Source organism: Schistocerca gregaria, chromosome 3 (assembly GCF_023897955.1).
Source record: "Schistocerca gregaria isolate iqSchGreg1 chromosome 3, iqSchGreg1.2, whole genome shotgun sequence".
NCBI lineage: Eukaryota > Metazoa > Arthropoda > Insecta > Orthoptera > Acrididae > Schistocerca > Schistocerca gregaria.
The window spans coordinates 840,732,042-840,876,220 of NC_064922.1; the positions used below are offsets into that span (position 1 = coordinate 840,732,042).

General features: G+C 42.7%; 1 protein-coding gene across 1 annotated transcript; it reads right to left on the reverse strand.

Annotated features, from left to right (window-relative positions):
• Window positions 1-4,826: 4,826 nt before the first annotated feature.
• LOC126354256 (beta-1,3-glucan-binding protein-like) lies at window positions 4,827-117,524 on the reverse strand. Its single transcript, XM_050003773.1, has 7 exons — window positions 117,275-117,524; window positions 79,332-79,486; window positions 56,622-56,785; window positions 42,027-42,284; window positions 23,661-23,812; window positions 20,798-20,902; window positions 4,827-5,195 (listed from the first exon to the last, which is right to left on the reverse strand). The coding sequence occupies exons 1-7, from the start codon at window positions 117,491-117,493 to the stop codon at window positions 5,085-5,087; spliced, it is 1,164 nt and encodes a 387-aa protein (XP_049859730.1). The 5' UTR covers window positions 117,494-117,524; the 3' UTR covers window positions 4,827-5,084.
• Between the last annotated feature and the right edge of the window lie 26,655 nt (window positions 117,525-144,179).

Genomic DNA, 144,179 nt, shown 5'->3' on the forward strand with positions numbered 1-144,179 from the left:
TGTTCTGATCGTCTGTTGCTTAAAGACAATGAAATGAAAACTCACTGTGTTGGTAATGTAGACCAGATGTGAGAATATTGCTCTGCAACGCCGCTTGCAGCGGAATTCAGTGACAATTGAGCTAACATATGTTGCCACAGGGGAAAAGTTAACACAGGGCCCATTAAAGTTTGTGAAGTTTTTCAATACCTCATAGAACAGAACACTGGTTATACTAAGAACTACCTAGAAAATACGAGGTTTGTCCAGAAGGTAAGTTCCGATCGGTCGCGAAATGGAAACCACTGGGAAAATCCGGTAAAGCTTTGCACAGATGTGTCGGGTAGTGTCTCTAGCATGCTCGTCGATCGTGTCGCATGGCTCTTTTCAGTTTTGAGCGAACTGTGACCCAGTAAAGATGTGTAGGGAATAAGGTCTACATCTACATCTACATCCCAACATCTACATCTACATCTCTACATCTACATCTACATCTACATGTTTACTCTGCAAGTCACATTTAAGTGCTTGGCAGAGGGTTCATCGAACCACAATCATACTATCTCTCTGCCATTCCACTCCCGAACAGCGCGCGGGAAAAACGAACACCTAAACCTTTCTGTTCGAGCTCTGATTTCTCTTATTTTATTTTGATGATCATTCCTACTTGTATAGGTTGGGCTCAAACAAAATATTCTCGCATTCGGAAGAGAAAGTTGGTGACTGAAGTTTCGTAAATAGATCTCGCCGCGGCGAAAAACGTCTTTGCTTTAATGACTTCCATCCCAACTCGCGTATCAAATCTGCCACCCTCTCTCCCCTATTACGTGATAATACAAAACGAACCGCCCTTTTTTGCACCCTTTCGATGTCCTCCGTCAATCCCACCTGGTAAGGATCCCACACCGCGCAGCAATATGCTAACAGAGGTCGAACGAGTGTATTGTAAGCTGTCTCTTTAGTGGACTTGTTGCATCTTCTAAGTGTCCTGCCAATGAAACGCAACCTTTTCAAAATCGCATTGCAACTGATATTGGTCTTCGGATGACCTTACTGGACGGTAAATTATAGCATCATCTGCGAACAAGCTAAGAGAACTGCACAGATTGCCACCCAGGTCATTTATGTAGATCAGGAATAGCAGAGGTCCCAGGACGCTTCCCTGGGGAACACCTGATATCACTTCTGTTTTACTCGATGATTTGCCGTCTATTACTACGAACTGCGACCTTCCTGACAGGAAATCACGAATCCAGTCGCACAACTGAGACGATATCCCGTAGGCCCGCAGCTTGATTAGAAGTCGCTTGTGAGAAACGGTGTCAAAAGCTTTCCGGAAATCTAGAAATCAACTTGAGATCCCCTGTCAATAGCGGCCATTACTTCGTGCGAATAAAGAGCTAGCTGTGTTGCACCAGAACGATGTTTACTGAAACCATGCTAATTACGTATCAATAGATCGTTCCCTTCGAGGTGATTCATAATGTTTGAATGCAGTATATGCTCCAAAACCCTTCTTCCAAACCGACGTCAATGATATAGGTCTGTAGTTTGATGGATTACTCCTACTACCCTTCTTAAACAGTGGTGCGACCTGCGCAATTTTCCAATCTGTAGGTACAGATCTATCGGTGAGCGAGCGGTTGTATATGATTGCTAAGTAAGGAGCTATTGTATCAGCGTAATCTGAAAGGAACCTAATCGGTATACAATCTGGACCTGGAGACTTGCCCGTATCAAGCGATTTGAGTTGCTTCGCAACCCCTAAGGTATCTACTTCTAAGAACTCATGCTGGCAGCTGTTCGTGTTTCAAATTCTGGAATATTCCATTCGTCTTCACTGGTGAAGGAATTGCGGAAAACTGCGTTCAATAACTCCGCTTTATCGGCATAGTCGTCGGTAACAGTACCATCGGCACTGCGCAGCGAAGGTATTGACTGCGTCTTGCCACTTGTGTACTTTAAACAGGACCAGAATTTCTTCGGATTTTCTACCAAATTTCGAGACAATGTTTCGTTGTGGAACCTATTAAAGGCATCTCGCATTGAAGTCCGTGCCAAATTTCGCGTGTCTGTAAATTTTAGCCAGTCTTCGGGATTTCGCGTTCTTCTGAACTTTGCATGCTTTTTCCGTTGCCTCTGCAACAGCGTTCGGACCTGTTTTGTGTACCATGGGGGATCAGTTCCATCTCTTACCAGATTATGAGGTACGAATCTCTCAATTGCTGTTGCTACTATATTTTTGAATTTGAGCCACATCTCGTCTACATTTGCATAGTCAGTTCGGAAGCAAAGGAGACTGTCTCTTAGGAAGGCTTCTAGTGACACTTTATCTGCTTTTTTAAATAAAATTATTTTGCGCTTGTTTCTGGTGGATTTGGAAGAAACGGTATTGAGCCTAGCTACAACGACCTTGTGATCACTAATCCCTGTATCAGTCATGATGCTCTCTACTAGCTCTGGATTGTTTGTGGCTAAGAGGTCAAGTGTGTATTCGGAACCGTTTACAATACGCGTGGGTTCGTGGACTAACTGTTCGAAATAATTTTCGGAGAGAGCATTTAGGACAATCCCGGAACATTTTTCTGCCTACCACCGGTTTTGAACAAGTATTTTTGCCAACACATCGAGGGAAGGTTGAAGTCCCCACCAACTATCTATTTGTTTCGAGACTCAAATTTTCTCTGAACTGTTCAGCAACTATATGATCGGAGTCTGGGGGTCGGTAGAAGGAGCCAATTATTAACTTAGTTCGGCTGTTAAGTATAACCTCCACCCATAGCAATCCGCACGGACTATCTACTTCGACTTCACTACAAGATAAACCACTACTGACAGACACAAACACTCCACCACTAATTCTGCTTAATCTATCTTTCCTGAACACCGTCTGAGACTTCGTAAAAATTTCTGCAGATTTCAGGCTTTAGCCAGCTTTCTATACCTATAACGATATCAGCTTCTGTGCTTTCTATTGGCGCTTGAAGCTCAGGGACTTTCCCAGCACAATTACAACAATTTACAATTCCAACTGTTCCTTGATCGAAGCACGTTCTGTATTTGCCATGCACCCTTTGAGATTGCAGCCCACACCGTACTTTCCCTAGGTCTTCTAACCTAAAAAACCGCCCGGTCCACGCCACACAGCCTCTGCTAGCTGTGTAGCCGCCAGCTGAGTGTAGTGAACTCCTGATCTATTCAGCGTAACCCGAAACCCCACCACCCTATGGCGCAAGTCAAGGAATCTGCAGCCAACACGGTCGCAAAACCGTCTGAGTCTCTCATTCAGACCCTCCACCCGGCTCTGTACCAAAGGTCCGCAGTCGGTTCTGTCAACGATGCTGCAGATGGTCTCCCGCCAAGTATGAGGGCCTGGTTAGAGATTTCGCAAGTGTCATGCAGCCCACATAACACAACTGTCGAGCAGTTCCTTCTTCATGCCAATTCTCGGCCGCACACTGCAGGGGCAATGAAGACGCTCCTGCAGCGTTTTGGAGCGGCGACTATCTAGAGTAGTAGGTGGAAGGTGTACCTAACTGTTGCAAATAAAATGTTTCTGGTTTTCACTGTGGTTTTCATTTCGCGACCGATCGATACTTTCTGGACAACCATCGTATTAGACAGTTTATCAATGCTCAGGCATTTGCTTCGGTTCACCTTAACTCGGTTGATATTCCTAGCAGTGACCCATATTGTTTTAAAATACATGGACAAGTGTATCCTATGGTAGGGAGTTCCAACCTCCTACAGGAGTTGCACCAACTGGCCTCTTAATTATAGATTTTGATTCTGTATTACAACACCGCGTAGAGAATAAAACTAATATACCTTGTTGCGGGACATAATAGTTCGTTGCAAGCAATGCATGGTACAGATAATCCTTATGCATGGTTGTTTAAATACATAATAGATGCAGTTCACAATATAATGATTTTCATATATAATACCTTCTGTGCTACCACTTGCTGCCACAGACGTAAACTTCTAGTTAAGTGGTAAGGGCTAGCTGTGCACATCATGAACCATGCACGTTGTTTATCAAATCCATATGTATATGGCCAGTAAGGCAACCACTTACGCCACGCTAGTTGCACATGTGCGAAAGTTCCTTAAAACGCGCACAGCTTAAGGTATGCTCGTGACCCTGATACCAAGTTTCACGGAGTCTAGAGGAGCAGTAGTGTGGCAGATTTAAGTGCTGTATCTTTCAGATTGCAGCATCTATGTTACGTTTAACAGCGTTCAAAGAAAAAAAAAACAATAAATCTGCAAGGTGTCGAAAGTTAGAGTGTTCACAGCTCTTGTGTTATACAGCATTCACCACTGTCTTTGTAGCATCTTTTGTAAACCAACAGTGTAAATGATGATTTGCATTTATGTGATGTTCTGTGTAATGGATGAGGACCAATACCTGTAAGCAGACAAACAAAAATACCATTTCTAACATTAACATTTAAAAATATTCAAAGATTCATTTTGTGTGATTTTCCAATTGTGGCCTAACCGCAAGAAAACCCAAGAGAGACAGAAAATCACACATGCAAACATCACCAAACTTATTCGTGTAAACAAATACACTCGAAAATGAGAATAAATCCTCGTAGCGCGCTGTGCTAAGCATCAAAGCATAAGTAACTGGCGCAGTTTTCGTTATTTAAATCATCAGTGACACAGCTGCAGACTTTCCTGAATCATCTAATATGATAAACGAAATTAAATCCATGATTTTACTGCATGTGAGTGGCAGCCTGTCCTCATATTTTGTGAGCTGAATTCTTGAGCTGTAATGAATAACACATTAAATAAAGGAAAATTCAGCATTACAAAACTCGGTTTACTTACACATTTTTAAAGAGTTGAATAAATAATTTTCTTGTCATTAAAAACCTTTATTTGCAACAGTCAGTGTATAGAAGCGATTAGGAAGTATTGTTGCTAATTTAGAAAAAAAGGTACCTGGCTCCTGAAAATTTGAAAAGCAAATTGATAATATTGCTGCATAATGAATCCTTCAGAGTGTTTAGCAAATCCTGAATCAGTAGTGTAACTGATTCAGGATTTGCTAAACACTCCGAAGGAGTGAGTGAGTTTTGCACTCAGTATTTTTAGAGAGCCCAGACTCGGACGTAATCAACCTGGAGGGAAGAAGCACCCCCTTCTTCGAGATTCCACGTGGGCAGCCACCTGTCACGTCCGTTCCAGAAGTCCGTAAGGGCCTGGAAATAAACAAACAAAACGCAGATACAGTGCACAGAATCGAACAGTGTAATTTAGTTAGTTACTAAGTACGAGATAAAATTAAAATCGCGAATAGTGCGACTATAAAGGATATTTATGCATAGTTCTATCAAAAATGAAGTTCAAAAACTATGTACATGCTAAAACGAGAAAAAAAAGTTTTTGTGAAATTAAGTCCAGGTTCTCATTCAAAATAGTCTTGCAGACTAAGCGTAAGTAATGTTTGTCAAAAGCGGCCAAAACATAACTTTTGTGCGTCTATTTGGATTAGCAGTTTTGAATTTTGGAAATCCAACTTGAGATTTGTGTTCAGCGACATCAAAAATATATAATAACATGTTTTTTTTTATGAAATTTGAACTAATAATACATATAAAAGTTTTTCCTAAAATTGAAACAGGTTTTCCTCGAGAAAAGAGTTTTCAAAACTGCTTGCAGAATTAAATAAAAATGTGACTCCCGAAAAGCAAACACTTTTCTTGGGAGCTTATACCTATAATATATGAAATTTGTTAATAGTAACTATTTTCTGCAAAGGCATAAGGAATGAAAGAAATTCTCAAAAATGGAACTCAAAGTCCGAGTTAGCACCATATCGTTAAATTTAAGATCATCTCATTGTAGTTAGTTATAAAGTCGCATAAACTTAATATAGTATCGACTCCCTACAGTCTCTTACTTAAAACTCGCAGGACGTTGATCAAACCATAATTACGGGCGCCATATTGCTTTTTTTGCATTGAAAATCTAAAATGAAGTTCAAAGTGTGATCAATCATAATTCTAAAACAGATCCTTTGAAAGTCTCTTCATTGTCTCAAAAAACAAATTCCAAACTTCGCCTATTTTTTACTCATTTGAATGAGGACCTGGCCTTAAGCTCCTAGCGTGTTTGAAAAAGAAACAAAAAGTGAGGTTGGCCACTTTGCAAACGTACTTCTTTCTCACCAATACCATCCCTTGTAAGTTTTTTTCTCATTTTAAATCTTTTGTCTTCTATTATAATTGTTGTGCGTGTTATACCCAGAACATGTTAGAATAATCATAGGAGTACAGACTGCGAAATTTGGTTAAAATCAATTTCAGTAACTTTTTTATGCCGAAGAAAACTTAACTGCCAATTTTTTCCTTCAATCTAAGTTTATTTCAGTGTTGTGAGATTGACACAGAGATGAGGAAAAGGAATATAAAACAAAACAAAAATTCCGTAACCTTGATGTAGATGATTTATATTAATTGAACCCCAAATGGGGATCATGGCATGTGCCACTCTCTTTATACATTTTCTTTTATTTTTTATGCCAGACAACAAAACAATGAATATGGAGTCCCACATTACATACAGAACACTGTTTCCTCACATTTTTCTTGCAAATTGCATATTTTATTTGTTTCCCCAGTGTTGCGCGTTCAATCACATGTCCGTTTCCAGAAGTCCTGAGTTCGGTTGGAACGATTTTGGATATTATGGATGTTCTGCCCTTTCCGGATCAGAAGCAACAGATGATTGAAGAAGATATTCCCTTGCCATCACCCCCGGAATTGAAGCAGTGGAATATTTTCATTCGAGAGGCAATAGATGACGTACGTAACCAACGCTACATCTAATGCAGTGGTGAAAATGATAAGTACCATATCTTACCTTGAATTCTCGCACGATATTTCTGCACATTTCTGTCCAGTTTGTCCACACCTCCCATGTGACTGTCATATTCCGAAACCATCCTTGGCTGTGGAACTTGCACATCTTTGTTCTCAGCTCTACTCCATCCCTTTACTTGGCTTACTGGATGCACTGTCTCATGGTTTGACAAGAGCTTTACACAGTTTCCACATTCCTGCCATTATCTCCGTATTCCTGTCAAATCTATAGTCATATGCTCCATTTCTTCTTCATGCTGTTCTCAGGTTCTATTGGACAGTTATTCATTCGGTTCATAAAGGCAGTTCCAGTTGCCCTCTCATTTCTGAGAGCTCTTTCATCAAACGGTAGCTTGTGAAAAAGTTATGAAAACGTATTTTGTGAAGTTCAAGAGTCTGCAGAAAAGGAATCATATTCAACGCAACTGATCCGCCAAGTCCTAGATCTGATACGTCACTTGTATCCTTCGATTTTTTTCATAAACTGGCGTAGGTAACAGAAACCGCTTTGAGAACAGCACGTGGTCCACCGTTTGAATCCATACCTCACTGATTTCCCGCAAATGAACTGTTTTAGATAATGGTGTCCGTAATAGCGTACCATTTGCTCATAAATGCTCAGACTGTCGGAAAAAAACTTGAAATGTCATGAAATTATTATTCAGTAAATCCAACAACGGACCAATCTTAAAAAGTTTTTCCCTTTTGTCAGGTGGGAATCTGTTCAGATATGTGTTATCATTGAAATGAAGGTGGCGCTTTATTTCCAGATATCTATTGCGACTCATGCATTGTCGTACACACCTTACATCAAAGTCCTCATCTTCAATCCAGTATAGCTTTTCCTGTGGAAGAGCATGATATCCAGTGAGGAATAGTATACCTATGAACATTTTTATGCATCCATTGGATAACTCATAGCTATGATTATTGTTCTGTGTAGCATATCGGATACTTTCACTGACAGTCAATTTCAATACCTGTTCATCAAAAAATTCGTCAAAACCATTCAACAGCATATTTTCCTTTTAGTGCTGCTACCAAACTGGATTTTCGCTGTTCAGTTTCTGCTGTATCAGGATAAGTTTTAGAGTAAGTCGCATCTCCTGTTGTCCAATTAGAAGTGACGATAGCTTTCACTTTCTTCTTTCGTTGGTCTTCGTGTTCCTCAATTTCCTTTTCTCCATTGAAATGAATTTCCAAGGAAACTGGCACATCAGATGGCACAGAATTTTCAAACATATTTTCGTCGATATCTTCACAGTCAGACATCTCATCTACATGATCTGGAGGGAGCTCGAAGCCATTAAGTTCGGGTCATTTACAATTTCTTCAGTTTCCATCATATAAAGTGCTTCATAGAGACTCATTGTGCCTGAGGAGCAAATAAAGGCACAATAAAGTTTTATGTGGAAACTGCCATGGGGATCGAAGGTCTGACACGTGTCATGCAGAAATGAAATAGGTCTTGAAATAAATGATGGATAAACGTCTTCTCAAAACATTACAGAACATGACTGTACACAGATATTGGAGGTTATTTACATAATAACATAAGTTATATTGTTTTGAAAATGTGCAACTCTCTGTAACGCTGAAAAATTGAGCTTTTTCACAGAAATAAAAGTGTACAACTCACTCTTTTAACAACAACTGACGAAACTTCAATGCAAGGTATAGACAACAATGGGGAATGGTAGCATTCGCTGCCAGCATTATTAGAATTGCAAAATTTCGGTTACAAAGACAAATCCCCAAATGGGGATCATAGCACTTAATAGGTTAATATAAGACCAAATAAATTTACAAGAGACAGTACTGGCAGTATACAAAACAGGTCAGAGCACTGCTTGCGGAAGCAACGACAAAAACATGCCACATTTAAAAGAACGTGAAATCCCCAAGATTAACGGTGTTTTAACAAGCCCGAAATGATGCGTGGACCTCAATGGAAGATACTTTAGTTTCCATAGTGAAAATCTGTCACTAAATCTGTCAGAAAATCCAAAGATTCCGGTCCTATATAACGTACATCAGCGGCAAGGCACAATCGGTAACTTCACTGCGTGACAACGATGATAATTTTGTATATGACAGTGACACTAAAGCACAATTGCTTATCACTGTTTTCCGCAATTCCTTCACCAAAGATGAAGAAACAAATATCCCAAAGTGCGAATCAAGAACAGCTGCCAACATAAGTAACTTAGAAGTAGAAGCGACTTAATTCACTTCATAAAGGCAAGTCTTCTGGTCCATATTGCATACCAGCTAGGTTTCCTTTAGAGCATGCTGATGCAATAGCTCCATACTCATCAATCATATACAACCGCTTGTTCGGCAAAAGGTTCATACCTAAGGACTGGAACGGTGCGCGGGTCAAGCAATTACGCGAGGTAGGAAATAGAAGTAATCTACTGAACTTCAGACTCATATCACTGACGTCGATTCGCAGTGTACTCTTGGAACATATACTGCGTTCTAACATTATGAACTGCCTCAAAGAAAACTATCTACTAGCATACAATCAGCACGGATTCAGAAAGTATCATTCTTCAGAAACACAACTGGCTCTTTGTTCACACGAACTAAAGAGTGCTTGAGAGTATTTGAGAATGAGACCGCTCCGTGATTTGTAATAATCTTTATACGTCATTTCAAACCTTTACAAAACATTTTCACGCTGACTTCCCCTGCAAAATTATGAAAGGAAAAAAGTTACATTTTCGCTGTTCGTACAATGAAACTGCCGCATCAGGCGTGAGACTGTAATTTATTATTTTCTTATTAGTAATTCTAATCGTACCACATTTTTTCAGGTAGTACCCACATATACCACTGAATGTACCGTGCAATTATGTCATCGTACGATACTTTGTTCAAGACATATGACGTCATAAACGTTGAGATGTTCGAGAAACTAGGTTTTGCTTAAAATGGAGCACAAATTACCCAGACTACACTCACCCAGTGTTTCATAATGAGTGCACTTAACAACTTCAAGCAATCTTTAAACGTAATTTCAAACCTTTCCTAAAATATTCCTCGCTTATATTGTTTCGTCAAATACACATGTAATACATTAACTCATTTGTAAAGTAATCAGAGGTCTGACGCTATTTTATACATGGGAGTTCGATTCTTTACAGAATCCGAGGTTTACCAGTGTGTAAATAAAATCTGCATATAATCTACATCTACGTGACTTCTCGGCAATTCACAGTTAAGTGCCTGGCAGTGGATTCATCGAACCACCTTCAAACTATTCTTCTACCATGTCACTCTCGATCAGATCATTGGAGAAACGAACACTTAAATCTTTCTGTGTTGAGTCTGATTCCTCTTACTGTATTACAATAATCATTTCTCCCCATGCCGGAGGGCACCAACAAAATATTTTCGCTTTGGAGGAGCAAGTTGTTGATTGAAATTTTATGGGAAGGTCCCGCCGCAGCGAAAAACACTTTTTTTTTTAAATAACTGCTACCTCAATTCGCGTATCATAACAGTGGCACTCTCTCCGATATTTCTCGATAGTAACTTCTTTCCACTTTACCGATACCCTCCGTCAATCCTGTATCATGCAGATCCCACTCTACGCAGCAATACTCCAGCAGAGGACGGACCAGTAGTGAAGGCAGTCTCTTTAGCAGACCTATTGTGTCTTGTAACTGTTCTGCCATTAAATCATTGTTTTGTTTTCCCACAATATTATCTATGAGACTGTTCCAGTTCAAGTTATTCTTAACTGTAGTCCCTAAGTATTCAGCTGAATTTAGATTTGTCATTTATCGTGTAACCGGAATTTTGCAGACTCCTTTTGTAACACCCATTTTCCACCTATTTTGTATCTGTGTCGATATTTCTATGTCCGTTTGTAGTGTTGCTTATGTAGAATGTTGTATCTGTTATGGAATTTCTTTGACTATCTATACATATTTTAATTATGTGAAGTTTTGAGCGATGTTGTTTAAATTATGCTTATGGATTTAAATAACTAATGGAATGATTGTTATACACTCCTGGAAATTGAAATAAGAACACCGTGATTTCATTGTACCAGGAAGGGGAAACTTTATTGACACATTCCTAGGGTCAGATACATCACATGATCACACTGACAGAACCACAGGCACATAGACACAGGTAACAGAGCATGCACAATGTCGGCACTAGTACAATGTATATCCACCTTTCGCAGCAATGCAGGCTGCTATTCTCCCATGGAGGCGATCGTAGAGATGCTGGATGTAGTCCTGTGGAACGGCTTGCCATGCCATTTCCACCTGGCGCCTCAGTTGGACCAGCGTTCGTGCTGGACGTTCAGACCGCGTGAGACGACGCTTCATCCAGTTCCAAACATGCTCAATGGGGGACAGATCCGGAGATCTTGCTGGCCAGGGTAGTTGACTTACACCTTCTAGAGCACGTTGGGTGGCACGGGATACATGCGGACGTGCATTGTCCTGTTGGAACAGCAAGTTCCCTTACCGGTCTAGGAATGGTAGAACGATGGGTTCGATGACGGTTTGGATGTACCGTACACTATTCAGTGTCCCCTCGACGATCACCAGAGGTGTACAGCCAGTGTAGGAGATCGCTCCCCACACAATGATGCCGGGTGTTGGCCCTGTGTGCCTCGGTCGTATGCAGTCCTGATTGTGGCGCTCACCTGCGCGGCGCCAAACACGCATACGACCATCATTGGCACCAAGGCAGAAGCGACTCTCATCGCTGAAGACGACACGTCTCCATTCGTCCCTCCATTCACGCCTGTCGCGACACCACTGGAGGCGGGCTGCACGATGTTGGGGCGTGAGCGGAAGACGGCCTGACGGTGTGCGGGACCGTAGCCCAGCTTCATGGAGACGGTTGCGAGTGGTCCTTGCCCATACCCCAGGAGCAACAGTGTCCCTAATTTGCTGGGAAGTGGCGGTGCGGTCCCCTACGGCACTGCGTAGGATCCTACGGTCTTGGCGTGCATCCGTGCGTCGCTGCGGTCCGGTCCCAGGTCGACGGGCACGTGCACCTTCCGCCGACCACTGGCGACAACATCGATGTACTGTGGAGACCTCACGCCCCATGTGTTGAGCAATTCGGCGGTACGTCCACCCGACCTCCCGCATGCCCACTATACGCCCTCGCTCAAAGACCGTCAACTGCACATACGGTTCACGTCCACGCTGTCGCGGCATGCTACCAGTGTTAAAGACTGCGATGGAGCTCCGTATGCCACGGCAAACTGGCTGACACTGACGGCGGCGGTGCACAAATGCTGCGCAGCTAGCGCCATTCGACGGCCAACACCGCGGTTCCTGGTGTGTCCGCTGTGCCGTGCGTGTGATCATTGCTTGTACAGCCCTCTCGCAGTGTCCGGAGCAAGTATGGTAGGTCTGACACACCGGTGTCAATGTGTTCTTTTTTACATTTCCAGGAGTGTATAATGTACTGTAAATGACTTGGTCCATAGTTAGGGAACGGAGGGTTGAATGTAGAAGATGCCGGGAAGCCCGCAGAAAGTAGCCTGGCAGAGTGGAAAAGATGTTGTTGTCGCGCAAGTGGAAACTCGTCTTTTGTGAAGGGTAAGGAGTCTGGGCTGAGCAGTGCCGTGGTTCACGTCTCGTTAGCGGTAGCGGACCATTGTGGCTCATATTTTTGGAATTTTGAGGTTAGAAGAGCTTAAGGGCTGTATTCATGAGCCTCGGATTCTGCATTTGGTGATACCATTATCATGGCATCGTTTTGGCCCTATAAAAATGTAATTCTGACGCCAAGATGATCATGACAGGGCAGGGCCAACAGTATTGCCATGACTGCATCGTCATCATGTTATCAGTCACTGCAAATTAGGCCACCAGTGCCACCAGCGTTCCACGAAATCGTTTATATTTAACGCTCTGTAAATGGACCAGGTATTTGTCAAATTTGGTTAATTTTAATAATAATCGTAGTGTTGCTGAAAACTCTATATTACACAAGTGAGTATTCCAAATCACAAACCTGGGCAGGAATCCTATCCTAGTGAATTTAAATCCAAGTGGCCTAATTTATTATGGAAAGACTTATTCGGCATCTGCAAAAATAATTTGGACTGCTTTCTAATGTGTGGAGTTATAGTGTTTAAAGCTCAGTTTTATCATTTCAGAAATACTCCATTTCCAGTGCAAATTTAAATCAACCTGCAGTCATTTCCTTAAATAATTTGCCTTACTTGAAAAGCTGCCTGAAAATAGTAAATTTAATTTGAAATGAAAAAAATTATTAATTGTTGCATTTGTGCACTTTGATCAGAATTACAAAGTTTTATCAGTGTTCATCTCATGAGAAAGTGATTGAACTTGAATTTAATGTTGTGTTGGCTTTTGCACAGCCAATTATTTTTTCAATATCTTAAAAGACTGCTTATTAAACCGCATTTGGTATTTAAAGGGTTATAGTTTGTTATTCGTTACACAATGAATAATGAAGGAAAGCAAAGACTCTTCAGAGCCAGTGTAGTAAGATTTGCATTTTGTTTAATTGCTTCAAACCGAGTTTAAGAAAGAAATATTTACTGTGTTGCAAGTTTCTTAATGCGCATGCATAGAGACCTTCTACTAAGCAATAAAGTTGTAGAGTATGATCATTAACAGACCCTTTGATTTAAATCAGTATTGCTATTAGTTTCATGCGTGTTAGTGCTTGTTTCTATAATCTGCTGCATCTACTTCATTTAAGGTACGTGTTGTTGAGAGGCATATGTTACTGTTTGCTATTTCATTGAACATCTGTTTGTCTGACTTACTAGTTACTAGTTAATAGCACTAGTTAGTAGCAAAGATGGCGACTCATACAGAAGTTTTAGTAAGTGGCTCCGTGGAAAACGCCGATATTATGAACATAAAGTGAATTATATGCAGTGAAAGACTTTTAAATGGTATTAGACTATGTTCAGTGTGCCAAAAATGGATTCATTCGAAGTGTATCTCACGTTTCGACGAAGAAAACACAAAACGCGTCTGTGGTATAATTGACTGCTGATCGCCAATGGGGTATTTACAAAAACATGGTAGTGTCCATGAAGGAAAGGTAGTTTCTACATTAGAACAGGACTCACTGTGTGCAAAACAATATATAAGTAATCTGGAAACAGTGATAAATGAACTCAAAAAAGGATAATCTGGAAACAGCGATAAATGAACTCAAAAAAAAGGAAAATAACCCGTTTTCTAAGCCTAAAAAAAGCTGGCGTGTAAAACAAAACGAAATACGTTCTAACTGAAAACAACGAACAAATATGACCCGCTAAATAAAAATGAAGATACAGTGAACCAGGTAAATAAGAAAAAATGATTTCACGTCTCAAAGAAGTACCTGGAAGAAGCGAGAAAATACTAAACATTCGCGAAATCTTGTGCCAAGTGAGAAAAATAAGGAAGGTGATGTATACATATTTTCAACTAGCCATTGAATAGGCTTAGCAGATATTATGGCCACTATGCAAACTAAACTAAAAGTAACTTGTTTTACCCATCCTGGCGGACCTCTATATGAAATTCTAAAAGACTGTCAAACAACAGTGACAAATGATTCCAAATAAGTTATTATTGGGGGAGGAAACGATGTATATAAGAACGAAAGTGTAAATGCAACCAGGGCTCTAAGAGAATCTTTAGGGAAACTCATACATTCAGATGTATACGTCGTAAGCATTCCACGCAGGCATTACCTGACAGAAGTTTCGTATGTAAACAGAGAAATCGTCAACATAAACAGCAAATTCAGGAAGATATGTAGCTTTTTCTCTAATGTTACATTTATTGAAGCAACAAGCTCAGTGAGAGAACATTTCACAAAGCATGGCCTGCACAGAAACAACTATGGTAAACAAATTCAGTGCAAAGAGATATTAGAAAAAAATAGCAGCACAGAAGAACAGGCACATAGACCTATACCATTGTGAGCGAGGGAAGAAATAGAAGATACAATACAATATACAGTAACAGAGTAAAAACAACCACAAGATGAAAGAACAAGAGAAAACATCACTCTGCCCTGCAAAGTAGGGAGAAGCAGTGCCATCATCACCAGAAAAAGAAGCAGTGTCGACAGCAGCAGAAGGAATAGTGTCGTCATCTGCAGATGAAGAAACTGTGACAGATATCCAGCAAGCAAGGTACGGGAGAGGAGAAAGAACAAAGAAGCAAAAGCATCTCAAGGAGCTGTGTTGTAGTGTGAACCGATTCAAGGAAAGAGTTTAGTGTGTGTCAAGAAATGTTAGGTTAGCCGTAACGCTGGCTTCTGTTTTATTATATTGCTTGACACATAATGCCTAATTAGGCTGGTGACCGATATTAACATGTAATGCTACAACTTGCTGTTGCACTGGGAGAACGTCTGTTCCATGACCCACTTGTTTACTATTAGTTATACTCTGCTGGAGTCTTTCGGAAACAAATCCCAGTCTGATTGTTCTGTTTCCATTAGGATATCTCACGGTCACTACTTCTTACAAATTCCTCGTAGAGATATAACATTAGCATCGATCGTCGTTTAAGGCGACCGGTTTTACCGCTACACTTTTAATACTCACGTAGATGACTTAGCACTTTTAATTATTCAGAGGAAATTGCAGCTTTTCGCACCGTGCAGATATCTTGTCTAAATCATTGCGCAATTTGTTTTGATCATCTGACGACGGTAAATGACACCATCATCTCCAAACAATCTCTAGAGTGCTGCCCTAATTGTCTAAATCGTTTATATCGGTTAGGAACAGCAGAGGACCTATAACACTTCCTTTGAGGAACGCCAGGTATCAGTTAGGTTTTACTCGATGACTTTCCGTAAGTTACTTCGAACCGCGACCTTCCTGACATGAAGTCACTAATCCAGTCGCACAACTGAGACTACGCTCCATATTCTGAAGCTGTGTGGCTACCTTTCGCTAAGTCTTTTTTTCGAGGTAATTCATAATGTTCGAGCACAGTATATGTTCCAAAATCCTGCTGCAAATCGACGTTAGTGATATGGATCTGTAGCTCAACGCATTGCTCCTATTTCCTTCTTTGGGTGTCACCTGTACAACTTTCCAATCTTTGGGTACAGATCTTTCTACAAGCGAGCAGTGTATATATTGCTAAGTACGGAGCTATCGTATCAGCATACACTAACAGGAACCTAACCGGTGTACAATCTGGATGAGACGCCTGGCCTTTATTAATTGATTTGAGCTTTTGCTGTACCAAGTATATCTATGTCTAAGTTATACGTGTTAGAACTTGTTCTTGATTCGATTTCTGGAATATTTACTTCGTTTGCTTTAGTAGTGCCGTTAACATTGCCATCGAGCAGTGAGGTACTGATTGTGTCTTGCCGATAGTGTTTTTAACGTACAAGTAGAACCCATTTGGATTTCCTGCCATATTTCGAGACAGTATCGCTGTGGAAAGTATATAATAGCATCTCGCCTTGAGATACAGGAACGGAGAAATTTTACGAACTCTTTCATAGATTCCAAAACAAATTTCTCTGGAGGAAACGCTGGGAAGGGTGACACAGTGATCAGCACACTGGACCCGCAATCTGGAAGACAACGGTTCAAAATCCCATTCAACCATCCAGATTTAGGTTTTCCGTGACTACCCTCAATCGCTCCAAGCTAATACAGGGATGGTTCCTTTGAGAACGACCGCGGCCGATTTCCTATCCCCATATTTTCGAAGTCCGAGCTTGTGCTCCGTCACTAATGACTTCGATGTCGACGAGATGGTGAACTCTAACCGTTCTTTCTCTTCTAGTGGAAACACAATACTAATTAAAAAATTACGTAGATTTCAGCCATCAGCGAAATGGATAGTTGCTGACGTTTCGCTCGCGGTAATCATGGAGTGTTTGTTACCTCCTGGATGAGGGATAAAGAATTACTGTGTGCTACAAACTCACGTTTGTAAACCTTTACATGGTGGTTGTTACTTTTCGAAGCCAACATTTTCAATTGTTAAAAAATAATGCCAGTGATCTGTAAGTGCATAATGTTTGATGTAATGATAAAATATTTCATCTCTTTTCGTCTCTTACGTTTGCACACCAGGTTTCATTAATGTATGGCTTGCCATCTTCCACTGTTGGGAGAAATTTGCCCACTAAACCCGGGCTGGTGAAACATGTCACTTGACAGCGCGTGTTGTTGGCTACACTGCGATTGCGAGGTTGCAATAGTTGTCAACGCACACGCCCACAGCTCCGAAGTACGTTTTGTTAATGTAAGCTACGATCAATGTTTATACGTAAATGCAACAAAGTACGTTTTTCTGACAATGGGGAGAACGACGACGGAGACTAAGCGTTTGATGATATATTAAAGCGGGAAATGAAAATACCTGAAGTTAATGACAATATCGATGAAATGTCGTTCCAAATTGTTACAGTAATAGCTGCACGTAAAATATCGTATAACAATGCAAATCTAAGCATGCCAAATAACACGCTATTCACACTCATAGAGAGAAATAAAACAACACATACATAGCCTACCCGATTGTAGCGAGAAAAATAATTAATTCTGTATACATTTATACTCACCAATTTACGATGTCAATAGCGCAATTCCATCCAGTTCTCCTTCACTGTCTTCGGAATCGGCGCCAAAATCGTTGTCTTCGTCATCATAAAGAGAAATCATTGACTGAAACTTCCTGGTAGATTAAAACTGTGTGCCGGACCGAGACTCGAACTCGGGAGCTTTGCCTTTCGCGAGCAAGTGCTCTACCAACTGAGCTACCCAAGCACGACTCACGCCCCGTCCTCACAGCTTTAATTCCGCCAGTACCTCGTCTCCTACCTTCCAAACTCCACAGAAGTACTCTCCTGCGAACCTTGCAGAACTAGCACTCCTGGAAGAAAGAATATTGCGGAGACATGGCTTAGCCACAGCCTGGGGGATGTTTTTAGAATGAAATTTTCACTCTACATTTCATTCCAGAAATCATTGACTGTTCGTTTCCATTTATAATGCCATCTATAGTCAGTGTTTCTCTTATCAATTTAGCAGCATGGTCTACTTTTTTCCTCCGTGAGGTAGCGTCTACAGTAGCAAGACCTTCACGTAGCAGTCTTTCCACTTCTATTATAGTAAAGTCTTGTTGTTACTTCTAATGTACGCCTTGACTTCTAACCTATTCAATTTGATTAAAATGACAGTGATAAGCCTAATCACGAAGTGGCCCTGTTCGCTTGCAATTTCATCTACAACGTATTTAGGCTTCACAAAGGTTATTTTGTTTCACGAGCGAGTATAACAGCAGTTTTGTCATCCTCATGTCCGCAGCAATGTCTCTCGCCTGCAACCACTGCACCATACTTTCTTTACGGTCACTAGTGGTGGGAGTTTTATCTAAAATCACGGAATGGTACGGTGCATTGTCCATCACAAAAACTGTCGAAACACTTAATTGGAGCAACAAATTTTTAAACCACTGTAGAAACCGTGGGTGGTCTATATCCTCATGATAGTCGCCGGTTTTTTTTTGATCGAAAAACTAGAAGTCCTTCAGGCACAAAGCCGTTTTAAGATCCTGCATGGGCCACAATTAATAGTGATGGCTGATGACTGCTGCTATTCGGAGTATAATCTGTCCAGCGTTTCTCAATTGATTCTCCAGCGTTGACCCAGGTTTCGTCTACCCATATGACTGAGTGTATGCCCTTTCCTACAATTTTGTGTAAGAAAATGGTACGAGCTACAGCGGCATGAGCTTTTTCTAATAACAGTTTTCGTCTAACTTTTTAAATCGGAAGCCCATACTTTTTAATATCATCTTAAGCGACGTTTTCCCCCCTGAGAAAAGTTCACTTTCTTTAAAGAAATTAGCAGCTTCGCTATTGTGGGGTATTCTTTCCTTTTATAGTATCCGTATATGTGGCGACGAATTGCAATGGATTGGAAAGAATCAATATCTGTAACAGGACGAGACTCCTTTTTCTTGCCCGGAGTACTTAAAAACACACTGCTTCTTCCACAGGGGATTTCTTCCACGTTGCTTACTTCACTGTCTTGTAAGTCGAAGTAGCACCCCTTTCCTTACATCTGTTCTTTCACTGAGTCCTAGAATTTTCGAAGTACGCTCTAAAACTTTATCGGCAGGAATCGACGCATGCCCATGAACAGAAAAAAATTGTTTTTCTTGCTCGTAAAACTCACGAGTCCTCCTTAGTATTTCCAAAGCATGACTATTTAATGGCACTCCACGGCGCAACGGATTGTAGCTTGGTGAACTACATCGTTTTGGTGACATTGTTTAACAAACAAAAACTGTAGTCGAGGAGGTAACACAACACAACAGCAGGAGTTCGCGCAGTAACATACAATGTTTACACGAAAACCGGCAACGTGGTAGCGTCGACGCCGGAATCGGCTTTTGTTCGGTGCTGTTATTGGATCAGTAGACACAGCGCCGCCCGTTCCTCACTTGTTTGTTAGTTATACTACCAACTCTACAGCGCTCGGGCAGTGACCTTGAAGTGACATGTCTCAGCGGCCCGGGTATAGATGCCTATTGTTGTTGTTGTGGTCTTCAGTCCAGAGACTGGTTTGGTGCAGCTCTCCATGCTACTCTATCCTGTGCAAGTTTCTTCATCTCCCAGTACTTACTGCAGGCTACATCCTTCAGAATCTGCTTAGTGTATTCATCTCTTGGTCTCCCTCTACGATTTTTACCCTCCACGCTGCCCTCAAATGCTAAATTTGTGATCCCTTGATGCCTCAGAATGTGTCCTACCAACCGGTCCCTTCTTCTCAAGTTGTGCCACAAACTGCTCTTCTCCCAGTTCTATTCAATACCTCCTCATTAGTTATATAATCTACCCATCTAATCTTAAGCATTGTTCTGTAACACCACATTTCGAAAGCTTCTATTCTCTTCTTGTCCAAACTATTTATCGTCCACGTTTCACTTCCATACACGGCTACCCTCTTTACAAATACTTTCAGAAACGACTTCCTGACACTTAAATCTATTCTCGATGTTAACAAATTTCTCTTCTTCAGAAACGCCTTCCTTGCCGTTGCTAGTCTACTTTTTATATCATCTCTACTTCGACCATCATCAGTTATTTTGCTCCCCAAATTGCAAAACTCCTTTACTACTTTAAGTGTCTCATTTCCTAACCTAATTCCCGCAGCATCACCTGACTTAATTCGACTACATTCCATTATCCTCGTTTTGCTTTTGTTGATGTTCATCTTATATCCTCCTTTCAAGACACTTTCCATTCCGTTCAACTGCTCTTCTAAGTCCTATGCTGTCTCTGACAGAATTACAAAGTCATCGGCGAACCTCAAAGTCTTCATTTCTTCTCCATTGATTTTACACCTACTCCGAATTTTTCTTTTGTTTCCTTTACTGCTTGCTCAATATACAGATTGAATAACATTGGGGAGAGGCTACAACCCTGTCTCACTCCCTCCCCAACCACTGCTTCGCTTTCATGCCCCTCGACTCTTATGACTGCCATCTGGTTTCTGTACAAATTGTAAATAGCCTTTCGCTCCCTGTATTTTACCCCTGCCACCTTTAGAATTTGAAAGAGAGTATTCCAGTCAGCATTGTCAAAAGCTTTCTCTAAGTCTACAAATGCTAGAAACGTAGGTTTGCCTTTCCTTAATCTTTCTTCTAAGATAAGTCGTAAGGTCAGTATTGCCTCACGTGTTCCAGTATTTCTACGGAATCCAAACTGATCTTCCCCGAGGTCGGCTTCTACTAGTTTTGCCATTCGTCTGTAAAGTATTCGTGTTAGTATTTTGCAGCTGTGGCTTATTAAACTGATAGTTCGGTAAATTTCACAACTGTCAACACCTGCTTTCTTTGGGATTGGAATTATTATATTCTTCTTGAAGTCTGAGGGTATTTCGCCTGTCTCATACATCTTGCTTTGCATATTATTAAAAAAATACATCTTACCGTGGGTGACGTATTGATCCATGGTTTGTTTCCCCCAGCATTCAGTGCGTAATCAGGGAAGTACCCATTTGTTCCTCCAATAGCCAGGTTGATGATGATGTAGTACTGAAAATATTTTACACAGGTGAGTATGTGCTATAAAAATGAAGGTCACAACTAAATGACTTAGAAATATAGACCTAAAACAGTTACCGCGCCGCGAAAAATTTATAAAAACCGTATTTTTATATGTGCCAGCTCGTATATTCGCCTATGGAAGTTCTGGACATAATGTATTAGCAATGAATTTTATATTTATTACTGCTTCTATATATTTATGATGTTTTTTAAATGTGCTTAAATATTCTCAGACCCTAATGAAACACTTCTGTTCAAAAGTAATTGCAGTAATAAGATTAGACAGGACAGCACACGTTTGTCTGATAAAAGAAGGAAGCAAGTCTCTTGTATGCACGATGAAAAACGCAAAACCTACAAATGCAACGTATATGTGAAATCATTCCATCTTTTATTTAGTGAAGTATAGTAATATATTTGAATGAGCGTAAGAAATGTTAGAACAAACTTCAAAACTGTGTCACGATCTTGGTCTGAGCAAAGGAATCAGCAGCTATATGTGAACTTCTATATTTTCAGGGATCTTTCAGGCATTTCCTCTTGATATGATGTGAGACAGATTAGTAATGTCTATTGAGTAAATATCTTGTGTACCGCTTTCCTCGCAAGGAAACTATATTTAACTATATTTTCTTTAGAACCTTTTCGCTCCAGTTTCTTTTTCAGCTTTGTTATTGCCTGTTCGTGAAAGTAAATGCTACACATCATGCTCATCATTTGCCGCTATGCTCAGTCACTTATTCACCACATTTCAGATAGTTTATCCTTCTTTGCGTTTTTAGTAGATACCAGGAGTCTACAGTAAAACTTGAGCATCGTAATTTACTATCTTGTACTGAAACGTAAAGCTATTTGAAATATATACTTGATGTAATTTACGTTGCAGTATATCTGTCGACCGCTTAGGAAGCGTGGATCGGAAGTTATAGCTTCTGTTCCTCATATATGAACACAATATTGCATAATCTTTGAGCGACGATATCCTTCACTATTACTACACTCCTGGAAATGGAAAAAAGAACACATTGACACCGGTGTGTCAGACCCACCATACTTGCTCCGGACACTGCTGAGAGGGCTGTACAAGCAATGATCACACGCACGGCACAGCGGACACACCAGGAACCGCGGTGTTGGCCGTCGAATGGCGCTAGCTGCGCAGCATTTGTGCACCGCCACCGTCAGTGTCAGCCAGTTTGCCCTGGCATACGGAGCTCCATCGCAGTCTTTAACTCTGGTAGCATGCCGCGACAGCGTGGACGTGAACCGTATGTGCAGTTGACGGACTTTGAGCGAGGGGGTATAGTGGCCATGCGGGAGGCCGGGTGGACGTACCGCCGAATTGCTCAACATGTGGGGCGTGAGATCTCCACAGTGCATCGATGTTGTCGCCAGTGGTCGGCGGAAGGTGCACGTGCCCGTCGACCTGGGACCGGACCGCAGCGACGCACGGATGCACGCCAAGACCGTAGGATCCTACGCAGTGCCGTAGGGGACCGCACCGCCACTTCCCAGAAAATTAGGGACACTGTTGCTCCTGGGGTATCGGCGAGGACCATTCGCAACCGTCTCCATGAAGCTGGGCTACTGTCCCGCACATCGTTAGGCCATCTTCTGCTCACGCCCCAACATCGTGCAGCCCGCCTCCAGTGGTGTCGCGACAGGCGTGAATGGAGGGACGAATGGAGACGTGTCGTCTTCAGCGATGAGAGTCGCTTCTGCCTTGGTACCAATGATGGTCGTATGCGTGTTTGGCGCCGTGCAGCTGAGCGCCACAATCAGGACTGCATACGACCGAGGCACACAGGGCCAACACCCGGCATCATGGTGTGGGGAGCGATCTCCTACACTGGCTGTACACCTCTGGTGATCGTCGAGGGGACACTGAATAGTGCACGGTACATCCAAACCGTCATCGAACCCATCGTTCTACCATTCCTAGACCGGCAAGGGAACTTGCTGTTCCAACAGGACAATGCACGTCCGCATGTATCCCGTGCCACCCAACGTGCTCTAGAAGGTGTAAGTCAACTATCCTGGCCAGCAAGATCTCCGGATCTGTCCCCCATTGAGCATGTTTGGGACTGGATGAAGCGTCGTCTCACGCGGTCTGCACGTCCAGCACGAACGCTGGTCAAACTGAGGCGCCAGGTGGAAATGGCATGGCAAGCCGTTCCACAGGACTACATCCAGCATCTCTACGATCGTCTCCATGGGAGAATAGCAGCCTGCATTGCTATGAAAGGTGGATATACACTGTATTAGTGCCGACATTGTGCATGCTCTGTTGCCTGTGTCTATGTGCCTGTGGTTCTGTCAGTGTGATCATGTGATGTATCTGACCCCAGGAATGTGTCAATAAAGTTCCCCCTTCCTGGGACAATGAATTCACGGTGTTCTTATTTCAATTTCCAGGAGTGTATTTCCGGATCTGACTGACTCTTTCTATAGTCTAAGAAGTTGCATACTTACAACTTCAGTGATGTTTCCTCTGATACACAGAGACATATTTTCTACATTCCTTCTTCATTGTAATGCCACATACTATCGACCACAAAGAGTGTTCAAATTTCACATCTAAAGATGTAGTCTGATGTATAGTCAAAGACCAGTTTGAGAAGCTACTGAAAGACTTATTGCTAGATTAGTATCATAAGGTTGTAAGAACCTTAAATGTGAAATATATCTGTGAACTGAGTGCATGTCTCACAAAAAGAGGCGAAGTCAGAAATTTATTGTGTTTTACCTCTTGATCGAAAGGAGCCATTTTAGTACCGTATCTCCATGGGTTCTCAGCCGCTGGTAGGTCTGTATTAAATCCTCCATAGCTCCAGAAACCTTCATCAGTAGGAGTAACGGTGCCTAGTTCAGTACCATCAATGCTGAACTTCATGTAGTCTGTAAATTACAGAGAAAAACTTACTAAAAGCTGAAATAATGGTACGAACATGGAGTAATGATATGACAAAACGTAACGACTGGATGAAGGTATTTGACTTCTAAAAAAGTGTGTGAATTGAATACATGTTAAATGTGCACTATAATAAAGTACAATATAATAATATTAGCTTGAGAACGCAACTGTCATTAGAATTTCATCACAAAAAACATAAATGTGGTATTATATAGTTTGAAATATCAAATAGCTGTACTTAAAGAGCAGACTCTATTTCACCTCTGCAGCGATAATGGAGGCTGATGATTTCAATAGGAGTAGGTTATCTCTGCTAAAATAAAATAAAAATTCAGAACTAGTCAAACTTAATGCGAAGAATTTTTTTCTTAGGCTCTCCCACAACTGTAGAAAATCTGAGATAGAGAACTTAACAATATGTAAAACTTTTCTTTCCTTTCCTTGTGTAGAACTTTGCGTCACGATTACAAGTGTACAAAATATTTTGATGATGGGTCAGAATTTCTTCAAGACAACATCGCCTCATGAAAGTAATTGAGATTTAAAGATCTACAGACTAAGGTCCACTGAAAAATACCTCCTCTCTCCCATGTTTACTCATCTGCAGCTGATTAAACGAAAGATAATTAAGTGTGTGGTACCGGTAAAAGGTGAAGATAAGATATCCGGCGGTAGGTGATGATACATTATCAGGAAATACCCGAAATTATAATCGTCTGCGTAATAATATGTAATACATTCAGTAAAGCAACCAATATAATCTAAGACAGCATAGACTTTACGAATTTTTGTTCGTTCATGTTTATTATTGACGTATAGTCGTTGATTTCAGTCCAATAGTCTAGCCTTTCTTACAAATGACAAAAAATTTCTGCATTTTCAGAAATAATAAATTTGTTTAAAACAGCTTTCTTAATATTACATCTACAGTTTCTACATAAGTGAATTACAAGAAACGTGTATCTATTTTTGAAGAAGATAGAGGGAATTACGAGATGATATACTTCTAAAAATGGCAAGTGCGATATGAAATTAATAAAATATCTAACAGGTAGCGAGTAATTGCCACGCATTCAGGCAGCAAAGTGTTAACTGATAGTTTAAGTTGGGAGATGCTCCGTTGAGGAGTTTTGTGATAGTCATGCAATTCATTTTATAAATATCGTCATTTATGTACAACACTGCTGTCGTCAGAGTGGCAGAAGCACCTAACTTCTTTATTATAAAAGAAATGCACGGTCATTGAAATTAGATGAAACAAAATATATGCAATTTTTTACTACCAAAGACTTACCAGATCGTTAGCAATAACTGCATGGGAGAAAATCAACAAAATTTAATAAAAAAAGAATAACCTCAATTTTTAAGTGTTTGTACTGATAGGAACCACAACCGCATTTCGCATGTTGCAGGTCTCCTTAAACTTCTAAGTTCTGCTACTTTTGCACTAAGGATGGTAGCAGAGTAGAGATGAATTATAAAAGAACTCTCACACTATTCCTAAGTTGACTCATTGAGTTCTTCTGGCGACATCAACTCCTCACTTGGGAAAGTGTTTGTTCACAGACGCCTGTTATTCGGTTAATATGTGGTGTCCAGTCTAGAGCATTTTGTGAACAGCAGCTTAAACAATAATTGCTGCCCGTACTGAGAACAGCCTTACCGAACATTAACTTCCTCCTGAAGTTTGTTGTCAACAATCAACGACAGTTGGGAAACAACCATAACAGGTGTTGAATAGGGATGTGGAAATGGATTATAATTTCTTGAATAATTGAAAAAAACTGATTGGAAAGAATAGCTGACAAAAATTTTGAAGGTAATTTATGAACATTTGCACAGTCTTGGGTGAACTTTAACTGATACCAATATCAACAGCCCTTGAGTATCATTTAGATTCAGTGTAAATAAACATAATTCGCATTTCGTATTTCTGCTTGTAGTGGTGTGCGGTACCAAATAATCACCGCAACCATTGAAATTATCAGTAATTATCGATCTGTCTGTAAGTTCTTAAACACACGAAGCTCAATACTTTTAGCATAAGTAAACCAAGTTCAACAGGTGCCTATAAAGTCTGAGTCGTTGCCTTCACATTAATTCTATTGTGTTTAGTCTTGAGGGTGACAGTGACGATACAGGAACGCTCGTCCAGATACAGCGTTAACTATTCTTGCCTGCACCGGACCTCTTCGTGTAGGATCTCGTTGGCGATCGAAATAATGAGCCAATAGGAGTTATAATCGTTCGAATAAATATTCCTTTCGTAACAATTTTTTATAATACTTTTAATGAACGGTTAAAATACACATTTTTAACAATGCTGGTACAACTGATCCAAGCCCACGTCCTTACGCTACCACTCCTCGAAACAAAAGGGTGACGATACATGAATTAATAAACTGAAGAGCGTATTTATTACTTTACTTCATACAGATGTATCACAACATTATCGTTGCCACAAAACAACTCGTTAATTTATTTTTGCCTGTGTCTTTGGTTCATAGCTCATTCAGTTTACATATAGCTTACACAGTGTGGCTCACCAGATATGCAAATGTTTTAACATGTTATTCTACAAGTAAAACTAAAGAAAAAAGTTAATATAAACATTGGTCCGCAAGTGTTTAGTTGCGGAGCTACGGCTAATAAAAGATTTTGCCTGAAATTTAGCAACTTCGCTAATATGATGTCATAGCAAAACTGTGGGAGGTTAATGTAAAGCACGATTTCCATTTATCTTGTTATTGGTCTGATGAATCTAATAAAACACGTCCCAGTCTTATATCTGCAGTAGTTTTCCAGAACATCCAGTGAAGCAAAGATTATTATCGAAGTAAATATGTTTACTTTCCGTTAAGAAAGAAGAAACGTTTATGTCATTGTTGGCAACCGTTAGTGAGTTGTTTCAGTCGTTCCCTAACCTTTAAACGAATTAGTTTTCTGTACTGTTCATTGAAAGAACATAATAACAACAGTATATTTAAGTGAAACCACGTAGTAACTGTTGTAGTTTGTAGGTTATTTATGAAATAAGGATGCCTTTCAAATTAACGACAAAGGAATAAGCCGATATGGTGTTTATTTGTGACGGTAATGCTGCTTCTGCAGTTAAAGAATATTGCGTACATTATCCAACTCGGATTCCGAATGCACGAACCATTAGCGGAGTATTTCGAATGTTACGGGAGACAGGTTCTCTACGTAGCGTTCATAATCAGTACGAGTGCCCGATACATGAAGACGATGATGAGGATATTATGGATGCTGTTCAACATATCCCGATACGTGAAGACGATGATGAGGATATTATGGATGCTGTTCAACATATCTCGGGTACCAGTACCCGACGTATCTCTCAACGATTAGGCATTTCACAATCTAAGGTATGGCGTACACTGAAGTACAATAATTTGTATCCTTACCATAAACAAAAAGTGCATCATTTACATCCGACAGATACTGCCCTTTGCTTGGAGTTGTGCAACTGGTTAAATACTAATCGGCAGTTACACAAATACATTTTATCTGCTGATGAGGAACAGTTTACTTTAGATAGTATAAACAATTTACATAACGAGCACGTATGGTCTGAAGCAAATCCACATGCAACAGTGCAACGCAATGCCCAGCAGCGATTTAGCATGAAAGTGTGGTGTGGTATACTCAACACACACTTTATTGGACCATTCACTTTCCTAGGACGTCTAACTGGCGAGACGTCCTTACAATTCCTTCAATAAGAAATGCCGCGCTTGCTCGAAGATGTTTCACTTGGTACGTGACTCCAAATGTATTTTCAACATGACGGCGCGCCTCCACATTTCATCAATGCCGTTACTATACATCTAAATGAACATTTTCCCCAGAAATGGATTGGCTGTTGTGCTACAAGTCTGTGGCCTCCCAGATCGCCCGATGTAACACCAATGGATTTTTGTGTTAGGGGGGTGGATGAAACTGGAAATTGGCAATTTGTGGTAAGTCCTATGGGACCAAACTGCTGAGGTTATCGGTCCCTAAGCTTACACACTACTTAATATAACTTAAACTAACTTACGGTAAAGACAACACACACACCCTTGCCCGAGGGAGGACGCGAACCTCCGACGGGAGCAGCCGCGCGAACCGTGACAAGGCGCCCCAGACCACACGGCGGATGGATGAAAGACATACTTTATGAGAACAAAGTTAATACACGTGAGGAATTACTTGCTCACATTATGAATGCAGCAGACGAAATTAAGAACAAACCTGTGAAACTGAAACGAGCAACAAACACTGTTCACAGATGATCAGCTAAATGCACTGAACTCGGTGGAGATACTTTTGAATATTTATTGTGAATGTATTGTGAAATTGTATGTACACTATACAACTTCCTTAACACTGAGGTTTGTTTTTTCCGGTTTAATGTGAATTCGCGTGTGCTACGGTAATAATAGAAGCAGATTATCTGACACATTCACACAGTTTCAGTTCATGTTGTTACCAACATTATTCCAAAATTAAGCTCTCTACAACTTTTGTTGAACACTTTGTGCAGTTATCTTGAATTTAATTAGCAAACTGGGCCAAGTAGTCAATAAATTAAAAATTTTACTAAATTACGTCTTTGCTTTTCTGGATGTTCTGGAAGACTACTGCAGATACACGTCTGGGATATGTTTTATTAGATTCACCAGACAATAACAAGATAAGTGGAAATCGTGCTTTACTTAAACCTCGTGCAGTTTTGCGATGGCTTCATATTAGCGAAGTTTCTAAATTTCAGGCAAAATCTCTTTTAATAACAGTAACTCCGTAACTAAACGTTTGCGGTCTTATGTTTGGATGAAATTTTTTCTTTAGTTTTGCTTGTAGAATAACATATTAAAACCTATGCATATCTTCGTGAATCACCCTGTATATCACAAAAGAAAGAAAGATAATATAATCCAATACAGTGTAGACAAAATTCTACTCAGCTTTGATACAGTGCAGAAAGTAGTTAGATACTTGGCGATAAAGATGTTTGACCATTTACCCAGTGACGTGAAAAAGTCTAGTAGAGAGTAAAAATAAATTCAGACAGAAATTGAGAACATATGTGTTAACAATTCCTTATATTGGACAGAATAACTTTTGGACGAAGCAAGATACTATAGAAATTAAGCTACACATGTCTCTTATGCTAAGACCACTGCGCATCAACTGTGGCGCGTTGTCAGAGGAGTCTACTTGTTCCTGGTTTCCTGCTGCCTCACTTCTGCTGCGGTATGGATAACACTCAATGTGCGAGTGAAACGGGATGGTAAACGGAAACGTACTCCAGAATTGACGTAAGTGGGACAGTGCGATTCTTTTGGGCAAAACATTCAAACTGCACACAGATTTGCCGTGAAATTCCGACGGCATAAGGGCCAACAGTAGCGTCGCATCCAACCGTAGTGAAACAGTGCCAGCCAGCTATTTGACCGATGCGTGCACAGACATAGGTTATGCTGATCGAGATGGAGCGTGTAATACACAACTTGCCATTAAAATTGCTGCACCACGATGATGACGTGCTACAGACGCGAAATTTAGCCAACAGGAAGAAGATGCTGTGATATGCAAATGATTAGCTTTCCAGAGCATTCACATAGGGTTGGCGCCGGTGGCGACACCTACAACGTAATGACATGAGGAAAGTTTCCAACCGATTTCTCATACACTGTAAGTAGGCTGTTTAGGTTTTTTTATTGGTAACGCTGCCGCCACGTAGCGCTCTGTATAAAAATCACTGGCTGTGCTGTGCGCAGTCTGTGGCTAGTTTGCATTGTTGTCTGCCATTGTAGTGTCGGGCAGCAGCAGCTGGATGCTAACAGCGCGTAGCGTTGCGCAGTTGGAGGTGAGCCGCCAGCAGTGGTGGACGTGGGGAGAGAGATGGCGGAGTTTTGAAATTTGTAAGAATTGGTGTCATGAACTGATATATATATTATGACTATAAAGGTAAATACATTGTTTGTTCCCTATTAAAATCTTTCATTTGCTAACTGTGCCTATCAGTAGTTAGTGACTTCCGTAGTATGAATCTTTTAGTTAGCTGGCAGTAGTGGCGCTTGCTGTATTGCAGTAGTTCGAGTAAAGAAGATTTTTGTGAGGTAAGTGATTTGTGAAACATATAGGTTAATGTTATTCAGGGCCATTCTCTTGTAGGGATTATTGAAAGTCAGATTGCGTTGCGCTAAAAACTATTGTGTGTCAGTTTAAGCACAGTCCTGTATAAATTTTTCAAAGGGGACGTTTCAACACAAACAGCAGTAGACCGGCGTTGCCTGGTGAAACGTTGTTGTGAGGCCTCGTGTGAGGAGAAATGCGTACCATCACGTTTCCGACTTTGATAAAGGTTGGATTGTAGCCTATCGCGATTGCCGTTTAACGTGTCGCGACATTGCTGCTTGCGTTGGTCGAGGTCCAATGACTGTTAGCAGACTATAGAATCGGTGGGTTCTGGAGGGTAATACGGAACGCCGTGCTGGATCCCAACGGCCTCGTATCACTAGCAGTCGAGATGACAGGCATCTTATACAACAATTGCTGTAACGGATCGTGCAGCCACGTCTCGATCCCTAAGTCAACAGATGGAGACGTTTGCAAGACAACACCCATCTGCACGAACAGTTTGACGACGTTTGCAGCAGCATGGACTATCAGCTCTGAGACCATGGCTGCGGTTACCCTTGACGCTGCATCACATACAGGAGCGCCTGCGATGGTGTACTCAACGATGAACCTGGGTGCACAAATGGCAATAAGGTTCTGTTTACAGCATCGTGATGGTCGCATCCGTGTCTGGCGACATCGCGGTGAAAGCACATTGGAAGCGTGTATTCGTCATCGCCATACTGGCGTATCACCCGGCGTGATAGTATGGGGTGCCATTGGTTACACGTCTCGGCCACTTCTTGTTCGCACTGAAGGCACTTTGAACAGTGGACGTTACATTTCAGATGTGTTACGACCCGTGGCTCTACGCTACATTGGATCCCTGCGAAACCCTACATTTCAGCAGGATAATGCACGACCGCATATTGCAGGTCCTGTACTGGCCTTTCTGGATACAGAAAATATTCGACTGCTGCCCTGGCCAGCACATTCTCCAGATCTCTCACCAATTGAAAACGTGTGGTCAATGGTGGCCGAGCAATTGCTCGTCACAATACGCCAGTCACTACTCCTGATGAACTGTGGTGTTGTGTTTAAGCTGCATGGGCAGCTGTACCTGTACACCCCATCCAAGCTCTGTTTGACTCAATGCCCAGGCGTATCAAGGCCGTTATTGCGGTCAGAGACTTTGATGTAAATAACAATCAATACAAAGTCTCTCAAAGTTGCAGTTCATAGGTAATGTTCTATTGTCAGTTCCGTTCTAAAAATTCTAGGCGGCATTGTTTAAATGTAGGCGAGCTAAAACTCTTTCTGTGATTAAAACCTGCTTAGCTACATTCACACATTTCGGACATGTCCGAAAGAATAGACACCATATCCATATAAGTATATAGTTCTGGTAATACCGGTCATGACCTTCTTATTCTGTGCGGATGCACACATATTCCTCAAAGTAAAAGAATATCAAGCAGGATTCAGACCCAATAGCTCATGTCCGGAGCAAATTTTCAACATCAAAACCATACTCAAAATGCGAGCTCTCAGACAAAAACCTATAGTATTTGCAGATTTCAAAAAAGCATACGATTCAATAGATAGGCCCTCACTATACCAAATTTTAGAAGAGAGGAGATTAGATCCCAAAACACGATAAATCATAAAACAAACACTAATTGGCACGAAATCTAAACTAAAATTTATGGGTCGATCTCAGATCCCTTCGACAGGCAAAGAGGTGTGAGACAAGGTGATGGACTCTGTCCTATTCTGTTTAACGTAGTTCTAGACAAAGTTATAGAAGAATGGTGAAAAGAATTTAAGAAATGTGGGGTTTGGGAGCCAATTCGACTGGGAATTGCCAAAAACAACCTCTATATACCACATCTTGCATTTGCAGACCACCTGACAATACTAACAGAGGATGAGCAGATTGCAGTCAAAAAGCTGGAAATACTCAAATGTTCAGAAAAAGCAGGTTTACAAATTTCGTTTGAGAAAACTGAAATGTTTTGTTCAAAAACAGAAACTGCAAGCTTGAAAACGAAATATGGTAAAATTAACAGGGCTCCATACTTTAAATACGTTGGAGAATTCATCGAACCGACAGGTATTGAAAAAATCTCACAGCAAAATCGCGTCCAAAAAATTAAAAAAGGATTAGGGGTAACGCAAACCTCTACAACAAAAAAATTTATGTCAAGAGGTGCCAAAATTCGACATTACAGTACTGTCATAAAAGCAGAAATACGCAAGTGCAACACTAACAGTTAACAGAAAACAGCGACTTGAAGACATAAAAAAGAAAAGAGAAAGATCATCAGGAAAATTGTAGGTAGAAGACATATTCAAGACGGTTATAGGTTACAATCAATTAAAAGAACAGAAAAGTTTTCAAACATCGAAGCTGAAATTGGGAAAAGACGAATGAAATTCTTTGGTCACCGCAGCCGGTTACCAGAAATCGATTGACGAAGAGAATAATAGATTATGTAACCTCACTTAAGAATTCCACACCCTAGATGGATGACATTCGAAACGACCTAAAAAATGCAAACATAAGACCAGACGACATTATAGAAAGTGACGCGTTCAGACACAAAGTAGACAAATGGGAAGTTACATCAGAGCAACCAAAAGGAAAACAGTAGAAACCAAAGTGGTCGGATGATTGTAAACAAGCCTTTTCGGAAAGAATGACAGCCTATTGGAAGAACATGAAAAAAAACTTGCTCGAGTTATTTGCTTAACATCTTCTGTTTCTGGGGAGAATTCGCCAACAGTAATAGTAATAATAACAGTAATAATAATAATAATAATAATAATAATAATATGGTCATCATTATTAATATTATAAAACTCATTAGATCTCCTTCAGCAATGCCTATTTCTCATCGTAATTAGAACAAAGAAGAGCTACAGCGCCCCTGGGGATATAGAGGTCTTCGGTTCAAAGGTTTCTGGAGGATCGAAAATGGCAACCCTTTAAGCTGCACTTACAACAACAGCTATATGGAAACTATTTCCAAAAGTGGGTATCGCTCAGCGGACGTCTCGTAAATGAAGTAAGCGTACATCCAGACAGGCAGATTTTATGCGGAGATGAATAATATTTTGTCAATGACGCCACTGTGAGTAGACACTATCTACATTACTGGACTCTTGCAAATCCTCACTGGTTGCGACATCACATGTAAGCGCAATGCGGTGTTAACGTATGGAGCGCCCTTCTAGGAGACCAAATCACTGGACAAGTTTATTTGGCTCCCAGACTAATTAGTCAGCTGTATTTGCAATCCCTACACAATGAGCTGAATCTTGGGCATCTACTAGACGACATCCCACTTCAGTTAGCTGCGAGCCACCGGTTTCAGTACGATGACGCACCACCCCATTATTGTAGAGGTGGCTAGGGAATATCTCAAGAATGTGTACCCTGAACGGTGGATAGGTAGTGGTAGTTGCGTTCGGTGGTCAGCGAGGTCGACAGATTTAAAGCACTTGGATACTTTCATATTGGGTTAAATCAAAGCCAGGCTTTATGAAACAGAACCGGAAAATCCAGATATGTCAAAAGAACAAATACGTCATGCTTGCGATTCAGTATCTGCAGAAATATACATCAAAGGATACAACAAGGTGGACATGCATTTGAACATTTGTTTTACGAATAATGCAATTATAAAGATCTGTCAGTCTGTAACATAGGTTTACAGAAACATCATTTATTATATTCATTGTTCTCTATTGCAATCAAAGATATGGCAGCATTTATTTAATAGTGTCGATTGTGAAGAACGAATTGGTGCATTATGTGTTGTTAGCAAATTATCAGTCGTACTCTGATATGCCTTGAAACAGATAATTAATAAGCTTTGGCCCTTGTGCGTATTGTTTTGGTCAAGGACAGTCATTCTTCTGCATAGTGTGACGAAATGGCCGAGTTGTGACGCACTGAAAATATTCTACACTCCTGGAAATTGAAATAAGAACACCGTGAATTCATTGTCCCAGGAAGTGGAAACTTTATTGACACATTCCTAGGGTCAGATACATCACATGATCACACAGACAGAACCACAGGCACATAGACACAGGCAACAGAGCATGCACAATGTCGGCACTAGTACAGTGTATATCCACCTTTCGCAGCAATGCAGGCTGCTATTCTCCCATGGAGACGATCGTAGAGATGCTGGATGTAGTCCTGTGGAACGGCTTGCCATGCCATTTCCACCTGGCGCCTCAGTTGGACCAGCGTTCGTGCTGGACGTGATGACCGCGTGAGACGACACTTCATCCAGTCCCAAACATGCTGAATGGGGGGACAGATCCGGAGAACTTGCTGGCCAGGGTAGTTGACTTACAGCTTCTAGAGCACGTTGGGTGGCACGGGATACATGCGGACGTGCATTGTCCTGCTGGAACAGGAAGTTCCCTTGCCGGTCTAGGAATGGTAGAACGATGGGTTCGATGACGGTTTGGATGTACCGTACACTATTCAGTGTCCCCTCGACGATCACCAGAGGTGTACGGCCAGTATAGGAGATCGCTCCCCACACCATGATGCCGGGTGTTGGCCCTGTGTGCCTCGGTCGTATGCAGTCCTGATTGTGGCGGTCACCTGCACGGCGCCAAACACGCATACGACCATCATTGGCACCAAGGCAGAAGCGACTCTCATCGCTGAAGACGACACGTCTCCATTCGTCCCTCCATTCACTCCTGTCGCGACACCACTGGAGGCGGGCTGCACGATGTTGGGGCGTTAGCGGAAGACGGCCTAACGGAGTGCGGGACCGTAGCCCAGCTTCATGGAGACGGTTGCGAATGGTCGTCGCCGATAGCTCAGGAGCAACAGTGTCCCTAATTTGCTGGGAAGTGGCGGTGCTGTCCCCTACGGCACTGCGTAGGATCCTACGGTCTTGGCGTGCATCCGTGCGTCGCTGCGGTCCGATCCCAGGTCGACGGGCACGTGCAACTTCCGCCGACCACTGGCGACAACATCGATGTACTGTGGAGACCTCACGCGCCACGTGTTGAGCAATTCGGCGGTACGTCCACCCGGCCTCCCGCATGGCCACTATACCCCCTCGCTCAAAGTACGTCAACTGCACACACGGTTCACGTCCACGCTGTCGCGGCATGCTACCAGTGTTAAAGACTGCGATGGAGCTCCGTATGCCACGGCAAACTGGCTGACACTGACGGCGGCGGTGCACAAATGCTGCGCAGCTAGCGCCATTCGACGGCCAACACCGCGGTTCCTGGTGTGTCCGCTGTGCCGTGTGTGTGATCATTGCTTGTACAGCCCTCTCGCAGTGTCTGGAGCAAGTATGGTGGGTCTGACACACCGGTGTCAATGTGTTCTTTTTTCCATTTCCAGGAGTGTAAATTCGGAGTTGGCGTGGCCACACGGGCCGCTCGGCAAGCCGGAGCTCGTCAGCAACTGCGTGGTGCGAAACATCAGCCGGAGAAAGAGGGGTAGCCCCAGCGCGTGTTCCAGGCCGGCCGCGTGGCTGGGAATTCCATGTTGACGCTGTGTCGAGGACTGTGATTTGTGTCGATGAAGGAGATTTGTATGCCGGGAGTGCCAAAGATGGCGGATTTTGTGAAACCATAATGGCAGACACTTCACAGTTTATGTAGAAATTAATAATAGGCAGAGGAATCATGTTACCTTAAAAAGAAACATTTACATTACCATTATCTGCACGACGATTCTGATGGTGTTATCAGATTTTGAATATATATAGTTAAAAGTTTAGTATCTGACAGTAAATTATACAAGTAACACCCAGCAACGAATTTCCAAAGTCTAAACTGTTCATTCGATTTTGTCGATAGACATATCTGTAGAAAGCTGTTAATGTAAACCTAAATTGAAATGAATTACATGCATGTAACTTGAATAGTACATGGGTTATTGAAGGTCAAAGTGGCCGATTACTATCGATCGCGTCAGGCCACAAGTACTCCACAGTTACACGAAAAAACGGTACGAGCATGCTAATAAATATATTTATTTGTCTATGCCTTTGTTTATATCTGATATATACTATTCATGAAGAAATTGGTCACATATTTACTGTGTTTTAGAAAGCACAGAGGCATTAGGCTACTGGCATACTTTTGTTTCTATTCCTTTCATGTATGTTTATTTAATCTGTTTATGTATTTAATAATATGTGTTAGAGTGTGTTTATCGTCCAGCAATAGGAATATTTATTAAATTTCAAATTATTTAAATGTAAATCCAGTATTTCGTAAGTGTTTCAACATTTTTGTGAGTGTATTGTCTTGGAGACATGGCGGAGCGCACTAGCCAATCACATCGCTCGTTACTACGGTAGGCGACTACCAAAGTCAATGGAGAGACTATATGGAAGTGGGGGAGGAGCATTGGTTCGCTGAGGACGAGTGCGTGGCGCATGATCGCAGGAAAGACTTGCAGAGTGTTGAGCAGTTTGCGCGTGGTTGCGGGAGATAGAAAACATTTCGTATGGGCCGACTGGTGCACTTGTGATATTTCCGTGGCTTCTGTAGTGAAAACGTAGTATGTGTTTAAAAGCGAATATCTCGCGAGCTATGTTGTTGCTCATAGCTAATTACGTGAAGTAGGAGTCTATTGTTCCCCTGTTATTCAACTTATATTTCATTCAATTGCTGGACCATCGACACCAATAGGTGTTTTACAGTAATAACTGACTTTTTCAAAGGTACTTCTGCTATAATACTCATCATTTAACGTCGTTAAAATTTTATTTAATTGCAATCTTTCATTTATAAATTTCTATGTTAGATTCAAATTCGCAATTGCCAAGTGATAGAAACCTTCGACCATTCGCTTCATGTGTGTATTCATATTGTATACTGTAGACTCAGCAGTATTTGGCTTATAATGCGGCAACTGCATATCCCAGCCCCTAGACAACGAAACCAGCCAAAACATTTAATATTTCAGCTCTGAGTCTGAGGTTGCGTAGTTGAGGGCCACCATTAATTTTTTTTTGAAAGCCCGAAACAGACACCTATCTCGAGCCTAGGACTCTAACCCGACAACCCTCCTACGGCAAGAAAGTTTTCTAGCGTCGAACTATAGGACAAGTTATAGCTTAAAGTGTTCGTTTAGAAGTGTCTCCTATTTGTTAGTGTGGAGTCCCCTTTACTGTTCTGCTTAAGCAAAGGTGTCGGCGTCTATGGAATTAATTAATGTCAATAGAGTGTGGCATGCGTGGGCTATCTGGTATACAGGTTGACTTTTTGCACTATGTACAAACTCTAGGGATTGATCAATGCCACGCGAGATTAGCCGAGCGGTCTGGGGTGCTGCAGTCATGGACTGTGCGGCTGGTCCTGGAGGAGGTTCGAGTCCTCCCTGGGGCATGTGTGTATGTGTTTGTCCTTACGATAATTTAGGTTAAGTGGTGTGTAAGCTTAGGGACTGATGGCCTTAGCAGTTAAGTCACATAAGATTTCACACACATTTGAACATTTGATTGATCAATGAGAGAATACGGAACAAAAAATGTGTAACGAATTTATGTCTGGAAATGCATGGTTTCCATGATAGAGACCATTTATTCAACCATACATTATTACAGAGACTGCGGTCCAATACACACTGTACCATACAGCCACAGTTACAGCATGCATGGTTCCCTCCCAGAGGATGGTACTGTTCCTCATTCGTCATGCCCTAGTGTCCCCCCCCCCCCCCTCCCCCTGCCATTGCAATTAGTAGTGTTATGTCCAATTCACTTCTCTTGCTAACTCACCTTGTAGTGTATGTGATACAGCATTGTACACAATGATTCCGTATAAGAATCAAGAACTTGCCGACATAGTGTTTACTTACACAAAGGCAAATGACAGTGGGCGGCAGGCAGCAAGGTTATATCAGGAGACCTAGCCCTGCCGACAACAACCAAGTCATTCAATTTTTGCAACAGTGTTTCGCCGTTTGTCTGAGACAGGAAACACAAAATCATGAAGAACGTACCAGAAATGTTCAGACACCAGAACTGGAGGAAAATGTGTTTTAACACTATCGAAGACAACCGCTATATCAGCACCAGCCAGTTTGCCCGTCAGTATAGGGTAAGCCAGATGACCGAGTGCAACATGCAAACTGTTACTACACTTACCACTCACAGAGTGTGCAGCGCTTACTAGAGACAGACAGACTTTCCACATCGGGAGCAGATTTGTCACTGGTTTCTTCATCAGACATCCACAAGTCTGGGATTTGTGCCATCCATTCTATTCACAGATGAGGCCATCTTTAAGCAGAGTGGTATCTTCAACTTTTATAACAGTCATCTGTGGAATAATATGCATAGCCCCTTGGTATGGCGACAGCGAATCATAAGCATCAGTGCAACCAGAATGTGTGGGCTGGGATAACTGGCGACCGTATTCTGAGGTCAGTGTTTCTTCCACGTCACCTTACAGAATGGAACTATTGGCATTTCTTACAGGTGACTTTTGCCTCCCCTGCTGGAAGAAGTGATACTTATGATCTATAGGATACTACATGATGGTGCTGCAGCCCACTTTGGCGTTAACGTCCGGACACATCTCAGTTGTGTCTTCCCTGGTCAATGGATCAGACAAGGGGCCCAGTTGCATGACCCACTCGTTTACCAGATCTCAACCAACGCAATATCTGGTTATGGGCCCATCTCAAAAGTATCATGCATGCAGTGCCCATTCCAGATGTGGAGACACTGGATCAGCGTATTCATGCTGCCTTTGACACTATTAGGATCCAGCCTGGCCACTGTGAACTTAGGAGACAGAATACACTATGGTGCATACACGGATGCGTTGAGGCACATCGTAATCATTTTCAACACATACTGTGGCTGCTTGGTACAGTGTGTATTACACCGCTGTCTCTGTAACAATGTCTACTGAATAAATGGTCTCCAGCTTGAAAACCATACATATTTCGACATAAGTTTATTAGACATTTTCGTTCTTTATCCTCTCAGCAATCCTTAGAGTTTGTACACGGTGGGAAAAACCGCCATGCATACAATGCCTGATAAAAAAGGGAAAGCACACAGAAGACATGATCAGATGTCAATGTAACTACATACACGTATACATCATCAACAGGTACTCTATTTGATAAAATGTATCCAGACACCTGATTTAAAATGAGTTACAAGTTCGTGGCGCCCTCCATCGCTAATGCTGGAATTCAGTATGATGTTGGCCCACCCTTTGCCTTGATGACAGCTTCCACTCTCGAGGAAAACATTCAATCAGGTGCTGGAAAGTTTCTTGGCGAATGGCAGCCCATTCTTCAAGGAGTGCTGCACGGAGGAGAGGTATCGGTGTCGGTCGGTGATGCCTGGCACGAAATCGGCATTCCAAAACATCCCAGAGGTGTTCTGTAGCATTCAGGCCAGGACTCTGTGCAGGCCAGTTACAGGGATGTTACTGTCGTGTAACCACTCCGCCATAGGCCGTGCATTATGAACAGGTGTTCGATCGAGTTGAAAGATGCAGTCACCATTCCCGAATTGCTCTTCAACAATGGGGAGCAGGAAGGTGCTTAAAACATCAATGTAGGCCTGTGCTGTGATAGTGCCACGTGAAAGAACAGGGGGTTCAAGCTCCCTCCATGAAAAACACGCCCACACCATAACACCACCGCCTCAGAATTTTACTGTTGGCAATACTCACACTGGTAGATGACGTTCACTGGGCATTCGCCATACCCATACTCTCCCATAGGATCACCACATTGTGTACCGTGATTTGTCACTCCACACAACGTTTTCCCACTATTCAATTGTGCAATGTTTACGCTCCTTACACCAAGCGAGGCGTCGTTTGGCATTTACTGGCCTGACGTGTGGCTTTTGAGCAGCCGCTCGACCATGAAATCCATGTTTTCTCACCTCCCACCTAACTGTCATAGTACTTGCAGTGGATACGGATGCAGTTTGTAAATCCTGTGTGATGGTCTGGATAGATGTCTACCTATTACACATTACGACCCTCTTCAACTGTCGGCGATCTCTGTTGGTGAACAGACGAGGTCGGCCTGTACTCTTTTGTGCTGTACGTCTCACTTCACGTTTCCATTTCACTATCACATATGAAACAGTGGACCTAGGTATGTCCAGGAGTCAGAAAATCTCGCGTACAGACATATGATACAAGTGACACCCAATCACCTGACCACGTTCAAAGTCTGTGAGTTCGACAGAGCACCCCATTCTGCTCTCTCGCGATGTCTAATGACTACTGAGGTTGCTGATATGGAGTACGTGGTATCAGGTAGCAGCACAATGCACCTAATATGAAAAACGTATTATTTTGGGTGTGTCCGGATACTTTTAATCACATAGTGTATGTAAATGTCTAACATTCTGCGAGGTGTCTGTTTGTTCTGAGTCGTGTCTCCCTACCACCTTCGCGCAACGATGCTCTGAGCGTGTTTTCTAGGGAATTGACTAGTTTGAACCGGGGACCTGTCGCTGGTAAGGAGACGCCAGACCACACATGACATGTGGAATTCAGAAGAGTTCAGTGAGACTAGCGATGATGTAACCAAATACTTAATGATTTCAGCGTCAGCTCCACTGCACTCCCTGCAAAAGAATTTTAATACTAACTAAATTTAGTGGAAACGGTTGAAGGCTTTCCTATTTTTAGTTAGCTGGTAAAATAACGTCGAAAAAGCAGTTAAGTTTACCATTGGAAATTTTATTCTTCTCACAAAACATTGTTTATAAATTGCACTATTGATAAAAGGAAATATTTTAATACAGGATGATAAAAACCAACTGCGTTCAACAAAAATGTGAACGAATATTCCCTGAATGGGTCTCCAAGTTCTACAATGGCTCGAAGGATGACCTATGCCATATCACATCTATCATCTAGATTTAAGTTAAGTTTCATAAAAGAGAGAACTATCAAAATGGTCTACAGTGACCCTCAATTATCTTTAATAACTTATCTAACTTGTCGTAAATTACAGTGGCTGATGTGGCTTCTCAATAACTATAAAATAGAAAAATCATCGTGTTTCAGATCTGTTGTTCAAGTGGCTAATGTGAACACCATGAGTTTTAATTAACGATCGACACTAGTATTACGCAAAAAGGGGGTGTAACAGATGAGACTTCTGCAGTTCTGATTGAAGCCTTATGCGCTCAAAAATGCGGCATCGCGTGCGTTCATTACCTTGTCGGTGTTTAGGCAGCGTCAGGGCGGTGGCGGGCAGCACAGCTCCACACCTCGCCGTCTCAGAAGCAACTCTCTCCTAACTACAATTTACCGAAGTTGGTTTAAAAAAAGCTATCTGGCTATGTTTTCAACTGACCAATCAGGGTCTCAATGTTAACCTTATGCTCCGCCTACAAAATTCTGTCTATCCAATGAGAAACGTTATACTTTTCGTGATGGGGCAGTGTTTTTAACGTTTGCAACGTAACAGAGACGCGAAAAATTCTCACGGTAAAACTTGCAGCTGGTGTGGCCCTTTTGTGTTATCGTAAGATCTATACTGTTCTTCTGGAGGGCTCCATCTTTTATCATGGGCTGGGGGTTGGTTTTGGCGGTCGGCTGGCGACGTGGGTGTCGGCCCCTTATCGTAGGGCCTCCTAGCCTACACGATTCTGCTCTCGGCTTCTGTTCTCGTTTCTCCCCTCGGAACTGCGTCTGTTTCACGGTGGGAAGGTATGACATGCATTTAGGCATTCTTGTGTTAGTCTGTGGTATTCCATTTGCTCACTCGTTGATCGTATTACTTTAGTTAATTTAATGTCAGGATTTATTCAGAGCTATGTGACACATTGGCGGATTTTCTATCATCTTAGGGTTTCCATGGAAGGTGTTGGATTTGCCTAACACCTTACAAATGATTAGAGTCGCAATTGTCTGTGACGGGTAGAATAGCCACTATAGTGCGTGAGTGTTGCCATCTTTAGTGTTAATAGTAATAATCTTTTAAAAATAATTTAGTCACGTCTCTAGTTTTTTCCCCTGAGACAATGTCATTTTACCCTTTAGAGGGACCACTGGTCCAGAGCGACTTGTACCCACCTGGCGTCCACTCTAGCTGGTAGGAGTGGAAGTCCTTGTCGTAGCCCTGGGCGGCGGCGCTGTTCTGCGAAAAGGTGGCCGTCTTGTAGGCGTCCAAGGGGTAGTAGGGTCCGAAGTGCAGCGTCGAGCCGACCTGCTCCGCGCCGATGTTGGTGTCGCCCAGCGTCAGCCCCAAGTTGCCGCGAGACTCCAACAGGTCGACCTCGCCCGAGGCCGGCCACCCGCCGTACTTGTTGTAGCGCGGCAGCAGCCAGATGGCTGCAAAGCGGAAAAGTGAGTGCCCGGGAACACTACTTTGTCTACTCGTCTCATCCTGCAAGAGAGCAGTCTACAGGCAATCTGTTACATCTAACCAGGCTGACTTAATAGGGTGAAGGTACAGTATTTTACAATACACCAGGTTAGTTTACTACGTGATCCTTTACATAAATGTATACTGATGCAGTTAGGAAATCCTGTGTGGTGGTCTGGATAAATGTCTGCCTATTACACATTACGACCCTATTCAACTGTCAGTGGCCTCTGTCAATCACCAGACGAGGTTGACCTGTATACTTTTGTGCTGTGCATGTGTTACCAACATTATCCAGAAGTTACGGATATGGTAATGTTCATACCTGCTGTTAATAACTTTGTCATTCTTAATTTTAATACACTGCAGGAAAAAAATAGTACACCCAGAAACAAGATGAGGATTTTGATCTGATGACCTCATATACCACCTGGGGGATGGTAGATGTACCGATGATGTTTTCAATGTCGTCTCCCAACAGATAGCGTAGCTACCAGAGGGTCATCTGTGTCTGCCCTTTAATACAGAATGCTCACAGCCAAGAGGCTCAGTGTGGTGCGTACGCATGCGGCAGCAGGTGGCCGTGTCACGGAGATGCACCCACGCTTCCTACGCCCAACTGAGCAAGTTTGAAAGGGATCAAATTGTACCCAGAAAACTAGGACGTGCTGCGTCAGTTGTGTAACGATGCTTGTGTCAGTGGTCACGTGAAAAACATTCTCACACCTGTAGACGAGGCTCTGGACGTCTATACAGCTCAAACACGTGCCAGGATCGTCGTACTGTAATGGCAGCAGTGGCAGATAGCTAAGAGGGCTTGTGAGCCCAGACATGTCAACACGAACTGTTGCGAACCGGTTATTACCACTGGGACTACGGGCACGCACACCTCTAACCTGTCCTCCACTCCACCACAGCATCGACGTACACGGCTCGACTAGTGCCATCAGAGGATGACTTGGAATGGCGCGCCGTGGTCTTCAGCGATGAACGCAGATTCTGCCCACACCCAAGTGATGGTCGGTTGTGAATACATTGTAGTCCTGATGAGCACTATCTCGTTGAGTGGATTTGTCCAAGACACGCTGGCCCCATCCCACGCTTTCTAGTCTGGGTTGCAATAAGCTACAACTCTCGTTCACCTTTGTTGTTTCTCGAGGGGACGCTAACCAGCGCTCAGTACCTGCAGAACGGTGTTAGGCCTGTTCTTCCGGCGTTGTCGCAACAGGAAGGCTATGTGCTGTCCCAGGAGGATAATAGTCGCCCACACACTGTTTGTGAACCTCAGCGTGCTCTGCAAGACGTGCAGGAACTTCCCTGACCAGCAACATCTCGAGACCTGTCTCCAATCGCGCAGATGTAGGACATGATGCGACAGGCAGTAACTTGTGACACTCCTCCACCAACAACTCTTACAGAACAACGTGATCCGGTCGAGCAGGCGTGGCATATCGTATCGCAGTACAGTATCCACCATCTGTATGATCGACTGGATGCCAGAGTCATCTCCTGCACTGCTGCCCATGGAGGTTACACCATGTACTGATGGTTTCAGCATGGGTCCATACCTGGTGCCAAAGAACTGCTTCTGCATTTTATCTGTAAATCTAATCATTTCATGCACTCCATATGCACTATTGAAATAATAAATCTTGACTTAATTAGAAAACTCTAAAAGATTGTACTAATTTTGTTTCTGACAATGTGAAACGCTAGTCAACAAATACACTATTCAAAAGAATTAGAGGAACATGTGAATCAATGTCCGGCATGACATATCTATGTTGGTACAGACGCTATCTGTGGTCTTAATTCCTTAATATTTTCGTTTTCAAATAGTTCTGAGTACTATACAACTTAACTTCTGAGGTCATCAGTCGACTAGAACTTAGAACTAATTAAACCTAACTAACCTAAGGACGTTACACACATCCACGCCCGAGGCAGGATTCGAACCTGCGAACGTAGCGGTCTCTCGGTGCCAAACTGTAGCGCCTAGAACCACACGGCCACTCCGGCCGGCTTTTCGTTTTCAATGTATGCAACAATTAAAATCATTCGCCATGTATTGTCTGTTTCGTGTACGACAGTGTAAGGTGTTCTTTCAGAAGGAAGAGCATAAGCAGTGTCCCAGTGTTTTCTAGCGAGGTACAAAGGTGGCAATTTTCATTTGTAGACATTGTCTTCAACCAAACACATGCGATGCAACAGCTTGATGCAACACAAGTTGTAATGGTGGTCTGTTTGAAACAAAAATGATAGACTCTCCGTCGTGTTGCTGCAGATGCCAGTTTGTATCCATCCGTCATCCACAGGTCGTGGTCACGCTACACAGGGCGAGTTGGAGAAGGTCACTGAAGCATTACAACCCCACGTCGAGACCGATACTCAGCCATCTTTGCGTTGTGGTGATGCACAGATACCGCCAGAGCAACGCAGGGCAGTCCTAGGACTGGCCACTTTAGCCACAGTGTCCGATCAGTCAGTAATGAACAGGTTACAAGGAAGGACCATTCCACCTATACATGCTCTTAGAGTACCGCGCCTGATACAACAAAGGCCGGCCGCCGTGGCCGTGCGGTTCTAGGCGCTACTGTCTGGAACCGAGCGACCGCTACGGTCGCAAGTTCGAATCCTGCCTCGGGCATGGATGTGTGTGACGTCCTTAGATTCGTTAGGTTTAATTAGTTCTAAGTTCTAGGCGACTGATGACCTCAGAAGTCAGGTCGCATATTGCTCAGAGCCATTTGGTGTCAGAGCCATTTGAACCATTTGATGCAACAAAATGTTACAGCTTGTCTTCAGCTCTGCCGTTCCCATGTCAACTGGCAACTTCGTCACAGGCGGAATGTGTTATTCACAGAAGAGTCCAGATATCCTCTGATGCAAAGTGTTAGCCGTGTTTGTGTACGGAGACCTGTGGTGAGCGGTATCGCCCAGATGTTGACCAGAAAACCGCCAGATTTCCAAGGTTTTGTGATGGTGTGGGGAAGTATCGGTGATGACAGCCAGACAGATCTTGTTGTTGTCCATGGTCGCCTTCCCGCCAGCCAGTACATCGAACAGATCCTGTTGTACCGTGTGGTGATGACTGCGTACGGTGGTGGCCCAAAGTCCCCGCTAATTCCAGGGCCCATGTGACAGGCGTCATCAGGGGTGTCTTGCGATGCCTGGACACTGGAGTAACGGAATGGCCGACAGTGAATCCCGACATAAATCCCATCGTGCGTATGTGGGACACACTTGACAGACTGGTTTGTCGTCGTCCTGCTCCACTCCACACTCTCCATGCGTTGCATAAGTCTGCCTCAAACACAATGAGGTATCTCGAACAGAATGATGATTTTTTGATAGGGAGGACGCTACACGCTATCTCGGATAGACAGTCATTGCCATATGCAAAAGTAACTTCTGATGTACGGCAAGGAAGCATGTTGTGCTCCTTGATGTTCAAGTTGTATGTTAATGATCATGTGGACAATATTAATAGTAACCCTAGACTTTTTTCAGATGATGCAGGTATCTACAACGAAAAACAGTCTGAGCGAAGCTGTAAAAATATTCAGTCAGCCCCTGATAAGATTTCAAAGTTGTTCAAACATGGGAAAATGCTTTAAATGTTAAAAAATGTAAAATTGCGCGTTTCACAACTATGAGTGCAGTATCAACGAGTCATAGCTGGAATCACTCAGTTCATACAAATACATGGGTATAACACTTTGTAGGGATATGAAATTGGATGACTACACAGGCAGAGTCACAGGAAAGCAAGAGACCTTTATTTTTGTAGAGCAATGGGAAATGCAAACAGCCTACAAAGGACATTACTTGCAAATCACTCGAGAGGCTCATCCTAGAATTTAACTCAATTGTGTGGGACCTTTACCAAATAGGGGTAACAGAGGATACTGAACGTATACAGAAAAAGACCGCACGAATGATCACAGGATGTATAACCCATGGAATATTGTCACAGACTTATTGGATAAACTTTACTGTCAGATAGTCGCAAAATTTCCCAAGAAAGCCAACTTACAGAGTCTGAAGAACCGGCTTTAAATAGTAATCTAAGAACATACAACTGTAACACCTATTTTCAACTTATTTTGTATCTATATCGATATTTCTCTATCAATTTATATTATTGCGTCTGTATAGTATTGTATCTGACATGCAAATTTTTTGACTATCTATACATATTTCATTTATTTGAACTTTTGAACGATGTTGTTTAAATTATACTTGTGAATTTAAATAACTACTGAAATTATCGTTACGTAATGTTCTGTAAATGATTTGGTCCATAATTAAAGCGAACATAGGGTTGAATGTAAAAGATGAAGGGTAGCCCCGCAGCTACGGAAGTAGCCTGGCGGAGTGGAAAAGGTGTGGTTGGCGCGCAAGTGGCAACTCGTCCCTTGTGATGAGTCTGGGCTGAGCAGTACTGTGGTTAACACCTCGCTAGCAGTAACGGATCATTGTGGCTCATATTCATGGAGTTTTGAGGCCAGAAGAGCTTGTTGTTGTTGTTGTGGTCTTCAGTCCAGAGAGTGGTTTGATGCAGCTCTCCATACTTCTCTATCCTGTGCAAGCTTCTTCAGTTCCCAGTACCTACTGCAACCTACATCCTTCTGAATCTGCTTAGTGTATTCATCTCTTGGTCTCCCTCTGCGATTTTTATCCTCCACGCTGTCCTCCAATACTAAATTGGTCATTCCTTGATGCCTCAGAACATGTCCTATCAACCGATTCCTTCTTCTAGTCAAGTTGTGCCACAAGTTTCTCTTCTCCCCAATTCTATCCAATACCTCCTGTTTAGTTATGTGATCTATCCGTGTAATCTTCAGCAGAAGAGCTTAAGGGCAGTATTTATGGGCCTCGGATGCTGCATCTGGTGATACCATTATCATGGCACGGTTTTTGGCCCTATAAAAGTATAATTCTGACGTTAAGAAGATATGTAACAGGGCGAGGCCAACAGTATTGCTATGACTGCACCGCCGCCAGGTTAACGAAAAGTGTGAGGTTATCCACATGAGTTCCAAAAGAAATCCGTTGGAATTCGATTACTTCTTAAATAGTACAATTCTCAAGGCTGTCAATTCAAATAAGTGCCTGGGTGTTAAAATTACGAACAACATCAGTTCAAAAGACCACATAGATAATATTGTGGGGAAGGCGAGCCAAAGGTTGCGTTTCATTGGCAGGACACTTAGAAGATCCAACAAGTCCACTAAAGAGACAGTTAACACTACACTCGTTCGTCCTGCGTTAGAATATTGCTGCGCGGTGTGGGATACTTGCCAGGTGGGATTGACGGAGGACATCGAAAGGATGCAAAAAAGGGCAGCTCGTTTTGTATTATCACGTTATAGGGGAGAGAGTGTGGCAGATATGATACGCGAGTTGGGATGGAAGTCATTAAAACAAAGACGTATTTCGTCGCGGCGAGATCTATTTACGAAACTTCAGTCACCAAATTTCTCTTCCGAATGTGAAAATATTTTGTTGAAACCAAACTACATAGGTAGGAATGAGCATCAAAATAGAATAAGAGAAATCAGAGCTCGAACAGAAAGGTTTAAGTGTTCGTTTTTCCCGCGTACTGTTCGGGAGTGGAATGGTAGAGAGATAGTATGATTGTGGTTCGATGAACCCTCTGCCAAGCACTTAAATGTGAATTGCAGAGTAATCATGTAGCTGTAGATGTAGATGCAAATTGCGCCACTTGTGCCACCAGCCTTCTGCTAAATTGTTTATATTTGGCACCCTGTAAGTGGACCAGGTATTTGTGAAATTTCCTTGATCTTAATAATAATCGTGGTGTTGCAAAAAACTCTATCATACACCTGTGATTAACCCAAATCACAAACCTGGACAGGAATCCTACCCTAGTAAATTTAATTCCGAGCGTCCTAATTTACTATGAGAAAGTGGTTGAACTTGAATCTAATGCGGTGTTGTCATTTGTACAGCCAATTATACTTTTGATTAGGTCAAAAGACTGCTTATGAAAGCACATTTGTTATTTAAAGAGTTATAGTTTGCTGTGCTTTACTTATTAATTAATTATAAGAATGCTTACAATTTCTCATACACACTGGTGTAGTTTTCGTAATGAGCATGGTTTTTCAAACCGTGAAAGTTTAAGGGTCCTCATGTACTAGGCCAGTTAGTTAATGAAGCTCCTCAGAGCCAGAGTTGTTAGATTTACATTCTGTTTAGTTGCTTCAAAACCGTGTTTAAGAAAGAATAATTTACTGTGTTATCTACTATAATGCAAGTTGGTTAGTGCACATGCATAGAGATTCTGTACTAAGCAATAATGAAGTTATAGATTGTGATCGTTAGCAGACCCCCCAGACGCACTGTCATGCGCTTCACAGTGATTTGCAGAGAATAGCGTAGGTGTAGAGGTCGATCTTCAGTCACACAACCTATCACCTTAGAGTGTCTGCTCGTAAGAAATTGTGTAGTCTAAACGACTATCCTTTGTAGCTTTACTTACTACGATGTCGGATGTGCTTCAAAATGCTTTATTCTCGATACTACTATTTGAAATCAAACGAAATTTGAGGTTGTTTTCCCGAAATCATTAAGTTTTTACTTCGTTGTAAAAGATAAAACCCGCATCAAACATTCCCGTCACTGACAGATATAAGTTCTTGTCGAAAAGCAAGATACATTCAAATGGCTCCAAGCACTATGGGACTTAACATCTGAGGTCATCAGTCCCCTAGACTTAGAACTACGTAAACGTAACTAACCTAAGGACATCACACACATCCATGCCCGAGGCAGGATTCGAACCTGGGACCGTAGCAGTCTCGCGGTTCCAGACTGAAGCGCCAAAACCGCTCGGCCACACCGGCCGGTAACACTGCAGTATTGTGCAGTAAATTAACTACTCCTCTCTAGTGATAAGTAAAACTTGCAAAGTCTCGATATTTCCAGACACGTATTAGGCAGCTGCCTGTTTCGCTCGCATAAAAATAAGTCTTCAAGACAAATATTTTAATGTGGGCTCTAGATACCCGTAAGGAGCAGCATGAATCGTATGAAAGAACAAAATATTCTTTACTACACGATCTGGTTGTGACTGATTCCTTTTGTTCCTCACGAACAGCGTGGACGTCGATCGAAGCATCGCACTGACTGAATAGCGAATGGCGTGCTGCCACTTATTTACTTTACGCGCTTCACCCATGATCGAAGAGTTGAAGGAGGCTATTGTAATGCTGTACGTGAACTGATATTCCATTTCACTTAGCTCTTGAACAAGTAATATGTTTGAAACTGAAACTATGACATTAGAAACCAACATATTTCTTTCTAAGTTTTTGCTTTTGTAGTACGCTCTAAGACAAGAAAAAACGACGCACCATGAAGGAACTATCTAAGTGAGGCGGAAATTGGTAAATGTGATGTACAGTACAGACAAACAAATGACTACAGTTTCAGAGGAATGGGTGATTCATTCACGAAAAATAACTTCACAAATCTAACGAGTAAATAACAAGATGGTCAACTTCCGGTCCTTATGCAAGCAGTTATTCGGCTTGGAATTAATTTACAGAGTTCTTGGATGTCCTACTGAGGCACATCATGCCAAAATCTGCCCAACTGGCGAGTTAAATCGTCAAAATCCCGTGATGGTTGCAGGGTCATGCCAATAATGCTCCAAACGTTCTGAGTTGGGCAGAGGTCAGAAGACATTTCTGGTCAAGATAGGGTTTGTCAAGTAGGAAGACAATCAGTTGAAACTCTCGCCGTGTGCGGTTGGGCATTCATCTACTTCTTCATCTACATTTATACTCCGCATGCCACCCAACGGTGTATGGCGGAGCGCACTTTACGTGCCACTGTCATTACCTCCCTTTCCTGTTACAGTCGCGTATGGTTCACGGGAAAAACGACTGTCTGAAAGCCTCCGTGCGCGCTCGAATCTCTCTAATTTTACATTCGTGATCTCCTCGAGAGGTATAAGTAGGGGGAAGCAATATATTCGATACCTCATCCAGAAACGAACCCTCTGGCGAGCAAGCTACACCGCGATGCAGAGCGCCTCTCTTGCAGAGTCTGCCACTTGAGTTTGCTAAACATCTCCGTAACGCTATCATGCTCACCAAATGACCCTGTGACGAAACGCGCCGCTCTTGTTTAGATCTTCTCTATCTCCTCTGTCAACCCGACCTCGCACAGATTCTACGCTGGTGAGCAATACTCAAATATAGGTCGAACGAGTGTTTTGGAAGCCACCTCCTTTGTTGATGGACTACATTTTCTAAGGACTCTCCCCATGAATCGCAACCTGGCACCCGCCTTACCAACAATTAATTCTATATGATCATTCCATTTCAAATAGTACCGCACGCATACTCCCAGATATTTTACAGAAGTAACTGTTACCAGTGTTTGTTCCGCTATCATATAATCATACAATAAAGAATCCTTCCTTCTATGTATTCGCAATACATTACATTTGTCTATGTTAAGGGTCAGTTGCCACTCTATGCACCAAGTGCCTATCCGCTGCAGATCTTCCTGCATTTCGCTACAATTTTCTAATGCTGCAACTTCTCTGTATACTACAGCATCATCCGCGAAAAGCCGCATGGAACTTCCGACACTACTTACTAGATCATTTATATACACTCCTGGAAATGGAAAAAAGAACACATTGACACCGGTGTGTCAGACCCACCATACTTGCTCCGGACACTTCGAGAGGGCTCTACAAGCAATTATCACATGTACGGCACAGCGGACACACCAGGAACCGCAGTGTTGGCCGTCGAATGGCGCTAGCTGCGCAGCATTTGTGCACCGCCGCCGTCAGTGTCAGTCAGTTTGCCGTGGCATACGGAGCTCCATCGCAGTCTTTAACACTGGTAGCATGCCGCCACAGCGTGGACGTGAACCGTATGTGCAGTTGACGGACTTTGAGCGAGGGCGTATAGTGGGCATGCGGGAGGCCGGGTGGACGTACCGCCGAATTGCTCAACACGTGGGGCGTGAGGTCTCCACAGTACATCGATGTTGTCGCCAGTGGTCGTCGGAAGGTGCACGTGCCCGTCGACCTGGGACCGGACCGCAGCGACGCACGGATGCACGCCAAGACCGTAGGATCCTACGCAGTGCCGTAGGGGACCGCACCGCCACTTCCCAGCAAATAAGGAACACTGTTGCTCCTGGGGTATCTGCGAGGACCATTGGCAACCGTCTCCATGAAGCTCGGCTACGGTCCCGCACACCGGTAGGCCGTCTGCCGCTCACGCCCCAACATCGTGCAGCCCACCTCCAGTGGTGTCGCGACAGGCGTGAATGGAGGGACGAATGGAGACGTGTCGTCTTCAGCGATGAGAGTCGCTTCTGCCTTGGTGCCAATGATGGTCGTATGCGTGTTTGGCGCCGTGCAGGTGAGCGCCACAGTCAGGACTGCATACGACCGAGGCACACAGGGCCAACACCCGGCATCATGGTGTGGGGAGCGATCTCCTACACTGGTCGTACACCTCTGGTGATCGTCGAGCGGACACTGAATAGTGCACGGTACATCCAAACCGTCATCGAACCATCGTTCTACCATTCCTAGACCGGCAAGGGAACGTGCTGTTCCAACAGGACAATGCACGTCCGCATGTATCCCGTGCCACCCAACGTGCTCTAGAAGGTGTAAGTCAACTACCCTGGCCAGCAAGATCTCTGGATCTGTCCCCCATTGAGCATGTTTGGGACTGGATGAAGCGTCGTCTCACACGGTCTGCACCTGCAGCACGAACGCTGGCCCAACTGAGGCGCCAGGTGGAAATGGCATGGCAAGCCGTTCCACAGGACTACATCCAGCATCTCTACGATCGTCTCCATGGGAGAATAGTAGCCTACATTGCTGCGAAAGGTGGATATACACTGTACTAGTGCCGACATTGTGCATGCTCTGTTGCCTGTGTCTATGTGCCTGTGGTTCTGTCAGTGTGATCATGTGATGTATCTGACCCCAGGAATGTATCAATAAAGTTTCCCCTTCCTGGGACAATGAATTCACGGTGTTCTTATTTCAATTTCCAGCAGTGTATATATTGTGAAAAGTTATGGTCCGATAACACTCCCCTGTGGCACGCCAGAGGTTGCTTTAACGTCTGTAGACGTCTCTCCATTGATAACAACATGCTGTGTTCTGTTTGCTAAAAATTCGTCAATCCAGCCACACAGGTCTGATATTCCGTAGGCTCTTACTTTGTTAATCAGGCGACAGTGCGGAACTGTATCGAACGCCTTCCGGAAGTCAAGGAAAATAGCATCTACCTGGGAGCCTGTGTCTAATATTTTCTGGGTCTCATGGACAAATAAAGCGAGTTGGGTCTCACACGATCGCTGTTTCCGTAATCCATGTTGATTCCTACAGGGTAGATTCTGGGTTTCCAAAACCGACATGATACTCGAGCAAAAAACATGTTCTAAAATTCTACAACAGATCGACGTCAGAGATATAGGTCTATACTTTTGCGCATCTGCTCGACGACCCTTCTTGAAGACTGGGACTACCTGTGCTCTTTTCCAATCATTTGGAACCTTCCGTTCCTCTGGAGACTTGCGGTACACGGCTGTTAGAAAGGGGGGGGGGGGGGAAGTTATTTCGCGTACTCTGTGTAGAATGGAATTGGTATCCCGTCAGGTCCAGTGGACTTTCCTCTGTTGAGTGATTCCAGTTGCTTTTCTATTCCTTGGACACTTATTTCAATGTCAGCCATTTTTTCGTTTGTGCGAGGAGCCGGTCGCGGTGGTCTCGTGGTTCTAGGCGCGCAGTCCGGGACCGTGCGACTGCTACGGTCGCAGGTTCGAATCCTGTCTCGGGCATGGATGTGTGTGATGTCCTTAGGTTGGTTAGATTTAAGTAGTTCTAAGTTCTAGGGGACTGATGACCACAGCAGTTGAGTCCCATAGTGCTCAGAGCCATTTGAACTATTTTTGTGCGAGGGTTTAGAGACTTACTTACTTACTTACCTTACTAAAATGTAAGTGCCGGATGGCTTGCCATGAAGGGCAACAAAATGGGGCGCAGAATATCGTCGACGTGCGTCTGTGCCGCGGATGACAACCAAAGGGGTCCTGCTATGAAAAGAAATACACCCAGACCATCACTGATGGTTGGCGGGCCGTACGGCGGCTGACAGTCAATTTGGTATCCAGCTGCTGTCCAGGGCGTCTCCAGACATGTCTTCGCTGGTCATCGCACCTCATTTCGAAGTGGGACTAATCACTGAAGACAATTCTACTCGACTGAAGAGGTTTCTGGAGTCGCCCCTGCAGGTTTGGCATACGAAATCTACTGTCACCCACCATAAGGCCCAACAACCAGTTATGGTTTGGGCTCTCATTTCTTTTCATGGCAGGACCACTTTGCCAGTCATCTGCTGGACTACAGCACACTGGTACGTCGACAATATTCTACACCCCATTTAGTTGCCCTTCAAGGCACGCGATCTTGGGCTCACGTTTCAGTGAGATTATGCCCGCTTGCATGCGGCGCAAGTTTCTACTGCCCATCTTCATGCTTGCAAAACCCTACCTTGGCCAGCGAGATCGTCGGATTTGTCCCGAGTTGTGAATGTTTGGATCATTACAGGCAAGGACCTCCAATCAGCTCGAGATTTTGGCGATGTAACGCGCCAGTTGGATATTATTTGGCAAGATGTGCCTCAGGAGGACATCCAACAACTCTGTAAACCAGTGCCAAGCAGACTAACTGCTTGGATAAGGGTCAGATGTGGACCAAAGAGTTATCGGCTTGCTCAATTTTTTAAGCTCTTTCTCTTGAATGAATCGTCGATTTCTTTCTGAAATTGTAATCATTTCTTTCTGTACATGTACATCACGTCTGTCAATTTGTGTCCCATTCCTTAATTCCTTAATGCTGCTTTTTTTTTTTTAAATTGAAGGTACTGTGACATTTATATCTCACATGTAATAGATTTCCTGCATAGTAAAGAAAGTGAAACAGCCAAAATACTTGGTCAGACATCAGTATAGCTTTGTACAGCGATACACCATTGGTGGGTATTAAACGATCAGAGATGCAATTCTCTGTGACAGGTAAAACAGCTACCAAAGTGCACTTGTGTTGTTCGTCGTTAGTGTCGTTACCAGATCTGGTAGGCTACATAAGGGGCATGAACAGCGTCAGACTCAATCACTTTGTTGTTGTTGTGGTCTTCAGTCCTGACACTGGTTTGATGCAGCTCTCCATGCTACTCTATCCTGTGCAAGCTGCTTCACCTCCCAGTACATACTGCAGCCTACATCCTTCCGAATTTGCTATGTGTATTTATCTCTTGATCTCCCTCTACGATTTTTAACCTCCACGCTTCCCTCCAATACTAAATTGGTGATCCCTTGATGCCTCAGAACATGTCCTACCAACCGATCCCTTCTTCTACTCAAGTTGTGCCACAAACTTCTCTTCTTCCCAATTCTGTTCAATACCTCCTCATTAGTTATGTGATCTACCCATCTAATCTTCAGCATTCTTCTGTAGCACCACAATCACTATGAAGGACCTGGAAATGTCATGTACTTGCGTGAGACAGTGGTATCAGCACCTGACATAAATTGAAAGGGGCCTCATTGTGGATATCCATTTGGCCAACTGGCCGAATCGTGCAATATCCAGAGTTGTGGAGCATTTAGATGTGACAGTTGCCCAGTGTCAGACTGCATGCATATGTGTGGTCAAGGTTCAATTCGGCTACTTGTGACTACCATAAGGATGGATTTCCGTTAAGTGCTCGAAGCACATCGTAATCCCTTTTCATTTTCGTCTGCCAGCCACCCAGTCTGAGGCGCCTTGCCATGGTTCATTTGGCTCCCCTGTCAGAGGTTCGAGTCCTCCATTGGGCATGGGTGTGTGTGTTCGCCTTAGTATTAGTTAGATTCAGTTAGATTAAGTAGTGTCTACGCCTAGGGTCCAGTGACCTCAGCAGTTGGTCCCATAGTAACTTACCGCCACCACCATCTGCAACAAGTAATGGCCTTCCTGCAACGTTGCGTGTCATTCCTCACCAACTGTCAAAGACTAACAGCAGCTGGACTAAGTCCCATGTGTACTGTGGTGAACGCCACAACACAACGGCTGCATTTGGAGTGGTGCCTTGAATGGAAAGAAAGGTCTGCCGACGAATTGCTTCCTGTTGTATTCAGTAATGAATTGTGATTCTGAATTACTCCAGAAGACCTTCATCTGTGAATATGGTGCTGACCTGGGGGGGGATCGCATTCTCCATCGTTTTGGAGAGGCATGGTGTGGGGATCCATTGTGTATAACTTCAGGCCACATCTGATAGTATTTGAGTGGACTCTGATGGCACAAGAGTACGTTACATACATTCTGTGTCCTCATGTCTTACTGTCCGCAGCTGGTGGTCTCGCGGTCGCGTTCTCACTTCCTGAGCATGGGGTCCTGGGTTCGATTCCCGGTGGGGCAAGGGATTTTCACCTGCCTCGAGATGACTGGGTGTTTGTGTTGTCCTGATCATTTCATCACCATTAATGAAAGTGGCGTGATTAGACTGAGCAAAGGTTGGGAATTTGTACGGGCGCTGAAAACTGTGCAGTTGAGCGCCCCACAAACCAAACACCATCATCATCATCATGTCTTACTCTCATATGACAGCGTTGTGGGGCCACTTTTTAACGGGGCAATACATGTCCATTACATGGCACATGTCTCTGTGAACTGTCTACATGATGTTCAGGTGCTCCTGTGGCCAGAAAGATCTCCAGAAAATGCATGGGACCAGCTCGGAAGTCAACTCCACCCCACTGTCAGTGCCCAGGCTGTCAGGCATCTGTAAACAACAGTTGCGGGTCAGGAGAAGATACAATGGCTTTATGGCATTATTAACAACCGAATCATTACATACATCCAGGCTAGAGGGACTGCAACATCATACTGACAGGTGAGCTCATAGTGGCAATTTCTTTGTAAAGTTGACTCGATTTTGCTATCGCTGAAATGAAATGATATGATGTGCTCTGTCAGCCCATGAAGTTTCATTTGGTTTCCTCCTTCTGGGTGCTTCATTTCTTTTGTGTGTGTGTGTGTGTGTGTGTGTGTGTGTGTGTGTGTGTATGTGTGTGTGTGTGTGGCTGTTTACATGTATAGCAAGAGCGGACCAAACATCGATCCCTGTGGAACACCTGCAATGGTGCTTCGCCATCCTGCAAACGCTGCTTCCTCATGTACAAATGTACCAGGGAGTGTTAGTGGGCAGGTGGGGACGGTGGCGACAAGCAAGCCTACTCACCGGGCCAGAGCCAGTCGCCGGCGGGCATCTTGGCACGCACCTCGACGCGGCCGTAGCGGAAGCTGAAGGAGTTGACGGTGCGCAAGCGCGCCGACGTCACTGGGTTCAAGATGTTGGTAGCTGTGCCGGTGCGTGAGCAGCCGTTGACCAACGGGTTGGTGCACCTGCAACACCGGCCAGCACTCTACTTCAGACCAGTGTGCTCAGCACCAAATTGGAGACAACTCAACGGCGTCTTGGTCTTTAGTGGAGTTGGCATACTAGAAAGGGGCATTCGCAGTTGTTTTAGTTTCGCTGCTAGTGAGTCCATTTATAGTGATTTTGTCTTTTTTTATTTAGCAGATCTGGTTATTAGTTATGTGGCAAGTAATTTACATGTGAAGGTGGCTATCTACAAAGTAACAGACATTTTGGTCTGTCGCGGTGATGGACAGGGGAACATCCTGGTGTTGTATGTATCCAGCTTTGCTTCCTGTAACGTGTTAAAACGTGCGCTGCAAAAGAAAATACCTCCATTTGTGAGATGAATTCTGTGAGTAGGTTTTTGTTTGCAAAAAAAAAAAAAAATGCAGACCAATTGAAATTTATTCTACCCATGTGATGTGCCCGGAAAAGGAACAATGAGTGAAAGTCGAGTGAGGTGCATTGATTTTAAAAATGGCGATATCAGTGTTCACGATGAGGTCATCAGTCGTAGGCTGAGCCTTGTGACTGACCGACTTGCGATGAAAATCGACGATAAAATTCGTGAAAACCGTCGTTTTACGATTACGGAACTTCCGCAATATTTCCTCAAATTCCACAGAGTTTGGTGCACAAAAATGTGGCCGAGAAGCTTGGTTACAGAAAACTTTGTGGTCGGGGGGGGGGTTCCCAAATCCTAACAGAAGACTACAAAGAACAGAGATTAGCTCTAGCGCTGACCTTCCTTGAAGATTACAAGAAAAATGGTAACAAAGTTATCGAGCGTATCGTAACCAGGGACGAGACATGGCTGATGCGTGTCAATTGTGAAACAAAAATGAAGTCGATGTTTGCAAACGCTGTCAGCAAAAAGATAATGGCTACTGTGTTTTGGATCTCTAAGGCAGTAGTTCTCGTTGATGTCCTTGAACGTGACACAACAGTTAACTCCGAGATGTGTTGTCTAGCCGGCCGCGGTGGACGATCGGTTCTAGGCGCTTCACTCCGGAACCGCGCGACTGCTACGGTCGCTGGTTCGAATCCTGCCTTGGGCATGGATGTGTGTGATGTCCTTATGTTAGTTAGGTTTAAGTAGTTCTAAGTTCTAGGCGACTGATGACCACAGATGTTAAGTCCCATAGTACTCAGAGCCATTTGAACCATTTCTTTCTAGGGAACTGATGAGCTCTGATGTTAAGTCCCATAGTCTTCAGAGCCATTTGAACCATTTAGATGTAGTCAAACACTGACAAAGTTAAGTTGAGCGATAGAAAACAAACGTCAGGGAAAACTTAGCACAAAACTTTGGTTTTTTTTCACGACAACGCACGCCCACACACGGCCATTTGTACCCGAGAGCTCCTGTAAGCTTCTGAATGGACGTCTTTGATAATCCTCCATACAGCCCTGATTTGATGCTGAACGACAACGACCTCTTCCCAGCAATGAAGACATGATTCGCTGCTCAACGCTTTGCTACTGGCAATGCCGGTATAAACCAGTGGTTGCAATCGCAGGTGGCACATTTCTACAGACATGGTGTTGAAAACTTTTGCCACAGTATTTTATGTGTCTCAGTTTGAATAGTAATTATCTGGAAAAAAAACTTAAGTCTCCCTTTAAAATGATTATATCAAATTTGGTTTTTCCATGTTTTTAATTTTTTATTTCAAATCGTGTGTAACTCTGTGACTAGGCCTCACATTTAATACAGTATCCAATTTCATCAAGTGTATGTATATTATTGTTGAAAAAATTCAGCAACCAGTTGCACGCAAGACATTGTATTTCCTTACCTGTTTCACGTACCTGGTGCCATTCTTCAGAAGACTGTATAAGGAAATATGCCGCAAATAAATGTACACTATGGGATCAAAAGTATCCGGACGCCTGGCTGAAAATGACTTACGAGTTCGTGACACCCTCCGTCGGTAATGCTGGAATTCAAAATGGTGTTGGCCCACCCTTAGCCTTGATGACAGCCTTCACTCTCGCAGGCATGCGTTCAATCAGGTGCTGGAAGGTTTCTTGGGAAATGGCAGCCCATTCTTCACGGAGGACTGCACTGAGGAAAGTTATCTATGTTGGTCGGTGAGGCCTGGCACGAAGTCGGAGTTCCAAAACAACCCAAAGGTGTTCTATAGGATTCAGGTCAGGACTCTGTGCAGGCCAGTCTACTACAGGGAGGTTATTGTCGTGTAACCACTCCGCCACAGGCCGTGCGTTATCAAAAGGTGTTCGATCGTGTTGAAAGATGCAATCGCCATCCCCGAATTGCTCTTCAACAGTGGGAAAGAAGAAGGTGCTTATAATATCAATGTAGGCCTGTACTGCGATAGTGCCACGCCAAACAGCAAGGGGTGCGAACCCCTTCCTGAAAAACGCGACCACACTATAACATCACTGACTCCGAATTTAACTGTTAGCACTACACACGCAGGCAGATGACGTTCACTGGGCATTCGCCATACCCACAGCCTGCCATCGGATAGCCACATCGTGTACCGTGATTCGTCAGTCCACACATCGTTTTTCCACTGTTCAATCGTCCAATGTTTACGCTTCTTGCACCAAGCAAGGCGTTGTTTGCCATTTACCAGCGCGATGTGTCGCTTATGAGCAACCGCTCGACAATGAAATCCGTGTTTTCTCACCTTCCGCCTAACTGTCATAGTACATGGATCTTGATGCAGTTTGGAATTCCTGTGTGATGGATGGATAGATGTCTACCTATTACACATTACTAACCTCTTCAACTGTTGGTGGTCTCTGTCAGTCAACAGAAGAGGCTGGCCTGTACACTTTTGTGCTGTTCCTGTCCCCTTCACATTTTTACTTCACTATCACATCGGAAACAGTGGACCTAGGGATGTCTAGGAGTACGAAAATCTCGCGTACAGACGTATGATACATGTGGCTCCGAATCAACTGACCACATTTGAAGTCCATCAGTTCGGCGGAGCGCCCCATTGTGCTCTCTCACGATGTCTAATGACTACTGAGGTTGCTGATATGGAGTACCTGGCAGTAGGTGGCAGCACAATGCATCTAATACGAAAAACGTATGCTTTTGGGTGTGTCCGGATACTTTTGATCATAAAATATAAGCTAGGTAAGAACATGTATCTTAAAGAAGGTAAATTTTAAACATTTAATGACAAGAGATTGCACTTTCTTAAAATTATCGCGTTACTGTCGCACATCAAAAATGAGCGTGTGTATGTTACTGTAGTCCTATAAAAATACAAGAACAATGCACTGATAAGTCAGAATATTATGGCTACCTACCTAATAGCCAGTACGTCCACATTTGGCAAGGATAACAGCGGCGATGTGTCGAGACATGGAAGCAAGGACGCCTTAGAAGGCTGCTGTAAGTCATTTAATTCCTGTAAATTCCGTGGAAGGAAAACATAGGTGCAAAGAAGGTAGCTGCGAAGAAACCATGGGTAACATAAGAAATACTTCAGTTGATTGATGAAAGGAGGAAGTACAAACATGTTCCGGGAAAATCAGGAATTCAGAAATACAAGTAGCTGAGGAATGAAATAAATAGGAAGTGCAGGGAAGCTAAGATGAAATGGCTGCAGGAAAAATGTGAAGACATCGAAAAAGATATGATTGTCGGAAGGACAGACTCAGCATACAGGAAAGTCAAAACAACCTTTGGTGACATTAAAATCAACGGTGGTAACATTAAGAGTGCAACGGGAATTCCACTGTTAAATGCAGAGGAGAGAGCAGATAGGTGGAAAGAATACATTGAAAGCCTCTGTGAGGGTGAAGATTTGTCTGATGTGATAGAAGAAGAAACAGGAGTCGATTTAGAAGAGATAGGGGATCCAGTATTAGAATCGGAATTTAAAAGAGCTTTGGAGGACTTACGGTCAAATAAGGCAGAAGGGATAGATAACATTCCATCAGAATTTCTAAAATCATTAGGGGAAGTGGCAACAAAACGACTATTCACGTTGGTGTGTAGAATATATGAGTCTGGCGACATACCATCTGACTTTCGGAAAAGCATCATCCACACAATTCCGAAGACGTCAAGAGCTGACAAGTGCGAGAATTATCGCACAATCAGCTTAACAGCTCATTCATCGAAGCTGCTTATAATAATAATATACAGAAGATTGGAAAAGAAAATTGAGAATGTGCTACGTGACCATCAGTTTGGCTTTAGGAAAAGTAAAGGCACGAGAGAGGCAATTCTGACGTTACGGCTAATAATGGAAGCAAGGATAAAGAAAAATCAAGACACGTTCATAGGATTTGTCGACCTGGAAAAAGCGTTCGACAATATAAAATGGTGCAAGCTGTTCAAGATTCTGAAAAAAGTTGAGGTAAGCTATAGGGAGAGACGGGTCATATACAATATGTACAACAACCAAAACGGAATAATAAGAGTGGACGATCAAGAACGAAGTGCTCGTATTAAGAAGGGTGTAAGACAAGGCTGTAGCTTTTCGCCCCTACTCTTCAATCTGTACATCGAGGAAGCAATGATGGAAATAAAAGAAAGGTTCAGGAGTGGAATTAAAATACAAGGTGAAAGGATATCAATGATACGATTCGCTGATGACATTGCTATCCTGAGTGAAAGTGAAGAAGAATTAAATGATCTGCTGAACGGAATGAACAGTCTAATGAGTACACAGTATGGTTTGAGAGTAAATCGAAGAAAGACGAAGGAAATGAGAAGTAGTAGAAATGAGAACAGCGAGAAACTTAACATCAGGATTGATGGTCACGAAGTCAATGAAGTTAAGGAATTCTGCTACCTAGGCAGTAAAATAACCTATGACGAACGGAGCAAGGAGGACATCAAAAGCAGATTCGCTATGGCAAAAAAGGCATTTCTGGCCAAGAGAAGTCTACTAATATCAAATACCGGCCTTAATTTGAGGAAGAAATTTCTGAGAATGTACGTCTGGAGTACAGCATTGTATGGTAGTGAAACATGGACTGTGGGAAAACCGGAACAGAAGAGAATCGAAGCATTTGAGATGTGGTGCTATAGACGAATGTTGAAAATTAGATGGACTGATAAGGTAAGGAATGAGGAGGTTCTACGCAGAATCGGAGAGGAAAGGAATATGTGGAAAACACTGATAAGGAGAAGGGACAGGATGATAGGACATCTGCTAAGACATGAGGGAATGACTTCCATGGTACTAGAGGGAGTTGTAGAGGGCAAAAACTGTAGAGGAAGACAGAGATTGGAATACGTCAAGCAAATAATTGAGGACGTAGGTTGCAAGTGCTACTCTGAGATGAAGAGGTTAGCACAGGAAAGGAATTCGTGGCGGGCCGCATCAAACCAGTCAGTAGACAGATGACAAGAAAAAAAAATTTAAAAAATAAAAAACAATTCGTGGAGGGGGCGATGAGCTGTGACGCTACGTTCAATCACATCCCAGATGTCCTCAGCTGGGTTTAGATCCGACGAAGTGGGAGACCAGCACACCAATTGGATCTCGCCTCTGTGTTTCTCGAAACTTTCCATCACACTCCTGGCTTTGTATTACCTTGATGAAAAACGACACTGCTGTCGGGGGAACATGATCACCATGAAAGGGTGTACATGGTCTGCAACCAGTGCATAATACTCCTTGGCCATGATGGTGGCTTGCACCAGGTCCACTGACATCCCAAATGCCCACGTGAATGTTCCCCAAACCACAATGGAGCCACAGCCAGCTTGTTCATCCCGTAGTATAGGTGTCAGGGAGCTGTTCCTATGGAAGATGTGGATTTACGCCCTCCCATCTGGTTGATGAAGAAGGTATCAGAATTCATCAGAACATGCAACATTCTGCCATTGCGCTGACGTCCACTGTGGATGGTCACGTGCGTATTTCAGCCGTAGTTGCCGATGTCGTGATGTTAACATCGGCACATGCATGGATCGTTGCCTGCAGAGGCCCATCGTTACGGGTGTTCGATGCACTGTGTGTTCAGATACACTTTTACTCTGCGCAGCATTACAGTCTGATGTTAGTTCCTCTACAGTTCGCAGCCCGTCCTGTTTCATCAGTGTGCCCAGTGTATGATGTCCGGCATGTGTAATGAGGGGTGGCCGCCCGAGTCCAAGTCAGGGGACATGGTTTCCCCTTGGTTTCACCACTTGTGGAAGACAATCACCACAGCACTCATCCGACAAATCTTGCGGTTTGCGAGAAGCCACCACAATCTGCCTTCGTCCAAACTCAGATAGATCGCGCACCTTCCCCATTCTACCTGCAGATAGTAGACTCACTTATACTACATGCACCATGCACATGCGTGATTAGCAGTCATTCCTTGCCAAGTGACGCTGCTTTCGCCTGGACAGGTTTATATTGATAGTAGCTCGCAGATCGTAATGTTCTGGCTGTTCAGTGTATGCAACACAGTAATAAAATACGTTAATGCTTATGAGTGCTTATACACTACTCACCATTCAAATTGCTACAACAAGAAGAAATGCAGATGATAAACGGGTATTCATTAGACAAATATATTATACTAGAACTGACATTTGATTATATTTTCACTCAGTTTGGGTGCATAGATCCTGAGAAAACAGTACCCAGAACAACCACCTCTGGCCGTAATAACGGCCTTGATACGCCTGGGCATTGAGTCAAACAGAGCATGGATAGTGTGTACAGATACAGCTGCCCATGCAGTTTCAACACGATACCACAGTTCATCAGGAGTAGTGACTGGCGTATTGTGACGAGCCAGCTGCTCGGCCACCATTGACCACACGTTTTCAGTAGGTGAGAGATCTGGAGAATGTGCTGGCTAGGGCAGCAGTCGGACATTTTCTGTATCCAGAAAGGCCCGTACAGGACCTGCAACATGCGGTCATGCATTATCCTGCTGAAATGTAGGGTTTCGCAGGGATCGAATGAAGAGTAGATCCACGGGTCGTAACACATCTGAAATGTAACGTCCACTGTTGAAAGTGCCGTCAATGCGAACAAGAGGTGACCGAGACGTGTAACCAATGGCACCACATACTATCACGCCGGGTGATACGCCAGTATGGCGATGACGAATACACGCTTCCAATGTGCGTTCAGCGCAATGTGGCCAAACACGGATGCGACCATCACGATGCTGTAAACAGAACCTGGATTCATCCGAAAAAAAGACGTTTTGCCATTCGTGCACCCAGGTTCGTCGTTGAGGCGTTCCTGTCTGCGATGCAGCGTCAAGGGTAACCGCAGCCATGGTCTCCAAGCTCGTAGTCCATGCTGCTGCAAACGTCGTCGAGCTGTTCGTTTAAGGATCCCGACCAACGCGAGCAGCAATGCCGCGATACGATAAACCGCAACCGCGATAGGCTGCAACCCGACCTTCATCAAAGTCGGAAACGTGATGGTACGCGTTTCTCCTCCTTACACGAGGCATCACAACAACGTTTCACCAGGCAACGGCGGTCATCTGTTGTTTGTGTATGAGAAGTCGGTTGGAAACTTTCCTCATGTCAGAACGTTGTAGGTGTCGCCACCGGCGCCAACCTTGTGTGAATGCTCTGAAAAGCTAATCATTTGCGTATCACATTTTATTCCTGTCGGTTAAATTTCGCGTCTGTGGCACGTCATCTTCGTAGTGTAGCAATTTTAATGGCCAGTAGTTTATATGGATCAAAGTACATGTTGAAATATGGTATAAGGACACCTAAGAAAAAGTTGCAGACATCACAGACAGAATGCAAAAAGTTATGCTAATCAGCTGATAATACGTATATGTTCCGGTTGCTCTCAGGGCTGAGGGGGGGGGGGGGCGGGGTAAAAATGTAAGGTAGGTCCGAGGTCGTAATGTTCTGGCTGTTCAGTATATGCATTATTATAATAAAACATTTTAATGAACGTGAGTGCTTACATATAGATCAAAGTACTTGAAGAAATATGGTATAAGGTCATCTGACAACAAATACAGACATCATTCAAAAACTTATGCTCATCAGCTGATGACATGCACATCTTCAGGCTGCTATCAGGTGTGAGGTGGTGGTGGTGGTGTGGGGGGGAGGGGGATGAACAGTAAGGTAAAGTAATGAAACAAAACGAAATGAACTGTGCGTGTGGCATTGTTGGCCAGGAGGCCCCATCCAGGGAAGTTCAGACGCCACACTGTGCAACTTGCCGGCGATCAGTATGAAATGATGATGATGATACAAAACCCAGTCCACGGGCAGAGGAAATCTCCAACCTGGCCAGGAATCGAACCCGGGCCCTGCTGTGTGGGATTCAAGCACGTTACCACCCAGCTAAGCAGGCGGACATGAAATAAAATATAAACGGAATTATAAATGCACAACCAGGGCATACACTTTCACTATCATACAATACCCTACATATTAATGATAAATAAACTACAAACGTCATTTGGTGCTGTCGATGGGGAGTTTAGAAAGTAATCGCCGGAACAGGTGAAGTGAGGTCAGTAGCGCGCTAGCAGGAAACCTGTCGGCGCAAATAGAGTCCGAAGAGTATCATGGGCTCGTAAGCTGTACCTGGGTTAAGTGGTGAAGTAGTTCTCAATCAGCAGCTGATATGAAGGGTCAGGAAACGACTAAAGAGAAAAGAAGCCTGTGTACAATCGTAAAGTTTTATCTCACTGAAACAACCAGCACCGGAACATACGCAAGGTCCCAAATACATCTGTAAGTAGCGACACTCTTTCCAATTGTATGGTGAGTTTTACAACACATCGTTGATGTGGAGTAAAGATATCAGTTTCGTGCTCGCAGGAAATACACCAGCGCCGACAATGCGCGTTACGCACCATGCCGCCAGAAGAAACAACAGGGGTAAGCAGTGAAACAATTCCTAAACAGCAACCAGTGTGAAGCGTCAATTAACTACAGAGGAAAAGAAACGTGTACATAGTTATATACTTCTCTCTAAGTGAAATAACTTTTTCAGGAGTGTACAGAAATTCAAAAATACGCTTCGTGACGCAGTTGTAGCTAGCGACATTCATACTACGAATAATAGAGTGAAATAAGTACAGTAGATTTGACTGGCTGATGTTCAATGACTTAAACACTACTTGTAACTATAAGGCAAGAAAGCAAGGCGTGCTCAATAAGAAAAGCAAAACTTTTTTTCTCAGCCAATTTCGGTTGAAAAAATGAGCAATTTGTCGTGCGAAATCGTGGAATATTTCCACTTCGGTCCCTACAGTTTCATGAAGTTTCGGTAGGTGTCTGCGCCATATGTACCGGGTGTTCAAAAAGTAACTGTGCAGTGCCATGTTGTTGTGTGCTAAGTAATGACTGATATGATTGTCAACTAATAATACATCATTTGCCATTGTTTAACGTATGTGACCAGGTATTTGTATTTGTTCGCAGGTCCGGTTTGATTGAAGACCAACGTCTTGTGTGAGATCTTTGTGATCTAGACTATAATGCTTACGATTGAAGAGCGTTTCTTGTAGAGCATGTATTCCGAAATGGAGACAAGTTTACCTCAGCAGTTCAAGCTGCATTTACAGCAAAGTTCCCAGGAGTAAAAATGCTTGACCGCAATGCTGTACGGAACCTCATCACAAAGTTTCGAAAGACCGGAAGCGTCCATAATGCCCCAAAGTCACGCACGCCATCCGTATCCACATCGAAAGAGAAGTGGCGGAAGTGCAAAACATGTTGCTGCAAAGTCCAAAGAAATCTGTTAGACGACTAGCACAGCAGGCCCACGTGCCCTTAGGTTCCGCTCACAACATTCTCCGGACGTCACTGTCCATGTACTCGTACAAAATGTCGGACGTGCATGAACTGAGAGACACCGATCGCCCGGCGAGTGTGAACTTTCGCAACAGTTTTCTGTCCTTCCTGCAGGACAATGGTGATTTCAGCTCTCCGCTTACGTGAACAGCCAAAATAGTCGTGTTGAACTATAGAGAATCCGCATGAATTTAAGATGTCTCCACTGCATGATCAAAAGGCTGGTGTTTGGTGCCCTGTGACTCGTAAACGCATTATTGAGCCGATCTTCTTCAGGACACCATAAATGCAGAAAGGTACTGCACCTGGAGCCCTTCCTAGGTGAACAGAATGAGGACGAAATTGATAATGTCTGGTTCCAATAGGATGGGGCGATGAAATTTTTAAAGGACATCTTTGGTGATCGTATCTTCTCTCGAGGACTCTGGCCACCGTGTTCACCCAACTTGGTTCCAACGGATTACTTTCTATGGGGTAAGTTGAAGGGAGAGACCTATGAAGGCAATCCCAACACCATACAAGAACTCGAAGCTGCACTGATACGTCACATTCGGAACATCACCCCCGATGTCCTGTACAACGTCTTCAAGAACCTCCAGACACGTGTGCAGCTGTGCCTTCAAGTTCAAGGGGATCACTTCCAGAATCTCTTACAACTGCCATGACTTCAATACGACAAATTATGAACTGCATAGTTACTTATTGAACACCCGGTAGCTTTCAAAACGCGTCTGTAATGGAGGTGCTTTTCAGGCAGAGAGCTGTAGTGAGTTTCTTTTGACGGAAAACCAGAGAATAGCGTATATTAAGAAGCGCTTACAGAATATTTACGGAGACCTGGCAGTGAACAAAAGCACGGTGAGTCGTTGGACGAGGAGTCTGTTGTCATCGCAAGAAGGTCGCGGAAACAAAATAACAATCTATGGAGTGTTGCCACACCACCCGTCCTCTGAAGAAAATGTTCAGAGCCGTTCTCCACCAGTAAAATCATGGTGACCGTCTTCTGGGACCATCAAGGGTTTATTCTGTTTGATGGCCTCTTTCATGGTGCAACTCTCAAGTGCATTGTGCTACCCTCAGGAAATTGAGGAATCCCATTCGCTGTTTTCGTCGCCAAAAGATACAAATGAACTTCTCTTTCTCCATAACAATGCAAGGCCTCACACAAGTCTACGCGCCCTAAAGGAACTCACAAAACTTCATAACACTGCCGGATCTCACACCTTCCGACTTTCATCTGTTTGGCCTAATGAAGGATGTACTCTGCGGGAAGCAGCACGTGGATGATGGGCAGGTTACTGATGCAGCAAGCCGTTGGCTCCGAAGTCCTCCCTGCAGAAATTCCTGGGGTGTTCAACAATCTCTTTCGCCTACCTGTTTGGCCTTTCATGGTATCCGCTTGTGGCTGCCAGTATCTGAGTACTGTCAGAACAAATGTGGTGGTCTCCAGGCTGCAATGTATGTCCCGCAACAGCTGGTCTGTCAATCTCCTCCTTCTGCAATACCACTTGCGCTCTTCTAGAAAATACAGGAATTTATAGAAGTCCCTGTAGTTGTTGGAAGGTTACGTGGGTACTACAAAAAGAAGTCAAAAAACGACTAAAACAGCACAAGGGCAACGGCAGAAGGGAAGAGATGGACATATCAGCTGTTGCGAAACGTGCTCAGCAACCAGGAGAGCATCACATTCATTTTGACAGGACCCAAGTTCTCGCAGCCACAATTGGATACCACGAAAGTCCATAAAGAGATGCCATAGAGATTATTAAACACCCCAGGAATCTCAACAAGAAGGAGGAGGGCGTGAAACTGACTGATGTCTTGATCAGGGTTGCTAGGTTTTTTTAACCAAATCAGGATTTTTTACGATACCTAGACAAAACACACTTAGGCTAAAATTAAAAATACAATACTGTATAACAAAGCAATGTGTTTTATCTTATCGATATTTCTGCCCGATTTTCAGCCTCCTTAATTGCATCTTCCCTTCTTTCCCGTCGAAAAAACGATAAAACTACAGGTTCTTAAATGACTAAATCATCTTCACAATTAATTAGAACACGGACTAGATATGTTGATACGTATTGTCACGAAATTCTGACACTTAACAATAACTATGTTCGGAGAAAACAGGTGGGGTATGTGGGGCACTCATTGAACGACCCTCACACACACACACACAAATATATATATATTACTGGCCATTAAAATTGCTACACCAAGAAGAATGCAGTGGACAAATAGACAAATATATTATACTGGGACTGACATGTGATTACATTTTCACGCAATTTGGGTGCATACATCCTGAGAAATCAGTACCCAGAACAACCACCTCTGGCCGTAATAACGGCCTTGATACGCCTGGGCATTGAGTCAAACAGAGCATGGATAGTGTGTACAGATACAGCTGCCCATGCAGCTTCAACACGATACCACAGTTCATCATGAGTAGTGACTGGCGTATTGTGACGAGCCAGTTGCTCGGCCACCATTGACCACACGTTTTCAGTAGGTGAGAGATCTAGAGAACGTGCTGGCTAGGGCAGCAGTCGGACATTTTCTGTATCCAGAAAGGCCCGTACACGACCTGCAACATGCGGTCATGCATTATCTTGCTGAATTGTAGGGTTTCGCAGGGATCGAATGTAGGGTAGAGCCACGGGTCGTAACACATCTGAAATGTAACGTCCACTGTTGAAAGTGCCGCCAATGCGAACAAGAGGTGACCGAGACGTGTAACCAATGGCACCCCATACCATCACGCCGGGTGATACGCCAGTATGGCGATGACGAATACACGCTTCCAATGTGCGTTCACCGCGATGTCGCCAAACACGGATGCGACCATCGTGATGCTGCAAACAGAACCTGGAATCGTCCGAAAAAATTACGTTTTGCCATTCGTGCACCCAGCTTCGTCGTTGAGTACACTATCACATGCGCTCCTGTCTATGATGCAGCGTCAAGGGTAACTGCAGCCATGGTCTCCGAGCTGATAGTCCGTGCTGCTGCAAACGTTGTCGAACTGTTCGTGCAAATGACTGTCGTCTTGCAAACGTTTCCATCTATTGACGCAGGGATCGAGACTTGGCTGCACGACCCGTTACAGCCACGCGTACAAGATGCGTCATCTCGACTGCTAGTGGTACGAGGCCGTTGGTATCCAGCACGCCGTTCCGTATTACCGTCCCGAACCCACCGATTCCATATTCTGCTAACAGTCATTGGATCTCGACCAACGCGAGCAGCAATGTCGCGATACGATAAACCGCAATCACGATAGGCTACAATCGGACTTTTATCAAAGTCGGAAACGTGATGGTACGCATTTCTCCTCCTTACACGAGGCATCACAACAATGTTTCATCAGGCAACGCCGGTCAACTGCTGTTTGTGTATAAGAAATCGGTTGGAAACTTTCCTCATATCAGCCCGTTGTAGGTGTCGCCACCGGTGCCAACCTTGTGTGAATGCTCTGAAAAGCTAATCATTTGCATATCGCAGCATCTTCTTCTGTCGGTTAAATTTCGCGTCTGTAGCACGTCACCTTCGTGGTGTAGCAATTTTAATGGCTAGTAGTGTAGTTGTCTGACTAAACTAGAAGCAGAGTTTTAATTGCCAGTAACTTTACAAGACTGTCCGTCAGTTTTGAACCGATAATGAACGGTTTAAAGTGGAGAACGTAATATTATATGAAATGTTGTCGAGTTTTGAGTGATCGGGATTTTTACGTATCCTGATAAGATTCAATCGGAAGTCGGGTTTTCGACTGGAAATTCGGACAGTCCCAAAGAGTCGGGATACCTGGCAACCCTGATCTGGATACTGGTGCTGAAGACAATGTGTACGTCTTCCACCACACTGTGACAGCAGCAGTGGATGACGGCAACCGACAACAGCCAAATGTACTCTGGTATTCAAAGCATGTGGCGCCATGCCACTTTGTGTGAGCAAGCGTAAGCGGAATTTTGCTGTAGCGATGCAGGGTGTGAATAGCACACTGAGCTGCGAGTCCACTTTGTTTTGTTCTTGCACAAAAACTTTATCGATTTGATGTACCACATACAGAAGACGATAACATCTAACATGCTTGTCGACACTCCTTTATAATTCATAACAATTCTAATGTACGTACGTTAATGACATAAATGCGACAGTTTGCTGTGCAACTACAGCGGGTGTCGTTACATTATTACATTTATCTACCTTTACATAACTATTCTGAAAATCGCACGTGTGCTTCAGAGTACTTATCAAAGATCACACTTAGCTTGCCTTTCATATATTTTAACAGACCTGAAGATGCTCGGAATTGAACGAAACTGTTAAACATTACAAAGACAAAAGTGACAATATACTGCAATAAAAATACTAGAATAATAGCTCAGTTGTCACCATTTGACATTACAAGCTTACATAAAGTCAAAACAGTTCGAGGTACGGTAGGTATGGAACCACATCAAAAATAATAGGAACTTCAAATAATCTTTGTTTTAATTACACCTCGTCAAGTTCAAATCTTTCATCAGAAAAACATCCAGCTAGCTAATAGTTCCACAGTCTTATACGAGACCTCCACCGCATTCTTTTTATCTGTGTTTCATGCTATTCTTTTTTTATGACCTATAACTCAGTGTTGTATACCAAATCCTATAAGTTTGATTCCTTTTCCTTCCTGTTTCATTTTAGAGGTTACTGTTGTTTCGATCAACTTTAACCACATTCTGTTCTATTTATTTTATGTGAGAGCGAACCGTGTACTTTGGCGCCTTAAGGATATGAACAGCATCAGTCATCGTCATCTGCCGAATGATCACCAGCTCACGCGTTGACCTGCAGCATTTACTTATCAATGAGAACACCACAGTCGTGCATTAGGCAAGCGTTTGAGAATTCTAATAGACCGTCTATACTGGCAGAATAACTTTATCCATCAGTGTGAATCACTAAATTTAGTAACAGGAAACAGATGCAAAAAGCATTTCAGCGCTAGAGATCCCAAAATTGCATCCCACAGTGTTGTCAGCCGACTCAGAGATTTCGTGAGCTCGTGAAACTCTTTAAACATGCAGGCCCTATCGGTCAATAAGGCCTCAGTAGCAGAAGGACTGTCTTTGACTGAAATGCCCCATTCTCACTGCTCATTCCATTTTTCCCGCTAACAACATTTTTGTGGTACGATCTATCCCCTGGCTTGTTTTCTGTTACCCTCATTTCATATTTAATGCTACTAGCAGTGTATTTGGTGTTATCGAAACGTCCCTCTCACTTAAACAAGCCCAGCAGACTGACCACAACAACTAGCACGCATTTAAAATATCCCAAGCTACATGCTCCCCGCAGTTTACTCCGCAAGCCAGCTTACAGCTTGTGGCGGAGGGTACCGCTGGCGTTCCATTATTATTTACCCCTCTACCTGTTCCAGTTTACGCGAAATAAGTTCTAAAAAAACTATCGTGAAGGAATTGCCCAAATGGGACGGAAATCGGCAGACTTGAGGTGTACGTAAAGGCAAACAAATGATTATAATTTTAAAAAGGGGTTATTTATTCAAAAGAAAGATCTTTACCGATTGAGTCAATTATGTGTATGTCTTTGGCATTGATTGACAGAGTTGTTGGATGTCCTCCTGAAGGATATCGTTCTAGATTTGTCTAACTGGTGCGATTGTTGTTGTTGTGGTCTTCAGTCCTGAGACTGATTTGATGCAGCTCTCCATGCTACTCTATCCTGTGCAAGTTTCTTCATCTCCCAGTACCTACAGCAGCCTACATCCTTCTGAATCTGCTTAGCGTACTCATCTCTTGGTCTCCCTCTACGATTTTTACCCTCCGCGCTGCCCTCCAGTACTAAATTGGTGATCCCTTGATGCCTCAGGACATGTCCTACCAGCCGATCCCTTCTTCTGGTCAAGTTGTGCCACAAACTCCTTTTCTCCCCAATTCTATCCAATACCTCCTCATTAGTTATGTGATATACCCATCTAATCTTCGCATTCTTCTGTAGCACCACATTTCGAAAGCTTCTATTCTCTTCTTGTCTACACTATTTATCGTCCGCGTTTCACTTCCATACGTGGCTACACTCCATACAAATACTTTCAGAAACGACTTCCTGACACCTATAATCGATGTTAAATTTCTCTTCTTCAGAAACGCTTTCCTTGTCATTCCTAGTTTACATTTTATATCCTCTCTTCTTCGACCATCATCAGTTATTTTGCTCTCCAAATAGCAAAACTCCTTTTCTACTTTAAGTGTCTCATTTCCTAATCTAATTCCCTCAGCATCACCCGACTTAATTGGACTTCATTCCATTATCCTCTTTTTGCTTTTGTTGATGTTCATCTTATACCCTCCTTTCAAGACACTGTCCATTCCGTTCAACTGCTCTTCCGAGTCCTTTGCTGTTTCTGACAGAATTACAATGTCATCGGTGAATCTCAAAGTTTTTCTTTCTTTTCCATGGATTTTAATTCCTACTCCGAAATTTTCTTTTGTTTCCTCAACATACAGATTGAATAGCATCGGAGAGAGGCTACAACCCTGTCTCACTCCCTTCCCAACCACTACTTCCCTTTCATTGGTGCGGTAGATCATCAAAATCCTGAGCTGGTTGGAGAGTCCTGCCCATAATGCTTCAAATGCGCTGAATTGGGGAGAGATCCGACAACCTTTATAGCAGCCCACCGCTGCTGGGGCTTCTCTAGACCCTTCTTCGACCTGGGATCTCATTGACCGGAGTGGAATTCTTTTCAGTAATGAATCCCACTTCATACTGAGCGCTGATGACCAGTGAAGACGTGTCTGAACATGGCGGTGGGATACCAAACTGACTTTCGCCCGCCAAGTGGCCCGACAACCCGATATGATGGTCTGAGGTGTCGTTTCTTTTCATAGTAGGACCCTGTAACATGCCTGGGGTACAACTGGTGGGAGGTGCTTAAAGTTATTCTCGCTTTGACCGTGTAGCCCCCCACGCCATGTACCTGGTTCTCCCGAGGCGGTCATATTATTTCTGCTCCACACCGCTGCTGGCTTGCCTCAAATTATGTATATACACTGCTGGCCATTAAAATTGCTACACCACGAAGGTGACGTGCTACAGACGCGAAATTTAAACGACAGGAAAAATATGCTGCGATATGCAAATTATTAGCTTTTCAGAGCATTCGCACAAGGTTGGTGCCGGTGGCGACACCTACGAAGTGCTGACATGAGGAAAGTTTCCAACCGATTTCTCATACACCAACAGCAGTTGACCGTCGTTGCCTGATGAAACGTTGTTGTGAAGCATGGTGTAAGGAGGAGAAATGCGTACCACCACGTTTCCGATTTTGATAAAGGTCGGAAAGTAGTCTATCGCGATTGCGGTTTATCGTATTGCCACATTGCTGGTCGCGTTGGTCGAGATCCAATGACTGTTAGCAGAATATGGAATCGGTGGGTTCAGGAGGGTAATACGGAACGCCGTGCTGGATTCCAATGACCTCGTACCACTAGCACTCGAGATGACGTATCTTATCCGCGTGGCTGTAACGGATCGTGCAGCCAAGTCTCAATCCCATCCCTGCGTCAACAGATGGGGACGTTCGCAAGACGACAGTCATTTGCACGAACAGTTCGACGACGTTTGCAGCAGCATGGACTATCAGCTCGGAGAACATGGCTGCAGTTACCCTTGACGCTGCATCACAGACAGGAGCGCCTGCGATGGTGTACTCAACGACGAACCTGGGTGCACGAATGGCAAAACGTCATTTTTTGGATGAATCCAGGTTCTGTTTACAGTATCACGATGGTCGCATCCGTGTTTGGTGACATTGCGGTGAACGCACATTGGAAGCGTGTATTCGTCATCGCCATACTGGCGTATCACCCGGCGTGATGGTATGGAGTGCCATTGGTTACACGTCTCGGTCACCTCTTGTTCGCATTGACGGCACTTTGAACAGTGGACGTTACATTTCAGATGTGTTACGACCCGTGGCTCTACCCTTCATTCGATCCCTGCGAAACCCTACATTTCAGCAGGATAATGCATGACCGCATGTTGCAGGTCCTGTACGGGCCTTTCTGGATACAGAAAATGTTCGACTGCTGCTCTGGCCAGCACATTCTCCAGATCTCTCGACAATTGAAAACGTCTGGTCAATGGTGGCCGAGTAACTGGCTCGTCACAATATGCCAATCACTACTCTTGATGAACTGTGGTATCGTGTTGAAGCTGCATGGGCAACTGTACCTGTATACGCCATCCAAACTCTGTTTGACTCAAATGTCCAGGCGTATCAAGGCCGTTATTATGGCCAGAGGTGGTTGTTGTGGGTACTGATTTCTCATGATCTATGCACCCAAATTGCGTGAAAATGTGATGTCAGTTCTAGTATAATATATTTGTCCAATGAACACCCGTTTATCATCTGCATTTCTCCTCGGTGTAACAATTTAAATGGCCAGTAGTGTAAATACGCAAGCGGATTTAGTGGAGCCACTCAACACCAAAAACACAACACCGTCCTACATCTGGTATGGACAATTATATTCTGAGTCGATCAGAAAATCGCAGGTTGCACTGTTTACACACTAAGTGTTGGCGCCAATTAACATTCTTGCTAATCTGAAGAGGTCATAATTATCGTTCCCGTATTATTGTACTGTATTCTTGATGATGTTAAATTCTTACTGTCTGGACGAACACAGGCAATGATGATGATTATTTGTCCACGATTATCACTTGGACGAGCGCACGCGTAATCGACATGATGCGGAGTATAGTTGATGATGCGGAAGCCGAATGGTCGAACGAAAGTCCTTACGCTCGTCACATACACACAGATATCTGGTACCAGTCCTTCTTGACACTTGTAATAATATAACAGTGTTCATATAAGTTAATTTACTGTCCACAGTTCTCTCTTACACGAGCGTGTGCGTAACCGTCGCGACGCGGCTGATTGTTGATGATGCGGAAACGCGATGACCGAACGCATGTTCTCACTCTCGCTACAAGACACTGCCACTTGATTGCTCTCCTTTCTACATCTGCATCTACATGGATACTCTTCAATTCACACTTAAGTGCCTGGCAGAGGGTTCATCGAACCATTTTCATACTACTTCTCTACCATGCCACTCTCGAATGGCGCGTGGGAAAAAGGAACACCTAAATCTTTCCGTTCGAGCTCTGATTTCTCTTATTTTATTATGATGATCATTTCTCCCTACGTAGGTGGGTGTCGACAAAATATTTACGCATTCGGAAGAGAAAGATGGTGATTGAAATTTCGTAAATAGAGCTCGCCGCAAAGAAAATCGCCCTTGTTTCGGTGACTGCCACCCCAACTCGCGTATCATATCACTGACACTCTCACTTCTATTGCGCGATAACACGAAACGAGCTGTCCTCCTTTGCACTTTTTCGATGTTCTCCGTCAATCCTACCTGGTAAGGATCCCATACTGCGAAGCAATATTCCAGCAAAGGATGGAAAACATGGGAGAGATAAGAAAAGGAGGTCCGGAATTTTTATTGTCTATAATAGAACATACAGTTACGAGTAATCTTTATTTTACAATAATTGTTCCCTACTTTGGCCGATATAAACAGATACTCGTCTGCATTTAGCTTCTTCCTTCTTCTTATAGACAAAGTAAAAGCCTTGTCTGGCACCAAAGTACCATAGAGAACCTTAGCCAGAAGACCTGTGCTCTCAGCTATGCTCCATGCCTTCCAAGCCAAGACGTTTGCATCAAGGAAAGCTTCAAGGCCACCATAAACTATTTTACTGATTCACATTAGTTGCATTCTGGGAGGTCGAACACGGCGGGGATGATTGATGTTGTACGGTACAGTACGCAAACGGGCGGACACTCAAATACGTTATCGGCGGCACTGCTCATACTTAATTACTTCTTTACGCACTTTTCTCATTACCTCAAAATAATAGTACTTGCAGCAACACCTGAACTTCCATAATAATGGCTTTCCCATGAACAGCTACCCACAACACAACATAACAGCTCCGTGTCCCGTGCTCGAATCAGCAATGTAGCCGCTCGCAAAGATACTCCTCAACCAAGTCAGCGATATGACAATACGCATGCAAGTCTTACGGGTGTCATAAGAGGCACCCTTATAGCATAGCGGGACCTCGACGATATTCTACGCTCCGTTTTGTTGCCCTCCATGGCAAGCCATTCTGTGCTTACATTTCAGCAAGATAATGCCCGTCTACACACGGAGAAGTTTTCTACGACTTATCTTCGTGCTTGCCAAACCATCTCTTCGCCAGCAGATATTCTCCGTGGTATACAGTTACTCTAAAGAAACTTCGAAGGAAACGAAGACTACTGCATAGTAGTTATAAAGAAAGCATAGGACTATAGATAGAGAGCTATTGAAGGAACCGCGTTTGGCAGTAAAGAGAGGAATGCGTGAAACCTTCAATGACTACCTTAGCAGAATATTGTGAAATGATCTTTCACAAGGTCCACGCACATTCTGGGCACATGTAAAGGCTGTTAGTGGCACCAGAATTTGTGTCCAGTCACTCATGGACGAGACGGAACTGAAAATGAGGGAAACAAAACAAAAACAGAAATGCTTAACTATGTTTAAAAATAAAACCCAGGAATATTGACGTATCTTAATTCTCGCACAGCCGAAAAGATAAGTGAAAAAGATGGCATTGAGAAACAGCTGAAGTCGTTATAACTGAACAAAACCCCAGACTCTATGGAATACCTGTCACATTCTACACCCCGTTCGCGACTGACTTAACCCCTTTGAAAACTATAATGTATCGTAGATCCCTCTAACAAGTAAACTGTGCCCAATTGTTGGAAGAAAGAACAGGTCACACCTGCCTACAAGAATGGTAGCGGAAGTGATCCAAAAAATTACTGTTCAGTATCCTTAACACTGAGCTCAAACATAATGATGTATCTCCAAGAGAACGACCTCCTCCATAACACCAAGAATGGATTTAGAAAACATAAATAATGCGAAACCCAACTCGCGCTTTTCTCACATGACATGCTGATACCTTTGGATCAGAGCAGTCAGGTAGATGCAGTATCTCTCGATTTCCGAAAAATATTTGACTCAGTCGCAACTATGCCTGTTACCAAAAGTGCGATCATATGGGGTATCAGACGATAAACGTGACTGGACTGATCGTTTGTTGGTAGGGCGGAAGAAGCATGTTTTCTTGGATGGAGAGTCATGGACAAACGGAGCAGTAACTTTGGCTGTACCCCAAGGAAGTGTGATCAGACCATTGCTGCTCATGTTCTGTATTAATGACCCTGTAGACAATAGTAACAGCAACCTTAAAGTTTTCGCAGATGGTGCTGTTATCCACAACGAAGTACGGTCTGAACGTAACTGTATAAATATTCAGCGAGACCTGGATAAGATTTCAGCGTGGAGCAATGATTGGCAGCTTGCTTTAAATGTTCAAAAATATAAAAATTTAGACTTAACAAATCGAAAAAGATAGTATCCTATCAATACAATGTTAGTGGGTGACAGCTGGAATCTGTAAACCCAAAAAAAAAAATACTTGGACGTAACACATAGGTTCAGTCGTGGGTAAAGCAGGTGACAGACTTTGGTTTATTGGTAGGACACTGGGGAAATGCAATCAGTCTACAAAGGAGATTGCTCGCGAATCACTCATGCGACTTATCCTGGGATATTAATTCCGTACCAGACAGAACTACGAGGGGATATCGAACAAGTACGGAGAAGGGTAGCGCGAATGCTGACAGGTTTGTTTGACACTCGGGAGAGTGTCACTGACGTGTTGAATGAACTGATCTGGCAGACTCTAAGATAAACGAAGACTATCCACAGAAAGCCTACTTCCAAAGTTTCAAGAACTGACTTTGAATGATGACTTTAGGAATATACAAACCCCTGTGTATCGCTCACTTAGGGATCGTTAAAATAAGATCAGAATAATTACAGCACGCACAAAGGCATTTATACAATAATGGAACGGAAAAATGCCCTAATAACTGGTGCAGTGGCAAGTAGTCTCTGCCATCCACTTCAGAGTGGTTCGCAGAGTACTGATGTAGCTGTAGAGGTAGATCATCTCCGATACAGGTAACGAAGTAATTCAATCACGTACTGTTTCTCCCGCGAATTAGTAAAAAATATCCCACTCTCCGCAAGTACAATTTTCAGGTTGTGGAAGGTGACTTTCGTAGATGAGGTCAGGAAGAAGATTGGCTGTGGTAGATTTTTGTAATATGTGTATTGATGTTTACATGCAATAATTTGTGCTGCATATGGTAGTAAGGTCACAGCTTTTGTAGTAGTACGTGCACATACAATTCTTGTACTATGTCATTATACAATTACTCGCTGAGATGTTGTGTGTGGTCGACCATTTTCAGACTAACATAATCTAATAACATTCTAGGGAAGTCATCTCATGGCACTATGTTTTGCTACAAGGTGTCGACATATACGATTAGTAATTTTGAGAGGATTTTGAGAGTGGTTACTCACTGTTGGATGCTCAGGTGCTATGCATATTAATTTCATGTTGAGATGATTTTGCGTAGCTGTGTGCTGCTGCGATTATTCCGTCAGTAGATAGCGTTACAAAACTGATTATTGGTTCGTGAACATTCATATAACAAGGTATAGCTTCAATAAATCAGGGCTTCGTCTATGTAAAAGGCCTCCGGAGTCTGTGTGGGTGCCCACCGTCGTAAACGGATTATTTGTCAAACGTTACGTAGACACAGTTACACGGCCGTGAGCGTTTCGGCGCATACTCACTCGTCGGCAGGCGAGCCGCCGTTGAGGTCTATGGTGCCGCTGGACAGGAAGGCCTCTCCGTACTTGTCGGAGGTCAGGGTGGGGCGGATGTTGAGGTAGCCGTTCCTGGCGAAGCTGTTGGACCGGTTGTTCACGTACATCTCGAACTCGCCGTTCTGCAACAACGGACAAATTGACTCAGTAAACAACCCATACTTTTCAACATTTCAAAAAATCTTTAAACTTGAAAACAAGTCAGGACAAAACACACACACACATTCACTCTTTCCTCCCACCCCACCCCCCTTACATACCCCCACCCCCACCCACCTCACAAATGCCCACAAACCTTAACTTAACCGTGCGGAGTGGCCGCATGTTTGAACGCCATCTAACGGAGAGCGCAGCCTCCCGCCGGAGGTTCGAGTCCTCCCTCGGGCATGGGTGTGTGTGTTGTTCTTAGGATAAGTTAGTTTAAGTAGTGTGTAAGTCTAGGGACCGATACCCTCAGCAGTTTGGTCCCTTAGGAATGCCCTCAGCAGTTTGGTCCCCCAGGAATTCACACTTAATAAAACTTCATACAGATGGTTCAAATGGCTCTAAGCACTATGGGACTTAACATCTGAGGGCATCAGTCCCCTACACTTAGAACTACTTAAACCTAACTAACCTAAGGACATTATACACGTCCATGCCCGAGGCAGGATTCGAACCTGCGACCGTAGCAGCAGCGCGGTCCCTGACTGAAGCGACTAGAACCGCTCGGCCGCAGCGGCCGGCACTTCATGCAGAGCTATAACGTTTATTTTATAAAAAATGATCTATGTTTATGTCCATGTCAATCGTAATTTCACACGTCAATTTTGCATTGTAAATACATGTTATTTTTGCAATAATGAATATAATATAAGTAGATATATACTTACTGTCACCAATGTGCAATGTAAGTGCTGTACAAAGAAACGCTCTGCCCCAACACAAACTCTTTGAACATAACTTTAACCACTCTCTTTAGTTTATTTGCATTCCTGGCCAAATGAACTCTACTAGTATGAAACATAGACCTTAATTTGAGGAAGAAATTTGTGTGAATGTACGCTTGAAGCACAGCATTGTATGGTAGTGGAAAACCCGGAACAGAAGAGAACCGAAGTATCTGAGAAGTGGTATTACAGACAAATGTCGAAAATTAGGTGGACTAGTAAGGTAAGGAATGAGGAGGTTCTGCGCCGAATCAGAGAGTAAAAGAGTACGAGGAAAACATTGACAAGAAGAAGGGACAGGATGATTTAGAGCATTTGTTAAGACATCAGGGAATAACTTCCATGCCGGCCGCGGTGGTCTCGCGGTTCTAGGCGCGCAGTCCGGAACCGTGCGACTGCTACGGTCGCCGGTTCGAATCCTGCCTCGGGCATGGATGTGTATGATGTCCTTAGGTTAGTTAGGTTTAAGTAGTTCTAATTTCTAGGGGACTGATGACCACAGCAGTTGAGTCCCACAGTGCTCAGAGCCAATAGAGCCAATGACTTCCATGGTACTACAAGGAGCTGTAGATGACAAAAACTGTAGAGGAAGACGGAGAGTGGAATACACCCAGCAAATAATTGAGGACTTAGGTTGCAAGATCTACTCTGAGATGAAGAGGTTGGCACAGGAGAGGAATTCGTGGCGGACCGCATCAAACCAGTCAGATGACTGAAAACTCAACAAAAAAAAGACAAAAAAAGGAAAAGGAAAGAAAGCATGTGGAAGTTGTTACCTGTGGCTGAGTTAGCGAAGTGTTGCAAAATTAACGTCACTGGAAACATGTGTTATGTTTTCCAGAATAATGTGTGCGGTAAGGACTAAAAGACAACAGGTACTAATAGCTGTAAGTAATGCTTCTAAATCGATCAGATAATATGGATAATTCTCGTCGCATTCAGTACTTACATACTTCGTTTGTTACTACGATCCTCACAGTGCTGTAAACATGCAATAAATACCTACTATCTGATGATGAATTACTACGCGATCCGAAACTGGTAATGGAAAACAACACTGATGAATAAAACAAAACGTACTTGCTTGCAGTGATTTGGAAACTTTTATTCAACACGGTCGCAGTGTCCCACACCCATAAGGGGTGAAAGTTTTAATATGACCTTTGTGCCATTCTCAGGAAGGCAGTCGGTAATGCTGTAGTTTACGATCGAGCATGCAAAGAACTACGGCAACCCTATTTACCAGTACATACTTTTTTTCAAAGTTTTATTTTACTTACCATCACATGTGAAGATAAAAGATTTTATTTCGCTAATTTAAGTGATAACAGATGCTATGTTCCTGACCGTTAAAGGGAATTTTATAAAATTTTCTTTATGGCAACTGAGTGTGGTTGGGCGTGGTTACGCATGGTTAACCGTTACCGTTGCGGTATTTGAATTCTCAGTGAAAAGTCTTTTGAGTTGGCGCCAATAACTTAACTTCAGCTATCATAACGTTGACTGTTACTCTCTGTTTTCTCCTCCGATAAGATGTCAAATACCGGACAAAATCAGTTCAACATTGAGAAACTCACTGAAGGTGGATTTGGAAGTTTTCAGTACAAGAGTGTTTCGAGCACTATGAGCTCTGGAACTGTGCTTGCGGTGCCAACACTAATTCAAAGAAGGCAAGATCGAAAAACATTAGAGCCAATCAATTACGTAAACAAACAACAAACATCCACATTCCATATTCTTAAATTTCCAAAATGCTTTTGACATCATATACACATATGATTTGACGGACAGGGTAAGCAACCATCTGCGGCTGTTCGCTGACGATGTTCTGATGTACGGGAAGGTATCTTCGTTGAGCGGCTGTAGGATACAAGACGACTTAGACAAAATTCCGGTTGGTGTCGTGAAATGTAAACAGATCTAAATGTAGAAAAATGTAAGTTAATGCAGATCAGTAGGAAGAATAATTCCATAATGTTCGACCACTGCATCAGCAATGTGTTACTTGAGACAGTCAAGTCAATTAAATATCTGGGCGTAACGTTGCACATCGTTACGAATTGTAACGAGCACGTAAGAACGGTAGTAGGGAAGATCAACTGACGAATTCGCTTTACTTGGATAGTTTTAGGATAGTGTGGTTCATCTATAAAGGAGAGCCCGTATAGGACGCTGGTGCGACCTATTCTGGTGTTTGGGATCCGCACCAGGTCGGAGTAAAGGAAGACATCGAAGGAATCCGGAGGCGGGCTGCTAGATTCGTTACCGGTAGTATTATGGAGAAGCTTCGGGAGCTCAAATGGGAATCCTTGGAGGAAAGGCGACGTTCTTTTCGAGTAACACCATTGAGAAATTTTAGAGAATCAGCATTTGGTACTGACTGACGAACGATGCTACTGCCGCCAACGACATTCACAGTCATGTGAACGGGTAACGTACATTTCGCCTAAGGACCATGAAGTTAAGATTAGAGACATTAGGCCTCGTACGGAGGCATATAGACAGTCGTTTTTCCGCGATCTCTTTGTGAATGGTATTGGGAACTGAAGAATCGGGAATAAAAATCTATGCACACACTACGAAACCAAAGATTTTTATAAGAAGTTACAGAGCATCTACATCTACAGCTACATGGATACTCTGCAAATCACATTTAAGTGCCTGGAAGAACGTTCATCGAATCACCTTCACAAATCTCTATTATTCAAGTCTCATATAGCGCGCGGTAGGAACGAACACCTATATCTTTCTGTACGAGCTCTGATTTCCATTATTTTATCATGGTGATCGTTTCTCCCTATGTCGGTCCGCATCGACAAAATATTCTCGCATTGAGAAGAGGAAATAGGTGATTGAAATTTCATGAGAAGATCCCGCCGCAACGAGAAACGTATTTGTTTTAATTATATCCACCCCAAATCCTGTATCACGTCCGTGACACTCTCTCATACAAAACGTGATGCCCTTCTTTGAACTTTTTCAATTTATTCCGTCAATTTTATCTGGCAAGTATCCCACACCGCGCAGCAGCATTCTAGAAGAGGACGGACAAGCGTCATGCAGACGACCTCCTTAGTAGATCTGTTACATTTTCTAAGTGTTCTACCAATAAAACGCAGTCTTTGGTTCACCTTCCCTACAATATAACCTCTGTGTTCTTTCCAATATAAGTTAGTCGTAATTGTAATTCCAAGGTATTTAGTTGAATTTACGGCCTATGGATTTGACTGTTTTATCGTGTAACCGAAGTTTAACGGATTCCTTTTAGAACTAATGTGGATGACCTCACACTTTCCATTATTTAGGATCAAATGCAATTTTCGCACCATACAGATATATTTTCTGAATCGTTTTGCAACCTGTTTCTATCTTCTGATGACTTTAATAGTCGATAAACGACAGCTTCATCTGCAAACAACCTAAGACTGCTGCTCAGATTGTGTTCCAAATCGTTTATATAAAGTGTTTCCTTCGAGGTAATTCATAATGATCGAACACAGTATATGTTCCAAAATTGTTGCATATCGACGTTAATTATAGGGGCCTGTAATTCAGTAGATCACTCTTACTACATTTCTTGAATATTGATGTGACCTGTGCAAGTTCCCAGTCGTTGGGCGCGAATGTTTCGTCGAGCGAACGGTTGTACATGATTATTAAGTATGGAGCTATTGCATCAGCATACTCTGAAAGGAACCTAATCGGTATACAATATGGACCAGAAGACTTGCTTTTATTGAGTGATTTAAGTTGTTTCACTACTCCGATGATATCTACTTCTACGTTACTCATGTTGTCAGCTATTCTTGATTCGAATTCTGGAATATTTACTTCGTCTTCTTTGGCGAACGAATTTCGGAAGGCTGTGTTCAGTATGTTGTAGCAGCACTGTCATCCATGGTATCTCCATTGCTATCGGGCAGAGAAGGCATTGATTGTATCTTGCCGCTAGCATACTTCCCATACGACCACAATCTCTTTGGATTTTCTGCCAGGTTTCGAGACAAAGTTTCGTTGTGGAAACTATTGTAAGCATCTCGCACTAAATTTCGAGCTTCTGTAAAAGATCTCCAGTCTTCGAGGTTTTTCGTCTGTTCAAATTTGGCATGTTTTTTTCGTTGTTTCTGCAACAGTGTTCTGCTCCTTTTTCTGTACTAAGGAGGATCAGCTCCGTAGTTTGTTAATTTATTTGGTATAAATCTCTCCGTTGCTGCTGACGCTATTTCCTTGAATTCAAGCCACATCTGGTCTACAGGAGCAGGAGACGACAGCGTTCTTTAAGGAAATGGCATGCTCAAGGAAAACAGGTGCACAAGCAAAACACGGCGGAAGAAAATAATAGGTCACGTTGCTTCAGTTGCAATAAATACGGCCACATTGCCAGACAGTGACACGAAACGGAATAAAAATACAATTATATCCTAAGCTGGTAAAACTTTTGTTCCAGGTTTAATACCTTCTTTTCATTCTATGAAATCGGACATAGGATATGTGGATTTATGTTCCTCAACACACATAACATATCGATGTGACTCGATGTATGATGTTCGAAGGCCACTGATAGCAACCACAAAGGTTGCAAGGAAGACACTCCTGGCTGTAGAGAAGTCTAGGAGGTAATGTGAGTTTGATTCTGAATGGTGAAAATGACAGAAGAATTCAGGTAAAAGATATGCTATATGTACCAAAACATGCTGCTAATCTCGTGTCCGTTATTGTAATGGTAAAACACTGCCAGTGGATTTCAGGCATGACGACTGCGATGAATATAGCAGCGCGGGAACGTCTATGTGTTCGGCGACACTGACAAATAAGTTGTATTAACTAAACACAGCCGGCCGCGATGGTAGAGCGGTTCCAGGCGCCTCAGTCCGGAACCGCGCGACTGCTAGAGGCGCAGGTTCGAATTCTGTCTCGGCCATGGATGTGTGTGATGTCCTTAGGTTAGTTAGGTTTAAGTAGTTCTAAGTTCTAGGGGACTAATGACCTCAGATGTTAAGTCCCATAGTGCTCAGAGCCATTTGACTCATTCGAACTAAACACACTCAGAGACGTGAACACTAACAACTTTTAAGAGTTCCTTTCACACGTCAAGGAAAAATCACTGTTCTCTCATTCTTGGACCACTTCCCACCACTAATGCCATATACACACTGAAACTGCTTAAGCGTTACAATTGTACCCTAGCATTTGTAAGCAACTCGCCCAAACTGCTGTGGATCCTCTCGTAAATCTTGACAAGACTGTACAGTGCTGTGTTCCAGTTCTTCCATCGTATTAATGGGAGTGCTGTACAGATGTTTTCATTAGCTGCGTGGTGTGAGGTTACTACTATTCCAGGATTTTTCCATCACTTTATTTGTCCGCAGTCAGAACTGACAGCGCTCTACCGTTGCAATCGTTGAGTTGCGCAGACTGTGTCGACATTTACCGTAAAATAGTATTGTTAAGTTTAAAAGTAAAATACATCGTGTTAAAATCTTACGAAGGTGTAGAAGTATGGAACCGAAATTTCCCTATAGGTGGTGCTAGACGTCAATGTAGGACCCGTGAGACCGCGTCTGCAGTGCCATCTCCTTCCTGTAACGGCTGACAACGAATGTCAACACACAGTAACCCAAGTTTCATGCATGAGTACCTGTTTCAAACACGTAACCGTTCGAGTTTTGTGCCTACGAACTACGATTTGCAGACAGCATTTGTTTTCTGTTATAATTTGAAGAAAACTACTGCAGAATCGCACTGAATGTTTGTAGAAGCTTTCAGCGAACATGCTCTTCGGAAAACACAGTGTTTCGAGTTGGTCAAAAAATTCAAAAGTGGTGAGTTTGACGTGAGATACGAGATCGCGGGAAACTACCGAAAAAGTTCGAAGACAACGAATTGCAAGGCTTACTGGATGAAGATGATACTCAAACTCAACAGGAGTTCGCGTATCAATTGAATGTGATGCAGAAAGTCTAATGGGAAAGGAACAGAAAGTGCAGAAAATGGGCTCCGCATGAAATGAATCAAAGAGAGCAAGCACATAGAAAACAACTCGTGAAATGCCCCTAGCGAGATACAAAGTAGCAAAGTAGTCTCTCCATCGAATAGTATCAGGTGATGAAAAATGGATATATTTTGAGAATCCTAAGCGTCGTAAATCATGGGTGAATACAGGCAAAGCATCGACATTCACTGCAACACAAAGTCACATTGCTCCATGATAACGCCCCATCACACAGAGCAAAACGGGTCAGGGAAACGAGCAAGGAGTTTAGTTGGGAAATACTAGGGGTACGCGGCTTATTCTCCAGACTTGACTCCGTCCGACTGTCATCTATTAGCATCTCTGGAACACGCTCTGACTGAACAACGCTTCAGTTCACAACGTGAAGATTGTTGCGGACCACCAGCGTTGCTTCATGCTTAATGTCTACCCCTACGCAAATGACATCTTCCAGCAGGATAATTGTCCATGTTGCAAGAACAGAATTGCACTACAGTGGTTTGAGGTGCATTACAGTGAACTCACACCAATGTCTTGGCTAGCAAAATTTGCGTGGTCTGTACCCACTGGAACACATATCGGGCACTAGCTGCAGCGTACGTGCCTGTAACCCACCATCCTGTAATTTGCGCGAATTGCTTGACCTGTGGGTATACGTTTGGTGCCACATACTTCTGGAATCCTGTCAAGGACTTGTGGAATCCATGCCAAGCAGAATCTCTCCTGTTTCAAAAGTGGAACAACACCCTATTTAAACAGGTGGTCGTAACGTTTTTGCTCATCGGTGTACGATGCCTCAATAGAACCGTAAACACAACGAGTCTGCATGGTGCCTTGACAAACTGGCGACAAAGGAGGAAAGGAGCTATTTTGTGTGTTACAATATGCGAGCTGTTAGTAAATTAAAACATCATTGCGTCACTGGTAGTATTGCAAAGTGGTTTCAGGCATATCTTACTAATATAAAACAAAGGGTGTCATTACATAACACTTCAGCAGTAGGCAATCAAACATCATCTGACTGGAAAAAAAATTACATGTTGTGTTCCCCAAGGTTACATACTAGGTCCACTACTGTTTCTAGTGTATATTAATGGCCTGTCATCTGTTACATTACCAGATGCCAAGTTTGTCTTACTTGCAGATGATACAAACATTGCAATAAATAGTAAATCAAATATAAATTTAGACAAGGCAGCTAATCAAATGTTTACTGACATTAATAAGTGGTTCATAGCCAGTTCACTGTCATTAAACTTTGAAAAGACCCACTACATGCAGTTCAGAACTTCCAAGAGATTTCCTTCCGGTGTGTGTATAAAATATGATGACAAGGAAATAGGAGAAGTTGAGAGTGTAAATTCTTGGGATTACAACTTGATAATAAATTCAGTTGGGAGCAACATACTAACGAACTGCTAAAGCGCCTAAACAAAACTGTGTTTGCAATGCGACATAGGAGATATAAATATAAAAAATCTGGCATATTTTCCTTATTTTCACTCCATTATGTCGTATGGTGGTATATTTTGGGGCAACTCCACAAACAGAGAAAAAAGTTTTAGAATACAGAAGCGTATAATAAGAGTAATGAGTAGTGTAAATCCAAGAACATCATGTCGAAGCCTATTCAAAGAATTGGGCATATTAACCACAGCTTCTCAGTATATGTATTCCTTAATGAAGTTTGTTGTAAATAATACATCTCTTTTTCCAACTAACTGCTTAGTACACAGTATCAATACTAGGAATAAGAACAATATACATAAGGTTTAAAATCTCATACTCTTGCCCAGAAAGGAGTCCAGAATTCAGCAACGCATATATTCAATAAATTACCAACAACCATTAAACGTTTAGTTTCAGACAAGCCAACCCACAATCTAAACATAATTTAAAAGAATTTTTGGTGGCCAACTCCTTCTATTCCATCCATGAGTTTTTCAACAAGTGCAGTAGACCATTTTAATGAAAATTTATGATACGTTAACAATACTTGGTTGTAACAGCCAAGTAACTACCTACTGTGTGAATGATGGATGTATGGAAAGCAGATGTAAGTCTTAAGTCTGTAAATAGTGGAAGTTTAATTTTAAATCTTGTATATAATCTGACTGTTCTTAACTGAGGATCACTGAAATGAATAATTTACCTTAATTTTTGATAATACTTGGTTGTAATAGCCAAGAAACTAGCAAATGTCTGAATGATGGATTTAATGAAAGCAGATGTAAGTATTAAACCTGTAAATATTAGAAGTTTAAATTTAATTCATGTACATAATTTTACTTTTTATTGACTGAAGATGATTAAAATTCATGAAACTCAAGTTTTTCTAATTACATTTTTGTAATGTGTTTATCTGACATGTTCCACACCTAGGAGGATTCTCTCTTTTATGGGTCTATGGAATGAATAATTAATCTAATCTAATCTATCTGTTGTAACAGGGATTGTGGAAAAGAGCCACCATGTAAACAGTGCACTGTATGTTGGTATCGATAGTTTAGGGACGCTGGTCACCTCTGTAGACAGAAAAGTACTAGTAGACGAAGTGGGGCATATGCAACCATGCAGAGGGTGAGGGAAAAAGCTTAGTGCGCAGTGTAAAAAAATAATAGTAAAATATTTTTAAAAAACCAAACTGTCCGCCCCAGTCACGAACTTGGAAATAACACAGCAAACTGCCCGGAAATCATAGTTGCATCATAGTGCATCATAGTGCAGGAAGCGCTTGAACATTTCGCCTCCAAGCTGATATTCAGTGACGGAAGAATCTTCCATTTATCTGGTTAGGTTAATCGTCACGATGTGAGAGTGTGGGACACTGAACATTCTCATGCAATTGTGGCGCATGAACGAGATTCGCCTAAGGTCATTGTTTCCGGCGCAGTGTGACAGACGAAGTTGTACGGGCTGTTTTTCTTCCGTTAGAAGACTGTGACGGCTACCTCTTAGCTTAAAATGTTGCAGTTCTAGTTGTTTCTACAGCTGACAGCTGATTGCTAGAATTTCGTCTTCCAGCTGGACGAGGCACCTCCTCATTCGAACACTGATGTACGACCCAATCTAAACGACGAACTTCTGCATCGCTAGATTGAGTGCAGTGGTGAAGATGATGCGGCCCCTGTTCCCTTGGGCCCCCAGGTCGCCTGACCTAACGCTTCGTGACTTTTTCCTTTGGGGGTACACTGAGGACCGTGTTTACGTAGCCGCACTGCCGACAACACTCGAACAGCTCAGACAAAGCATGACTGCTGCTGTGAGGGAATGCTGCTACATAAGGCGTGGAATGAACTTCAGTACCGCTTGGTCGAGTGGCGTGCGACCAGAGGGACACCCGTAGATCACTTGGAGAGCGCAAAATACAAGCTCGGTGAGTTTACGGTTCAATTCGTGTGTCAGCGATATATGTGCATTTAATGCTATGGAAAATGTACCAGGTGCAGAAGTATGAAACCGGAATTTGGTTGCAATAATTACACGTCTGTTGCTTAAAACTGATAAACAATATTTTATTCAAAATAATCTCCATTGCTATTTATGCATTTCTCCCGCCTCCGACCTCCCCCCCCCCCCCCCCTCCAACAGGCTACGAATGCCACGCCAAAAAAGACAGTTTTGTTTTTGAAGCGAACTAGTCAGCGAGCCATTTTCATACGAATTGAAGCATTGTTCGGCGAGAGCGCATCCCAGTGATGCAATTAGGTGATAATCGGACGGAGTCAGGCCTGGAGAATGAGCTGCATGCCCTAGCATTTCTCAATCGAACGCCTCGATCTTTTCCCTGACCCGTTTTGCTGTGTGTGATAGGGAGTTATCATGCAGCAATATCTATTGTATGTTAACCGGGGGCCAGGAAACGACGGAGAGGCTCTGTCCCCGTAGCAGGCGCCGTGGTCCACAACCCCCCGACGACTACCGCAGTCCACTTCACCCCACCGCCGCCCAACACCGAATCACTCTTTCAGGTGGAGCAATATGACTTTGTATTGCCTTTTTCTATGTTCCGGTCGTTTTTCAGGTACGATTTTACTCGATCATTTGCTGTCGGTAGCGAACAGTCTTAACGGTTTCACCAAGTTTTAGCAGCTCATAATAGATGACGTCCTTCTGATCCCACAAAACACAGAGCATTGTCTTCTTTCCAAAGCTATTTGGTCTTGCAGTGGATGTCGGTGATTTGCCTGCATTCAGCAATGACTTACTACGCTTAGAATTCTCAAAATACATGAAGATTACAATTAAACTTTCAAAACGCTGTAGAAATAACACCACTGGTCAGATTGACGTCAAACTGCAACGGAATATTATCGGAGAAGAGGGAAAACGTATGGCAGAAGGAAAAAATAGTGTAAAAATTGATCAGCAGCTGGCGCTGCATGTGTCAGAATATGGAAATGAAAACACCTGTCATGTACACGACCCACTGGTATAAACACGCCTGGTACACGGCTTTTCTTGCTTTCGCGTCTGCGACGTTCGCCATGACTGTCTCAATGCAGGACCGCGCTCTGCTTGTAAAGCTGTATTACAAGAATGATGACTGTGCACACGTCGCTCTGCAGAAGTTCCGGACTGTGTAGGGCTTGAAATGAGGCGATGGTCCGATTACTGCGGTGGGTCTGGAGAAAATGATTCAAAAATTCGAAAAGACGGGTTCTTTTGATGTGCAACCTAGTAGAGGGAGGAAACGAATTGGTTCGACGTCAGTGGAAGCAACGGCCACAGTAATGCAGGAGGAGACGAGTGGTGGTGTGCGAACGTGTAGCGCACGGAGAATTGCCCAAACAGTGGACACAGCACGGTGCGTAAAATCCTACTAAACATCCATCTTTGCCATTTATTCAAAGTTTCCTATGTGCGCGAGCTCCATCCTGTTGACCTGCCAGCAAGAGAGATTTTCGTTTTAGAATTTCTTGCTCGCATGGAAGTGGACAATGATTGGCCGTGGAAGATTTTGTGGACAAACGAAGCCCACTTCCATCTGACAGGATACGCCAAAACACACAATTGTCGAATATGGGCAACGGAAAATTCACACGCAAGTCAACCAGTACCACATCATCTTGAAAATGTCACTGTGTGGTGCGGGTTTACGGCATCATTTATCATAGGGACATATTTTTTCGAAGATACAGGTGCTTCCGGTCCTGTTACCTGTACCGACACTGGTAAGCGCTATGAGTGCCTTTTGCGGAATCACGTCATTCCGGATGTGGTTGTGTAGACGGGATCGTTTTCATCTAAGATGGAGCACCTCCGCTCATTGCAATTCCAGTTAAGCAGCTGAAGCGCCATTTCGGAAATGCTAGAATTATCAGCCGCCATTTCCCTACAGACGTGCCTTTCCAATCACCTGATCTTAACCCCTGTGATTTCTGGCTGTGGGGCTGTCCGAAAGATGTTGTGTCCAGTGTTCCGTTGGCAGTCTTAGCTGCATTGAAGGCACGCATTGCGCAACACATTCTGTACGTGACCCCTGAAACACTTCGGTCAGTTGTGGAAAATGCTGTTTCTCAATTTCAACTTGTTGCAGAAAACAGTGGACAGCACACGGAAATTAATAATCCGATTTGATTTTGATTGATGCTTTCTATGCGGTTTTTGGCCTCAGGTCAATTTTTCCCATCCGATGTGATATGACCTTGCCGTGGTGGGCTTGCGTAACTAACAGTATCACACCTGTACACTCATTCACATTGTGTAGTACAGTTTGTTTGGCGTCAAACGTACACTCTAGGCATTTTTTGTATGATTCATTTGTTATTTGCAGTCGGTCACTATTAAATTATGATGCTTACAGCACCATCTATTGCTACAATTTGTTACTATTTATGTTTCTTCTGCCATACGTTTTCCCCCTTCTCCGATAATATTCCGTTGCAATTTGACGTCATTCTAGGATGTAAATGTCTTGTGACTAGGGCCTCCCGTCGGGTAGACCGTTCGCCAGGAGCAAGTCTTTCGATTTGACGCCACTTCGGTGACTTGCGCGTCGATGGGGATGAAATGATGATGATTGGGACAACACAAGACCCTGTCCCTGAGCGGAGAAAATGTCCGACCCCGCCGGGAATCGAACCCGGGTCCTTAGGACTGGCATTCTGTCGAGCTGACCACTTAGCTACCTTTTTTTCCGTTTTGTTCCATATAGTTCTTTGCGTTTGGTCTGGGTGGACGTCACAAGACATCCGTTGAAGTTGATCGTCGATTTATTGACTGCCGTCGCTGTCTGACGGGCCCTACACTGTCGGCTAACACCATCTACAGGGAAATTCAGGATTCATACTTCTACATTTGGTAGAGCTTTGAAACCGAATGAATCATTTATAGTGTTTCTGCACGGTTCTTAAAGCGTCACTTTCCCACAACTGCACCAGAGGGCATTATTTTCGCTGTGGTCAGTGGCCACGGAGTTCTGCTACATCAGTGTGTGTTTCGAGTATATTTATAAACAGCGGAATTAGGGATGAATGCTGTTAGCGAAACAGCTCTCTTTTAGCTGGGGAGATAAGAATACTTCAGCGTGTCACGTGAGCGATACGTTGTCGAGACTTCTACTGCTCGTGGTGTTGGGCGTCGACACGACGTCCGATATCAGCGCATTCGATATCGGCCAGATCGAGGTTGCCAGTTCATCGAACACACCGTTTCGAGATCCTGCAGAAGCAGACAGTCCCACCTGTCCTTTGACCATCAGACAGACTCCAATATGGACAAAACAGTATGAACCATCCTTAGAGCAGATAAATAACTGAAGGATTTGAAAGCAACAAATCACCAGGTCTGGATGGAATCACAGTTTTATTTTACAAAGAGTACCCCACGGCATTTGCCCCCATACCTCGCTTGCCTTTATCTTGAATCTCTCGCACAGCACGAAGTCCCAAGCGACAGGAAAAAAAAATGCAGGTGATTCCACTATAAAATAAAGGTAAAACAACAGACTTTCAAAATGAGAGACCAGTACCTCTGACTTCGGTTTGTTGCATAAACCTTGAACATATTCTCAGTTCGAATATAATAAATTTTCTTGAGACTGAGAAGTTTATGTCCTCGAATCGTCATGCTATTGGAAAGCATCGCTGGTGAAAAGTTCAGCTTGCCCTTTTCTCACATGATATACTGAGAACTCTGGATGAAGGGCAAGAGGCGGATTCCATATTGATTGGCGACTCCATGGAGTGTTCTGTGCACCACGACCAAATAATGGATATAATTGGAAGGAGAAACAGCATTGGTCGTATTCTTTTGTTTTATTATCCGCAGTATTGATTTTCGGTCACTTACTAATCATCTTCAGTGCTGTAATATACAATTAAAATTGGTAGGCACTGGTACTAACAAGCTTAGAGCAACAAAAAACAAAAACAAAAATACGACCAATGCTGTTTCTCCTTCCAATTATAGGATTCCATATTCCTATATTTCCGGAAATCATTTGACATGGTACCCCATTGCAGGCTGTTAACGAAGTTGGGAGCATATGGAATAAGTTCACAATATAAGTGAGTGACTCGAAGACTTCTGAAGTAATAGAACCCATTATGTTTTCCTTGACAGCAAATGTTCATGAGAGACAAGAGTATCGTCAGGAGTGCCCCAGGGCAATAATAATAGGACCGCTGTTGTTCTCTACACACATAAATGATTTGGTGAACAGGGTGGTCAGCAATCTGCGGTTTTTTGTACGGTAACGTGTTGAAGCTGACTGACTCGACTTAGACAAAATTTTTAGTTGGTGTGATGAATAGTAGCTAGTTCTAAATGTGGAAACATGTAAGTTAATGAGGATGAGTAAGGAGAGCAAACATGTAATGTTCGGATGATGCAGTATTACTAGATTCCTGATTGACACAGTCAAGTCGTTTAAATATCCGGGCGTAACGTTGCAAAGCGATATGAAATGGATCGAGCATCTGAGAACCATGCTTGGGGCAGAGAATGGTCGACTTCACTGTATTGGGAGAGTTTTAGGAAAGAGTGGTTCACCTGTAAAGAAGATCGCATGTAGGACGCTGGTGCGCCATATTCTTGAGTAGTGCCCGAGTGTTTGGGATCTGTACCAGGTCGGATTATAAGGAAGACATCGAAGCAGTTCAGAGTCGGGCTGCTAGATTTGTTACCGGTGAGTTTGAACAACATGTAAGTGTTACGGAGATTCTTCGGAAACTCAAATGGGGATCCCTGGAGGGAACTCGACTTTCAAATGGTTCAAATGGCTCTAAGCATTATGGGACTTATCATCGGAGGTCATCAGTCCCCTAGAACTTAGAACTACTTAAACCTAACTAACCTAAGGACATCACGCAAGTCCATGCTCGAGGCAGGATTCGATCCTGCGAGCGTAGCAGCAGCGCGGTTCCAGACTGAAGCACCTAGAACCACTCGGCCACAGCGGCCGCCAACTAGAGGTTCTTTTCGAGAAACAATATTGAGAAACTTTAGAGAACCGGTATCTGAAGCTGACTGCCGAAAGGGTCGGTGGGTGGTTGGGGGTCGTTGGCAAGTAATCAGTTATGTAAAAATGTCCTCATTTGTATTAGAAATGTTCATTTGTATTACAAATGAAGTTGCGAGTAGGTATATAAGGGGCAGCGTTGGAGTGAACAACGATTGCACTCAGTCAACACCGATTTACAAAACATGGTTCTTGTGAAACACAAGTAGCACTATACTCGCGTGAATTGTTGTGTGCTATCGACAGGGGATTTCAAATTTATTCATTATTTCTTGATTTCCGTAAGGCTTTTCACACTGTACCATACAAGGGGCTTGTAGTGAAATTGCGTGCTTATAGAATATCGTCCCATTTATATGACTCGATTCGTGATTTCCTGTCAGAGAGATCACAGTTCATAATAACTAGTCCTCCGCTGTTCCTTATATATATATATATATATATATATATATATATATATATATATATATATATATATATATATATATATATATATATATATATTCGATCTTTCGATCTGGGAGACAATCTCAATCTGAGCAACCGCATGTTGTTTACTGTCTAGTAAAGTCATCAGAAGATCGAAACAAGTTGCAAAGCGATTTAGAAAAGCTATCTGCATGTTGCGAAAATTGGTAATTGACTCTAAATAACGAAAAGTGTTAAGTCATCCACATGAGTGCTAAAAGGAAACCGTTAAAATTTGTTTACACGATAAATCGGTCGAATATAAAGCCCGTTAATTCAACTAAATACCTAGGAATTACAATTACGGAACAACTTAAATTGGAAGGAACACATAGAAAATGTTGTGGAGAAGGCTAACCAGAGACTGTGTTTTATTGGTAGGACACTTATAAAATGTAACGAATCTACTAAGGAGACAGCCTCCACTGGACTTGTCCGTCCTCTTTTACAATACTGTTGCAGGTGTAGGATGCTTACCAGAGAGGATTGACAGAGTACGTCGAAAAAGTTCAAAGAAGGGCAGCACGTTTTGTATTATGCGAAAAAGGGGAGGGTGTGTCACTGAAATGATACAACATTTGCGGTGGACATCATTAAAACAAAGGCGTTTCTCGTTGGGAAGGCATTTTCTCACGAAGTTCCAATCACCAATTTTCTCCTCCGAATGCGAAAATATTTTGTTGACGCCGACCTACATAGGGAGAAGCGATCATGTGATAAGATAAGGGAAATCAGAGCTCGCACGGAAAGATATATGTGTTCGTTCTTTCCGCGCACTATGCGATATTGGAATAATAGAGAATGGTGAAGGTGGATCGATGAACCTCCTGCCAGGCACTTAAATGTGATTTGCGGAGTATCCATGTAGATGTAGATATGAATGAGCGCTATGGTGGTTCAGGTGTAATGGTGTGAGGAGGCGTAATGTTACAAGGGACGACAAATCTTCGAACGCGGTACGCTCAACGGTCAACGGTGGTGGGAATCTGTACTCCTTCCCCGTGTGCGTCTTTTCAGAGGTGCACTCAGACCAAGCCTCATTATGGACGGCAATGCACGAGCGCGCCGACAGCGCAGGTGTAGGAGCACTAGAAGCGAGAAGATATTCGACAGACGTACTGTATTGGTCTGCCCACTCCCGTGACTAAATTCCCATTGAGTGCGTGTAGGATGAGTTGCGGAGACGCAAAGCGTCACGTCCAAGTCCACGATCGTCCAGCAACTCCCAACCACGCTGGTGGAGGAATGGTTCCCCCTACCACAAGAACTCCCTTCCAACCTTGTGGCCAGCATGGGAGCACGCTGCAGAGGGTGCACTGCCGTCTGTGCTGATAACTAGAGACCGGATCATACTTAGGGTTGCCATAATCCAGAAACGAAAATCAAGGACAAAATTCGGTGATTATAAAGATGTGGCTATTTACAATTTGTACACAAACCAGATGGCAGTTATAAGAGTCGAGGGGCATGAAAGGGAAGCAGTAGTTGGGAAGGGAGTGAGACAGGATTATAGCCTCTCCCCGATGTTATTTAATCTTCATTCAATATAAAGAAGTAAAGGAAAAAAAAATTCGGAGTAAGTATTAAAATCCACGGAAAAGAAATAACAACTTTGAGGTTCGCCGATGACATTGTAATTCTGTCAGAGACAGCAAAGGACTTGGAAGAGCAGTTGAACGCAATGGACAGTGTCTTGAAAGGAGAATATAAGATGAACATCAACAAAAGCAAAACGAGGATAATGGAATGTAGTCGAATTAAGTCGGGTGATGCTGAAGGAATTAGATTAAGAAATGACACACTTAAAGTAGTAAAGAAGTTTTGCTATTTGGGGATCAAAATAACCGATGATGGTCGAAGTAGAGAGGTTATAAAATGTAGACGGGCAATGGCAAGGAAAGCGTTTCTGAAGATGAGAAATTTGTTAACATCGAGTATAGATTCTAGCGTCAGGAAGTCGTTTCTGAAAGTATTTGTATGGAGTGTAGCCATGTATGGAAGTGGAACGTAGACAATAATAGTTTGGACAAGAAGAGAATAGAAGCTTTCGAAATGTGGTGCTACAGAAGAATGCTGAAGATTAGATGGGTAAATCACATAACTAATGAGGAGGTATTGAATAGAATTGGGGAGAAGAAGAGCTTGTGGCGCAGCTTGACAAGAAGAAGGGCTCGGTTGGTAGGACATGTTCTGAAGCATCAAGGGATCACAAATTTAGCATTGGATGGCAGCGTGGAGGGTAAAATCCGTAGAGGGAGACCAATAGATGAATACACTAAGCAGATTCAGAAGGATGTAGGTTGCAGTACGTACTGGGAGATGAAGAAGCTTGCACAAGATAGAGTAGCATGGAGAGCTGCATCAAACTAGTCTCAGGAATGAAGACCACAACAACATAAAGATGTGGTTGAAACGCGGACCGATATGTTGTGCAAATGTCCATTGGTTTGCATTTCAGTTGAATCATCATTACTTTACAGTGGTAATTATGAAGATGTGGTTGAAACCTGAAATCACACAATGCCCTTTCACCTTTCTGCACGTCAGACAAATTTTCGTAATTACCATAATTCAAACAGTAATTCTGTCAGCAAAGAATCTGTAATTAACAAGGAAAAATAATACAAGCACTACTGTTGTCTATAAAGGAGTGGTCAATGATGAAGCAAATTAATTGCACTTGACGTTAAATAACTTTTTAATTAAAGCCCCAAACACAAATTATTAACATTTACACAATCATGCTGCTACAGTTGATATATATCTTTCACTTTATGCTTTAAACCAGTCATATTTCTCTGATCCCTGGACAGAAGAAAGATACTCGTTTCGATTCTGAATCAGTCTATGAAAATCTGTGCAGTTTGTGTTTTTCATGTTATATTGGATTTGGAGCATTGCATTGAATGATGTTAAAGCTAGCCTGTTTCTTTCTTCTGTCCATTGTGCATTCACTAGGGAAAGCACACTCTCCACATTGGCATTCTGTCCTGCAATGGAGAAATAGTACTGCACAATAGCAAGCAGTTCTGAATACTGCTCTCTAGAAACACAATCCTCAAAAAATTTAACCCACTTTTTATAAGGCATAATCTCCAAATTCTGGTTATCTTCCTGTGTAAGAAAACACTTTCGTTTCACTATCTGGTCAAATAGCAAACTCTCATCCACTTTGAAAGTTGTGTTTTCTTGCATCCACTTCAGTGTACATTCAACTTTTTCCCAATGAGATAAAGTCTTCAGCAGCATCCAATCAAAATGTTCAAGTTCGGATAAAGGCTTGCTCCATTTTATCAGATAATCTGTAACTGTCTGATAAAATGCCATGACATCCTCTTGAAATTTTGACTGCTGATACTGGGAGAGATCTGACATTAACTTATTTACTTTCTTTATCATGAATTTACATTTCTTTCTTTCCTCTAAAACATGCACGAAGTTTTTAAGTTCCAACTCAACCTCACGCATAGGGATCTCTTCTTTCTCAATTTTGGCGATAGCCTTTTGAAATGGACTCATCTGAGCAAGCAGAAAGTCTATTAAATACATCTCTCCTCAAGCTTTAGGAAAAAAAGACTTGATAAGACAGGAAGTATTATTTAAGAGCTTGAAGCATGTATATGAATCTTTCAATTGCAGGAAATAGGCTCATCCACACATGCCTAAGTAAATCTTTGTGAGTCATATGGAGGAACTAACAAAAATCCCTTAATGCTGCTACAACAACAGTATAAATAGAAAAGTGGTTATAGACCTTAATAATTATACTTTGCACATATTGTGACACAATTCGGTTCCACTTTGAATAGCATTACGCATTACATGAACTGGGCAACCTACTCCTACTATGGACCTGTTTAGTTTGTTTCCTAGTTTCTTGAATACATTGTTTTCCCCTGTTCTGAAAATAGTCGAGCGATTCTGAAGTGACATGGAATATCAGCACAGGTTCCAATGGCTGTCGTCAAGTTTGCAGGAGTTATGAAACACTTGATCGGTGGCCAGTAGCAAAACTTGCGTAAAAAGAATTTTTTCACTTACTAGCCACTTTTTTCGTGCACATTTTCCTCTTCATCCAGGACTCCCGTCTTCGAGCATAAAATCGCAGAATGTCCGCGAAATCCGCGATGTATGGCAGCCCTTGATCGTTTCTTTCAATTTGACATCTTTCATTAATTTTCCTACTCAGGTAGTAAAGGACAACAGCACATTGATAGATAACACTTTTATAGACCGAGATAGGTTTAAAAACATAAATTCTTGTCCTGTTGTGAATGGCTTTTCTGATCATGATGCTAAGCTAGTTACAGTATGTGACATAGCTCCATTCAGTAATTCAAAAGTACCCTCTAAAGTTGTGCGTTCACTTAATGACTCAACAATTAGAAATTTCAGAGAAAATCTTCAGCAGTTAGACTGGTATGAGGTGTACAAGGAATCCGATGCTAATTTAAAATATAACTTATTTCATGAGACACTAGTAAGAAAATTTGAAAACTGTTTCCCCAAGAAAGTAGTTAAATCTAATTATAAGAAACCATGCAAAAAACCTTGGCTTACCAAAGGAATAAAAATATCTTGTAACCACAAAAGGGAACTTTATCTAGTAACAAGAAAGAGTAATGACACAGAAAGAGCCAAATATTTAAAAAACTACTGTGTTACATTAAGAAAGGTTATTAAAAAGTCCAGAATCGTGTGCATCATGCCTGTGATTAGCATCTCCGATAACAAATTCGAAACAACAGGGCAACCAACAGTACACGATGATAGCATCACCATCAAAGCGAATGGAAACTCGATAAAAAACAAGCTGGAAGTCGAAAACATTTTGAATAATCATTTTTTAAATGTTGTGGAGAAAATTGGATCTAAATGTTCATTAGAAGAAGCAAGGCAGTTAATGGAAGAGGCCTTACCCACACCATTTGATACAACTGTAATTCCACCCACCTCTACTTCTGAAATTAGGAAGATAATAAACTCTCTGAAGAATAAAAGCTCACATGAATTGATAACATTTCCAACAGGATAATAAAAGCTTGTTCCCAAGAAATAAGTGGGATTTTTACCCACATATATCGTAGCTATCTGAAGCAGGGTATTTTCCCAGATAGACTGACATATGCCATTGTTAAACCACTGCATAAAAAAGGGATACATCTGATGTCAACAACTACCGCCCAAACTCTCAACTGACTGCCTTGTCCAAAATTCTTGAAAAAGTAATGTATTGTAGAGTATCTTCACACCTTCGTAAAAATAAAGTTTTAACAAAATGTCAGTTTGGTTTCCAGAAGGGTTTCTCAACAGAAAATGCTATAAATACTTTCACAAATGAAATATTAAATGCTCTGAGTAACCAGAAGTCATCCGTTGGGATTTTTTGTGCTCTATAAAAGGCTTTTGATCATGTAAATCATGGAATACTAGATAAGCTTAAGTACTGTGGTATGAATGGGACAGTGCTCAAATGGTTTAAATCATACCTAACTGGAAAAGTTGAAATAAGCAGTTCACATAATATGCAAAAAACTGGTGATTTCTCAAACTGGGGAACAATGAAGAATGGGGTGCCGCAAGGTTCGGTCTTAGGTCCTCTGCTGTTCTTACTATACATTAATGACTTGCCATTCTATATTCACTTAGATGCAAAGCTGGTACTTTTTGCTGATGATACAATTATAGCTATCACACACAACAGACAAGAATTAACTGGTGAAATTGTAAACGATGTTTTTCAGAAAATCATTAAGTGGTACTCTGCAAATGGGCTCTCTTTTAACTTTGACAAAACACAGTATATACAGTTCCACACAGTAAATGGAATGACACCATTAATAAATATAGACTTCGATCAAAAATCGGTAGCTAAGGTAGAATATTCAAAATTTCTAGGTGTATGCATTCATGAGGGGTTGACCTGGAAAAACACACTAAGGATCTGCTGAAACGTTTGAGTTCAACTACTTATGCTATTAGGGTCATTGCAAATTTTGGCGATATACATCTGAGTAAATTAGCTTACCACGCCTATTTTCATTCTCTGGTTTCGTATGGCATCATATTCTGGGGTAACTCATCATTGAGTAAAAGAGTGTTCATTGCACAAAAGCGTGTAATCAGAATAATTGTTGGAGCTCATCCAAGATCATCCTGCAGACACTTATTTAAAGAGCTAGAGATCTTTGCTGTAGCCTCACAATATATATGTTCACATATGAAATTTGTTATTAACAATCCAAACGAATTCAAAAGTAATAGCACTGTACATGGCTACAACACTAGGAGAAAGGATTATCTTCACTGCTCAAGGTTAAATCTAACTCTGGCTCAGAAGTTGGCAAATTATGCTGCCACAAAAGTCTTTGGTCATTTACCTAATAGCAACAAAAGTCTGAAAGATAGCAATATAGCATTTAAAAGGAAATTAAAAGAATTTCTTAATGGCAACTCCTTCTACTCATTAGATGAATTTTTAGATGTAGTAAGTGGGTAATTTCCCCAACCCCCACAAAAAATTTAAAATATTAAGTGTCGTAATATTTTGTGTAATGTAATATCTTGTACAGACACCTTTTACTAACCTGACACGTTCCACATCATTATGAAATGTCGTGTTCATGATCTATGGAACAAGTACTAATCTAATTTAATGTAAACCTAATTATACACATCACAAAAACCTTAAAATATGTGTGCAAATATGCATGAAAAATGCTTAAAATGTACGAAAAGTATCGAAATACGCAAGATCAAATAATGAAAAAAAAACAACGTTGTTACTGTGTGCATTATATCTCAAAGTCCAACCTGTGCATGTCATTTAATAATTTTTTTCATAATTCGGGGCCAAAGTCATAATATATTTCTTTAAAGTCAGTACTGCGAATAAAGTGTTCTTTATTTACAGTGTTACATTTACACTTACACAATTATGATTTCGGCTTCAGAGTGCCATTATCAAGTGTTGTCTGAAAGCAGGTTAGACAATAACACTGAAATACATAACAAGTGACATAACTGCAAAAGGATCCATATTTGTAATGCTTACTTACAAGTGTTATAAACTGCCCAAGATGGCATACTGTCGTATTAAAATACACTATTAGACTCATTGTCTAAGAGTCGATATTTCTGACAGAGCCTGCTGCTTTGTTTCATTACTGAGTACACCATCTTGACTGAATGACATTTGGCTAAGTGTCAAATTGTCTTGGTCAAAGAAATTCCTGTCACAAGCAGGTGACCTTTTTTTAGTCTTGCGACTCAGTGTCCAGTAGGACAGGAAAGGGTAGGAGCAATTTATTTTCTTTGGTATTTGTTACATCTTTGCAGTACCTGTTTATCTTAGTATAAAATGAAGTTGCCTGTTCATAAACATAAACAGTAACAGACTTCTCGATAATATTCGCTGCATCCATAAATATAGTATGTGAAATTAACACATGGACAACTCTAAATTGTGTAATTTTGCCTCACTTCAGAATTAATACAATACAGTGCAACTACTTATTCTACTCCCTCATTAATTAACCAGTGAGGTTTGAAGCGATATTTATGATGTATATATCATCGGGCTTGTAAATCCTGTTACATGTGGTGTAACATTACTTAGGAATAAGTGTAAATAACACAGGTGTGTGAAACATGTCATTTACGTAAATAAAAGAATCAAAAGATTTCCTGTTAAACAGCACACTTAAATTTAACAAAATATAAGTAGTAGGGATATCCTAGTATTTGTTAATGGTTGATGAGATAATATTACAAACGTGAGTGCACCGTGATATTGATACATATGGCTGTAATCTTGGTGCTATAAATCTTATTTACATGTTATAGTACTGACTTCTTATTTATATGACACAAAGATGACATAGTAATGTTAACAGCTTAATCAGCTACCACATATGAAAGTCCCAAGTGGGTTAATTCCTATTTCATAACAGCAAAGATAAATGTGACATTAGAATACTATAAATCATTCATTGAAGACTGTAGGCACGCAGAGTGTAAGTATAAGGGGGTGGGGGTGTAAAAGGATGGATGGGGGGTGGGGTTATAAAAAGACTAATGAAATGAAGAAGAAACTATTATAGTGTGGTGTTGGCATGGTGGGGGACAAACGGGTAACTAACAAAGGAATAAGAATAAAAATGTAAAGTGAATAACCTTTTTTCTTTTTAATTACGATACACCTATGGTAAACGGGCACCTTTAAATGTTATAGCTAGGACCAAATAGAGCATATGTTAGGGCATTGTGTGGGAATGAGGTGTCCAAAGTGAAAGTATGGCTTAAGTGTACATGAGTGCAGTCTGTGTGTGGATTCGTATATCGTAGTATTTTATGTATCAAATAGTTGTGATACTAAAATTTATTCTATAAAGTTTATAAAATAAAAGGTTTTATTGAGACTTAGTTTGCCCTTTGGTTAGTGATAGAAGTTCGGGGTGAGGTATGTAGAGGGATATCGATTCCTCATGAAAGTAGTATGTCTCATGGGGAGGAAGGTGTTAGTGAATAAGTGTTTAGCAATAATCGCTGAGGGGGGGGGGGGGGAGTGACGTGCATGTTAACAATACATCCAGGGAATGGGGGGGCGAGGGGAATGCTGATGAATTTTAATATAATAGTATGCCATATTAGGCAATTTATAACACTTGTAAGTAAGCATTACAAATCTGGATTCTTATACAGAAATATCACTTGTTATGTATTTCACTGTTAATGTGTATCCTGCTTTCAGAAAACACTTGATAATGGCACTTTGCATCCGATATCATGATTGTGTAGGTGTAAATGTAACACTGTAAATAACGGACAGTCAAGTGGCCCGACTGACTTTAAAGAAACTGTGTGTAGCAGTTACGAGAAAGAACATCGGCTACGCGAAAAAGATGGTACATATACAACGCTGATATAATTTCCTGTATACCTTCTGGTAGGGGTTAGGAAGGGGGCCTTTCTGGGATTATTTTCTAAAAATTTCCAGAATGGGGACACATACCATGTTTCAAGAATTGTTCTCTCTTTGCTGTTGTTGTCGGTAACAAGGGGATTCGATTCGAGTGAGTAGCAGCGAAACAGTCGATATGTACAGGACTAACTTTGAGATATATCACACACGGAGGGCACACTCAAAAACTTCGTAATCTTTTATTGGAAAAACAACATACCATCAGTAATTATTTTGAACTGCATTAACTTTTAATTAATACTATTGGACCAAAGTACCATTTACAGTTTATTTTACGTGTTTCTACTATAGTAAACATAAACGACCAAGTACTGTTCCAAATGTTCGGTAGTAAGATTGTGTTATCGATCACTCAAAACATGTTTATATGCATAAAAGGACCGTTCTACATCAACTGAGGTAACTGGACAGTATTTGAATTTGGGTGCCATGTTGGTTCTTATTGTTTCTTGTAAAAGTTCACCTTTTCCATTAATAAAACTATCAATTTGGCACAAGGGTTCAAAGCCTGGGTTATCGATTAAATGTTTTTAAATTTTATTTAAGTTTTCTTGGCAATATCTCCGGCAATCAAAAGTTCACTAGAATAATTTTATTCATTAACTGAAGAGATTCATTCAGCGCCAAACCTTGAGTTTCAGGTTTTTTAATACTTGCAGGTATATGGGAAAAATGAGTGCTATATATACCGGAAGTATTAAAATATTCCATGCACTGGCAAACTGCCAAAGCCTCTGCACCATCGAAGTCGTTTACTATCCCTCTAATGGCCTCGAAATATTCATTGTAAAACAACATAGCTTCGATCCACGTACCCAACGAGTTACCACTGGTTCAGGATATAAAGGCACATTTGGTAGTTTTTCTTTGTAGGTCTCGATGAGAGCAGGAGTCTTTAGAAACACTTTCTTTCTGGATGATATCAGTTTATTTACACTCACAAACGTGGAACATACTTCTTCAGGAAGGTGATGTACTCCATGAGCAAAGCATGTTACATAAATAAAACTGGGATAAAATGGTCGAAGGACTGTTCCTGCTTTGATCGTATAGGCAGCAGCATCTGAAATAAACACAAACAGCCTTTCATCTGCAGAAGATTCTGGAAATATTTTTCTAATACCATCATTCACAAATCTGGCGATCGTAGAATGATTTACTTTTCCAAGTTCTTTGCAGGCCGCTAAATAGGAGGAAGAAGGCTCTTCTTTCAAAACACCAACAATTAAATTTGTAATGTTACAGCCACAAGTGTTTGTAATTTCGGCAGAATGCTGTCCTTGAGTCCTTTGCGTTTCTTCCAGAACATTTACGTAAATTGTCTATATGTAAATTTTACGCAGTGTTGATTCATCTGATACATTTCTATTTAAGCAGTATTTGTGCAGGGACTCTTTGAGGATACGGTTTGTAACTTTATGAAGAACAATATTGCTTGCGTTGAACGCTTCACATAGATCCGTGTTAAACAGACTTGTCCGGTTACCTCTGAACAAATCCCCGCTCCTGTAACTTTTTGTTGTCAGAAGTTGTAATCATGGTCCTTTCTTCTACATTCCTGCGATATGAAGATTTGTCTGAACATGCTGGTCTATTTGAAACTTTTTTTTTGCACGAAACGTTTTTCTCTGAAACTTGACAATATAAAACAATTACGTCATATGTAAATGTTCCAGGATAGTGAGCTACTCACGACACGACATTTCTTATTTCGGTATGGTATACGACGCGTTACACACTACACGTCGTAAGCACGTTCAGCTGTGCACAACTAAATAGAAAGCTAAACTGAAATAATAGACGTGCGACTAAAAGCTTGCGTAGTTTAATGTGATTGTTGCCGACGCTTATGGTATGACAGCGGAGCGGATTCAGAGGGGGGGAGGGGGGGGGGGTCGAAGGCGCAGGAGCAATGACTCTCCCTATTCCAGTTCCTCTTCTGTAATGATTTCGCTACGTAGTGGCCTCTCGGTTAACAACTGCACGCAGCTCTAGATTGCGGTCAATCTGTAAGACATCAAAATTAGATCGAGCTGGAGACCGTCTGCATAAATTTTTAAGATAATGTAAACATATGCTTCATCACTAGTTTTTAGTTAAAATATGCAATAACTGGTGAAAAGCAGCCAAATATGAATGTGCAACATGCAAATGCATGTAATACGGTCTCTAGTGATCACATACCCTATTAAGAACTGTGATTCGCCCTTCGTAATGTCCAGGGTACCGTCATAAGTCGCAGTGACTTTGATAAAGCAACCGTTTTTTTTAATAAAAGCATAATTTCTGTTCGTGTCATTGCGGATTTCTTTCAGTTACCTCTGTACTACTGTGAAGTAGTTCTTCCTAATGTACAGGGTTATTCTAAATGATTGACCCATTTACAAAAATTCATATGTATTCAAGTACAAATCCAAAATGGTCAAGCTTTATACTAACGAAAAGAGGACGTTTGAATGTCTTTGGCGGGCGGCAGTAGGCGGGCGGTGATAGTTCCAGAAGCGGTCGGTAGAGTTCGCGTTTCAGTATGGCCGTCATTACGTTTCACAGTCAGTTGTGACTGAGACAGCGACTATGGAGCACAAGGATTCTCCGTTCTGGAGCTCGCGAAAAGTGAGTTGCAAATAGCAGTGCAGAGGGCATTTCGTACCAAATTCGGTATTTGACCACCAAATGGACTAGCCATTGGTTTAAGCAATATAAACAAACTGGGGGTGTGTGCAAAGAAAAAATCACAGGCCTACCACGTGTGTTAGAGGATGATATCCGGCGGATTCAAGAAAGTTTTGTGAACAGTCCCAGTAATCCTACTAGCAGAACCAGTCTAGAACTTAGGAATACCCCAACCAACTGTATGAACAGTTCTGAGACGGCGTTTGCTGTACAAGCCCTGCCGATTACAACTTGTACAGGTTCTCAACCCCAATGGCAAAGTGAAGCGTCTCGCATTTTGTGCTTATGTGCTACAAAGATGGAGGATGGCACATTCCTACAGCGTGAAATTTTTAGTGATGAAGCAACGTTCCACCTCAGTGGTAAACTCAACAGACACTACAAGGTGCATTCAAGTTCTAAGGCCTCTGATTTTTTTTTTCTCTGGACTAGAAAAAGATAGAAACATGCGTATTGTTTTAAAATGAAGCCGCGTTCATTGTCAATACGTCCCAGAGATGGCAACACCGTACGGAAGATGGAATTTTACCGCCAGCGGCGAGAATGAGAACTGTTTTAAATACTTAAAATGGCGACGTTTTCCTTACTTGAACGGCGTGCAATCATTCGCTTTCTGAATTTGCGTGGTGCGAAACCAATTGAAATTCATCGACATTTGAAGGAGACATGTGGTGATGGAGTTAGGGATGTGTCGAAAGTGCGTTCGTGGGTGCGACAGTTTAATGAAGGCAGTACATCGTGTGACAACAAACCGAAACAACCTCGGTCTCTCACAAGCCGGTCTGACGACATGATCGAGGAAAGTGGAGAGAATTGTTTTGGGGGATCGCCGAATGACTGTTGAACAGATCGCCTCCAGAGTTGGCATTTCTGTAGGTTCTGTGCACACAATCCTGCATGACGACCTGAAAATGCGAAAAGTGTCATCCAGGTGGGTGCCACGAATGCTGACGGATGACCACTTGGCTGCCCGTGTGGCATGTTTCCAAGCAATGTTGACGCGCAACGACAGCATGAATGTGACTTTCTTTTCGTCGGTTGTGACAATGGATGAGACGTGGATGCCATTTTGCAATCCAGAAACAAAGCGCCAGTCAGCTCAATGGAAGCACACAGATTCACCGCCACCAAAAAAATTTCCGGTAACCGCCAGTGCTGAAAAAATGATGGTGTCCATATTCTGGGACAGCGAGGGCGTAATCCTTACCCATTGTGTTCCAAAGGGCACTACGGTAACAGGTGCATCCTACGAAAATGTTTTGAAGAACAAATTCCTTCCTGCACTGCAACAAAAACGTCCGGGAAGGGCTGCCCGTGTGCTGTTTCACCAAGACAACGCACCCGCACATCGAGCTAACGTTACGCAACAGTTTCTTCGTGATAACAACTCTGAAGTGATTCCTCATGCTCCCTACTCACCTGACCTGGCTCCTAGTGACTTTTGGCTTTTTCCAACAATGAAAGACACTCTCCGTAGCCGCACATTCACCAGCCGTGCTGCTATTGCCTCAGCGATTTTCCAGTGGTTCTTTAGAAGCCTTCGCCGCTGCCATGCAATCATGGCGTCAGCGTTGTGAAAAATGTGTGCGTCTGCAGGGCGATTACGTCGAGAAGTAATGCCAGTTTCATCGATTTCGGGTGAGTAGTTAATTAGAAAAAAATCGGAGGCCTTAGAACTTGAATGCACCTCGTGTGTTCGTATGTGGGATTTGGAAAAATCCGCATTCACCATTGCAACACGAGAGAGACTCACCGAAGGTCAACGTGTTCTGTGCTGTATCCTGTACAAAGGTTTATCGACCATTTTTCTAAGCAGAAAGAACTGTAATGGGAAACACCTACCTGGACCTGTTGGAACAATGGATGTTCCCTCGTCACGTTATGGAAGATTCCCAGGACTTTCCAACATCATGGAGTGCCGCCCCATCTGCACCGCGACGTACGAGGCTTTTTGATTAACTCCCTTCCTCACCATTGCATCAGTCGCAGGGGACTTGAGGACCTAGCTCTGCACTTCTAGGCACCGCGATCTCCCGATCTTACACTCTGCAAGTATTTCTTATTGGGTTATGTGATGGAATCTGTATACGTCCCGCCTCTATCAACCACTCTGAACAATCTGCGCAACCGTATCACTGCTGCCGTGCAGCCGGTAACAGCAGATACGCTATGGCGTGTGTGGGACGAGTTTGGCTACCGCGTTGATGTTTGCCATGCAGCCAATGGTGGCCACATTGAACATTTATAACATTTATCACATTTCTAATTATTAAATAATTATTACAAATTATTAAATCGATATCAAACATTATGAAAAAGACTTTGAAAGTTTCTCTTTTCATTGGTATAAAGCTAGTTCATTTTGGATTTGTACATGAATAAACACAAAGTTCTGAAAATGGCTCCATCATTTAGAATAACACTGAATTACTGATTATCGTCATTCGCATCATTATTTACTGAGGTTTGACTTGCGCTTTCCAAGCCTGCCCCTCGTCCTTCAAAATGTAATTACAAATAGTAAATAGTTATATAACATATGAAATACACTACAACTTCATGAAAATGAAGGGTCTTTTTTCGATATATTACCTCTCAAAGATCATATAAATGTAATAAGGTGACGAGTGATGAAAAAATACGGATTAAAAATTAAATGTTAGCGCGATTCGAATAGTCGCCTCCTTCCCAGCCCTTTTGCAACGCCTGTGTACTAGCCGGTTGACCACAGTGTTTTCTTACAATGTCTCAACAAGATACATTAGCTACGTAATAGACACGTAAAACTTCTTTTGCGAGTTTCTCGGTATTTATGTTCTTTTAATAGCCTGCTAAAGGTGTACGAACTCTGAAGTAAATCCGTAATCCCAACAATCGTTATTGACAATTTCTAACTACAGTGATTAGCAACCTGCGGGGGAGGGGGGGGGTTTGGCAGGTCATACCAGTCTCAGGAAACAAGGACTCAAGACAACATACAGCACTTCTTATTAAACAAAACAGTAAACCAGTGAAAAACTGCTTTCAATAAATATTTTGAATATAAGAATGCACTTGTTTAAAAATACAACTTTTTAATTCAGTAATAATCTTCTAGGATTTGCTGACAGTAACGTGCCGAAGACGAAAAAATTACTCCCGGATCTGCGTGAACGAGTTCAAATACCTTCTAGGGGGGCGAGGGGGGGCAGCTGCCCCTCCTGCCCCTCGCTGGGTACGCCGATGATTGTTACTGTTTCGACGTAAAGTCAAGCGCCGGCAGGCCAGGCGAGAACGTTAGAGCAGAGAAGTCTGTGAGATGACGTCAGCCAATTGCAGGAAGACCGACCCCTCTCCAGGACGGCAACGCTACGGCAGCGACCTCTGGGCGAAGAGAACATAAGCGCCGCACAGCCTGGCTGAGGCCGATTCTACCATTTCTACAGCGGCGAGTTCAAGAGTAGCATCAAGACTAGTCATTTCGCTTCTACTATGCAGCACTGTCTATACTGAAGAGATTTTTTTGTCTGTCGCCCTTTGCTTTCGACACATCCGTTAAACATGAAGTTAAGTGTTGTAATCAATTTCTTTCGTAATAAAATTCATAAATACGGTTTGCTTGAATTGCTATCTAGCGATCCAAGAAAGTAGGTTTCCTAGGCACCCCACATTTGACGAGTAGGCAGGATACAACAGTTACAGTGTTTCTCTTTACATTTACAAACCTGCCACTTCACAGGCCCCCGTCCCCACTAATAGGATGTAGGAGGGGCTGCACTAAGTGCTCAACCACAGCCTGTGAACATGGACAAAGACTTTGCAACTCAGGAACAACTTTTAAACTAATGTTTATTCAATACTGGTGCTCACTGATCTAAACCTGAGCGCCATTACGAAATTGTCACATCTGGGTAGAAGACTAGGTGGCAAGCCTTCTCTGTCGACTTCTCTCATACCCTCGATTGCGCCAGGTAGGGAAGTCTTCGTGTTCATACGTCCCTATCCTCCTTCGCCTCCCTTTTCATGATAGTGAGGAGCGGATTCACTGATTACTTCAACAGGTCAAATTTTACTTGTTCAGAGTACTGACCACAATAACAACAACACCGAACTCATTGTAACTATGGTTAAAGGCTCACTACAAATTAATTTACAAATGTTCTTGTGAATCACAACTAGCTCTTTCCATACATGCTACTGACAAGGGATTTCAAAATGATTCCGTATTTCTGAATTTCTGGAAGGTTTTTGACACTGTACCACACAAGCGGCTTGCAGTTGAATTGCGTGCTTATGGAATATCGTCTGAATTATGTGACTGTATTCGTGATTTCCTGTCAGAAATCACAGTTCCTACTAATTGACGGAAAGTCATTGATTAAAACTCAAGTGATTTCAGGCCCTTTGCTTTTTCTTATCTGTATAAAGATTTGGGAGACAATCAGAGCAGCCGTCATAGGTTGTTTGTAAATGATGCTCTCGTTTCATCAGAAGATCAAAACAATTTGCAAAACGATTTAGAAAATATATCTGCATGGTGCGAAAGCTGACAATTGACCCTAAATAACGAAAATTGTGAGATCATGCAAATGATTGCTAAAAGGAATCCGTCAAACTTCGGTTACACGATAAATCAATGAAATCTAAAGGCCGTAAATTCAACTAAATACCTAGGAATTACAATTACAAACAACTGAAATTGGGAGGAATGTTGTGGGGAAGGCTTACCAAAGACTGCGTTTTGTTGGTAGGACTCTTATAAAATGTAACAGATCTACTAAGCAGACTGCCTACACTACCCTTGTCCGTCCTCTTTTAAAATACTGCTGCGTGGTGTGGCATCCTTACCAGATAGGACTGACAGAGTACATCGAAAAATTTCAAAGAAGGGCAGCACGTTTTATGTTATCGCGAAAAAGGGGAGAGAGTGTCACTGAAACGATACAGGAATTGGGATGGACATCAGTAAAACAATGGCGTTTTTCGTTGGGGTGGAGTCTTCTCACGAAATTCCAATCACCAACTTTCTCCGTCGAATGCGAAAGTATTTTGTTGACGCCGGCCTACATAGGGAGGAACGATGACCATGGTAAGATAAGGGAAATCAGATCTCGCACGAAAATACACTCCTGGAAATTGAAATAAGAACACCGTGAATTCATTATCCCAGGAAGGGGAAACTTTATTGACACATTCCTGGGGTCAGATACATCACATGATCACACTGCCAGAACCACAGGCACATAGACACAGGCAACAGAGCATGCACAATGTCGGCACTAGTACAGTGTATATCCACCTTTCGCAGCAATGCAGGCTGCTATTCTCCCATGGAGACGATCGTAGAGATGCTGGATGTAGTCCCGTGGAACGGCTTGCCATGCCATTTCCACCTGGCGCCTCAGTTGGACCAGCGTTCGTGCTGGACGTGCACACCGCGTGAGACGACGCTTCATCCAGTCCCAAACATGCTCAATGGGGGACAGATCCGGAGATCTTGCTGGCCAGGGTAGTTGACTTACACCTTCTAGAGCACGTTGGGTGGCACGGGATACATGCGGACGTGCATTGTCCTGTTGGAACAGCAAGTTCCCTTGCCGGTCTAGGAATGGTAGAACGATGGGTTCGATGACGGTTTGGATGTACCGTGCACTATTCAGTGTCCCCTCGACGATCACCAGAGGTGTACGGCCAGTGTAGGAGATCGCTCCCCACACCATGACGCCGGGTGTTGGCCCTGTGTGCCTCGGTCGTATGCAGTCCTGATTGTGGCGCTCACCTGCACGGCGCCAAACACGCATACGACCATCATTGGCACCAAGGCAGAAGCGACTCTCATCGCTGAAGACGACACGTCTCCATTCGTCCCTCCATTCACGCCTGTCGCGACACCACTGGAGGCGGGCTGCACGATGTTGGGGCGTGAGCGGAAGACGGCCTAACGGTGTGCGGGACCGTAGCCCAGCTTCATGGAGACGGTTGCGAATGGTCCTCGCCGATACCCCATGAGCAACAGTGTCCCTAATTTGCTGGGAAGTGGCGGTGCGGTCCCCTACGGCACTGCGTAGGATCCTACGGTCTTGGCGTGCATCCGTGCGTCGCTGCGATCCGGTCCCAGGTCGACGGGCACGTGCACCTTCTGCCGACCACTGGCGACAACATCGATGTACTGTGGAGACCTCACGCCCCACGTGTTGAGCAATTCCGCGGTACGTCCACCCGGCCTCCCGCATGCCCACTATACGCCCTCGCTCAAAGTCCGTCAACTGCACATACGGTTCACGTCCACGCTGTCGCGGCATGCTACCAGTGTTAAAGACTGCGATGGAGCTCCGTATGCCACGGCAAACTGGCTGACACTGACGGCGGCGGTGCACAAATGCTGCGCAGCTAGCGCCATTCGACGGCCAACACCGCGGTTCCTGGTGTGTCCGCTGTGCCGTGCGTGTGATCATTGCTTGCATAGCCCTCTCGCAGTGTCCGGAGCAAGTATGGTGGGTCTGACACACCGGTGTCAATGTGTTCTTTTTTCCATTTCCAGGAGTGTATATAGGTGTTCGTTCTTTCCGCACTCTATATGAGATTGGAATAGTAGAGAATTGTGAAAGTGGTTCGTCGAACCCTTTGCCAGGCACTTCAATGCCATTTGCAGAGTATCCATGTAGATGTAAATGAAATGTATCACATTGGATGTAATAAGACAATTCTGCTTGCTTATTTCATTCGTTTTTCTCTGGATTTCTGCCCAATTCAAACCTTCCATACGGTTTTTCAACTCGGAGTCAGGCATGTTCCGTGAAATATGCTATTCGGACACTAACTCGATAAGCTGCTCGTCCCCTGGGACAGAGAAGCGGTCAACCGACATGTCTGGTGAATGTTTCAATAACTAGATCGGAACAATTAGCTTCTCTGTCGCTGCCCGAAAGTGCGGAACAAATACTGCAGCGTTCGCCGATGCTCAGTTCGGCTTCCCCCACTCCTCCAACCGAGCAAATAGCTGCGACGTGCGGGACAGACTCGTCCCGCAACACGCAGGCGTTTTCCGCAGGTAGGGAGTCCGCAGCGGCGCTGCGGTGTCCGCACTCTAGGTTCAAAATGGCTCTGAGCACTATGGGACTTAACATCTACGGTCATCAGTCCCCTAGAACTTAGAACTACTTAAACCTAACTAACCTAAGGACATCACACAACACCCAGCCATCACGAGGCAGAGGAAATCCCTGACCCCGACGGGAATCGAACCCGGGAACCCTGGCGCGGGAAGCGAGAACGCTACCGCACGACCACGAGCTGCAGACCGCACTCCGGGAAAACGATGTGATGTGAGCAAGTGGGCAGCGCGGTCCCCCACACGTTTTACGCAGCACGTTGCGGGGAATTCCCGCAACAAGGAAAAAGGAGCTTTACTGATATTTTCAGCGTTAAAACTCAAGGTCCGCGCTAGGAAGACCGGCTGCGCTTGTCACGTGGTTGCCGCGTCACGGAAGCGCACATGACCGTTCATAGTCTCGATCTTTTAACAGCTGGCGGCCTGCCACCTGTCATACGACAACTCCTTTACGCCGGATAGTACTGATCTGCGACCTAACTGTTTATACACTGGTCTCGTATATGGAAGAAAGGTGGTCTTAATTATCGTCTTGATTTTAACGGCTCATTTCCGGAAGGCCTCGTTTCCACGCAGGCTACTATCGAGGTGTGGCGATACCTGTAAGACACCGCTAGCCCACGCCTCTCGCGGTGTGCGTTTAACCCCATTTAAATGACGCGCCAAGCGCGCGCCCAGCGGCTGTACGATTAATTAAATAATCGGCGTGCTAATCACAGTTGAAATCTCTGGTCCAGAGGGACGTGAAGAGGCTGTGGTGCAGAGAGAGAGTAGAGTCAGTCGAGTCTTGTTCAGTCTTAAGAGTAAGTCGAGCTAGAAAGTGTCTTGTGAAACGATCATTCTGTGGATAATATTAGTGTGATGATTTCTTTTATATGTGTTGTGTTGTCTTCTTCGACGAGTAAAAAAAAAAAAAAAAGGTAAAATAAATTTTTGTGATGTCCATCAATAAGTTCATTCCAGTAAAAATAGAACCACTTCCCTTCACCTTTATTCACCCTTTTTTCTTTCTTTCCTTTCAACAAATAAAAAACAAAAAATTACCACCCTTCCTTTATTTTTTATTTCCGGACATCACAGAGGAAAACGCAAAAACGTTTTATATCAATCAAGAACAGCCATTTCAGCAATGAACATAAAAGACTCTGTGCCAGTAAATAGCTAAAACAGTCTCACAGTCACAGCTGCAAGTTGCCTATTGAACAGCTTCTAGGGGCAACACAAATTTGATTTTCAGTATTCCTCATAATTATCGTCGGAATTTAAAAATTAAAAAGAAAATCAAAGTTTTAAATTTGTGTCGTAAGCTACTTAAGATGTATAAATTGCTGTTAAGGGGTTAATTTTTTATATTTATATTTTAATATTGTTTATATATTTATATTTAAGTTCAAAGCCATATACCAGGTGTAGAAATGTGAAACCGACACGTCTGTTGTTTGATCTCCATTGCTACTTATACGTTTCTCCCACCTCTCCGGCAGGCTATGACTGCTACACCAGAAAAACAGTTCTTCTTTTGAAGCGAACCAGTCAGCGAGCCATTTTCATGTTTTTTCATGTGAACTGATGCGTTGATCAACGGGAGCATGTCCCAGTGGGCAAACAGATGATCATCGGACGGAGCTAAGTCTGGAGTATAAGCCGCATGCCCTAGTATTTCCCAACTGAACGCCGCGATCGTTTCCCTGACCCGCTTTGCTGTGTGTGATGGCGCCTTATCATGGAGCAATGTGTTGCTGTTTTCCATATTCCCGTCGTTTTTCACGTAATGCTCGCTTTAAACTGATCACGTGCTGTTGGTAACGAACAGTGTTAACGGTTTCACCAGGTTTTGGCAGCTCATAACAGATGACACCCTTCTGATACCACTAAACACAGAGTATAGTTTTGTTTCCAAAGCGATTTGGTCCTGCAGAGGATGTCTATGGTGTGCCTGGATTCACCCATGATTTACGACGCTTCGGATTCTCAAAATCGTCCGTTTTGCAGCGCCTGACACTATTCGATGGAAAACGACTTTCTTTTGTATCCGACGAGCAGATTTCACAAGCGGTCTTTCGATTTGCTTGCTGTCTTCAGTTCATGTGGAACACGTTTCCCACTTTCTGCACCTTTCCCACAGCTTTCAACCTAAGAGAAACGCCTGTCTACGTCATATTCAATTGTTCCGCGAGTTCCTGTTGAGTTTGAGTATCACCTTCGTCCAATGAGGCCTGCAATTCGTTGTCTTCGAATGTTTTCGGTAGTTTTCCGCGCTCGTCGTTTCTCTCGTCAAAATCACCTCTTTTGAATTTTTATAACCACTCGAAACACTGTGATTTCCCAAGAGCATGTTCGCCGAAAGCTTTGACAAGCATTCGATGCTATTCTGCTTCCAGTTTTCTCCAAATGATAACAGAAAACCATTGGTGTCTGCAAATCGTAGTTCGCAGGCACAAAACCCGGCATGTTTATGGGTTTGAAGTAGATACCCATGTATGCAACTTGGGTTCCTGTCTGTTGACATTCGTCGTCAGCCGTTACAGGAAACAGATGGCGCTACACCTGGTATATACACCAGGCATCACACACAACTTGCTGTACACTTTAAACATCGAACAAATCTTACATAAACAAAACAGTTACAAAGATGTTCTTATCTCTGTAGTCTTCTTGCAAGAACATCTTTGTAACTGTTTTGTGTTTAAAATGTACAGCACGTTGTGTGTGATGTTTAGTGTGTGTGAGACTCTGCACAAATGGACCATTAGAAAACTGTAACTACAAATTATTCTAAATTTTGCCAGTAACTTCACAAAGAGAGCGATAACCAACTAAAAAATCACGTGTTTATTATATGGTGTAGTGAAGTCAACGAAATCAAGCACTCTCTCACACATCGACAAGACCACACAGAATTGGCATAAGACACACCAAAAACGCACTTGAAAACGGGTATCATTTCCCGAAACGCGTCGTGTGAAAAGTAAATAAAGAAAATCGTGACTGGTAGCAGAAGATTTGTTTATAAACAAACCTATTATTTCCACAGTCTCAGGCTTTCAAAACCATTTATAATGGATCAAATCAGTCGGTTGTTTGCTGAAAATGGGCCACTACGCCGAAAATTAGCTTCAAATAACAAAAATCAGAAGAACAAAAACGGTTGCGATGCGTTATGTCGAAAAAGGATGCCGTCGTGCTACCAGAAAGGAGTAGGTGCTAGTGGTCGTCGCAGCAAGATGTTAGAAATGTCGTATCGCTAATGTGGAGATTCACTGCGTGCGTCATTTTACGCGCGCTGCAGGGACGTTCGCGCCGACACTCACCCCTCCGCCGGACATGGTGATCTCGTGCTGCCACACGCTCAGGTCGAAATCCTCGAAGTCGTCATCGAAGATCAGGTCGCCGCTGCAGATGGTGGCGGGCGCCTTGGTGCCGGAGGCGGTGGTCTGAGAGGCCGTGCACTGCGCGAGGCAGCCGCAATGCATGCACGCCGCCACCACCACCAGCACCACAACCAACAAGGCGTACGCGTTCCTCGACATCTCGCAGACGACTGACCGCTGCCGCCCGGCGTCCGCGCTTTTCTTCGTCGGCTAACTGCACTCAGCGACCGACGCATGCGCAACAGTGTTAAGGGAATCCCGTAATCGGTCACGCTTCGGAGTACGTGAGATGACGGAGTCTTTACGTGATACGTCGTCAGCGTGACAGAGCGACTTCGACTCTGTATTTTATTTTTCGGGATTGTAATACCACAACCCCTTGGGACCCTACATCCTATTCCAATCTCATTTCCACTCTCCCGAAGACGGCATATATATACTACTGGCCATTAAAATTGCTACACCACGAAGATGACGTGCTACAGACGCGAAATTTGACCGACAGGAAGAAGATGCTGTGATATGCTTTTTCAGAGCATACACACAAGGTTGGCGCCGCTGGCGACATCTACAACGTGCTGGCACGAGGAAAGTTTCCAACCTATTTCTCATACACAAACAGCAGTTGACCGGCGTTGCCTGGTGAAACGTTGTTGTGATGCCTCGTGTAAGGAGCAGAAATGCGTACCATCACGTTTCCGAATTTGATAATGGTCGGATTGTAGCCTATCGTGCTTGCGGTTTGGTTCAAATGGCTCTGAACACTATGGGAATCAACATCTGAGGTCATCAGTCCCCTAGAACTTAGAATTACTTAAATCTAACTAACCTAAGGACATCACAGACATCCATGCCCGATGCAGGATTCGAACATGCGACCGTAGCGGTCGCGCGGTTCCAGATTGAAGCGCCTAGAACCGCTCGGCCACTCCGGCCGGCTGATTGCGGTTTATCGTACCGCGACAGTGCTGCTCGCGTTGGTCGAGATCCAATGACTGTTAGCATAATATGGATTCGGTGGGTTCAGGAGGGTAATACCGAACGCCGTGCTGGATCCACTAGCAGTCCAGATGACAGGCATCCTATCCGCGTGGTTGTAACGGATTCTGCAGCCTCGTCTCGATCCCTGAGTCAACAGATGGGAACGTTTGCAAGACATCTGCACGAACAGTTCGACGACGTTTGCAGCAGCACGGACTATCAGATCGGAGACCATAGCTGCGGTTACCCTTGACGCTGCATCACAGACAGGAGCGCCTGCGATAGTGTACTCGACGACGAACCTGGGTGCACGAATGGCAAAACGTCATTTTTTCGGATGAATCCAGGTTCTGTTTACAGCATCATGATGGTCGCATCCGAGTTTTGGGAAATCGCGGTGTACGTATATTCGAAGCGTGTATTCATCATTGCCGTACTGGCGTATCACCCGGCGTGGTGGTATGGGGTGCCATTGGTTACACGTCTCTGTCACCTCTTGTTCGCATTGACAGCACTTTGAACAGTGGACGTTACATTTCAGCTCTACCCTTCGTTCGATCCCTGCGAAACCCTACATTTCAGCAGGATAATGCACGACCGCATGTTGCAGGTCCTGTACCGGCCTTTCTGGATACAGAAAATGTTCGACTGCTGCCCTGGTCAGCACATTCTCCAGATCTCTCACCAATTGGAAACGTGTGGTCAATGGTGGCCGAGCTACTGGCTCTTCACAATACCCCATTCACTGCTCTTGATGAACAGTGCCATCGTGTTGAAGTTGCCTGGGCAGCTGTACCTGTACACGCCATCCAAGCTCTGTTTGACTCAATGCCCAGGAGTATCAAGGCCGTTATTACGGCCAGATGTGGTTGTTCTGGGTACTGATTTCTCAGGATCTATGCACCCAAATAGCGTGAAAATGTAATCACATGTCATTTCTAGTATAATATATTTGTCCAATGAATACCCGTTTATCATCTGCATGTCTTCTTGGTGTAGCAATTTTAATGGCTAGGAGAGAACAAGCATTAATATCAAGCTCTTGCCACATGCACTTGGAGGTACTATCCAACCTCAAACATACGATTTGTAATAGTTATAATCATTAATGTACGAGGCATGTTTTTAAGTAAGTTCCGTTTAAACATAGTACACAACGAAAGGCTATTCCAAAGATGTACATATATTTTCAGAAAGAACATACTTCACTCTATTTGCCGAAATAGTTGCCAAGTTTGTTCAAACACGTATCATACCTCTCAACCAATTTTAAAATACCCTCTTCATAAAAACTTGTCGCCTGCTCCGACAACCAAGAGTTCACTGGCGTTTTACGTTGTCATCATCGCTGTAATGATTGCCATTGAGGTGTTGTTTGAGGTGGAAGAACAGATGGTAATAACTCGGCGAAAGATCAGGACTGTAGGGTGGATGGTCTAAAACTTTCCAGCCAAAACTGTCCAATAAATCGCGTGTCTCACCTGCAGTGTGAGGTCTTGCATTCTCATGGAGAAGGACAGTTCCCTTCGTCAGCATGCCGCGTCTTTTGTTTTGAATCACTCTGCGTGGCTTTATCAGGGTTTGGCAGTACGCTTGTGCATTGATAGTGGTTCCTCGCATGAAGTCGACCAACAAAACGCTATGCCTGTCCCAAAACACTGACGCCATCGTCTGTAATCAGAGAAGGGCGACCGGAGCGGTTCTCATCATGGACGTTGTCACGGCCATCTTTGAATTATCGTACCCACTTACGCACTTTGCTTTCACTCATAACAGTATCACCGTACACTTCGCAAATCTGTCGATGAATTTCTCCAGCAGTCAGGTTCCTTGCTGACAAAAACCGTATCACTGAGCGAACCTCATAGGCGGAGGGCGAGTTGATAGTCTTAAACATGTTGAAAACACAGAACAGAACCGTACAGGTTAGCTACAGAGCTAAAACTGAGCAGCGTTGTTCCCGAGGCATGCCGGTAAGCGACGCACGCACTCGTTGCGGTATGTGTGCAAGCTACTAGTGTCTACAACAAAACGGACCTTACTTAAAATATAAACACTAATTTAAACTGTTGTTTTGACATTGTGACGAGTCTCACAAGCAAAATGATTGAAGGAAACATATTGGATTAAAAACTAATGTACCGTCGTAATTTACACACAATACAATCTTCAGGCACATGGTAGGAATGATTTCCTTATTGTAACTATGGAGTAATTAACGATTAAGTTTCGATATTTCCACGTCATAGAGAGACAGCTATTTTTATGTTTTGAAGCCAGAAATTGTTTGAATCCATAAGAAAAATAAGACACTATGATTTTTCAGTCAGAATCAATCACACTAATGTTTTAATTGGTGTTAGTTAATTAATAAGAACTAGAACTGTAATATGACCATATAGAAATGTAAACTACACTTGTAAAAAAATTTATTAGTTGCATCTACGCCTTTCATTCGATAAAACTAATCACTCTGTACACCTTTGACTCAATTAATTACTATATGCAAATTAACGAAATATATTGTTGCAATGATAAAACATACAACTTATAGTCTTAATTGAAACGGATTCTTTCCTGTCTTTGTATGGAATTATTCACTTGTATTCTACATAAATTTCTGTGCAATTTGGGAAAATTTTTAAGTAAAATCTTCGATTGTTCCTATGTAAAATAAATTATGTAACAGTGATAGTAATTGTTTAGAACCACATAAATAGAGGAGATTTGTACACCGCCATACTTCACTCTTAGGCCGAATTCTTTATCAACAGCATGTAGTTAGACTTTGTTTTGTCACAGTGTAAACTGATTTATAACTGGGAGATGTAAATTCTACGATGTAAAGCACGTTCGCCGCCGAACATATAGCGTGCGAAATAAAAACCCTTGTAAGCAAGAAAAAATTATACTAAAACTTATTTCATCCATTTCACAATATCCATATGATGATACAGTAACATCAAAATGAACCTAAGGCAACATCAAGAAGCAGCACCCCAGATTACGCAAGATATGTATAATGACTTGCAAAACATATACCAGCCTAATTGAACTTAGTTTAATTTTCGATAGTTGCACTTAAATTAGTAAAAACCAATCAACAAACTGGTGGAGAGTTATTTGAATGCTGATAATGTGTTGAAAAGCATGGCATAAAATAATTAGATAGTGACTGAACATTGCTTTTCTTGTATTAAACTACGATACACATCCCAAGCTTCACAATCATTTTCGCCACGTTTAATTACAGGATACCACCTTAGGCAAGCAATAACGTAGACCGTTACGGAGAATAACAGTTAAAACGATGTTACCGTAGTTGTATCGAAACATCATGACTCCTCAATGCAGTTTTTACAGTCATGGGAAAATCGCGATGTGAGACAGAGCATATATATATATATATATATATATATATATATATATATATATATATATATATATATATATATATTAATGAAGGTCACATCATACAGATGGCAGAGGTAGGAACCTGATGCACATTTTTAATTTACACAGACATTTGGTTGTATAGTCTTAGACATAAAAACTGACCATCAGCCGACTGCCACAGGGAGTAAGTCCGAGTCGTTCACTAAAGGCGGCCAATAAAACCGACCGCCCCTGACAACGCTAAGTCCGGCCATCTGCACACTTTGGCAACACTGTACGATGCAGAACCGTCAGGAAGAGGTGTTGTCTACTTCGGAGATATTGTCGCGTTGTCTGAGCATTTGGTCTACTGGTAATCATCATGGACTCTAAATATATAGTCGCGTATTCGCCTCCAACCGTATCACTCTTTTTTTTGTCTCCACATTTCGGCACTCGTCTAAAGCTATAAGCATGATTGAACATCGAAGATAATTCGCTTCACATTCTACCAACCAGTAATAACAAATACTTCCAGAAACATTTCCGCAGGACACCTTGTGGCTCCGTCGCGATCACAACAGCTTACGCTCGAGCCTTTCCTGGCGCTGCAGCGGCTACTGGCCACCGGCCAGACGCGACCCGTCCCCTGAAATCGGTCGCCGCCCAGGTGAACGCGGCGTGACATTTTCAGTGAATGTATCAACTGTCATTTTCATATTTGAAGTTCTAGTCATCATCTTGCAGTTAAGCACTGGATTTTGCATACTTGAAAAACATGAACTACAGTTAAGCGTTGTAAAATTGCGTTGCAAGTGGAGAAAAGTGTAACATCTGCAACACAATATTTACTTTAGGTATAATAAAGGGGTGAATGCAGAGAAGGCAGCTGTGTGCGGAGCGAGTACTATTGGGAATAAAACGCCAGAAAAAATTATTCTTGTTTCAACAAAGTTTGTTCTGCCATGAATGATTTTCCACATTAAGGAAGTCTCGACAACTGATATGAGTAATGGACTACCATTTAACCACCACGCGACATTTGCATTAAACAGGCAAGGTTCACAAGTCCAGAGTAAGAGTTCTGCATGCTCTAATTCGAAACAACAAAAATCAATGGAATGACTATTATTTCAGTTTTGATTGAACGTCAGGTCGCGCATTGAGCATTCCTACACAGTACTGTTACGGGAGACGAGTTATGATGCCTTTATCGTTAACTTCCTAAGAAGAAATGAAAGGCTGAGCCCTACCAAGAGACATAACGTCAAGCAAAGAGTAATGTGAACATAATATTTTCCATCTGATAGTTCCAAGTAGAGAGGATATAAGATGTAGACGGGAAATGGCAAGGAAAGCGTTTCTGAAGAAAAGAAATTTGTTAACATCGAGTATAGATTTAAGTGTCAGGAAGTTATTTCTGAAAGTATTTGTATGGAGTGTAGCCATGTATGTAAGTGAAAGATGGACGATAAATAGTTTAGCCAAGAAGAGAATAGAAGCTTTTGAAATTTGGTGCTACAGAAGAATGCTGAAGATTAGATGGGTAGATCACATAACTAATGAGGAAGTATTGAGTAGGATAGGGGAGAAGAGACGTTTGTGGCACAACTTGACTAGAAGAAGGGATCGGTTGGTAGGACATGTTCTGAGGCATCAAGGGATCACTAATATAGTATTGGAGGGCAGCGTGGAGGGTAAAAATCGTAGAGGGAGACCAAGAGATGAATACACTAAGCAGATTCAGAAGGATGTAGGCTGCAGTAAGTACTGGGAGACGAAGAAGCTTGCATAGGATAGAGTAACATGGAGAGCTGCATCAAACCAGTCTCAGGACTGAAAACCACAACAGCTCCAAAATTTCGTTTTGCACTACGGATTCTTCCCCAAGGGGGTGTCCAGCACAGCTGGAATTTGTTGCCTACAATTCAGACACCTTTAGGTCGCAGTGTAGTCAAATCGACTGACAAAACTACATCACATGTGCTACTGCATGATAATGCACTCTGTTAATTTAAGAAACAAAACTATCCAGCAGATTGATGGGGAACTCATCTCTCAGGCACTTGTCCCTCTGATAGTATACTCGTAAAATTTTATCTTTCCCACTCTTGATCGATCAACCGTCAAGGTCTAGTCGAAAATGTTCTTCAAACTACACTGATTTAATGACATCGTTAGAACCAGTAGGTTTCTACACGCATAGAATTTGTAAATTACTTTAGCACTGTCCGATTTTTTTTTAGATATTGTGAAAGAATATACTGTTGCCGATTAATTTCGCTTAGATGATTACTGTTGTGTTCAATAAACTAATGGAAAACGCAATTAAAATATTCACTGTACTAATACAAATTAAATTCAGCTTACTACAGAAACATCACGACGGCAGTCTATCTTAATAAAGCATTAAGTGTATGTTAGACCATTGTGCCTATTTTAACACGATTTAGTAGGATATTACCGACTTTTGACTTCGAAAAGGTCTGTATGCACTTCATGTCCTGTATCGTACTCAAGCATTATGAAAATATGACAGTTCACAGATAAAATTATGTATTCACATCAACAAAAGATATGTCGGAAGAAAACAAAGAGCGGCATTATGAATTTTGCAGTCCCATAAGGTTTTCACTCTGACACTAAGGGGTACTGAATGTAGCTCTGCTACAAAAGAATTAAAAATCTGGTTTTCAGCGAGTCTCGAAAAGCGAGTGAAAGCAGTTTGTATCTGGTAGGCAAGCACTTTACCTCGGAGCTAGTGAATGTGACGTGCTTATTCGCCCAGTAGGCCGTATGACAGACAAATCGCAACGTAAGAGCCGAGGAAGTTGTATTTGCCGTGTGGAACGACTTTCGTGGACTCAAAAGCGTTAATTGATACCCCTATATCATATCTCAAGAGAAAATCACATTATTCAACTGAAATGACACGATAATATAAAGTGAATATAGCAGGATAGTTCTCCACCATCAAGGAAGTAACTCGTCGGTCACAGAGTTGCCAAACATATTTTGTGTTGTTGCCAAGTTTCAGTTATACTACCAGGAAGGATACTAGCTGATGTGTTCTGTGAGTGGTCTCGGAAGTGTCTATAGCTTCGTCTGAAAGTTGTGGGTGGCAAGGGACGGAATATCCTCATTATATGGCAATGAGTCTTATTCGCATTTCTGTAACCAGGTTTAGGGGCTAGAGTGTATTACTTGTAATACATCGATGCACTGAGTGCAAACGAAGCGTCTTAAATTAATAACTGCGCCAATTATTTGTGTTTTACTGTCTTAACCAGACCAAAAACGGGAAAGTGCATTAACAATTCTGGAGCTTCTCCAGTGGTTGAGTTGTCAACGTGTCTTTACTGTACAATATTGTTATTGAGATCACTGTCACTGGCACACCCGCCAGAAGAGAGGCATGACCTGGCTCCTTGTTAGCTTTTCAGACGGATATTCTGCCATTGCTCGAAACGTGAAGACTTAAGGTGAATTCGAATATTTCATATGGCTAAAATCTGATGATTCTGTTCTTCCAACTCTATCATTAGAAAAATAATTACAATAAGCTGCAAAAAAGAGCCTGTGAACCAACAATTAATAATGCAGTCATAATTAGTGGAACTGACAAACTCCATCTGTCATATGATAATTGTGAAAAACTACTTTTTTCGAGTGCACAGCACTGCAGTATGAACTTAATTTCGTTGTGATCCTTTTCAGTGGTAGTAGAAGAAGATCAAAACCATCTGACGAAATATGCTTTTCCAGCGGGATTTGAATGTCTGGCTGCAGTTGCACTAAGTAGCATATCCAGTGAGGTATCAACAATGTGAGCATTCACTCATTGCTGTAGTGTAGGGTAGGGCAGAAAGAAGCAGGTTTCCCACAATCTAAAAGATGAGAGACACTGTAATTAACACATAAAGTAACCATCTCAAAGACGTAAATTTTCCAAATTGCTGTCACTTATTAAACATGAATTGTTCAGAAAATAACAACTACATCTAGTGAAATGTGTAGGTTAATGCAGTTCCGGTCCGTCACTACCATTGAGTTGCCAAAAATTTTCCGAATAGCACTTTAGAAATACGTATGTCTACGTATATGTGTGTGTGTGTGTGTGTGTGTGTGTGTGTGTGTGTGTGTTTGTGTGTGTTTTCTTTCTTCTAACAAACTCAGTGCAAAGGGAAATGAGGGCGCTCAAAGTTCCCACACCAACTTCAATGCACTTTTGACTTCTCTTGATAACACCACGTGTAACTCTTCTGAGGTCGTCCTTGCGCTCCTTTATGAGGGCTGCACTACTCATAATCCGAACGGTCAAATCGGCTCTTGGGTTTACTTATTCTATGTAGACTTCGCTACCAACTATCCCCACAGGCAAAAATCCAAAGGGATAAGGTCCGTGGACCTTGGTGCGCAAGAAAAGTGCCCATATCTACTAATCCATCTTCCGGAAGATGTTAGGTTTGGATGATGGGCACCTGACGACTAGAATGTTCAGGAGCCCCGTCATCCTGGAGGGAAAAAAATGGCTCTGAGCACTATGGGACTTAACATCTGAGGTCATCAGTCCCCTAGAACTTAGAACTACTTAAAGCTAACTAACCTAAGGACATCACACACATCCATGCCCGAGGCAGGATTCGAACCTGCGACCGTAGCAGTAGCACCGTTCCATACTGATGCGCCTAGAACCGCTCGGCCACACCAGCCGGCATTTTGGAGGAACATACACATTCTCGTATCCAAATGAACCTAATGACACTGCATTAACCCAGCTGTATGTACTCAATAAAAATTGGACACATGTTATACGGCGTTTTTTCTGCAATACTACTACCTCCTACAGTATTTACTATTGCTCCTGAAACATCCTGTGTAATTATTCGCTGCCGGCCGCTGTGAGAGCGTTTCTAGGCGCTTCAGTCCGGAACCGCGCGACTGCTACGGTCGCAGGTTCGAATCCTGCCTCGGGCATGGATGTGTGTGATGTCCTTAGGTTGGTTAGGTTTAAGTAGTTCTAAGTTCTAGGGGACTGATGACCACAGATGTTAAGTCCCATAGTGCTCAGAGCCATTTGAACCATTTTTTTTTTGAAAAGCTATTTACACTTTGTTCAGAAACCAGATGGCAGTTATAAGAGCCGAGGGGCATGAAAGGGGAGCAATGTATGGGAAGGGAGTGAGACAGGGTTGTAGCCTCTCCCCGATGTTATTCAATCTGTATATTGAGCAAGCAGTAAAGGAAATAAAAGAAAAATTCGGACTAGGTATTAAAATCCATGGAAAAGAAATAAAAATTTTGAAGCTCGCCGATGACATTGTGATTCTGTCAGTGACAGCAAAGGACTTGGAAGAGCAGTTGAACGGAATGGACAGTGTCTCGAAAGGAGGATATAAGATGAACATCAACAAAAGAAAAACGAGGATAACTGAATGTAGTCGAATTAATTCGGGTGATGCTGAGGGTTATGACTCTGAGCACTATGGGACTTAACTTCTGAGGTCATCAGTTCCCTAGAACTTAGAACTACTTAAACCTAACTAAGCTAAGAACATCACACACATCCATGCCCGAGGCAGGATTCGAACCTGCGACCGTAGCAGTCGCACCGTTCCAGACTATAGCGCCTAGAACCGCTCGGCCACTCTGGCCGGCGATGCTGAGGGAATTAGAATAGGAAATGAGACACTTAAAGTTGTAAAGGAGTTTTGCTATTTGGGGAGCAAAATAACTGACAGTGGTCTAAGTAGAGAAGATATAAAATGTAGACTGGCAATGGCAAGGAATACTTTTCTGAAGAAGAGAAATTTGTTAACATCGAGTACAGATTTAAGTGTCAGGAAGTTGTTTCTGAAAGTATTTGTGTAGTGTGTGGCCATGTATGGAAATGATACATGGACGATAAATAGTTTGGACAAGAAGAGAAAAAAATAGTTCAAATGGCTCTGAGCACTATGGGACTTAACATCTATGGTCATCAGTCCCCTAGAACTTGGAACTACTTAAACCTAACTAACCTAAGGACATCACACAATACCCAGTCATCACGAGGCAGAGAAAATCCTTGAGCCCGTCGGGAATCGAACCCGAGAACCCGGGCGTGGGAAGCGAGAATCCTACCGCACGACCACGAGCTGCCTACGACAAGAAGAGAATAGAAGCTTTTGAAATGTGGTGCTACAGAAGAATGCTGAAGATTAGATGGGAAGATCACGTAACTAATGAGGAGGTATTGAATAAGATTGGGGAGAAGAGGAGTTAGTGGCACAACTTGACTAGAAGAAGGGATCGGTTGGTACGACACGTTGTGAGGCATCAACGGATCACCATTTAGTATTGGAGGGCAGCGTGGAGGGTAAAAATCGTAGAGGGAGACCAAGAGATGAATACACTAAGCAGATTCAGAAGGATGTAGACTGCAGTATGTACTGGGAGATGAAGCAGCTTGCACAGGATAGGGTAGCATGGAGAGCTGCATCAAACCAGTCTCAGGACTGAAGGCCACAACAACAACAACACTATATCTACATGGATACTCTGCAAGTCACATTTAATTGCCTGGCAGAGGGTTCAAATGGTTCTGAGCACTATGGGACTTAACATCTGAGGTCATCAGTCCCCTATAACTTAGAACTACTTAAACGTAACTAACCTAAGGACATCACACACATCAATGCCCGAGGCAGGATTCGAACCTGCGACCGCAGCGGTCGCGCCGTTCCAGACTGCCTTGCAGAGGGCGTTGATGTGAGAGCAGAAAATGAAGTATACGTTTCCAAGACACAATATTTCCTTGTGTGCTAATACTGCGTGCGTGAAAGCTCTGCAGTTAATTTTTGTGTGTTGATTAATTTTGAGATCGTCTCACATTACTTTGTGAGAAGGTTCCTATTTTCTTGGGATTCAAGCAGAGTGGGCATTTCATCATTGGTTAATATTCTGATGACTAACGATATGATACCCGTTCCAATTGCTCCATGGCACCCGTGAGTAGAGCCTCACGATTCTTACTGTAAGAACATGCGGGCAGTGATGTCCGCTCACTGCAGTCAGAGCCAAGGTGATTTCTTTCTGTTTATGGCGGAGCGTCTGCTGCAGTGTCCACGCTCTGCCAGCATAAACAAATCGCGGCGGCACTGGGCACTGCTAATCGCTGCACTCGTCGCGAGTCTCTGCTAACAATATTATGGAGTTAATAGATCTTACTTACTTACCGTAATATGCAGAACATGGGTTGGGTAAAAATTCAGTTTGTACTAACTATCCATTGCATTAAAATACTTTACAGTTATGTTTGATGCAATATTTACTGTTGCTTGCCTCTCTAATGTTAATTGTAATGATTCAGAATCCTGCCTCAGGTATGGATGTGTGTGATGTCCTTAGGTTAGTTAGGTTAAAGTAGTTCTAAGTCTATGGGACTGATGATCTCAGATGTTAAGTCCCATAGTGCTTAGAGCCATTTTTGAATGATTCAGATTGTGCGTGAACACGAAAACACACGCACACACAGTTATTGATTCCATTAAGGGTGATGACTGCTGCCTGGTGAACAACACATGCGCCAATCAGTTCCTTGATTGGCGTCGAATGGAGTAAATTTTCCAGTTACCTTGCATTGCAAGAAATGTGAGGAGGGGAGTGAAAGTAAATGGACTTGTATGCTAAAGAGCTGCGACAAAGCGAAACTTGCCTGGATATCAGATGATTGTCCACATGGGTTTGTGGACGAGTACACTTTTAGTAACCAACCTACCCACCATCATTACTTAAGATTTCTCGAAAGCGTCGGGGCATTGATAGCACAGCGCGATAGTTTACTTCCCACCATTGGTTTTCTATATTCGTCAAAAGGTCGCTTGCAATTGTAGGTCCACATGGCAATAACCTCGTTACCTCTGCCCACATATTCTCTATCGGGTTGATGTCTGGTGATCGTGGAGCAAACGGCAACAACTTTATCCTTTCTTGGCCCTGATGGATGGGGCTGTGGTCCTGTAAATAAATTGTTATCTCTTTACTTCATATAATTATACTTAAGTAACATATTTGTAATAAGCACATCGTGTTAGTATTTTACATAGCGTATAAGAATTCAGGCCCTGTCATAGATAAGTGATGTAGATTCAATAGTCCGATTAGGAATGTGATTTACCGAATCTACCATATGATGAGGGGCGTACTCGGAAATCCACATTAAGACTGACTGGCTTAATCCGATTAGCACGATCTGGCATCGAACTTAAATTACAGAACTCATTGAACGTCTGTGCTTGCCTACCAGGTGCAAGCCGCTTTCGTTCGCCTTTCGAGACTCGCTGGAAACCAGATTCTTAATTCTTTTGTAGAAGCGCTACAAGCAGGCAGATAGAAACTCAGTAATGGAATCGTAAGACAACGCTCGAGTAAAATTAGTCTTGCTACTTTCTGTACCCCTTAGCGTCAGAGTGAAAACATTACGGTTGTGCAAAATTCATAACGCCACTCTTGTTTTCTTCCGACATATCTTTTACTGTTGTGAATACATAATTTTACCTATGAATTGTCTCATTTTCATAATATTTGAGTATAATACAGGATATGAAGAAAATACAGACCTTTTCGAAGTCAAAAGTCGGTAATATCCTACTAAATCGGGTTAAAATAGGCACAATCGTCTAACACACACTTAATGCTTCATTAAGAAAGACTGCCGTCGTGATGTTGCTGTAGTAAGCTGAATTTAATTTGTTATCAGTACAGTGAATATTTTAATTGCGTTTTCCATTAGTTTATTGAACACAACAGTAATCTTCTAAGAGAAATTAATCGCCGACAGTATACTCTTTCACAATATCTAAAACAATCCGGCAGTGCAAAAGTAGTTTACAAATTCTATGCCTGTAGAAACCTACTGGTTCTAACGATGTCATTAAACCAGTGTAGTCTGAAGAGCATTTTCGTCTAGACCTTGACGGTTGATCGATCAAGAGTGGGAAAGATAAAATTTTACGAGTATACTATCAGAGATGACTTCCCTATCAATCTCTTGGATAGTTTTGTTTCTCAAATCAACAGAATGCATTATCATGCAGCAAAACACGTGATGTAAGTTTGTTGGCCGATTTTGTTACTCTGCGACTGAAAGGTGTCTGAATTGTAGGCAACAAATTCCAGCTGTGATGGACACTCTCTTGGGAAAGAATCCGTAGTGTCAAACACAACTCTGGAGCTATCAGGTGGAAAATATTATGTTCACACTACTGTTTGCTCTAGATTATGTCTTCGTTTCTTCTTAGGAAGTTAACGATAAAGGCATCATAACTCGTCACCAGTAATAGTATTGCATATGAATACTCAGTGAGCGACTTGATGACGTCCAAGCAAAACTGCAATAATAGTCATTCCACTGATTTTTGTTGTTTCGAACTTGAGCATGCAGTACTCTTACACTGGACTTCTGAAACTTTCCTATTAAATGCAAATGTCACATGATGGTTAAATGGTAATTCATTACTCATATCAGTAGTCGAGACTTCCTTAATGTGGAAAATCATTCATGGCAGAACAAACTTTGTTGAAACTAGAATAATTTTTTCTGGCCTATTATTCCCAAAAGCACTCGCTCCACACACAGTTCAAATCTTTCGCGCTGCCTCCTCTGCATTCACCACTCTATTGTACCAAAAGTAAATATTGTGTTGCAGATGCTACACCTTTTCCACTTTTACGACGCTTAAACGTATTTAATGATTTTCAAGTATGCAAAATCCAGTGCTTAACTGCAAGATGATGACTAGAACTCCAAATATGAAAATGACAGTTGATACATTCACTGAAAGTGTCACGCCGCGTTCACCTGGGCGGCGACCGATTTCAGGCGAAGGGTGGCGTCTGGCCGGTGGCCGGTAGCCGCTGCAGCGCAAGGAAAGGCTCGAGCGTAAGCTGTTGTGATCGCGACGCAGCCACGAGGTGTCTTGCGGAAATGTTTCTGGAAGTATTTGTTATTACTGGTTGGTAGAATGTGAAGCGAATTATCTTCGATGTTCAATCATGCTTATAGCTTTAGACGAGTGCCGAAATGTGGAAACAAAAAAAGAGTGATACGGTGGGACGCGAATACGAGACTGTATATTTAGAGTCCACGACGATTACCAGTAGACCAAATGCTCAGACAACGCGACAACATCTCCGAAGTAGACAACACCTCTTCCTGACGGTTCTGCATCGTACAGTGTTGCCAAAGTGTGCAGATGGCCGGACTTAGCGTTGTCAGGGGCGGTCGGTTTTATTGGCCGCCTTTAGTGAACGACTCGGACTTACTCCCTGTGGTGGCCGGCTGGCTGTCAGTTTTCATGTCGAGGACTGTACACTGTGGTGTCAAAAGTCATGGGACAGCACATATACCGATGGCGGTAGTATCGGGTGTTGTTGTTGTTGTGGTCTTCAGTCCTGAGACTGGTTTGTTGCAGCTCTCCATGCTACTCTATCCTGTGCAAGCTTCTTCATCTCCCAGTACCTACTGCAACCTACATCCTTCTGAATCTGCTTAGTGTACTCATCTCTCGGTCTCCCTCTACGATTTTTACCCTCCACACTGCCCTCCAATGCTAAATTTGTGATCCCTTGATGCCTCAAAACATGTCCTACCAACCGATCCCTTCTTCTAGTCAAGTTGTGCCACAAACTACTCTTCTCCCCAATCCTATTCAATACCTCCTCATTAGTTACGTCATCTATCCACCTTATCTTCAGTATTCTTCTGTAGCACCACATTTCGAAAGCTTCTATTCTCTTCTTGTCCAAACTAGTTATCGTCCATGTTTCACTTCCATACATGGCTACACTCCAAACAAATGTTTTCAGAAATGACTTCCTGACACTTAAATCTATATTCGATGTTAACAAATTTCTCTTCTTCACAAACGCTTTCCTTGCCATTGCCAGTCTACATTTTATATCCTCTCTACTTCGACCATCATCAGTTATTTTACTTCCTAAATAGCAAAACTCCTTTACTACTTTAAGTGTCTCATTTCCTAATCTAATTCCCTCAGCATCACCCGATTTAATTTGACTACATTCCATTATCCTCGTTTTGCTTTTGTTAATGTTCATCTTATATCCTCCTTTCAAGACACTGTCCATTCCGTTCAACTGCTCTTCCAAGTCCTTTGCCGTCTCTGACAGAATTACAATGTCATCGGCGAACCTCAAAGTTTTTACTTCGTCTCCATGAATTTTAATACCTACTCCAAATTTTTCTTTTGTTTCCTTTACTGCTTGCTCAATATACAGATTGAATAACATCGCGGAGAGGCTACAACCATGTCTCACTCCTTTCCCAACCACTGCTTCCCTTTCATGCCCCTCGACTCTTATGAGTGCCATCTGGTTTCTGTACAAATTGTAAATAGCCTTTCGCTCCCTGTATTTTACCCCTGCCACCTTTAGAATTTGAAAAAGAGTATTCCAGTCAACATTGTCAAAAGCTTTCTCTAAGTCTACAAATGCTAGAAACGTAGGTTTGCCTTTTCTTAATCTTTCTTCTAAGATAAGTCGTAAGGTCAGTATTGCCTCACGTGTTCCAACATTTCGACGGAATCCAAACTGATCCTACCCGAGGTCCGCATCTACCAGTTTTTCCATTCGTCTGTAAAGAATTCGCGTTAGTATTTTGCAGCTGTGACTTATTAAACTGATAGTTCGGTAATTTTCACATCTGTCAGCACCTGCTTTCTTTGGGATTGGAATTATTATATTCTTCTTGAAGTCTGAGGGTATTTGGCCTGTCTCATACATCTTGCTCACCAGCTGGTAGAGTTTTGTCATGACTGGCTCTCCCAAGGCCGTCAGTAGTTCTAATGGAATGTTGTCTACTCCGGGGGCCTTGTTCCGACTCAGGTCTTTCAGTGCTCTGTCAAACTCTTCACGCAATATCGCATCACCCATTTCGTCTTCATCTACATCCTCTTCCATTTCCATAATATTGTCCTCAAGTACATCACCCTTGTATAAACCTTCTATATACTCCTTCCACCTTTCTGCCTTCCCTTCTTTGCTTAGAACTGGGTTGCCATCTGAGCTCTTGATATTCATACACGTGGTTCTCTTCTCTCCAAAGGTCTCTTTAATTTTCCTGCAGGCAGTATCTATCTTACCCCTAGTGAGATAAGCCTCTACATCCTTACATTTATCCTCTAGCCATCCCTGTTTAGCCATTTTGCACTTCCTCTCGATCTCATTTTTGAGACGTTTGTATTCCTTTTTGCCTGCTTCATTTACTGCATTTTTATATTTTCTCCTTTCATCAATTAAATTCAATATTTCTTCTGTTACCCAAGGATTTCTAGCAGCCCTCGTCTTTTTACCTACTTTATCCTCTGCTGCCTTCACTACTTCATCCCTCAGAGCTACCCATTCTTCTTCTACTGTATTTCTTTCCCCTATTCCTGTCAATTGTTCCCTTATGCTCTCCCTGAAACTCTGTACAACCTCTGGTTCTTTCAGTTTATCCAGGTCCCATCTCCTTAATTTCCCACATTTTTGCAGTTTCTTCAGTTTTAATCTACAGGTCATAACCAATAGATTGTGGTCAGAGTCCACATCTGCCCCTGGAAATGTCTTACAACTTAAAACCTGGTTCCTAAATCTCTGTGTTACCATTATATAATCTATATGATACCTTTTAGTAGCTCCATGGTTCTTCCACGTATACAACCTTCTTTCATGATTCTTAAACCAAGTGTTACCTATGACTAAGTTGTGCTCTGTACAAAATTATACTAGGCGGCTTCCTCTTTCATTTCTTAGCCCCAATCCATATTCACCTACTATGTTTCCTTCTCTCCATTTTCCTACACTCGAATTCCAGTCACCCATTACTATTAAATTTTCGTCTCTCTTCACTATCTGAATAATTTCTTTTATTTCATCGTACATTTCTTCAATTTCTTCGTCATCTGCAGAGCTAGTTGGCATATAAACTTGTACTACTGTAGTAGGTGTGGGCTTCGTATCTATCTTGGCCACAATAATGCGTTCACTATGCTGTTTGTAGTAGCTTACCCGCATTCCTATTTTCCTATTCATTATTAAACCTACTCCTGCATTATCCCTATTTGATTTTGTGTTTATAACCCTGTAATCACCTGACCAGAAGTCTTGTTCCTCCTGCCACCGAACTTCACTAATTCCCACTATATCTAACTCTAACCTATCCATTTCCCTTTTTAAATTTTCTAACCTACCTGCCCGATTAAGGGATCTGACATTCCATGCTCCGATCCGTAGAACGCCAGTTTTCTTTCTCCTGATAACGACATCCTCCTGAGTAGTCCCCGCCCGGAGATCCGAATGGGGGACTATTTTACCTCCGGAATATTTTACCCAAGAGGATGCCATCATCATTTAATCATACAGTAAAGCTGCATGTCCTCGGGAAAAATTACGGCTGTAGTTTCCCCTTGCTTTCAGCCGTTCGCAGTACCAGCACAGCAACGCCGTTTTGGTTAATGTTGCAAGGCCAGATCAGTCAATCATCCAGACTGTTGCCCCTGCAACTACTGAAAAGGCTGCTGCCCCTCTTCAGGAACCACACGTTTGTCTGGCCTCTCAACAGATACCCCTCCGTTGTGGTTGCACCTACGGTACGGCCATCTGTATCGCTGAGGCACGCAAGCCTCCCCACCAACGGCAAGGTCCATGGTTCATGGGGTACAGAAGGTGTAAAAGGGCAGTGAATGGTGGAGCTGTCATTTGTACTCGGGCGATTCATGTTACAACTTTTCCGACATGATTATGGGTGCACCACAGGAATTAACAGAGTCTGAACGCTAGCTGGAGCTAGACTCATTGGACAATCCATTTCTGACAGACAAGCAACACTCCGGTCCGGAGAAATCTGGCGTTAATATCAAACAACCAATTCAAGTGTCTTTGCTAACAGCACGATATGGCATCTCCTGCACTCGTGACCATATATGTTGTACTCTAGACGACTGGAAAACTGTGGCCTGGTCAGATAAGTGCCTACTTCATTGATAAGAGTTGATGGTAGGGTTTGAGTGTGACGCAGACCCCTTGAAGTCATGGATCCAAGTTGTCAGCAAGGCACTTTGCAAGCTGGTGGTGGCTTCATAGCGGTATGGACTGTGTTTATATGGAATGGACTGTGTACTCTGGTCCAACTGAGACGATCATCGATTGTAAATGGTTATGTAGGGCTACTTGCAGGCCATTTGCATCAGCTCTTGGAATTGTTGCTCCCAAACAGCGATGCGCCATGTCACCGGGTGACAATTGTTCGTGACTAGTTTAAAGAACATCTTGGACAATTCAAATGAATGATTTGGCCAGCCAGATCATGCGACATGAATTATAGCGAACGTGTATGGGACATAATTGAAAGGTCAGTTGGTGCACAAAATCTTGAACCGCCAACACAGTTATGGACGCCACATATACACCATGAAACAATATTTCTGCAACGGACTTCCAATGACTTGTTGAGTCCATGCCACGTCGATCTGTTGTACAACGTGGAGCCAAAGGATGTCCAACACGATATGAGGAGGTATCCCGTGACTTTTGTCACCTCGGTGTACTTTCCTACAGACAACAGCGTAGTTAGCGAGCAATCTCATAGTGCTGCTGATCCCATCTCACAAACCGTTTGTGTATACTGAAAACATAACAGGTCGATTTACGTTTCATTTAGCACACGCTATGTTACTTTCGAGTCTGCCAAACACTCGCCTTCCAGTAAAATGCACTGGCTTCTATTAGCCAAATATTCTTGGACCTAACCACATATCTGCGAAAATACTACCAATGATCCTGATTATTAATCGACGATTTCGTACGGTGTTGAACACCTTTCGGAAAACTAGAACGAAAAAAAATTACCAGTTCCCGCAAAATGACTTACCATTAAATGAAGGACAATTCTGTTTTCCACTCTGGCCGCTATAGAATCACTCTCACTTACACACTGGTCAGCTCTTTCGGCCGTTAGACATTTTCAAGAACATACACTCTAAAAAATACGGACTAGAACAAGTCCATGCTGTATCGAGTTATAGCATTCTATTAGAACGCCATAAGGTAGGTAAACCATTGGGAAATTTGCGATAGGTAGCTTAAAAGAACGGTTTAGTACCACAGACAGTACACAGACTAGAGGCAGATAAATTAAAGAAAAGCAGAACGTCAACTGACGTCAAAATCACCCTGACTAAAGAAAATGAAGTAGTGAAGAAAACGAAATACGCCTCACCACTGTGGCTTGGTAAAATCTCGCACAGAATCGCTCGAGATTTTAATAAAAACGAAAATAAATACCAGTTTCCGTACTGAGCATACGCACCACACAAAGAACAAAGTCTATCCTTTATCAAGGCCTGGAATCTACAAAATTAGCTGTGACGATTGCCAAAAATTTTGGAAGTTCGACAGCAGATTTAAAGTCCACAGTACGTTGACTGAGGGCAACAAGTCCAAGGTGGCGACAGATCTGAAAGCGATCGCCCACACTATTTCAGAGGCCACCAAAAGGACTACAAATTCTACACACAAGCGAGAAAGGAAAGGTTATGAATGCCCTCTAGGAATCAAAAATATTCACGCATACTAAAAGGTAGGTTGAACAAACAGAAGTTCATAACATAAGGTTTTCACGCAATTTGATGAAATAGAAAGATATAAACGCAATTAAATGTGTCCTATTGTATGTAAACTTACAATCTCTTAAACTGTATCAAACATTTCAGTTTTAAAGCTCGATAACGTTTGTTTTAAAGCTCTGGTTAACACCGAAGAGCCAAAGAAACTGGTACACCTGCCTAATACCGTGTAAGGTCCCCGCGAGCAAGCAAAAGTGTTGCAGCACGATGTAGTAAACACTCAACTTATGTCTGAAGTAGCCCTGGAGGGAAATGACACACTGAATACTGCAGGGCTCTCCATAAATCCGTAAGAGTGCGAGGGGATGGAGATCTCTTCTAAATAGAACACTGCAAGGCATCCCAGATACCCTCAATAATCTTCATGTGTGGGGAGTGTGGTAGCCAGCGGAAGTGTTTAAACTAAGAATACTGTTCCTGGAGCCACTCTGTAGCAATTCTGGACGTGTGGGGTATCGCATTGTCCTGCTGGAATTGCCCAAGTCCCTCGGCATGAATGGATGCAGTGATCAGACAGGATGCTTACGTACGTGTCATCTGTCAGAGTCGCATCCAGACGTATCAGGGGGTCCCATATCACTCCGACTGCACACGCCCCACACCATTACAGAGCCTCCACCAGCTTCAACAGTGCCCTGCTGACATGCAGGGTCCATGGATTCATGAGGTTGTCTTCATACCTGCCCAGGTCCATCCGCTTGATACAATTTGAATCGAGACTTGACTGACCAGCTAACATGTTTCCAGTCTTCAACAACCCAATGTCAGTGTCGACAGGCCCAGCCGAGGCGTAAAGGCTCGTTTATGCTGGGGCAACATCTTCCAACATTGTGGCATCCTACGGAAATGAGGTGTGCGTCATCTTGTAGTACGCTACAAAAGGCAACAGCTAGCGACCTATGTTGCATGCGGCAGATTAATTTATATCAAAGTCTGGTTGGAACCCTCCAATATCTGGGGTTTCTCCGTGCATGTCTTCCGTGATTATTGGGGCTCAGTCAGAAGTGGTACTCATAAGTGAAGACAGTTCTATTCCAGTCAATGAGATTCCAGGCTGAAGACGTGCCTGGGGATGCCCCAGGCAACGATGGGGTACCAACCTTAATGTCGCCGCCAGATGACTTGGCAACCATGAGCGATGGTCTGGAGTGCCACTTCTTTTCATAGCAGGACCCCTCTGGTTGTCATCCGCGCCACCTTTACAGCACAGCGGTATGTCGACGATTTTCTATGCCCACATATTGGTAGAGTTTCTGCTGCTTCCGTTCGTACTTGCCAAACCCTACCTTGGGCATAAATTCACCGGATTGCTTTCCAGTTGAGAAAGTTTTGAGCCTTATGGGCAGGAACCTCCAACTCTCTTGAGATTTTGACGATCTAATGCGCTAATTGGATATAATTTGGCACGATATCCCTCAGGAGGAGACTCACAATTCTGTCAGCCAGTGCCAAGCCGATGACTACCTGCATAAAGGCCAGATTTTCTGAAATTGTAATCATTGCTTGTCAGAGCATGTACATAACATCTGCCACTATCCGTCCAATTAGGATAATTCATGCGTCGTTTTTTGTCTTAGAATTATAATCTGTAAAAGTTTTGTATTGATTAATGTACTATATGAAAATGGGACAGAATGTTGTGTTACATTGTTGTGGGTCATTCCAAATGTCAAATTAATGACAGTCAAAGGGATACAAGTGATGTCCTTGGAAGCAGAAGGGTGTAAGTGATGACTAGATTATTGGTAAAAACTTAGCATGTAACGGAACTACACCCAAACACATTAACAATATTTTTTTTTTCAAAATCTCTTTCGATACAACTATCGATCGTTTAATCATGAAACGGTTTGATACGTTTGCAGACTTGTGAAATGTATTACTTTTTATACATGATGAGCCGTGTACGGCTCGTGTTCATCTCATTAATTGTTTGTCATCTTCTATTACGGTAGTGCCACCTTGTTTTCTTATTCCATTTACTGATGTCACTAAATTCCTCACTTACTTGCCCGTGAGTGGCAGCAGCAGCGCGTATCGATAAGCGCACTGTCGTACCACCTCTGGAGCGACTGATAGTAATTCCGGATCGTCGTGTGCCAGGTAGTCAGGGAGTGCGAGACGCACCAGGGCAGCCGTGACGGAGCAGCAGTCGCGGATGGACCAGCAGTCCAATCGGTCGGTTGGCGTGGAGCAGCTAGCAGGCCCCCGTCGCGCGCAGCCGGGCTGGATCCGCTGGTGGTGTACATGCGCGGTTCGAGTGTGAGGTACTGCTTGCGAGTGCTACGAAGTTCGTCGCCGACCGATCTTGGACATGAGTGTTGAGACCTCAGTTAACTTACTATCGAGCCTCAACTGTTTACATTTCTTCGTTTGATCCTGGTTGTCGCTTTTGGGACATTCCCTCGAGCAACAACGTGTGTGTATGTAAGTCGGCTAAGATTACAACTGTCTTCCTGTGAAATTTAACTTAATTTATTCCTTGTTATGGAAGTTCACCAGCGGTATCTTTTGTTTTTTGGCCGTTGACGTTCCAGTTACCTGCCGTGGTCGTTGACGTAATTTTAGGCAGTTTATTTTCCTCTTCGTGTTGTTGCTGTCAAGTGCAGCGGGTAGTTCGACAGCTGAGTTGTTGTTCGTCGGTGTGGGTGCCAATATTCTGCGAGTCGTGTATTTTGTGGTCGTTTTGCTGGTTGCGTGGAGCTAAACTGATTTGGTTGATTGGTCGGTTGGCTTTCTGTCGGTTGGGTTGCCTCCAGATTAAGAAGTCGTTGGACAGGCTGCCTGTCGCACCTAAACGTGCGTTAGTGCTACAATCCCAGGCCGACCCTTGGAAACTTCTGAGTGCTGTTCCTTGTGTGTTATGTAGTAATTTCCCTGTTTGGATTTTAGTTATTTGGTTGATGTGTGGCCTTCAGCCTAGTTTTAATGTCTCTTAAATTAGTGTCCTTGTCTTGCCCTTAAGGCATGAGATTGTTATGCTTTTGTTTTAAGATAAGGCCTTCTGCCTTTTGATTGAAACTCTTCTTATCGCCTAATATGCGGCCTCCAGCCAAGTTCCATTAAAATTAAATTCCTAAGGCCTTGAGTCTGTTTAGAATGAATATTTAGAAAATATTCTTGGGTGAAAACTCCAGAAGAACCTAGTATTTCAATTTCTTACTTAGGCCTCGTGTCTTGGATTTTGAGTGTGGCCTTCAGCCACCTCAAGTTTATCAAAGGAGGTCGATTAAGGTTTTGAGTGTTTTGCATCCTTGTTGTAATACTGTGTGTTGATGAATAAAGTTTTTATGTTGAGTGAAAGTGAATGCAACATATTTTGGCCCCTTTCCACAACCTAATCCGCTCTGTACTGCTAGCGCAGGCGTTTCACAAGCATTGCTTTAAAATGAAAAGATAAAGATACTACATCTTTGATAGCCCGCCCGGCTAGCCGCGCTGGTTTCCGAGCGGGAAAGCGTGCCGATCCCCGGCATGAATCCGCCTGGCGTATTAGTGTCGAGTTCCTGTGTGCCGGCCAGTCTGTGGGCGGTTTTTAGGCGGTTTTCCATCTGCCTCGGCGAATGCGGGCTGGTTCCCCTTATTCCGCCTCAGTTACGCTATGTGGGCGATTGCTGCACAAACACTGTCTCCAGGGGTGGGGGTGGGGGTGGGGGGGGGGGGGGAGGTCCAATGGGAACCGAACCGCACAATAACCCTGGGTTCGATGTGGGGCGGCGGTGGGGTGGGTGGACTGCTGTTGTGGCCTGTCGTGGTGTTGTGAACCATTGAGTGCTATGGCGAAACGAAGACTTTCATCGTTTTTAGGTCCCCGGATTAATAGACACACAATATGCACACACATCTTTAATTGTAAGCGACTGCTCTACTCCGAAGGTTTAAACAGCGACTCAATTAAAAGTAAAATTCATTCCTCTAAAATCTAGTAATCGGTTTGGGCGATTGGCTTGGTGAGCTCCAAAGTGACGTGCGCAACAGAAGAGGGAAGACAGACAGGGGCGAGTCATTGAAGTGTGTAGACGCTTTGCCGATGGACGCAGATGTAAAGTTGTTGTCGTGGTAGAAACTGCTTTGAAATTTCATCAGAATGGTGTGGAATTTCACGTACACGCTATTAAGTAGTTTCTGATATCATCTGGTCGCAGATGCAAGAATTTCCGGAGTTGTACACCATGAAAATCTGTGAGTCATGTCTCCCGTTATAACAATGGTTCTGGGCAGTGCCTTGTTGCTTGGCGTGTATTAATTTATCAGAGACGTGAAGAAGGATCACTGTCCACCACCGTTCTGACGACGCAACTACTATCACCCGACGACGCGAACCAGACAAAGCAACACTTTAATTTTGTTCACTGGAATAACTTTATAAATGGATAACAGCCACGGCAGGCCAAAGTGTAATAACGCTTCGCACATTGTAGTTTATTAGTAATAGTAATCAGACTTTTAAATGATGATTCTACCACTATTCTGTCCTAAAACATTGGTTATTTATTATACATATTAATCTGCATAAAAATTACGATCTTAAGAATGGTAAAAATGTTTTCAGAATTTAGTACTTCAGAATACAATGCTAACAATCCAAACCATTCAAAATCATAAATTTAAGCTCTGTGCTGGTGGTCTTTATTTCTCCATTTGCTGACTTAAATTTAGCTCATTGAAAGTTCACAATCCAGTTAATACCTTTCAATAATTCATTACTAAAACAGTTTAAAGATGGCTGTCAGAACATGGCATTAGAATCTATATGGCTTCCTTCCATCTCAACCCTTAATGCGAAAAAACTGTCTCTCAGACCCATAATTCATTTTAAACACTGAGTGTGGTAACATTGCTAAAACCGCCCTTTCTCTTTTTCAGTGTATTCGCTTTAATGCTTGCCGTGTGTAAAGCAACATTCAACAATCAGCGTGAGTTTGTCAAACGATACAGTATATTATTTAAAACTGAGCACGAAATTGGGTGCCTGTTTGACCGTAAGTTTCTCATTACGTGTAATAATTAGGTAAGTCCAATAGTCTATATGTTTTTAATTACTACATATTTTCTTTCCAACTGATATTTCGGATTTTTTTATTCATAACGTTTTATTATATGCGTGAATTCGTTAGTTTCAGCTATAGCACTGAGCGATTTCCTAAGAAAAATAAGATTTCTGCAACTGATCCAAATTTTGAAGCTCAGGTGCAATAGCAATTGCGCTGAAGAGGAAAATGGAAACGACGATGACATTTTTGATGATTCTGATGCTGATTTTCATTCTGTGTTAGCTGGTGGTCACCAGGAAATAGTGTATGATATTAAGTGAATAAAATGCCTCATTGGAAGAAGAGCCACCTGTGACCTGTACCACAGATAATTGTTCGCAGCAATTACTGTCTTTTATCACAAAGATAATCTCAAGTGGGTATGTTGAAACTCTATTTGAGCAAGGAAAACACCTCAACACAACATCTGAAAGGAGTAAAATCGAATTTTCGTGCGAACGCCTACGAAATGTCGAATATAGGAGAATTATGTGACGACGACACGTTAGAGATATATCAGCTGATAGAATGGAAAAAAGGAAGACGTGTATGAAGTGTCCTGCAGCAAAGACAAGAAAAATGGCGTATAAGCAGTGGTATAAGTGCACCAAATGTTGTCAGGCAATTTGCCTGGAATGCGGTAGGAAGATGTGCGTCGAGCGAGAAAAAATTCTGCGAATTAATATTTTCACCTCATTTGATTATTACCTTAGTTTATATTTTCGGCATTCTTTTTACCTAAAATCCACAAATATCGTGACTGGTCTAACGATACTAACATAATTTCAAGACACGTACCACATGACTACACATACGACATTTCGTATTCTTTTTAAATAATGTGATCAACGAAGTCTGTAGAGACGCTGAATAGTTTTTCATCAGCTTATAATATGACATAGCTGATTGTTCACATTATTTTAGTCAGCTAATTTGGAGTTCTGCGATAAAAAAAATATTAAGAGGCCTTCAAGTCCGCATGTTTCTAGTTACACATATTTAACGGATGTTAAGAATTAAGCAGGTGTTCCATGACAATTCTAACGTGTTCAAGTAAAGTGTAAACGGGCTACCACCTAGCGGCAGAACGAATGAAGCTGCAATTACAGTAGACGGTTTATCTGCTGAGGAGAAATCTACTCTGCCATAGATTTGCACATGCGCAATAGAAGAGGCGTATGCGTGCACGCGCAGAATGCAATATTTTATGGGTCTTTCGTTTGTCATTGTTTTCACGCGTAGTAGGCAGATGAGAAATGCGAGAGATCTTGATGTCTGGTTTGGCTATTGCACGAGATATTTTGCACATTTTTCTGCTAGCAATTTTCTTACAAATACAGTAATCAAACAAATTAAAATTCTCTGTTTGTATTGCCGCTGAGATAAGTTTTATATCTAATGATAGCTTTTTATTGTAGAAATGGAATGATCCAAAGACAGTATAAGCGTGCCTACTGAGGCATACAGCAAGGGAAGTTGTCTATGTGATCCTCTAGATATGCTGTACCATAATAAGTTACGTCTAAAAAATTTAATTCGTAGTTTATGTGTTTTACGTACATGCCCATATAATTTGACTTTCGATATGTGTACGTATCACCTTAATTGGTGAAAGTAGCGCATGTGCATGATTTGACTGCATCTTTTATGTTATTTCATCATGCCAGGAAGGACAGTGTTGAGAGAATAGACACAAGGACCAGAGCAGCTGTGCCGGCTGCGACCAATGAGGATTGTAAAGGTCGTTCTGCGTCTTTGCGGTCGCATTATTGTGAAATGGCTTCCTCCATT

Excerpts from the sequence above, each read along its gene's own strand:
- LOC126354256 (XM_050003773.1), bottom strand. The coding sequence starts at position 117,493 with ATGTCGAGGAACGCGTACGCCTTGTTGGTTGTGGTGCTGGTGGTGGTG. Across the intron at positions 42,285-56,621 it reads CGGCGACTGGCTCTGGCCCG|CCATCTGGCTGCTGCCGCGC; the intron begins GTGAGTAGGCTT and ends TCCGCTTTGCAG. Across the intron at positions 20,903-23,660 it reads TGGCTCCTTTCGATCAAGAG|TACTACATCATCATCAACCT; the intron begins GTAAAACACAAT and ends AAATATTTTCAG.